Raw genomic sequence first — 141006 nt, 5'->3', positions numbered from 1 at the left:
ATATATACTTTATGGGGTCTACGACGAATATTTAGAGGTGTTACAAACGGAATGACAAAGTTAATATACCCTCCTACCCATGATGGAGGGTATAAAAATAATTTCTTATTATTTTTCTAAAGAAAGCGCGTTTCAAGGACCCTTTCTTAGAAATGCAAGCCCTTTTTAGGACATTTTCTTAGAAGAGAAGGTTTTCTAAGGTTCTCTTTTTTATAAAAGAAGTCCTTATAAGGATTTTTTTAAGAGGGAACCCTTCTAAAGAGCCCTTCTTAGATTAGAGGTAAGGATTACTAAGGGCCTTTTTTTAAAAGGAGTTAATTTTAGGATTCTTTCCTAAAAGACAAGTCCTTCTAAGGACCCTTTCTTAGAATAGAAGTCGTTTCAAAATCCCCTTCTTAAAACAAACGATTTTCGAAGGGTCCTTTTTTAAAAAAGAGGCCCCTATTAGGATACTTTTCTAAAAGAGAGGGATTTTTTAAGCTTTTTTTAAAGTCTAAATTTTAGGATCCTTTTCTAAAAAAGGAGTCCATCTAGGGTTTTTTCCTAAGAATATAAATGTTTTCAAGGGCTCTTTTCTAGAACGGAGAGATTTATAATTGTCCTTTTTTAAAATGCATATCCTTATTTGGATTCTTCCTAAGAAAACATTCATAGAATATAAATTCCCTTCTGAGAAAAAGTCCCTCTAAGGACCCTTTCTTAGCAAGAATGTACTTCAAATGACCATTTTATTGGAGAAGGAACCTTATGACCCTTCCCTTATGAAATCTAGGAAATTAGGGATTTAATTTTAGAAAAAAAAAATCCTCTTAAGAAACTTTCGTAGAATAAAAACTCCCTTTTGGGAAAAAGACTCTCTCAAGACCCTTTCTTAGTAAAAATGAGCTTTAACGGACCCTAGTGCAAAATAAACCATATTGTCGTTCCCCTACGAAATATAGGAAATTACGGATTCCATGTCAGAAAAAAAAGTCCTTCTAAGGAAACTTTCTTAAAAAAAAATTCGTTCTGAGAAAAAGTCCCTCTAAGGACCCTTTCATAGTAAAAATGAGCTTTAAAGGACCCTATTATTGGAGAAGGAACCTTTTGGTCCTTCCCTTATGAAATCTTGGAAATTAAGGGTTCCAGGTTAGAAAATAAGTCCTTCTAAGGAAACATTATTTTAAAAAAATAATTTCTTATTATTTTTCTAAAGAAGGACCCTTTCTCAGGAATGCAAGCTCTTTTAAGGACATTTTCTTAGAAGAGAAGGATTTCTAAGGATCTCTTTTTTATAAAAGAAGTCCTTATCAGGATTTTTCTAAGAGGGAAGCCCTTCTAAAGAGCCGTTCTTAGATTAGAGGTAAGGATTACTAAGGGCCTTTTTAAAAGGAGTTAATTTTAGAATTCTTTCCTAAAAGACAAGTCCTTCTAAGGACCTTTTCCTAGAGTAGAAGTCGTTTCAAAATCCCCTTCTTAAAACATAAGATTTTGGAAGGGTTCTTTTTTTAAAAAGAAGCCCATATTAGGATACTTTTCTAAAAGAGAGGGATTTTTCAAGTTTTTTTTTTAAGTCTAAATTTTAGGATCCTTTCCTAAAAAAGGAGTCCATCTAGGGTTCTTTCCTAAGAATATAAATGTTTTCAAAGGCTCCTTTCTAGAACGGAAGGATTTCTAATTGTCCTTTTTTAAAAAGCATATCCTTATTTGGATTCTTCCTAAGGAAACATTCATAGAATATAAATTCCCTTCTGAGAAAAAGTCCCTCTAAGGACCCTTTCTCAGTAAAAAACGTACTTCAGAGGACAATTTTATGGGAGAAGGAACCTTATGGTCCTTCCCTTATGAAATCAAGGAAATAAGGGAATTCATATTAGAAAGAAGATCCTCTTAAAGAAACTTTCGTAGAATAAAAACTCCTGGCTCTCTAAAGACCCTTTCTCAGTAAAAATGAGCTTTAAAGGACCATATTGGAAAATGGACCAAATTGTCCTTCCTTTACGAAATCTAGGAAATTACGGATTCCATGTTAGAAAAAATTCCTGCTAAGGACACTTTCTTAGAAAAAACTCCCTTCTGAGAAAATGTCCCTCTAAGGACCCTTTCATAGTAAAAATGAGCTTAAAAGGACCCTATTATTGGAGAAGGAACCTTATTATCCTTCCATTCCGGTATTTAGGAAATTAGAAAATTAAAACAAATGATTTTCGAAAATTTCCCCACCAGCCATTTGCAATGAAATTTATCAATCCAGGTTCAACAAGGATGCTGTGGAAAAAAAACTCACCTGATCAAATGTAATGGCCAGCCAGTCCCATTCAAATCATTGGATGTAAGTGGGGGTGCCATTGCAGATACCGTCACATAACAATGGTAATGTAGCCGCCATGAGTTAACGGAAGTCACGAACACCATGTAACGATTGTTACACCGTCGTTAAACCGTCCTGCCCTTTATGGCGGATGAATCGCCATTCGTCTGTTATCAGCGACACTTATGTCTGACTGACTCCAACGCCATATGGGAAGCCGTATTTTTTTTTTTTTTTTCATTTTTGAAAATCAACAGCTGTAACTGTTGTCCATCAACGTGGCCGTCCATTTAGGTGACCGTCCGCCTTTTTAATGTGTCCGTGACACCAAAAATGATTCGCATTTCAGCATCCTCTAGCGCCTCCCCCTCCTCCTCCTCCTCCCTCTTTGAATACGGGAACCAAAACAGAATCAGTATTTACGCCTGGTTTGACATTTTCCAGAATAATGTTGCGAGAATTTATGTCTGTCATCACCAGGTCGTGTTTTCAATACTGGATGCCGGTGACACCCTCCCATGTCTACTCATCTCACGGGTGTTGTCATCATCGTCGTCATCATCATAGATCAATAATGCATTGTCATTAGATTAGTGGCCAGGATTTACAACTCCTCCCTGGTGTCATCAGCAAACAAGGATGGAGGCTGCGGTGGGTAGCTAGGGTATGGAGGGTGAGTATAATTCGCTTATTGATGACAACCTAACCTCAAACGCATGATGAATGATAACCACAACCACTGGATTTGTTTTCAGTTTTTGTTCTTTTTTTTCGTTTTTGGAAGAGGTAGGGGATATCCAACTGAGCTTCCAACCACAAAAAGTTCGAATAAAAAATAATTCAATTTCTAGCGAAGTTCTTTTTAACAAAACTACCAGATTTGTTTAAGGTTGTGTTGGCTTCTTCGATGCCAGGAAGAAGGTAGTAATTGCATTAAGTTGTTGTTGTTGTTGTTGGGTTTCAAAACAACAAATTGTTGCTGGAAAATCTCTTGTCATTCACTTGGCATTTCCGCCCATTCACGTGTCGGCAGCCCTTGTTGAAATCCAGCTGGCAACAGTGAGAGAATTTTTTTCTAAAAGTAATTTTATTTTAAAGTCCTTTCTGACTCTGAGAGTCCTTTAAGGCCCTAAAAAAGTAATTTCAATGAGTTGTCCATAGAAAAAAGTCCTTCCAAGGACCCTATTTTTAGATAAGAGTCTCTTTTTTAAGAGAAGTTTTTTAAGATCTTTTATAAGGGAGAATTTTTTCCAAGGAATCTTTCTTCGTTTTTAAAAAGGATGTTCTTATTCGAAAGCCCTTCCCAGGCCACATTTTCTTAAAATGTAATTCCTTAGAAAAAGTCCTTCCAAGGACCTATTTTTATATAAAAAGTCGGTTTTAAAACAGATGTCCTTATTAGGAACTTTCAGATTCTAAATATGATGTTTTCGATAATCCATTTTTTCCAGTGTACTTTACACGAGCTCCATTCTGCTCCTGACACTCTATGCCTTCATCTTCACCTCAAAGTTGGAAAAGAAAACCAAAAGAAGTCTACAAATTTGACACTCTCACACTTGAAATTTGTGGAAACGACATCATCAGTCAGCAACTACATGCTCTCCTTAACCCTTTCCCGTCTTCATTTCACATAAAACTCCCAGCCACCTTGTTACCACCCTTTCGCAGAACTCTAAACCAAACACAAGTTCTGCAAGTCATTTGCTTGAATGTTGCAGTTGTAACGTTCAATACGAGCTTGTTGTAAAGGATTCCTGGTGTTTTCTGAAGGTGGCGTCCAAATGGGAAACCGGAATATCATCGCTTCATTTGTAACCTTTTTTCCGGCCCAAATAAAGATGTAACATTTAATTCTATTTTTGGTCAGCAAATATGAGCTTCGGAAGGCGATTACTGGGAAAGAAAAGGTCAAATATTAAATAGAGGAAGTTGTTACGGTCATGACATGGCATTTTAGGGCACCTTTGGGGCTGTTAAATTGAAAAAAGGAAACAAAAGGATACACAAACATTAAAAGGACTTTGAAATTTTCTTTCAAAGGCATTGCTGAGGTCCTTTGGGGTGGATTTTCAAACAGTTTTCAAACGCTATTTGGAGGTCCTTAGACGTGGATTTTTTAAACATTTTTCAAAGGCCATCCTGAGGTCCTTAGACGTGGATTTTAAAGCATTTTTGAAAGACTATTTGGAGGTCCTTAGCCGTGGATTTTTTAAACAGTTTTCAAAGGCTATTTGGAGGTCCTTAGCCGTGGATTTTTTAAACAGTTTTCAAAGGCTATTTGGAGGTCCTCAGGCGTGGATTTTTTAAACAGTTTTCAAAGGATATTTAGAGGTACTTAGGCGCGGATTTTTAAATATTTTTCAAAGGAGATTTTAAACATTTTTCAAAGGATATTTAGAGCTACTTAGGCATGGATTTTTTAAACATTTTTCAAAGGCTATTTGGAGGTCCTTAGGCGTGGATTTTTTAAACAGTTTTCAAAGGCTATTTGGAGGTCCTAAGGCGTGGATTTTTTAAACAGTTTTCAAAGGCTATTTGGAGGTCCTCAGGCGTGGATTTTTTAAACAGTTTTCAAAGGATATTTAGAGGTACTTAGGCGCGGATTTTTAAATATTTTTCAAAGGATATTTAGACCTACTTAGGCGTGGATTTTTGAAACATTTTTCAAAGGAGATTTTAAACATTTTTCAAAGGATATTTAGAGCTACTTAGGCATGGATTTTTTAAACATTTTTCAAAGGCTATTTGGAGGTCCTTAGGCGTGGATTTTTTAAATAGTTTTCAAAGGCTATTTGGAGGTCCTTAGGCGTGAATTTTTTAAACATTCTTTAAAGGCTATTTGGAGGTCCCTTGGCGTGGATTTTTTAAACAATTTTTGAAAGGCTATTTGGAGGTCCTTAGGCGTGGATTTTTTAAACATTTTTCAAAGGATATTTAGAGCTACTTAGGCGCGAATTTTTAAATACTTTTCAAAGGATATTTAGAGCTACTTAGGCGTGGATTTTTTAAACATTTTTCAAAGGCTATTTGGAGGTCCTTAGCCGTGAATTTTTTAAACATTTTTCCAAGGCCACCGTGAGGTCCTTTGGCGTGGATTTCTTAAACAGTTTTCAAAGGCTATTTGGAGGTCCTTAGGCGTGGGTCTCTTAAACATTTTTCAAAGGATATTTAGAGCTACTTAGGCGCGAATTTTTAAATACTTTTCAAAGGATATTTAGAGCTACTTAGGCGTGGATTTTTTAAACATTTTTCAAAGGCTATTTGGAGGTCCTTAGCCGTGAATTTTTTAAACATTTTTCCAAGGCCACCGTGAGGTCCTTTGGCGTGGATTTCTTAAACAGTTTTCAAAGGCTATTTGGAGGTCCTTAGGCGTGGGTCTCTTAAACAATTTTCAAAGGCTATTTGGAGGTCCTTAGCCGTGGATTTTTTAAACAATTTTCAAAGGCTATTTGGAGGTCCTTAGCCGTGGATTTTTTAAACATTTTTCCAAGGCCACCGTGAGGTCCTTTGGCGCGGATTTTTTAAACAGTTTTCAAAGGCTATTTGGAGGTCCTTAGGCGTGGATTTTTTAAACAGTTTTCAAAGGCTATTTGGAGAACTTTAGGAGTGGATTTCTTAAGCATTTTCAAAGGATATTTTGAGCTACTTAGGCGTGGATTTTTTAAACATTTTTCAATCGCCAGTCTGAGGTCCCTAGGCGTGGATTTTTTAAACATTTTTCAATCGCCAGTCTGAGGTCCCTAGGCGTGGATTTTTTTAAAAATTTTTCAATTGCCAGTCTGAGGTCCCTAGGCGTGGATTTTTTAAACATTTTTCAAAGATCAGCCTGAGGTCTATTGGCGTGATTTTTTTAAAAATTTTGAAAAGGCTACATGGAGGTCTTTAGACGTGGATTTTTAAACATTTTTCAAGGATTTGTTGAGGCCCTTAGGGGTGGATTTTTTAAACATTTTCCAAGGCTATTTTAAGGTCCTTAAGAGTTGATTTCTTAAACATTTTTCAAAGACCACCCTGACTACCTTCTTCGATTTGTCGTTTCTTTCGATTAGCCCTTATTTTTTCCTTTGTGAAATTTCATTTGTTTTAACGACACTTTTCCTCTGGAAATTATGTTCCTCATGGTGTTGACTCCCTATATTATCGCTGCTGATGCCTTAATAATTTACACACACACACACTTGCAAATACACTCTTGGGTGCCAAAGGAGTCGTCATTCCAACATTGACTTCCTTAATGTGATCATTGAAGTGGAAAGTCTTAATGGTCTTATGTTCTCGTATGTTGTGGCTTATCAGCAGCAGTTTTCTTGGCTTGGGAAAATACAATTGAATCCCACCCAACTCAACAGGGGAAAAATAACCTGGGTACTTTTTTTTGAGGAAAATATGTTAGGTTTTTCCTAACATTTGAAATTCTATAAAAAAAATCCACGCCTAAGTATCTCAGGATGGGCTTTGAAATATTTTTTAAAAATCCACGCCGGAGGATCTGAATTTAGGCTTTGAAAAATGTTTAAAAAATCCACGCCTAAGTATCTCAGGATGGGCTTTGAAATATTTTTTAAAAATCCACGCCGGAGGATCTGAATTTAGGCTTTGAAATATTTTTTTAAAAATCCACGCCTGAGAATCTCAATTTAGGCTTTGAAAAATGTTTAAAAAATCCACGCCTAAGGATCTCAGGATGGGCTTTGAAATATTTTTTTAAAAATCCACGCCTGAGGATCTCAATTTAGGCTTTGAAAAATGTTTAAAAATCCACGCCTGAGGATCTCAATTTAGGCTTTGAAAAATGTTTCAAAAATTCAGGCCCTAGGATCTTAATTTAGGCTTTGAAAAATGTTTCAAAAATTCAGGCCCTAGGATCTTAATTTAGGCTTTGAAAAATGTTTAAAAAACCCACGCCTAAGTATCTCAGAATGGACCTCAAGGTGGGCTTTGAAAAATGTTTAAAAAACCCACGCCTAAGTATCTCAGAATGGACCTCAAGGTGGGCTTTGAAAAATGTTTAAAAAACCCACGCCTAAGTATCTCAGAATGGACCTCAAGGTGGGCTTTGAAAAATGTTTAAAAAACCCACGCCTAAGTATCTCAGAATGGACCTCAAGGTGGGCTTTGAAAAATGTTTAAAAAACCCACGCCTAAGTATCTCAGAATGGACCTCAAGATGGGCTTTGAAAAATGTTTAAAAAACCCACGCCTAAGTATCTCAGAATGGACCTCAAGATGGGCTTTGAAAAATGTTTCAAAAAACCACGCCTAAGGACCTCAAGATATGCTTTGAAAAATGTTTAAAAAATCCACGCCTAAGTATCTCAGGATGGGCTTTGAAAAATGTTTGAAAAATCCACGCCTAAGTATCTCAGGATGGGCTTTGAAAAATGTTTAAAAAATCCACGCCTAAGTATCTCAGGATGGGCTTTGAAAAAGTACCTCTAAATATCTTTTGAAAAATGTTTAAAAAATCCACGCCTAAGTATCTCAGGATGGGCTTTGAAAAATGTTTGAAAAATCCACGCCTAAGTATCTCAGGATGGGCTTTGAAAAATGTTTAAAAAATCCACGCCTAAGTATCTCAGGATGGGCTTTGAAAAAGTACCTCTAAATATCTTTTGAAAAATGTTTAAAAAATCCACGCCTAAGTATCTCAGGATGGGCTTTGAAAAATGTTTGAAAAATCCACGCCTAAGTATCTCAGGATGGGCTTTGAAAAATGTTTAAAAAATCCACGCCTAAGTATCTCAGGATGGGCTTTGAAAAAGTACCTCTAAATATCTTTTGAAAAATGTTTAAAAAATCCACGCCTAAGTATCTCAGGATGGGCTTTGAAAAAGAACCTTTAAATATCCTTTGAAAAAGTACCTCTAAATATCCTTTGAAAAATGTTTAAAAAATCCACGCCTAAGTATCTCAGGATGGGCTTTGAAAAATGTTTAAAAAATCCACGCCTAAGTATCTCAGGATGGGCTTTGAAAAAGTACCTCTAAATATCTTTTGAAAAATGTTTAAAAAATCCACGCCTAAGTATCTCAGGATGGGCTTTGAAAAATATTTAAGAAATCCTCACCCAAGGACCTAAACAAGAATTTTGAAAATATTCGTTAAATGTATAAGGCATTTGAGATTCGTTCTCCATTGTCTTTGATATTCTTTTTCAATTTATTTTTCCCCCTCTCCGTCTGCCTATTATCCTGTTCCAGAGGTTATTTGTAACTGTTTTGCCTGTTTTGTTCTTGGCATTTTGGTGCCAACAACAAATAAGACAATCATTTGTTAACAATTTAACAAGAAACGGATGTAAGGAATTGAAAAGCAGATATATGCCCAGACGAAGAAGAAAGTGACAAAAGGAAAACAGCACAAAGATATTTGTTAAAGGTCAACAACAACAGGAAGGGTTTGGGGTAGAGGACGCATTGGAGGATTGAAAACCAGGATGTTTATTTTAAAGGAATAAAGGCTAAATTTTAATTTAAAAAAACAGCAAAGGGACATAAAGATTATTTGAATAAGAAAGAATTGTGGAAACCCCGCATTGGGCGCCAGTGAGAAATACAAATATTTTGTATGGGCCTAAATATCCTCTGAATAGTATCAATGACAATAAATGGAAATGGGTATCAGAAAAAAAATTTTTTTTTGATTTTTTTATCAATCATAAAACATGTCTGCCATTGTGCCTTACATTGGGCGCCATTTAGTTATTATTTAGAATATATAGTCGACTTAAATACTTGATTTTGTTTTAACATTGTGTTTTTATTAAAGAAAGAACTTAAGTTAATTTTATTGTAAATGAAAACTTAGTACTGGTAATCGTGTACCTCACATTGGGCGCCAGTCAGTTATTTCGCAAAATATAATTGAGTAAAATATTTGGATTTTATTTCAAAATACAATTTTTTTAATTGAAAAAGTAACTTAAATAATATTAATTGTGTTTGAGAACTTAGCTCTGGTAACCCACATTTATGTAATTGTGCCTCACGTTGGGCGCCATTTAATTATTATTCAGAGAATAATTTTCTTAAATATTTTGAATTAGTATCAAATGCATTTTTTTCATTACAGATATAAAATCATATCCCAATTAAGTTATTATTTAAATACCAGAACGAAATTCCGGTAACCCACATTGGGCGCCATTCAGTTATTTCTCAAGATAAAATTGACGAAAATATTTTGATTTTGTTTTTTATTGAAAAAAGGAACTCAACTAAGCTTAATTGTGTTTCAGAACTTAATTTTTGGTAATCCATATTTCTGTGCTCACGTGTGGCCACGTTGGGCGCCATTTAATTCTTACCCAGTGTAAATTTGACTTAAATTGAATTGAACTTAAATTTGAATTAGTATCAAATCATTTTTTTATAGACCTGAAATCAAATCCTATTTAAGTTATTAATTAAATATTAGTACTTAATTCATGTAACCCACATTGGGTGCCATTTAGTTATTTCTCAAGATAAAATGGACGAAAATATTTTGATTTTGTTACAAAATTCAATTTCTTGTTGAAAAAGTAACTTAACTAAGGTTAATTGTGTTTCAGAACTTCGTTTTGGTAACCCAAATTTCTGGCACGGTACCTCACGTTGGGCGCCATTTAATTATTACTTAGAGAACAGTTGAATTAAATATTTTGAATTAGTATTAAATGCAATTTTTATATCAGAACTTAGTTCTGGTATCCCTATCCCTATATCTGCAATTGTGCCTCACGTTGGGCGCCATTTTATTGTTATTCAGATAATAATTAAATATTTTGCATTTGCACTCATTTTTTTTATCAAAGATATAAAATCAAGTCCTTATTAAATTATGATTGAAATACTAGAACTGAATTCCGGTAACTCACATTGGGCGCCATTCACTTATTTCTCAAAATATAATTGACGAAAATATTTGGATTTTGTTTCAAATAAATAAATAAGATTTATTCTGCATCAGAACTTAGTTCTGGTAGCCTATATTTCTAACACTATGCCTCACGTTGGGCGCCATTTAATTATTACCCACTGTAAAATTGACTTAAATACTTTGAATTAGTGTCAAATCAATTTTTTTATAGACCTGAAATCAAGTCCTAGTTAAGTTATTAGTTAAATATCAGTACTTAATTCATGTAACCCACATTGGGCGCCATTCAGTTATTTCGCAAAATATAATTGTTTAAAATATTTGAATTTTTTTTAAATACATTTTTTTATTGATAAAAAATTATTTAGGATTAATTGTGTATCGGAACTTAGTTATGGCAAACCCACATTTCTGTAACTGTGCCTCACGTTGGGCGCCATTTAAATGTTATTCAGATTCAGATAATTTCCTTAAATATTTTGCATTTGCACACATTTTTTATCAAAGATATAAAATTAAGTCCATATTAAATAATTATTGAAATACTATAACTAAATTCCGGTAACCCACATTGGGCGCCATTCACTTATTTCTCAAAATATAAATGACGAAAATATTAGGATACTATTTCAAAATGCATTTTTTATTGAAATAGGAACGTAAGTATGATTAATTCTGCTCAGAACATAGTTTTGGTAACCCATATTTCTACCACTGTGCCTCACGTTGGGCGCCATTTAATTATTACCCACTGTAAAATTGACTTAAATATTTTGAATTAGTATTAAATCATTATTTTATAGACCTGAAATCAAGTCCTAGTTAATTTATTAATTAAATACCAGAACGAAATTCCTGTAACCCACATTGGGCGCCATTCAGTTATTTCTCAAAACATAATTGACGAATATATTTTGATTTTTTTTAAATAAATTTTTTTATTGATAAAAAAAATTAATTAGGTTTAATTGTGTATCCGAACTTAGTTGAGGTAACCCACATTTCTTAAACTGTGTCTCACGTTGGGGGCCACTTAAATATTGCTCACCGTAAATTTGACTTAAATATTTTTTATTTGGTATCGAATGCAATTTTTATATCAGAACTTAGTTCCGGTATCCCAATTGTCAGCAGTTGTGCCTCACGTTGGGCGCCATTTAATTATTTTTTAGAGAAAAACTGACTTATGTACTTCAAATTAGTATCGAATGATTTTTTTTTAATTAAAGATATGAAATTAAGTCCTATTTAAAACCACATTGGGCGCCACTCAGTTATTTTTCAAAATAAAATTGACTAAAATATTTTGATTTGGTTTCAAAATGCATTTTTTTTTTAAAAGGAACTTAGAACTAAGTTCGGGTACACCAAATTTCTGCAATTGTACCTCTCGTTGGGCGCCAATTAATTGTTACTCAAAGAGAAAAATATTGACTTAAATATTTTGATTTAGTATCAAAAGCTTTTTTTATTAATGATATAAAATCAAGTCCTAATTAAATCATTTTTAAGTATCAGAACTAAATTCGTGTAACACACATTGGGCGCCATTCCAAAGAAGTATAAAATATTTGAGAGTAATTTTGTTTCCTCTTCAAAATTCTCAAAAAAAAAAGAAATACATTCGTGTCGTGTCACCCACCTTAATTTTTAACACAGTTTCCATGTTTTTGGAAAGTGTTTTTCTGACAGTTGTTAATTAGTTCATTAAGTTTCTTGTCCTCGTCCGCTTCCAAAATATATATGTACATGTAATTGTACATGAAACTAAGACGGCAACAAAAAAAAGGAAATTTTCTTGAAATGTTTTCTCCACAATTACATTTGGTTTGGGAGGGAAAAACACTAAGTTGTGTTAATTGTACCAAATAAAGTTTTCCAAAAGCCAAGCAAGCGCTGCAACACACAATTGGCCAAAATCCAAAATTGTTGGAATTAAATATTTCATAGAAATGTAATGAAAAAAAATGAGGATTTTTTAAAGACAATATGAGTGGATTTTTCAAAGCCCATCCTGAGCTCCTTAGGCGTGGATTTTTTAAATATATTTCAAAGGATATTTAGAGCTACTTAGGCGTGGATTTTTTAAACATTTTTCAAAGGATATTTAGAGCTACTTAGGCGTGGATTTTTTAAATATTTTTCAAAGGATATTTAGAGCTACTTAGGCGTGGATTTTTTTAATATTTTTCAAAGGATATTTAGAGCTACTTAGGCGTGGATTTTTTAAATATTTTTCAAAGGATATTTAGAGCTACTTAGGCGTGGAATTTTTAAATATTTTTCAAAGGATATTTAGAGATCCTTAGGCGTGGATTTTTTAAACATTTTTCAAAGGATATTTAGAGCTACTTAGGCGTGGATTTTTTAAACATTTTTCAAAGGATATTTAGAGCTACTTAGGCGTGGATTTTTTAAACATTTTTCAAAGGATATTTAGAGCTACTTAGGCGTGGAGTTTTTAAACATTTTTCAAAGGATATTTAGAGCTACTTAGGCGTGGATTTTTTAAACATTTTTCAAAGGATATTTAGAGCTACTTAGGCGTGGATTTTTTAAACATTTTTCAAAGGATATTTAGAGCTACTTAGGCGTGGATTTTTTAAACATTTTTCAAAGGATATTTAGAGCTACTTAGGCGTGGATTTTTTAAACATTTTTCAAAGGATATTTAGAGCTACTTAGGCGTGGAGTTTTTAAACATTTTTCAAAGGATATTTAGAGCTACTCAGGCGTGGATTTTTTAAACATTTTTCAAAGGATATTTAGAGCTACTTAGGCGTGGATTTTTTAAACATTTTTCAAAGGATATTTAGAGCTACTTAGGCGTGGATTTTTTAAACATTTTTCAAAGGATATTTAGAGCTACTTAGGCGTGGATTTTTTAAACTTTTTTCAAAGGATATTTAGAGCTACTTAGGCGTGGATTTTTTAAACATTTTTCAAAGGATATTTAGAGCTACTTAGGCGTGGATTTTTTAAACATTTTTCAAAGGATATTTAGAGCTACTTAGGCGTGGATTTTTTAAACATTTTTCAAAGGATATTTAGAGCTACTTAGGCATGGATTTTTTAAACATTTTTCAAAGGATATTTAGAGCTACTTAGGCGTGGATTTTTTAAACATTTTTCAAAGGATATTTAGAGCTACTTAGGCGTGGATTTTTTAAACATTTTTCAAAGGATATTTAGAGCTACTTAGGCGTGGATTTTTTAAACATTTTTCAAAGGATATTTAGAGCTACTTAGGCGTGGATTTTTTAAACATTTTTCAAAGGATATTTAGAGCTACTTAGGCGTGCATATTTTAAACATTTTTCAAAGGATATTTAGAGCTACTTAGGCGTGGATTTTTTAAACATTTTTCAAAGGATATTTAGAGCTACTTAGGCGTGGATTTTTTAAACATTTTTCAAAGGATATTTAGAGCTACTTAGGCGTGGATTTTTTAAACATTTTTCAAAGGATATTTAGAGCTACTTAGGCGTAGATTTTTTAAACATTTTTCAAAGGATATTTAGAGCTACTTAGGCGTAGATTTTTTAAACATTTTTCAAAGGATATTTAGAGCTACTTAGGCGTGGATTTTTAAAACATTTTTCAAAGGATATTTAGAGCTACTTAGGCGTGGATTTTTTAAACATTTTTCAAAGGATATTTAGAGCTACTTAGGCGTAGATTTTTTAAACATTTTTCAAAGGATATTTAGAGCTACTTAGGCGTGGAGTTTTTAAATATTTTTCAAAGCCCATCTCGGGTCGGTTGACTTTATTTTTCTATAAAAAAATCCGATCCGAGGGTTGCTTGACTTTATTTTCCTATAAAAAAATTCCGACCCTTGGGTCGGTTGATTTTTTTCTATAGAAAAAAATTCCGACCCAAGGGTCGGTTGACTTTTTTCTATAGAAAAAAATTCCGACCCAAGGGTCGGTTGACTTTTTTCTATAGGAAAAAATTCCGACCCCCCGGGTCGGTTGACTTTTTTCTATAGAAAAAAATTCCAACCCCCCGGTCGGTTGACTTTTTTCTATAGAAAAAAATTCCGACCCCCCGGGTCGGTTGACTTTTTTCTATAGAAAAAAATTCCGACCCCCCGGGTCGGTTGACTTTTTTCTATAGAAAAAAATTCCGACCCCCCGGGTCGGTTGACTTTTTTCTATAGAAAAAAATTCCGACCCCCCGGGTCGGTTGACTTTTTTCTATAGAAAAAAATTCCGACCACCTGGGTCGGTTGACTTTTTTCTATAGAAAAAAATTCCGACCCCCAGGGTCGGTTGACTTTTTTCTATAGAAAAAAATTCCGACCCCCCGGGTCGGTTGACTTTTTTCTATAGGAAAAAATTCCGACCCCCCGGGTCGGTTGACTTTTTTCTATAGGAAAAAATTCCGACCCCCCGGGTCGGTTGACTTTTTTCTATAGGAAAAAATTCCGACCTCCCGGGTCGGTTGACTTTTTTCTATAGAAAAAAATTCCGACCCCACGGGTCGGTTGACTTTTTTTCTATAGAAAAAAATTTCGACCCGAGGGTTGGTTGACTTTTTATCTATAGAAAAAAATTCCGACCCTCGGGTCGCTTGACTTTTTTTCTATAGAAAAAAAATTCCGACCCTCGAGGGTCGGTTGACTTTTTTCCTATAGAAAAAAATTCCGACCCTCGAGGGTCGGTTGACTTTTTTCCTATAGAAAAAAATTCCGACCCTCGAGGGTCGGTTGACTTTTTTCCTATAGAAAAAAATTCCGACCCTCGAGGGTCGGTTGACTTTTTTCCTATAGAAAAAAATTCCGACCCTCGAGGGTCGGTTGACTTTTTTCCTATAGAAAAAAATTCCGACCCTCGAGGGTCGGTTGACTTTTTTCCTATAGAAAAAAATTCCGACCCTCGAGGGTCGGTTGACTTTTTTCCTATAGAAAAAAATTCCGACCCTCGAGGGTCGGTTGACTTTTTTTCTATAGGTAAAAAATTCCGACCCAAGGGTCGGTTGACTTTTTTTCTATAGGAAAAAAATTCCGACCCAAGGGTCGGTTGACTTTTTTCTATAGGAAAAAAATTCCGACCCAAGGGTCGGTTGACTTTTTTTCTATAGGAAAAAAATTCCGACCCAAGGGTCGGTTGACTTTTTTTCTATAGGAAAAAAATTCCGACCCAAGGGTCGGTTGACTTTTTTTCTATAGGAAAAAAATTCCGACCCAAGGGTCGGTTAACTTTTTTTCTATAGGAAAAAAATTCCGACCCAAGGGTCGGTTGACTTTTTTTCTATAGGAAAAAAATTCCGACCCAAGGGTCGGTTGACTTTTTTTCTATAGGAAAAAAATTCCGACCCAAGGGTCGGTTGACTTTTTTTCTATAGGAAAAAAATTCCGACCCAAGGGTCGGTTGACTTTTTTTCTATAGGAAAAAAATTCCGACCCAAGGGTCGGTTGACTTTTTTTCTATAGGAAAAAAATTCCGACCCAAGGGTCGGTTGACTTTTTTTCTATAGGAAAAAAATTCCGACCCAAGGTCGGTTGACTTTTTTTCTATAGGAAAAAAATTCCGACCCAAGGGTCGGTTGACTTTTTTTCTATTGGAAAAAATTTCGACCCGAGGGTCGGTTGACTTTTTTTCTATAGGAAAAAAATCCAAAAAAATTATGACCCACCCTTGATTTTTTCTTTTTGAAAAAAATGCGAATCGAGGGTCGGTTGTCTTTTCCTTTTGGAAAAAATCCGATTCGAGGGTCGGTTGATTTTTTTCCTATAGAAAAAAATTCCGAAGGTCGCTTAAATTTTTTTCCTTAAAAAAAACTTCTGACACGAGGGTCGTTTGATTTTTTCCTTTTAGAAAAAAATTGATTTTTGAAAGTTGATTTTTTTCTTATAGACCGCACGTTGGTCGCCATTATTATTTGTATTCTAAACATTCAAAACTTTGCAATTATTTCTGCAACTTTTTATTATTGTTATCATTTTTAATTAAAATAAAAACATGTTTTTTTCTAATTTCCTCATCAGTAATTCAGGCATGAAGGAGAACTTCAGCCCTCACACACATGCAGTAATAGAGCCGTATGTAGTTAGGAATGCTGTGAATTGCACGAAGCGTTTATCTAAGCACTTAACACTTGCTAGCGCAATTTTTCGCCCTTCTCTTTTTTTTCAATTTTTTGCAGATATAAATCACCAGCCTGGTTATTTGTTGCAGAATGTTCCGCTGCACTTGAAAAGGGAAACACAAATTAGAAAAACACACTCACACACACTCGGATAGATGAAAGTGATGATGTTTTTACTATCCCGTAGATGATAGGAGAGAGAAAAATGGGGAGGTGGTGTTAGTATCTAAACCTAAGTGAATGTGAAGTTATTTTTTTACACCAACCTGTCGGGGTTTATTTTTTTTAATCAGACAAATGAACAAAGGAATACCATGGCACAGGACATGGTATTACCGAAAAAAAAAAACAGAAATGTACATGGCCAAAAGAGAATGCATAAAGAGTGGCATTGTGGGGCAGGGGAGTAGCGATACAACAAAGCCACCAGCCATGTTTCCGGTGGCTAGCAAAGCTATTACAGTTGGTTTTTTTTGGTTGCAAATCGTAAAATGTAAAGAAATGTTTATTTTTTTTTTGGGAAGTCCAAGAAAATATTTAAAATGGCGCCCAACGTTAATTTTAGACAATCTCTTAAAGTATTATTAAAAACTGTTCAGGACTAAATAAAATTATTCCCTCCTTCCAAAATTGAAGCTGAGATGACCAAAGTAAAATACTATTTAATTTTAAAAATTTAATGTTGGGCGCCACAATCCCTTTGATCAATTTTAAGTTTTTTAAAGACAACCATGTCTGAGATTGTCTCCCAAGGAGAATTCCGTATGAATTTGTGAGGCTACTTAAAAATCTTTAAAAATTTTAAATTAGATTTTGGCGCCCAACGTTAAATTGATATTAATGGAAAATAGAATAACTAATTTCAGATTTTATAATGGAAAAAAATCGACTCTCGGGTCGGTTGATTTTATTTCTATGGAAAAAAATTCCGACCCTCGGGTCGATTGACTTTTTTTCTATGGAAAAAAATTCCGACCCTCGGGTCGATTGACTTTTTTTCTATAGAAAAAAAATTTCGAACCGAGGGTCGGTTGACTTTTTTTCTATAGAAAAAAAATTTCGACCCGAGGGTCGGTTGAATTTTTTCCTATAGAAAAAAAATTCCGACCCTCGGGTCGGTTGACTTTTTTTCTATGGAAAAAAAATTCCGACCCTCGGGTCGGTTGACTTTTTTCTATGGAAAAAAATTCCGACCCTCGGGTCGGTTGACTTTTTTTCTATAGAAAAAAAATTTCGACCCGAGGGTCGGTTGACTTTTTTCCTATAGAAAAAAAATTCCGACCCTCGGGTCGGTTGACTTTTTTTCTATGGAAAAAAAATTCCGACCCTCGGGTCGGTTGACTTTTTTCTATGGAAAAAAATTCCGAACCTCGGGTCGGTTGACTTTTTTTCTATAGAAAAAAATTCCGACCCTCGGGTCGGTTGACCTTTATTTCTATAGAAAAAAATTCCGACCCGAGGGTCGGTTGACTTTTTTTCTATGGAAAAAAATTCCGACGCTCGGGTCGGTTGACTTTTTTTCTATGGAAAAAAATTCCGACGCTCGGGTCGGTTGACTTTTTTTCTATGGAAAAAAATTCCGACCCTCGGGTCGGTTGACTTTTTTTCTATAGAAAAAAATTCCGACCCTCGGGTCGGTTGACTTTTTTTCTATAGAAAAAAATTCCGACCCTCGGGTCGGTTGACTTTTTTTCTATAGAAAAAAATTCCGACCCTCGGGTCGGTTGAATTTTTTTCTATACAAAAAAATTCCGACCCGGAATCGGGCGCCACAATAATTTCGAGTATTTTTCTAGTCTTAGATGGACCACTTTTTGAAAATGACAAAGAGCATTGTGGCGCCCAACTTAATAGTGATGAACCCACGTTGGGCGCCACCCATCTAAGGCTAGAAAAATAATGAAAATTATTGTGGCGCCGAACGTTATAAAGTCTGAAATTTTTTGTCCTATTCTATTCCATACTATCACCTTAACGTTGGGCGCCACAATATTTTTCATCAAATATAAGATTTTCTAAGGCTCGAAAAATTATGAAAATCATTCTGGCGCCCTACGTAACCTAAAAATGGATATTCCACTTGGCAATAATATTACATCAACATTGGGCGCCACAAGGTCCTTTATTCAATTTATATGATGAGATGAAAAAATTGCAACCAACTTCAGACTGCTGTCATTTCTAAGCCACTCGTCCGACAGCTATTAAAATTATTCCAGTGACAGCTCATTATATTGTTTACAAGCGTACCAAAAGAATTTTGGTGAGAATTTTCTAGAAAAAAAGTTATTCGCGGTGGAATTCATGCGTGATAGTGTGATTCCTTTATATTTGGCTGGACACAACCACAAGTGGCTATCGTTAGAGCACTTTAGCATTTAAATGTGAATAAATCTTTTGTGTCTCGTACCATCGCTTGTTACCGTGATACTGGCGTAGCGTAGCCCAACGTCAAGGAAGTGGACAGGAAGAAAACAGCAACATCAGCAGAAATGCTTCGAAAAGTAAAGCAGCGACTTGATCGAAACCCGCGTCGCCTCGCAGTGGCCCGCAAAAAATGGCTCGTGAGCTGAACACATGGCAATATTCCATTCGGCAAATATTGAAAAATGAGCTCGAGGTAAAGCCATTGAAATTCCAAATAGTGCAAGAACTTACACCGCAGCGGAAAGAAAATAGACTCAAAAGAGCTAAAGAGTTGCTTCGCTTGGCCGAAAGTGGTGAACTGCCGAATTTGGGTTTCTTCGATGAGAAAAACATTCGCCACTGTTGTCCAACAGTTTGTAAACAAACAAAATAATCGGGTTTACTTGCCAAAGAGGTCAGCTGAAAATGTGCACCTTCGGTTGGACGGCAGAACTCAAGCGCCAGGCATGGTGTTGGTGTGGGCCATAACGCCATAACAGCCGATGGTCGCTCTCCGCTTGTATTAATCGATCTTGGCATCAGAATAAATTCCGAAATATTATCGCGAAAATATTCTGGAGGGTGTATTAAAGCCTTGGCCACGCAAACATTTTGGCCGTAGACCTTGGGCATCAGAATTAATTCCGAATAATATCGCAAAAATATTCTGGAGGGTGTATTAAAGCCTTGGGCACGCAAACATTTTGGCCGTAGACCTTCGATATTCCAACAGAACTCAGCACCAGCGCACTCAGAACGTGCCACCCAAGAATGGTTACAAAATGAGGTTCCTCGCTTCATTTCTAGCACAGCACAATGGCCACCAAAATCTTGGGATATCAATTCGTTAGACTATTGTGTCTGGAGTATTTTGGAAAGCAAGGTTGGCACTAAAAAATACCAAATTGTCGATCACCTCAAGCAAACGCTTCGCCGGGAATGATCCAAAATACCGCAGAGCAACATTCGGACAGCATGTGACGTGGTTTTATTGGCCGTTTGAAGGCCATAATTCGTGCCAAAGGTAACCAATTCGAAAAAATCGAAACTTATTCTAAAATTTAAAGCTATTTCCGATATTTTTGCTTTCGTCGAATAAAATTAAAAAAAAAATTAGAAATTATGGCGTTTGACTTTTTTCCAGTTTTTTATCTCACCCTCTCAAGACCTCTTATTGAAATCCATGGAGGGTTGCATCTTCAATTGTTCTAATAATGGCGCCCAACGTGGATTTCAATGGCCATTTTTCTGAATTTTTTTTTTTTTGAAGTTCTGCTAATTATACCTTTCCTGTAGCAAATTATGGACCTATTAAACGCCTCAGCCATCCTAGAAACAGACCTTTATGGGACATGCATTTCTACACCCAAAATCTAAAATCTCCCAACCAAGATACCCCATCACCTCGTGGACACACTTGCATTTAATTTCATCCGACTGACAGGTGGAAATTTCAATATCTCGCAATTGATTATAGTACCATTACGCCCATCATAATCATTTTGGCGCCCAACGTAACCTGAAAATAATTATCCTATTGGACCATAATATGACTTTAACGTTGGGCGCCACCATATCCGCAATTTAAGATTTTCCAGGTGGGAAACCTGTGTGATTGTATCTTATGGAGGGTTGCATCTTCCCTTGATACAATAATGGCGCCCAACGTGGGTTTCAATGGTCATTTTTCAGATTTTTATTTTTTGTTAATTATACCCATAAAACTCCTTAGGCATCATAGAACCAGACCTTTATGGTCCTTCTATTTACATTTCTACTCCCAAATTCAACAATCTCCCATCCAAGATACACCCACACCTCATGGTCACACTTGCATTTAATTTTATCCGACTGACAGGTGGAAATTTCAATTTCTCGCAATTAAATATGGTACCTTTGCACCCATTGTAATCATTTTGGCGCCCAACATAACCTGAAAAAGGTTATCCTATTTGACCATAATATGACTTTAACGTTGGGCGCCACCATGTCCGCTATACAATTTAAGATTTTCAAAGTAGGAAACCTGTGTGATTGTGTCTTATGGAGGGTTTGCTTCTTCACCTGATACAATAATGGCGCCCAACGTGGGTTTCAATGGCCAAAATATGACTTTAACGTTGGGCGCCACCATGTCCGCTATTCAATTTAAGATTTTTCAAGTAGGAAACCTGTGTGATTGTGTCTTATGGAGGGTTTGCTTCTTCACTTGATGCAATAATGGCGCCCAACGTGGGTTTCAATGGACATTTTTTTCAGATTTTTTTGATTTTTTGCTAATTATACCATTCACATTCTATAAAACGCCTTAGGCATCCCAGGGCCAAACCTCTTTTGAGCCTTCTATTTACATTTCTACTCCCGAAAAATCGAAAATCTCCCCTCCAAGATACCCCCTCACCTCATGGTCACACTTGCAATTAATTTCATTCGGCTGACAGGTGGAAATTTCAATTTCTCACAATTGATTATGGGGACATTGTCGTCTTCACCTTGACAGCATAGCATTTGTCGTACACAACATTGGAATGTCTTCCTTCACCCCCTGAAAAACTCCTCCAACCTTTCAACTTCGTTTACAAAAGTCGAAAATCGAAGATAATTGTCTTAAAAACAGATAAATGGCAATGACATCCCATTCCATCTCCAGGATTACAAGCAGAGCGACAATGTAACAAAATGTAAGCATAGCAATACTCCTCTTCCTCCCCCTACATACCTAGAGAGACCTAGAGTTGGGGATATGTTTAGAAAATTTCAATTTGCTACCCACCACCTCCTTAACTTCATTTCAAGACCCTTGTTGAACCTCGACAAAACAATTTATGGTTGATTTAGTGCAATACAAATGTGTTAATGTGTGTGAGAGCCCTTCAAATTTGGAGAGAGTGTGTGTGTGAGAGCATGTGTGAGGGCATGTGTGCGGGTGTCTGTATCTAATGACTTCTTAGTGTTTTGTGTTAGACCACAAAAACGACCACAGAACATACAATCATCTTCCTTCTTCTCCTCCTCCATTTTATTGTTAGCCATTTCCAGCCGGGAGGATTGGTAATCTCTAGTATTGATTACTCACACACACACACACACACGTAGATGCACAGCATTACATGTAATGATGAGATCATGTATTGAAGTTAAAGATTTTCAATTATTTATAATAGATAAATACGCCCTTTTTATGTCAGCTGTGGCTAGGTGTAGTTGAGAGAATATCAGAAAAAAACATTGCATATTTATAGGCATAACTTAAAGTTCATAGTTTTTACCTAATTTATTGATAAGTTCGGAGATAGAAGGCCTTAAAAACCTCTGCCATGGATAGAATTTCCAAAACCTTCTCTAGAGCTATTACGAAATTAATCAAAATCCATTGCCTACTTTAAGGCACATCATATATAAGTCAGCTGGGGCGAAAGTGTTTCTTTAACTTTCCTTTTTTTCTGGAAGTTAATTTATTTTCCATATCTGTATGTAAAAGGGGAAAATTGTGGCCCCGGATGTTCCTCAATTTTCTTTTGGCAAAAATCGCTGAAAGTTGTTTTTTGGGTCCTTTTTTGCCGACCATCCAGAAAAGTGTCACAAAGGCGTTGAAATATTCGTGTTTTCGCCGTGATTCAATTTCGTTCGTTTTGCTTGACTTTGTCGCAAATAGTTTATGAAATATGTCTACATAGTTTAAATTCCGATTTTTTTCTCTCTGCAGGACGAAAACAAGGATGTGATTTTTGGTGACAAAATTTAAAAGGGTGGTGTGTAAATTAAAAAATTAAAAAGTAAATTATTAAATTAAAAAAGTAGCTCTAAATATCCTTTGAAAAATGTTTGAAAAATCCACGCCTAAGTAGCTCTAAATATCCTTCGAAAAATGTTTGAAAAATCCACGCCTAAGTAGCTCTAAATATCCTTTAAAAAATGTTTAAAAAATCCACGCCTAAGTAGCTCCTCTAAATATCCTTTGAAAAATGTTTAAAAAATCCACGCCTAAGTAGCTCTAAATATCCTTTGAAAAATGTTTAAAAAATCCACGCCTAAGTAGCTCCTCTAAATATCCTTTGAAAAATGTTTAAAAAAATCCACGCCTAAGTAGCTCTAAATATCCTTTGAAAAATGTTTAAAAAATCCACGCCTAAGTAGCTCTAAATATCCTTTGAAAAATGTTTAAAAAATCCACGCCTAAGTAGCTCTAAATATCCTTTGAAAAATGTTTAAAAAATCCACGCCTAAGTAGCTCTAAATATCCTTTGAAAAATGTTTAAAAAATCCACGCCTAAGTAGCTCTAAATATCCTTTGAAAAATGTTTAAAATATCCACGCCCAAGGTAGCTCTAAATATCCTTTGAAAAATGTTTAAAAAATCCACGCCCAGGACCTCTAAATATCCTTTGAAAAATGTTTAAAAAATCCACGCCTAAGTAGCTCTAAATATCCTTTGAAAAATGTTTAAAAAATCCACGCCTAAGTAGCTCTAAATATCCTTTGAAAAATGTTTAAAAAATCCACGCCTAAGTAGCTCTAAATATCCTTTGAAAAATGTTTAAAAAATATCCACTCCACACCAATATAACAATTAGTTAAAAAGGAACAGAATTTTAGCCGAATCCTCAACCAGTCCCCCCATAAACACTCCCACACGTATGCATGAACACAATACCATGTTCCCAAAGTTTATGGATAGCCATCGAGACATCGTTGGATTCAACAGACTACAACTATGCACACAAATAATGGATAATTTATGAGCCTAAAAGTATGCAGTGTTTTGTTACAGACTAAAAACTGCATTGTAGCGGGTTGTGCAAAAACACACGTACATACGTATACATATGTGTGTGGGAGAAAAGACGATAGTGTATAAAGTATGTGATAATGAAAATGCTTACCTCTTTGTCCGCCTACTCCTCCACACATTTAGAGACTATATTGTCATGTTTAGAAACTATACCAGCCACCACTCCACACCTCAGGCGACCATTTTCGATTATGCAGCTCATAATTTATTTTCACAGAGTACTTTTGGTGTGAAGCTAATAATATCTGCAAGAAATAAAGAAATATTTGCACAAAATTTATTGTCAACAAATTTGTTGATGTCTCATCTTTGTTCGGGGGATTATTTATGGCTTTTGAAACAGACCGGCAACACAGGTAAATTTACGAACTTAAGAGAGAGTCATCACATTCTAAAGATAAATTAAATAAATTGTTGCATATTGTGAGGGAGTTATTAACATTAATTTAAAGAAATATGTTGCATACTTTAAGTATGCGGATTTTAAAAAATTTCAAATTCCTCCCTGAGCTTAGTTGTGAATTTGTTACGGTTTTTTTGATGCCCTACCCTGAATTCTATCCCGAGCTCCTTAGTTTTGGATTTTTGTACTTTCCTAATCAACATCAAAACATTTTGTTTTAATATTCTTAATAAATATTAGCGACCTCTGTTATAGCTGAGCTTTTTTTATGGTTTTTAACTAAACTTAATTTCTTGTTGCCACACCTAACGAATTTCATCAAATGTCTTCGTTAACATGGTGTTGCCAACTGTGAAAACATCAACATTTGCTATCGAATTCACAGGGTTACACAGGTTTGACAGGTTCATATTTTCAATCCCTCAAAATGTCCATAGAATAACTTCTGTTTAGCCTGGCTGAATCATAGTATTCCATAGAATAATATTTATTCCTAGCATACAGACCACTTTTACATTTACTTTGATTCAATCGTTCATTTTTAAAAACTGAAGAAAATTAATGAACAAATAAAATGCAACTAGTTCTTATAGTTCAATTTGGTGAATAATTCGCTTTGAAGCAGCTCACTAGTGACAATTTAATGACTGCAGTTTAATAATACGCTTTATTAATGATTTGTAGCTTAATAATGATTTAAACGTATTGTGCATCCAATCTTGACCTTCATAGAGTAGTTATTTTAAACTTGTTCGTTATTTGTTTCTGATTGTGTTAATTAATGACAACCTGAGATGTTTGTTTTTCAACCTGTTGGTCCCTCGAAAGGGTATTTTTTCAATCTAGCGATCCCTATATGGCCCATTTCTCAAATCTAGTAATCCCTATGTGATTCGTTTTTCAAACTGGTGATCCCTACATTATTTTTGGTCTTGGACGCGTTTCATACGCGTAAAAACTTTGTTTTCCCCATAAAAAATCACAAATAAAACAATAATGTCGCATATAAAAGATTTATATTTATGTAAAAACATCGACGATTTGGAAAAACAGTCCGAAATACCAGATGTACGCGATAAAAAGATGAAAATGTAAGTAGATTTTCCATTTCGGCTTGTGGGTTGTGTGTGTCATCTTCTAATGTTTTTTTTTATTTGTCTCACCCCTTCCACCACCTCCTCCTGCTTGTGTTTCTTCTAATTAGGTTACTGGAGACAGCAAAAAGACTTATTGCTGAGGCCGAAAAATATTATCGTCTGGGCGATGAGGAAATGGCCTATGTATTTTATACGAAATATTTTAGCCTGCTAAATATTATTTACAAGAAAAGGGATTACATTGAAAGCAAGCCGCTGATAAGACAAATGTTGGGCGATAATCGTTCCAACAAGATGACCATGGATCGCTTGGAAATGTTGACGAGGTCACTGAATGAACGTTATGATCGTTTAAATGCCAAGAAATTGGAGAAACGTGACAGTGTGACACCTCTCAACAGAAGCAGTTTGAATTCATCCCTGAATCAGGAGAGATCACGTTCCAACTCACCCAAGGTAACAGAAAGCAATGGTTTTCCGCCATCCCTACGTTTGATGACATCTCAAGAGCTCTTTGAATGCATGAAAACACAAAAAGTTTTGATTATGGATTGTCGTCCAGCCGATGATTACAAGATGTCACATCTCACCTATCCGTTGGCTTTCAATGTGCCCCAGGAATTGATACAATATGGGTAAATATTATGCATGATATGTTAAGGTTTTTTTAAAATTTCCTTTTTTATTGTAGTATGTCGGCTGGCAAATTACAGGATAAGCTGGATCCTGAATCAAAAAAGCTGTGGTCAGCCAGAGCCATTAAAGATCATGTGGTTCTAATGGATTGGAGTTGTTCGGATCCAAATCCACCGGAAGGATCAGCTATTGCTATTTTACTGAATATTTTACAAAATGTGAGTAAAGAGTGAAGCTTATGGTCTTCTAGGGACATATACTACGTTACTAAATGAGATTTAGGTGCATATACTTCATTGTAGGTGGCCACTAGGGCCATATATGGGTACATCTACACTATAGAAGTGACCTCTGGGCACAGATGATACTACTCCAGATTAGGTGGCCTCTGAAGGCATCTGCTCTACAGAAATGTTTCTAGAGCGACTATTTTGCTATTTTCGGAATCTCAAACGACATATCGTTATAAATCACCATTTCGTCCTGTGAAAAATATACGAAAAACAAAAAATATAGATTTTATTGCATACTTTTAGGCGTTAACTTATTAATTGGTCGTAGTGTTTGTTTTTTATTGCGCCAACATTAAAATGCAGTTTAAATTGAATACTTTTAGAAATTTGAAATGCAAATTAAATATCTCATAGTAGTTGATCTCCAATTTTTAGTTAATGGGTCCTGGAAGGCATCTTCGATACAAAAATCAAATTTTAAGGCTTAGCGCAGATTAAATTTAAATTGTTTTTTAAATAAAATTGTTTTTATCTTTCAGTGGGATCCTGATGTCACCTATCGTTCACCGATACAAATTCTCGAAGGTGGCTATAATTACTTTAAATTGGTCTATCCTTTTAAGTGTACAAATCCAATGGTGCAGGCACCGTCAACACCACAAAATGATATGAATCTCATTGATGATATTGAGTATCCATCAGTATTTGATATTCAAATGAAAGATGAAGTTTTAAAGACCACCACCACCACGACAACGGCCACTTCACCCATACGACCAGTTATCGATCGAGCCAGTAAACAAGCGGCCATACAAACCTACAAAGAAAAAGAAAAGGCCATTGAAGAAATTTTCAAAGAACAGGAGGTGTTATTGGAAAAAGCCCAAGAAAACGATGAGGAATTACAGAAAGTGGCCAAACAATTGAATAGCATTTACGAGAAGAAACAATTGGATCTTGCGGATCAAGAGATACTCTATAAAATGATGCAATTAGAAAGTGTGGCCAAGGATTATGTAAGTTTTTCTAGCAAAATTTTGCACAAATATTTAACTATTTTCCTTTTAGAAACTTGACAACATGCGTCTTCGTGAAGAGCTGGAAGAATATAAACGCCGCGAACAGGAAAGTGTTACACGCCAACAAGCCCAAGAGGTTGAGGAAAAGACCAAGGAAATTGAGGCAAAAATTGAAGAACGTCTACGGCGAGATGAACAACTCGAGAGGGAAAAAGAACAACGGGCCATACAACTTGCCATTGCTAGAGAAAATAAGAAGTTCTTCCAAAATCGTCAACAGGAAAAGCAAACAGAACAAGAACAATTGGAGCGAGAACCGTCACCGCCACCACCCGCCCCTGTGGAAATGGTGCCACCAAAACCTACTGTACCCCAATTTGATCGTTCCGTCAAACCTCAATTAACAGCCCATCATCAGCAACAACAAACGCCTCAGTCGCCAAATATTTATGCCTTACAAGATAAACAACGTGACTTCTCACCCGTTCGAGGTGCTGTGGTAAGTTGACGACTTTTAAATTAAAATCTATGCTAATTTTTCGAATGGAATAGGGGCTTCTAAGAACGTTTCCGGGAAAAGGGCCCTATGAATTACACTTAGAAGTGTCGTTTGGAATGGAATAGGGGCTTCTAAGAACGTTTCCGGGAAAAGGGCCCTATGAATTACACTTAGAAGTGTCGTTTGGAATGGAATAGGGGCTTCTAAGAACGTTTCCGGGAAAAGGGCCCTATGAATTACACTTAGAAGTGTCGTTTGGAATGGAATAGGGGCTTCTAAGAACGTTTCCGGCAAAAGGGCCCTATGAATTACACTTAGAAGTGTCGTTTGGAAACGGTGTGAATACTTTTAAAATAGTCGTGATTTACCGAAATAGTCGTTTATTTTTTAAAGTATTCTTTTAGGGGACAATTTTTTAAATTAAATTGAATTATGTTTTTCCCAGGATTATTAAGTCGTTGAATTTTTTAAAAAAATATGGTTTTTCAAGGATAATTTTTTAAGGATTTTCAGGTCGTGGATTAACAGTAGTTCCTTCGAGGATATTAAGTCGTCGATTTTTAGAAATATTTTTCAAGAATTTTTTGGACGTCTATTTTTTACAATTTTCTTCAAGAACTATCCGATTTAAGGTTATTATCGAGCGTTATAGAGAATTTTTTAAAAGCATTTTTGGTCTTTAGATAGCATTCTATTAAATATGTACAGGGTGAGATGAAAAAACTGCAACCAAATTCAGACTGCTGTCATTTGTAAGCCACACGTCCGACAGCTGTTAAAATTATTCCAGTGGCAGCTCATTATATTGTTTACAAGCGTTCAAAAGCATTTTGTTTAGAATTTTCCAGAAAAAAAAGTTATTCGTGATGGAATTCAAGCGTGTTAGTGTGATTTCTTCATATTTGGCTGGAAACCCAAAAGTGGCTATCGTTAGAGAACTCCAGCATTTAAATGTGAATAAATCTTTTGTGTCTCGTACCATCCCTCGTTACCGTGATACTGATACTGATAGCGTAGCTCGACGTCAAGGAAGTGGACGGAAGAAAACTGCAGAAGAAAACTGCAACATCAGCAGAAATGGTTCGAAAAGTAAAGAAGGGACTTGATCGAAATCCGCGTCGCATGGCTCCTGAGTTGAACATATCGCAAAATTTCAGCATTCGGCAAATATTGAAAAATGAGCTGGGGGTAAAGCTATTGAAATTGCAAAAAGTGCCAGAACTTACAACAGAAAGAAAATAGACTCAAAAGAGCTAAAGAGTTGTTTCGCTTGGCCGAAAGTGGTGAACTGCCGAAAATGGTTTTCTGCTCTCCATTGAAAAAACATTCGTTGTCCAGCAGTTTGTAAAGAAACAAAATGATCTGCCTCTTGCCAAAGAGGTCAGCTGAAAATGTGCGCCTTTCGTTGGCCATCAAAACTCAAGCGCCGGCCATTGTTGTTGTTGTTGTAGCAGTAATATTTGCAAGTGTTTGCATTCTGCTAATCTGGTTCCAACTCCAGGTTTAGAAATTCGGCTACTTTAATGGACTGTAGCCAGAGATCTTCTGGAGTGAGTTGGGTAGGTTTGACTGTGTAATTAAAGAGGTGTAGCGTAATGTGCGGTCCTGTATCACACGCCGGCCATGGTGATGTTGTGGGTCGCCATAACAGCCGATGGTCGCTTTCCGCTTCGTGGCATTAAAATAAATGCCGAATATTATCGCGAAAATATTCTGGAGGGTGTATTAAAGCCTTGGGCACGCAAACATTTTGGCCGCAAACCTTGGACATTCCAACAGGACTCCTTAGCACCATCGCACTCAGCACGCGCCACCCAAGAATGGTTACAAAATGAGATTCCTCGCTTCATTTTCCAGCGCACAATGGCCACCAAAATCTCCGGATACTAATCCGATGGACTTTTGTGTCTGGAGTATTTTGGAAAGCAAGGTTGGCACTATAAAATACCAAAGTGTTGATCAGCTCAAGCTAGCGCTTCACCGGGAATAGGCCAAAATACCGCAGAGCAACATTCGGGCAGTGTGTGACGGTTTCATTGGCCGTTTGAAGGCCATAATCCGTGCCGAAGGTGACCAATTCGAACAAATCTAAATTTATTCTAAAATTTGATGTTCTATCCGACATTTTTTGCTTTCATTCAATAAAATTTAAAAAAATTCAAAATTAGACCTTCTATAAATCTGCTGGGTTCTAGACCATTGCAATATTCTAGGCAATGAGACAGTAGATTAATTGGAAAGACAGGGTTCTGGATCAATTGACATTAAAGCTGAGAGCTCGCTTAGACCAACCTTCTGGCACTTCTTTCGTGCGATACACAAACATTACTCCGAGAGATTCGAACAAAAATGGATAGATGAAAGGGAGTTAATGTTCCTAAGAAAAACTAGCCTATAATGGCCGAGAAGAGAACAAGATCGCTAATCTCCATGGCGAAACCTGGCATGAAACATGAGGAGGGCACAATCACAGGTCATTGTAGCGTGAAAGCCATGACTTCTAAATGGGGTAGCTATAATAGCGATTATTATGGTAGGCTCTTCCAAGATGACGAAGAAATTGAGACAGTCGAACATTTACTCTGCCACTACCCAACTGTTAGGCAATGTGAGGCACAAGCTTGTGAGAGAACATATCATACACGATCTGTCTTAATTCGCTAACGCAGAACATTTAAAAAAAATGTCAAAATTATGGCATTTGGCTCTGTTGCAGTTTTTTTTATCTCACTTCTCTTTTCCCATTGTATGACCAACTTTTGCCATCACCTTCAGAAACATCCACGTGAAATTATTTTTCATTTAAACCATTTAAACATTGTACCATACTTATTCCTCCATTTCGTGGCAAATTACCAATTCCATATTTCTATCCTACCAACCATCATTATTGGACTATATTTAAACGTGAGCCATGCACTCACATCACGAGTGCATTTCTCAAATCATTGCAATTCGAACCAGGAGCATACCTAGTTCATCTACAATTGACGTCGACAACTGTGCACGTTTCTTTTTTAATTTTCGGTGGGAAACTATTGACAACAAAATGCCCTTCCTCCCTTCTGCATTCACAAGCAACAGTTAACAATAGGTTTTCGGCCAGCCCCTCCATAAGAACTGTTTTGTTTTTTTTTTCTTTTCGTTTTTTAGTTTCGACGTCAACAACAAAACAAAAATCAATAAGTCAGCCTATATTTGCAAATAAATCTCTTCATTTGACGTCCCTTTGCCTCCCTTCTTTCCTTTCCTCGTGGCATTCCCAGTCAACCGAAAACAAAAGGTCACGTTTTGAAACTACGTAAATAAATAGAAATTGCCATCACCATTACCCGCCGCAATTGCTGTCAATGTGTAGCCACGGCACTAGTTTTCCTAGAGTTTATACTTATTTATCCCCAAGATGAATTAGAAAAATCTAAATCAAACATTGCCTCCATTGTTGCGGGCGATATACGCAGCAATGCCGCCCTGGCCAGACAGTTGGCCGGCACACGTACAGAAATGTGAATGAAAAAAACAATGCCTATTGGACATGTAGTGGTGGGCTTGAGCACATGTTAACCTGCCTAGTTCATCAATCGAATGTAACCAACACACAGACATGATTCTTTAAAAAAGCCCTTCTACGCATGTTTGTTTCGGAACGCGCCTTTCTATTTTTTTTTTTTTTTTGCTTTCTTTCTTTTTATACCCGGTATTGTTTTGCCCAAAAATAACGAAAAAAAAAAACCAATGAACCTACCCAATACCAATGCTGATTTAAGTTTCTCTATTTTAGTTGCAAACGGTTCTCTGAACAAAGAATGACGACTTGGTATTGTCGGGATCTCAAAGATATTTTTATTATTTATCGAATAAATTCGAATTTGGTTAAGTGTTCCGTTTTATCATGATTATTGCTGGTGTGAAAATACAATTGCCTGCAACAACGACATATCGTTATAAATCACCATTTCGTCCTGTGAAAAAGGTACGAAACACAAACAAGTATCGATTTCATTGCATACTTTTAGGCGTTAACTCAATAATTGGGTCTAGCGTCTGTTTTTTTTTTTTTGCGTCGACATTAAAGTGCAATTTAAATTGAATATTTTTTTGGAATTTGGAATGCATGAAATAAAATATTTTTCCAAAAGATTTTCAAAATATGAAAAATGATTCAAAATGTGAATCCTTGCAGAAATTTCAAATAAGGCGTAATTAGGTTTTTTTAATGTTTGGCTTGCGAGGTAAATTCTTGCAATCGTTTCGAACAAATTTTGAATATACAGGGTGAGATAAAAGAAACTGCAACAAAGTCAAACGCCGTAATATTTACACTTTTTTTTAATTTTATTGAATGAAACCAAAAAATGCCGGAAATCAAATTTAAGAATAAGTTTAGATTTGTTTTGAATTGGTCACCTTTGGCACGAATTATGGCCTTCAAACGGCCAATGAAACCGTCACACGCTGCCCGAATATTGCTCTGCGGTATTTTGGCTCATTCCTGGCGAAGCACTTGCTTGAGGTGATAGCAAAAAATGTCGGAAATAGCATCAAATTTTAGAATAAGTTTAGATTTGTTTGAATTGGTCACCTTTGGCACGAATTATTGCCTTCAAACGGTCAATGAAACCGTCACACGCTGCCCGAATGTTACTCTGCGGTATTTTGGGCCATTCCCGGCGAAACGCTTGCATGAAGTGAAAGCAAAAAATGTAGGAAATAGCATCAAATTTTAGAATAAGTTTAGATTTGTTCTAATTGGTCACCATTGGCACGAATTATGGCTTTCAAACGGCCAACGAAACCGTCACACGCTGCCCGAATGTTGCTCTGCGATATTTTGGCCCATTCCCGGTGAAGCGCTTGCTTGAGGTGATCAACACTTTGGTATTTTTTTGGTGTCAACCTTGCTTTCCTTGCAAAATACTCCAGACACAATAGTCCAACGGATTGGTATTCGGAGATTTTGGTGGCCATTGTGCGCTGGAAATGAAACGAGGAATCTCATTTTGTAACTATTCTTGGGTGGCGCGTGCTAAGTGCGATGGTGCTGCGTCCTGTTGGAATGTCCAAGGTCTGCGACCAAATGTTTTTGTTTCCAAGGCTTTAATACACCATCCAGAATATTTTTGCGATAATATTCGGCATTTATTCCGATGCCACGGTCGATTAATGCGAGCGGAGAGCGACCATCGGCTGTTGTGGCGTTATGGCCCACAACCATCACCATGGCCGGCGCTTGAGTCCTGGTGGCCAACCGAAGGTGCACATTTTCAGCTGACGCCTTTGGCAAGTAAACACGATCATTTTGTTTGTTTACAAACTGCTGTACAACGAATGTTTTCTCAGCGGAGAAAACCAAATTCGGCAGTTCACCACATTCGGCCAAGCGAAGTAACTCTTTAACTCTTTTGAGTCTATTTTCTTTCTGTTGCGGTGTAAGTTCTTGCACTTTTTGGAATTTCAATGGCTTTATCCCGAGCTCATATTTCATTATTTGCCGAATGCTGAAATATTGCGATATGATCAGCTCACGAGCCATTTTCGGCCACTGCAACGCGGGTTTCGATCAAGTCGCTTTTTTACTTTTCGATCCGTTTCTGCTGATGTTGCTGTTTTCTTCCGTCCACTTGCTTGACGTGGGGCTACGCTACCAGTATCACGGTATCGAGCGATGGTACGAGAGACAAAAGATTTATTCACATTTAAATGCTGGAGTGCCCTAACGATAGCCACATATGGTTTTCCAGAAAGACGGGAATCCGAATCAATTAACATTAAAGTTGAGAACTCGCTTAGACCAGGCTTAAGTCACTTTTTCGTGGTACTCCGGTAGATTCCAACAAAAATGGATAGAAAAAAAGGATGTAATGTCCCTAAGAAAATCTGATCTATAATATCCGAGAAACCTTACCTAATGCATGCGGAGCGCACCGGATCACTGTAGCGTGAGAGCCATGCCTTCTAAATGGAGTAGCCACGGTATCGATTACAGTAGGCCCTGCCAAGATGAGGAAGAAATTGAGACTGTCGAGCTTTAACTCTGCTACCACACAACTCTCATAAATGTGAAACACAAGCTTGTGTGAGAACATATAATACACAATCTGTATTAAGTCTCCAACACAGAACCAGCAGTAATTATTCATATCGTTTAAGCTTCTACATATATTTTATGTTTGGTAGATCTTTTATATGTCTTCCATGACTATAATTTTTGTAAACTATATTTTATAATTTGTACACGTCCCTGCTATTAAAAGAAAAACCGAACTTCTGACCTTTTCGTTGGCTTTTAACACACACTCGCCTTTCGGCGGAGCATACTTTTAGGCGCTTCATTATAAAACCACAAGACAACTTTAAAATAAATTTCTTTTTTCTATTTTCTCTGGAGGTTTTCTTTGGTTCTTTACCTTTCCCAGGCTATACCTTGAACTTACTTGGCATTTCTTTTATTTTCCTTTTTTTGCGTGTTCCCTATCTGGTCATAAATTTTAAACAGATTAGTATAACAAAAATAACAAAGGAAATGCCTGCCTGCCTGGCGTTGCGTGTATGAATGGATTTGTATGGACAGATAGAAAGCTACTATTTTTAGGTAGGTGGGGTCCTTCTCAAGGAACGAAAAAACATGTTTTCTTGAGAAATTCATTCAATCTTTGTCATCGACCCCAAGGGGAGTTTGCTATGGCATGCATGCATGCATAAAGACAAAACTAAATCGAAATGGCCATAACAAATTTAACACTGTCTACCATTAGTTTTCCAACAACTCCCACACCTCCTCTGTTTTGGTAATTAAGTTATTTTATTGTTAAATGTTTGCTTTAATAGATGGAAATTTGATTTGAGGACACTCCCGAAATTTATAGACACCTTGGTTTTCGGAATTAATTTCTGAGGGAGATAGAAGAAACCAGGTCAATGATATTGAAAAAAAAAAATAAACAAAGAAAATAATTATTTAAAATATTTGCCCTCAGGATGGGTCACAACGTTTCGAAGGGTGGGCCCTAAAATTCAATCACTTTTGAACTGTCCGGCAACAGTTTCAGAGTAGAAATTCGCACTTCGGTTAATTTGCGACAAAAACATAGGGAACACAAAGTACGAAAAAGACCAATTCGCGTTGCCTTCTTCACAAACTATTTGTCAGTTATTTATGATTGGAGTAATGATCACTTGAGAAAAATGGTTTCCGTGAGAATAGAATTCAAACTTTTCATACTTATATTTTGTTCCACAAACGTATTAACATCCGAAACATATATTCGAATACTAATATTTTTAATTTGTGTATTTAATTGGCTTTATTCTTTAACGAAACAAAATCACTTCAAATTACATTAATTTGCACCAAAGACATAGGGAACACAAAGTACGAAAAAGACCAAATCGCGTTGTCTTCTTCGCAAACTATTTATCAGTTATTCATAATTAGAGTAATGATTTATTGAGAAAAATGCTTTTCGTGAGAATAGAATTCAAAATTTTCATACTAATATATTGTTCCACAGACTTATTAACATCCGAAACATATATTCGAGTACTAATATTTTTTATTTGTGCATTTAATTGGCTCTATTCTTAAACGAAACAAAATCACTTCAAATTGTATTAATTTGCAGAAAAAACATTGGGAACACAAGGTACGAAAAAGACCAATTCGCGTTGCCTTCTTCACAAACTATTTATCAGTTATTCATTATTGGAGTAATGATCTTTTGGGAAAAATGGTTTCCACGAGAATATAATTCAAACCTTTCATACTTATATGTTGTTCCACAAACTTATTAACATCCGAAACATGTATTCGAGTACTAATTTGAGTATTTAATTGGCTCTATTTTTTAACGAAACAAAATCACTTCGAGTTGCATTAATTTGCACCAAAGACATAGGGAACACAAGGTAAGAAAAATACCAATTCGCGTTGCCTTCTTCACAAACTATTTATCAGTTATTTATGACTGGAGTAATGATCACTTGAGAAAAATGCTTTCCGTGGGAATAGAATACAGACTTTTTAAATTGCTTTGTTGCTCCACGGACATCTTAACATCCGAAACATATATCCGAATACTAATATTTTTAATTTGTGTTTTTAAATGGCTTTATTCTTGAACGAAACAAAATCACTTCAAATTGTATTAATTTACAACAAAGACCTAGGAAACGCAAGGTACGAAAAAAATGCTTTCCGCGGGAATAGAATTCAAACGTTTCAAACTTAAAAGTTGTTCCACAAACTGTCGCTTAATTCTTAAAAGAAACTAAAACTCTTCAAATTACTTTAATGAGCAGAACAGGCAGGCAACACAAAATGTGAAAAGACTCAGTCGCGTTGCCATCTTTGAGTAAAAATTGAATTGATTTTCAAACTTATATTTTGCTCCACAGACTAATCAATATTCAACACATATATTCGAATATTAATATTGTAGATTTCTTTATTAAGTTACTTAATTTTAGAAACAAACAAAAGCACTTCACATTTGTATAAATTTGTATAACAAATAGGATACATATTTAAAGAAGACTTTGAAAAATATCTTTACAAAAAAGACCTTCTCAGGAGGTATTTTTTGAAAAATCTACCATTTTCGTCCAGGAAATTTTGAAAAATATCTTGTCTAGGAAATTTTTGATCAAACTTTTTTTTAACAAAACTTCTGTTGGAATGTTTTATTTTTTGTTTTATTTATTTTATTATTCCCAAATTGAAGGTGAATTATCCCCGTATTGTGAATACATTATTTGGGTAAATAATTCTCAAATGAGGGGTCAATTATCTGTCAGTTTTGGTAAGAATTTATATGTTGTCATAGGTGTTACAAGACTTCCTTTCAATATGAAATAATTTCCCCCTTCCATGCCGTTTTGGCATGGTCTCTATGTCTGTGATTGCGCGAATCTTAAATAATATCCACAAGTCGTTGTCATGGCATGGAGGGGGGGTTGATAAATAAAAAACATTGTTTATCCCTTGTTCAAATGCTTGTTTCCAACAAATGGTTGCTAATCTTCCGTTGTTTACAAGCTGTTCCCACCAAAAAGATTGCCAGCAAAAGACATGGTCTATTATGATGTACGAACAAACAGAACTCGTGGCGAAATACACAATATTATTGCTCAATTACATTGGTCTATTAATATATATATATATTTTTTATTATTTCTTTCTTTATTTCACTGTGTAATTTAGGGTCGTGGCTTGACCGGCTTAAAGAATCTAGGCAATACCTGCTATATGAACAGCATTTTGCAGTGCCTCAGCAATACCCCCCAGCTGGCGGAATATTGTATTACAGACAAATACAAAAACTATATAAGTCGCAACAATAAAACAAAGGGACAAATTGTGGAGGAGGTGGCGGCACTCATAAAGGTCCTGTGGAATGGAAACTATAAATGTGTGGCCAGCAAGGATTTGCGTGTAAGTTGGTCATTTGGGTAGAGGTGTTTTTGGCAACACATACACACACGCATAACAGTTTTAAAATGTGTTATGCTAATTTGTGGTTTATAACCCAAACATGTCATCTTCCCCTTCCCCTCTCTCTCTGCTTTTAATTAATTAAATTAAATTATTCTTCTGCAGTATGTCATTGGCCAATATCAGAAAATGTTTCGTGGCATTGAACAACAGGACTCCCATGAATTTCTTACCATACTCATGGATTGGTTACACTCCGATCTACAAACCCTGACAGTGCCTGAATATCCCCGCGAACCAATGACCGCCTCCGACAAGGCTTGGCTGGACTTTACCAAGGCCAAGGAAAGTCTAATATTGCATTTATTTTATGGTCAAATCAAAAGTATCGTCAAATGCACCACGTGCGACAAGGAGTCGGCCACATATGAGTGTTTTTCGAATTTAAGCCTTGAACTGCCTGAGAACAACAACATTTGCCAGCTGTCACAATGTTTGGATATGTATTTCAGCGGTGAACGCATAAGCGGCTGGAATTGTCCGGCCTGCAAACAGAAACGGGATGCCATCAAGAAATTGAATATTTCAAAACTGCCACCGGTCTTGGTGATACATTTGAAGAGGTATGCTTTGTGCCGAATATTTTCTCAAATCATTTTTAATTTTATGTCCTACCTTTTCAGATTCTATGCCGATACCGATTCCCTTAGTCCCAGCTATAAGAAAAAACAAAATTATTTACGTTTTCCTCTGGAAAATCTAAATATGTTCCCGTACATAACAATATCAGAGTCGCGTCGCAACACAACGAAATCCTACGAATTGTACGCTGTCTCAAATCATTACGGCTCGATGGAGAGTGGCCACTATACAGCCTTCTGTAAGAGCGGCACCTATGGCAAGTGGTTTAAGTTTGACGATCAAATGGTAACGCCACAGGATGCCTCAACGGTGGTCTCAAGTGCTGCTTACATATTGTTTTATACACGTCTGGCGCCGTCACAATATATAACGGAAAGTAATTCCTCTAGGCTATAGAAAGACTATATCATTTTAGTTGATCTTTTTTCGATTTTCTAATTTTAATTGGTTATGGATTCAATTCCTTTATAAACTAACAAAAAACAAAGACACATACATACATATACACACACACTTAACTCTCGCCCTATATATGTCTAGTCCACGATTAGAATGAATGAAACTTTGCCTTATATATCCAAAAAAAAAAAGTATATCGAAATTACTATAGGCTATCGAAACAAACAAAAAAAAATCAAAACTTTTTTAGGTTATATTTTTTGTTAACTTGTTATTGTTTTTTTTTTCTTATTATTATTTTTATTTAAACAAAACTAAAAAAAAATATTCCATATATACTATACATAAATTTACTATTTATCTTATAATTTCCCAAAAAATATATATTTTAGAGTTTACAAAACTCCCTCTCACTTTTGTTAAATTTATAAACACTTCTATTTACAAATTTTCTCAATAGGTATTTGTTCTTATTTTTTTAAAAAAAAAAGTAACCTCCCAGAAATTCCAAAAATATTACCCATTAAGACTTACCAATTTATTTATTCAAAATCAAATCCAAAAGAGAAGAATGTCATTATTTGAGAAAAGTCTACAAATGAAAGCTGATATAAATGTGAATAATATAAATTAAGATTTATGTTTCGCTAAAAACAAACGCATAGTTACCATTAAATATATATTTTTTTCAAGAAGAACATTTTACATTTTTACTTGTAAAAACAAAACACATTCATAAGTCATACAGAATAAACAAAATACTATTTTTAATATATGATTTATATTGAACTATAAATATAAAGAGGAAAACAAAAAAAGAAAAATAAAACTAATTAGTTTTAATTGAGGGAGAGGGTATTGCCACGGAAATCTCTTCTTTAGCTGGATTATTAAAAAAAGAAGGACAGATCGCAATTGGAGATCACTAAAAGGAGACTTATCCAAAAAAGGTCATTTTAGGTCTTCGTTACACAAATCAGCCCACTCACAAATATCCACGGAAAGCATTTTTGTGGAGAGATACATTTTTCCTATAATGAACAATTAAGAATAAATCATTCGTGAAGATGGCAACGCGAATTTGTCTTTTTCGTACCATGTGTACCCTATTCGTTGGGGGGCAAACATAGATATTTAAAAATTAAATCCATAAAGACCAATATCACCAATGTATCTTAGTCGCTTTTTAAATCAATTATTGAAATAAAATGCAAAAATCATTTAAAAAACAATTTACATAACCAATTGAAGATATGGTATAAATAATGGTACAATAAGGAGGTAGAACAGCTTTGTAAAACTACAGAAATACAGCCTTGAGTCTATGCCCGCTTCCTGTCAAATTTACATGCAACAAGTTATTTTCATTTATTCAATATTTTTCTTCATTTTTAAAATCAGTTAAACAGCGGGAAAAAATGAATGAAATGCCTGTATTTTCTGTCAAAAAAATTATCTAACAAGTTCTATCTTTCGATTTCATGGTAAAACTGCCGAATAGAATAGCGCATCTCGCAATTTACGCGTCTTCCAATCATTAATTTTGAAAATATTCTTTTTTTATTTATCAAAACAACAAATACATACACAAAATTGTCAGAAGTCGGGCAGACCTTTTTATTGTACCATAGTATAAATTATTGTTTTTCAAACTTTATGATGTGATACTTATTTTCAAAAAATAACATGATATTTTCCAGTTCAAATTGTGTGTTTGGCAATAAAAAACAATTCATATTTTTAGGTATTTTATTTGAATATTGGTATTTATCAGAAATTTACGTTTTTCAGTACTTCTCGAGGCAATAGTTTTAATTTTTTAATAGCTTCCCTAAATAATTTTTTACTTTCCAAAATTTTGGCATACTTCAACGGTTTCTTGTTGAATTTAGAGTTGGCAACTCTATTCAATGTGCACATGAGTTTTACCATTTTTTATTATGTGTCTTCATCATAAATTCCCTAATAGCGTTTCTTACCATTTCACAAGGGAGTAGTTTTTGCCTAAATTGTTATTTATTTTCTGAATTTTGGCGCCAATTCATTAAAAATATTGAAATAGGGGTTGGCAACTCTTTCCAACTTCCACATGATTTTCAGCTTTTTTTTATTATTTTGTTTTGATTATTGGTGTTCATCAGTAGTTGTCATTTTGTGCTTTTCATTTCTTTCACAACGGCGTAGTTTTTTTAAAGGTGCTTTGTATAAAAACTTGTGAAATTGAATAAAAATCTGAACTAGTTCACAAAGTCCCTCTCAGTGAATAAATGTTGGTTTAATTCGTTACCGGAACGGCACCAACCTCTTAAGAAACACAAACTTTCAAATCAAAGGGAACGAGAGAAACACAACCACAATGCGTTACGCTCAGGTGGTTATTGGTCCAGCAGGAAGTGGGAAAGTAGGTATTAACTTATCCCAGCCAGCAATAGCATTTTTATTTCATTATTTTTGTACTCTATCAGTCCACCTACTGTTCATTCATGCAACGGCATGCTCAAGACTCCAAACGTGTTATTGAAGTTGTCAATCTCGATCCCGCCGCTGAACATTTCGATTACCAGCCCCTGGTCGATATAAGAGATCTAATACAGCTAGATGATGCCATGGACGATGAGGAGCTACACTATGGACCCAATGGTGGTCTGGTGTTTTGTTTGGAATTCCTTATCGAAAATCAAGATTGGCTCAAAAATCAATTGTGTGGTGGAGGTGGCGGTGATGATGGTGATGAAGTGGCCGAAGAGTTGGGTGGTGAACCCGACGATGATTACATCCTCTTCGATATGCCAGGACAAATTGAATTATTTACCCATCTGAATATGGGAAAACAATTGGTACAGCTACTGGAATCGTGGAATTTTCGTATATGTACGGTATTTCTGGTGGATTCTCAGTTCATGATCGATGGTGCGAAATTCCTGTCGGGCACAATGGCCGCCCTAAGTGTAATGGCAAATTTGGAGATGCCCCATGTAAATGTTTTGACAAAAATGGATTTGCTGAGTAAGGGTGCCAAAAAACAGTTGGATAAATATTTAGATCCCGATGCCCGGGCCCTGTTGGGAGATGTTACCGAGGAGTCGGCATGGGGTCGTCAACATCGAAAGCTGTCGGCGGCAATTGGCAGCTTGATAGAGGATTTCAGGTGAGTTCGTTGAGGCCATGTTATTTAAGGACGAAGGATCTGTAAAAAGTTATAGGAGAGTTCGAGAGTGCGAGTTGTATAGAAGACCTTCGAGATGTCCTCTTTGCATAGAAGACCTCCGAGTAGTTCTCTTTGTATAGAATACCTCCGAGAGGTCTTCTTTGTATAGAAGATATCCAAGAGGTCCACTATGAATAGAAGGCCTCCGAGAGGTCCTCTAAGTATAGAAGGCCACCGAGAGTCCTCTATGTATAGGAGGCCACCGAAAGCTCCTCTATGTTTAGAAGACTTCCAAGAGGTCCTTTAAGCATAGAAGACCTCCAAGAGATCCTCTATGTTTAGAACACCTCCAAGAGGTTCTCTATGAATAGAAGGCCTCCGAGAGGTCCTCTAAGTATAGAAGGCCACCGAGAGTCCTCTATGTATAGGAGGCCACCGAGAGCTCCTCTATGTTTAGAAGACTTCAAAGAGGTCCTTTATGCATAGAAGACCTCCAAGAGATCCTCTTTGTTTAGAACACCTCCAAGAGGTTCTCTATGTATAGAAGACCTCCAAGAGGTCCTCTAAGTATAGAAGACCTCCAAGAGGTCCTATGTGAATAGAAGACCTCCAAGAGGTCCTCTATGTATAGAAGACTACCAAGAGGTCCTCTATGTATAGAAGACCTCCGAGAGTTTCTCTATGTATAGGAAATCTACGAGAAGTCCTCTATGTATAGAAGACCTCCGAGAAGTCCTCTATGTATAGGAGACCTCTAAATGGTCCTCTGTGTACAGAAGACATCCAAGAGGTCCTCTATGTATGTAAAACCTCTCTCAGATGTCTTCTATGTATAGAATGTCTCAGATATTTCTACTTGAGAGAGGTTTCCTATCTTTCTCCACGCTCTAACCTCAATGTTGAAAATCAAACCACATCTATTTTTAAATAATACAATAATAAAAATTATATTTTTATATAATATAATGAGAAAACATTTTCAATGCTTCTTGCATTTCAACTTTAAGCTCTTAATTTCTATGCCTTCGACTTTCTTGTTGGATGGAATGGATGATTCATATGCGACAAATCTGGTGGATTGTGCTCAAATTCCGCAATCTCTTGCATGCCACCATTGGCAATTTCCCAGAGTTGAGGATATTCTTGTTTAAATGTCTGATACCATTTGCTAACCAATTGATATTTGGAGAAATCATAAGCGATGCCCTCCAAACATAAAGTAGCCGAAACTAAGGCCAAATCAGCAATGGTCAACTGATTACCGGCAGCATATTTGGTGCCCAATTTCTTCAAATAGGTTTCAAAAACCTGCAAAGCATTTTCAACTTTCTTCTTGCCCATTTCGGTACGTTGATAGTCAAAGAATATGGGAGCCATGCTATATGCCCCAATGCTCGAATAATAAAAGGCCATATTGAAGCATAGTCTATGATTGACCAATGCCCTTTCTTTGGCCTCCTTGGGATAGAGCGGTGAATCTGCAGCATATTTATCACAAAGATACTGCATGATGGCCACACTTTCGGACAGGTGAAAACCATTGTCATCCAGAACGGGAATTTCTCGCTGGGGATTTAACTGCAATGGAAGGGAAAATGTTAGGGTTTTTTAAATAAATTTTCAAATTTTTTGTTTAACTCATACCTTGGCATATTCCTCCGACAAATGTTCCGAGGCAATGTAATCTACATTGTGCAATTCATAGGGCAATTCCAAGGCCTTCAAACACATGCGAACAGCCAAAGATGGTGGGCCATCGGATACAGCATACAGTTTCATGTTGATTCTGGAAAAAATAATAATTTTTTCGGTATAATAATCATGATCACCAATGGCAACCTGTGCTAAATGATTTATATGTTTAACCGGTTTTCGTTACAAATTAATTTGAATAACTAACTTTACTTTGAAGGTCAATTAGGAGACAGAATTTTCTAATCTGTATTTTTTTTTTTGCGAAGAATGTTTTTAAAAATATTATTTCTGTGTAATTCTCCCTCGGAATTTCTTTTTTAATATTTTTTGGCCAGCACTGCACAATTGCTTATGTCAAGTTTTTTAGCCCACTTATAGCACCAATACCCACACATACACCAACAACTACATCATCTAAATTTGTTTGTTACCTTTCGCTTTCTTTTTTTGAACGTCTTAGCTAGCTGCTGATGGAATGTTTAATGATTTGTGTATTTGAGAAACAAGTTGTGTTGGCCAGCTAGCCATCATCATCATTATTAAAACTAGCTTTTTTTTGTTGAGAAAAGCTAAAGCTTTTTCTACTTGGATAAAACTTTCCGATGCCGATTTTTCGAGTAGCATAGTTGATAAATAAATGAAATAGATATTGGGTTTGAATTGACCGAAGTGTTTGTACTCTATCTAAGGTAGGAGGGCTAAAAATAAAAGGAATACCCAAAGTAGAAGATTTGTAGAAATTCTATATAGATACAGGGTGAGATGAAAAAACTGCAACCAAGTTCAGACTGCTGTCATTTCTAAGCCACTCGTCCGACAGCTATTAAAATTATTCCAGTGCAGTTCATTATATTGTTTACAAGCGTACAAAAGCATTTTGGTGATAGTTTTCCAGAAAAAAGTTATTTGTAAAGGAATTCAATCGTGATAGTGTGAATTATTTATATTTGGCTGTAAAACTAAAAGTGGCTATCGTTAGAGCACTCCAGCATTTAAATGGGAATAAATCTTTTGTGTCCCGTACCATAGCTCGTTACCGTGATACTGGTAGCGTAGCCCGAACTCAAGGAACTGGACGGAAGAAAACAACAACATCAGCAGAAATGGTTCGAAGAGTAAAGAAGCGACTTGATCGAAACCCGCGTCGCAGTGGCCGAAAAATGGCTGGTGAGCTGAACATATCACAATATTCCATTCCATCAAGTGAGTGCCTCACCAGGAATGGGCGAAAATACCGAAGAGCAACATTCGGGCAACGTGTGACGGTTTCGTTGGCCGTTTGAAGGCCAATTTGAACAAATCTAAACTTAATCTAAAATTTAAGGCTATTTCCGAAATTTTTTGTAATGTAAAAATTATGGCGTTTGACTTTGATGTAGTTTTTTATCTCAACCTGTAGGAGCTGTAAAGTGTTTCTCTTTTTAGAAGATAATCGATAAGTTTCTTTGTATGAAAAGGTGGGCGATTTTTAAGAAACAATTTTTTTTTTTTTTTTTTGATGTAAAGGATATATCCTTGATGACGGCTTTAAAGAGAACTCCCATTTATAAACGGGTGTAAATAACTTATTCTATGTAGATGCGGTCTTCTGACACACACAGAAGACCAACTTTAAATCCTATTAGACTACAGAAAATGGAAGGACAGATGATCAGTGGTAGGCCCTTCTGACTATTTAGGAGCCTTTAGAGACTCTTCTGATTTCACAAGTCTGGTACAAGGTCACCCATCTTCTGATATTCCATATAAAATTATTCCTAGGTTACAAACAAATTTTGTGAACATGGGTAGGAATCAGGACGTCCTCATATAAACACGACACGTAAATATGACATATTTTAAATAAAAAAATTTCAACGATTAGCCAAGACTCTTAAAGCTCCTTTAGAGGAAGGTATTTAGTTGCTAATCATCAACATGGGTTAGGACCAGTTCAGGCCGTACCATAGAACAATATTAGTGGCTCTAAACTCTTCAAAGTCGTTTATCAATCAATCACGCTTCTTTATTTGAGGACGTCAAGGGAACTAACCTTTGGATAAATTTGAACAAAACAGGGTGTTCCCCAAAATGAGCTAAAATCTCTGGATCTTTATAACGCCTACATTTTTGGAACTCCGCGAATTCGAGACGGTATAGAGATCGTAAACTATACACGATCATGACGTCCAGTCCTTTCGTTGATGACATATGGAAGGAATGTGAAAATAGCCGGCACTAAATCTGTTGCCATTCTTTTTATCACATGGACTGCTGAGATGAGAATTCAGCTGAATGAGTAAATCGAGAGGCACACATTTACGACCAAAGTCTACCCCATGATCCTAGTGGTCACCATCGACAGCATATTCAAGGGGTCCACAACTATCTACGATAAATTGAAAAATAGAAACAAGGTCCTCAAAATGCTAGCCGGCGATGATGGTATGAAGACCTTATTGACCCCTTATAAAGCGACAGACCGGTCAGTGGTTAGCTATGACTCCTCGGCTGCCATGAAAACAATAGGCTATCTACATACGACGATTTTTCTTTGATACGTCATCGTATTATATGTTTTCGTTGCGGTACCTGCTGGGGTGTTGTCATGGAAGTCATTAAAAATATGGTGGATAGAACTCCCCCAACCAGGAGCATTAAAAAGGACTTGCAACATTTGGTGAGGGAGGCTTACTATATAAGAGAGAGTGGGCCACTAGATCGAGAAGCCTATCAAGCAGTTTTTATTGGTACTCATACCGATGCAGTTACCGATGTTATCAAATATTACTGTATGAATGCTGTCCCCGGAGTCCTCCCCCACCCACTCCATATTGGCACAAATAATAACCTTGGCGCCCCTGTAGATTTCTGTTCAGCCAAACGGTACTTTGCTCTTCACGAACAACATCGTAAAGATAGATGCACAGAATCTTCCTGTCGATAAGAAGCCAGGGATTATAAACGAATTTGGGTAAGCCTGATTAATGATTGCTACTGGATGATACAGCTTCGGGTTTGGGTCCCTACGTTTACCGACCTGTTCAACTTTTGCCTTCCCATCAGAGGGTTTCCCACCATAACGATGGGATGGTGGCAGTTGCCCTGAGGCATGCAAAACAGTTTGTTGAAACGTGTACTTCGTTACCTTTTTTGTGGCGCCAGGTTTTATTTCCTCAGTAAATGGCATTTTCTTTACCGCCACTGCCATTGGGGCGGTTTAGTCGTCTTCGTGAATGCTGTTGCCAACTCAACCAACAAGACCTTAGTGTACCCACTTATCATAGCTTCCTTTGTAGTTACTTCCATCTGTTGTTTCATCACCTCCACCATCGTTGCAAGGGAGATTTCGGTTTAAGCTTTCACTACATTTTTTTTTTTGATCTTTGTTTCGGTAGACCTAACATAAGGGACCTTGATTTGAAGAGTTTTACCTCTGTTTTTGTTTCTGTCCTTAGTAGCCTTTTTATAACGCTGCTTTGGCCCCTTTGGAACCTCACTACTGTTCCTCTGGTTCTTTCTTGCCACACTTCCAAACCTTCCCTACTCAATCCAGAAAACTGAGTAACTGAATTTTTAAATCTGAATATTGAAACAGAACCCCACTAGCAGATCTTTGAACACCGAATTTATATAACCACTACAACAAAAAATCGATTTAATGTTATGCAGTCACAAAAAACTTACATCTTTTTCCTCGTCCTAATTGGTGTACTCGTACTTAGTCCTTTGCCCCTCAGCAATTGTCCAAATTCTGGTTTTAATTCATCCAATGACAGATCTTTTGATCTCATCAATTTTCTTGTATCCGATAGTTTGGAGAACTCATTGTACAGTCGTTTCTTAATGTCATCCTCGCAGACTTCGTGAGTGTGGGAGTTGGTGACACGTATAACTTGAATTTTGCGATCCTTTGTTTGGACGGTCGTTACCCTTGCCGGGCATTTCAAAGAATTCGCTTTCGACTTGACGCAAGCCCAATAGCTACGTTTGGTGGCGGCAGAAAAACTTTTCATATTATAAACATAACCATCGACACACAGGACAACCCCACCCTTGGCCGAACGCAATTTAAAGGTTTTACTTATGTCCATGTTATCGGGATTAGCTGCAGTTGTTTGCAACACTTTGCGTGACATTGCTTTAGAGACAACATAATCTTCATCTTGGTCATCATCGAAATCGCCTTCGTCTTCTTCATCATCATCCTCGGAATAACGTTGGCTTTTAATTGTTCGTTTCTTCTCAGCCGTCTCCTTGGGTAGTGGTATATAATTTTGATCTTCATCCTCTGAATGTTCGGCCAAAAATTGATTATTTTCTATGGTCTGTATTTCCACATGTTCGGTGGTACCAAACAACGGATCCATTTCCTCTTTTAGAGATAGCGACACCTTATTCCAGTCTTTTGGTGGCTCTTCAGTTTTTTCTTCTTTTTTGATATAATTCAAACATAGGAATTCAGAGACATTTGCCTTTTTAGTTTCATACGAATCCTGATCATCATCCTCGTCACCTCCTCCGTAAAAGTGATCATCACCACCAAAATCATCTGCTTCCTCATCATCATTATTATCATCAACACCCTCCTCTTTAATATTTACATTCATTTTCAACTTCCTCTCAATTTGCCGCAGATGATCAAAGGTGTGGGTGTGCTCTCCCGTCACCTTAATAATTTGTATTTTATCGCCCACATTTTGGGTTATCAAACGGGCATTACAGTTGATATGCTTATCCTTGCGATTTAGGCATGTCCAGTACACGGATTCATTGCGTCCTCCCTTGGAATGCAAATAGTAGATCATTTTCTCCAAAATCAATACCTTTCTACCCTGCTGGGAGGGTAAATAGGTAAATAGCTTTATCTCAGCCTCGGGCGGATTATTTAAAACTTCCCGGGGATTTCTTACAAAGCGATAACGGGCTGCAGTGGCCTCAGCTTGGGCTTTGCGAGAGCCCCTCAGTTGGCGTGGCTTAATGGTTGAGGGTTTCTTTTCCTCCTCCTGCATTTGATTGGCTTTTCGGGGGGAGGGTGTGAATTTCTTCTCCATCCCAGCCGATTCATTGATGCTTGGGCTATCTTCCTCATCCTCTATTATTCTATTTATCAAGGCATTGATATCATCCTTTGAAGAATCATGTTTATCTCCAAAATAATCATCATCATCGGCATTTCCTCCAAAACCATCATCATCAATGTCTCTTCCAAAGGTAGGCCTTCCAATCTCCCCCGTTAGGGAGACATTCATTTTTAATTTCTTCTCAATCTTATCGCGATGATCCAATGCGTGGTTATGATCACCCGACACCCTCACAATTCGTATATTATCTCCTGAATTTTCCGTTGTCAAACGACAATTACAATTGACCATTTTATCCTTGCGATCCAGACAAGTCCAATAGATACAATCATTGCGATTGGCCTTAGAATGGACATAGAAGATCATATTGTCCATGATTAAAACTAACTTTCCCTGTTGCGAAGGTAAATAGGAGAATAATTTCACCTCTCCCTCCCGGGGAGTCTTCAACGCCTTCATGGGGTCCTTGACATAACGGTACATGGCCGAAGTGGCATCGGCCCTTTCTTTGCGGCTACCAAGCCTGGGTTTCTTTGTGGTCGGAGGTTTTGAAAATGGATCTTGTTCTGCCTCATCATCGTAATCGGTATCGTCATCTGGCCCTAAAGGCCGCTTGGCAACCAACGGCAACTTATCCTTGGCCCCAATTTTTGATTTTAGCTCCTTGGCGGCGGGCACAACTGGTATGACATTTATATCCTCTTTGCCTCGAATAATCTTTATGGTATTCCTTTTAATCAACACCGCCAGTTGGGTTTTATTGTAGGGAGCATGGTTGTGTTTGTTTTCCTCTTCCCTAAAGGCCTTATAACGATGCAGGCCACTTGTCAAACATTCCGTGTAGACACGGCCTGTACATTGCAGATCCTTAAAGCGAAAACATTTCCAGCGATAGGTACTGCTCACCAGAGATTTGCCATCCAAGCGATAGACACAACCCTGGACGGCTATCATGTGACAACCTTTTGCTGTCTTCAACATCAGGACCTTTTTTTCGCCTGCGCTGCCAGCACCTTCCACAGGCTTGGGAGAAGTATTCTTCTGCTCTGCGCTTTCATTCTTTTTATGTTCTTCGTCCAAAGCATAATCACTGTCACTATCGTTTCCCCAACCATCTGCTGCATCATCATCTTGGTCCTTTTGCATTTCTTCCTTTTGTTTCTCCGCTTCCAGAGTGCATGGCAGACCCTTCTCATCTGCCTCCCTTTTCTTTTCCCTTGCTCGATTGATTTCCCTTGGCTCGGCCGGGCCATGATTGTGTTCACCCAAGGTCCTTTCCAATTTGTGTCGGGTCAAATCCCTTGGATCAATTAAATTCGTGTGGATACGGACATGACAGTGACTGCGATTGCGGTGAGTGCAAACCCAACGATAGGAGTGTTTGGTCATCTCATCATAGTGGTAAAGGAAGCCTGCTACCAACAACATATCCCTACCCCTGACGGAGCGTAACATTTCCAATTGTGGACTTTCCATTTCTCACAAATTTGGGTATTTTTTCGGATATTTTCAATATCCAATGGGCAAAATTATGTTTATGTTTTTGGTAGAGAATTGGGGCCAATTGAAACTAATTTTTGGCCAATATTTTCAATATTTGGTATTTGGTGTCGAAGTAAAGTCGTGCTGTGTTCTGTTTGTTATCAATGATGGTATTTTCTTGTAGTTTCCTTTTTAATTCTTGTTAGCACTTTTCTCACAAATTGTATACAGTTTTTGTAAATAAAATATATCAAATTCAATTAAATGACCCAAAAAACTTCTTAAAATTTTCACTTTTATCCACACATTGGTCGTATTTTGTTTCTGTTCAATAATGGCTGTTCTGCTTTTTGGTATTCTTTTTTTTTTCATTTGTTGACATTCTCGGCAGCAATACTCCTCACTTCGCATTTCATTAGGTGTGTTAGAAAGAGAAGGCTATACAGCTATGTTCTATTATTCTCTCATTGATATTCTTTCCATGTTTGTGGGTTTGTATGTGCGGTATTATTTTTTCCCCTTTACACTGCCACCGCCGCCGACCAAATGTGTGTTTGGTGAACATGGATATTGGGTATGGCAACTCTTTTTAATTATTGCGTTGCCATCTTAAAGGCAAATTTGGTAATATTTTGTGGCGGAGTGTGTTGGTATGATTCCCCTCTTACGCTATGGCTGGCCAAATGATGATGTGTGAACAAAATATGCGGGTATGGCAACCCTTAATAATGTCCATTAATTTTACGCCAAATGCATGAAGTTAAAGTAGGTGTGGGTAACCCTTTTTTGGTTCTTTTGATACCTTTGGCGGTTAATTCATAATAACTTAAAAATTAATTGAAATTGGAATTATTTATTGTTTATTCAAGACAGTATCTAACAATGGTAATGATTAGCGTTTATATATTTTAAAACTAAGCTAATAAACTTAAATTATTTAAGTCTTATATTTTAAGGTAGAAAGTGCATGATTTGTTGTTGCAGTTCTTGCCTTCATAATAACAATACAAATGTTGTTTTGTATTGTAAAATACCTGTGTTAATGTCGTAATTTACCGGTTGATATGTTTGTGGGTAGACAATCAACATGGTAGGGAATTATTGTGGTCTTAATGACATAAATTTAAGTGCATTGGCAACAGTTTCTTTTGCATTGTGGAAATTGCCTTTTCGTTTCTGTTGATGTATTTCACTTAAAGAGTTAGGAGAAATGAATATCCCTCAAAGAGAAAACAATTGGGAACCAGAAATTTAAATATGGCAACCCTCAACATTGGCATCGAATTGCCGCCAAACAAGAGACGTTTTGTGATAAATTGAAATGAAATAGAATCCCAAAATCATTAATACAAAATAATATTTTAAAAGATATAAAAGATATTTAAAGACATAAACGGACTACAAACAAGCAAAAAGTTACCTTCTTCATGCAAAGTGAACAAAACTATCTGAAAAGGGGGACCAGCCTCCCTCCAAAGTAAATGACCTAACAGGGCGAGTTGGTGAGATAAAGAAACTGCAACAAAGTCAAACGCCATAATTTTTACATTTTTTTTTAAATTTTATTGAATGAAAGCAAAAAATGTCGGAGGCATCAAATTTTATATTTGTTCGAATTGGTCACCTTTGGCACGAATTACGGCCAATAAAACTGTCACACGCTGCCCGAATGTTGCTCTGCGATATTTTGGCCCATTATCGGCGAAGCGATTGCTTGAGGTGATCGACATTTTGGTATTTTTTAGTCCCAACCTTGCTTTCCAAAATACTCCAGACGCAATAGTCCAACGGATTGGTATCCGGAGATTTTCGTGGCCATTGTGCGCTGGAAATGAAGCGAGGAACCTCATTTTGTAACCATTCTTGTGTGGCGCGTGCCGAGTCCTGTTGGAATGTCCAAGGTCTGCGGCCAAAATGTTTGCGTCCTCAAGGCTTTAATACACCCTCCAAAATATAATATTCGGCATTTATTCTGATGTCACGGTCGATTAAGTTCTGGTGGCCAACCAAAGGTGTATATTTTCAACTGACCTCTTTGGCAAGAAAACACGATCATTTTGTTTGTATACAAACTGCTGGACAACTGTGGCGAATGTTTTCTCATCGAAGAAAACCAAATTCTCTAGCTCTTTTTAGTCTATTCTCTTTCTGTTGCGGTGTAAATTCTTGCACTTTTTGGAATTTCATTGGCTTTATCCCCAGCTCATTTTTCAATATTTGCCGAATGGAATATTGCGATATGTTCAGCTAACGAGCCATTTTTCGACCACTGCGACGCGACGCGGGTTTCGATCAAGTCGCTTTTTTACTTCTCGAACCATGATGATGTTGCTGTTTTCTTCTGTCCACTTCCTTGACGTCGGGCTACGCTACCAGTATCACGGAAACGAGCGATGGTACGAGACACAAAAGATTTATTCACATTTAAAAGCCACTTGGGTGTTTCCAGCCAAATATAGAGTTCGCACTATCACGCGGGAAATGGAATCATTTTTACAGCTGTCGGACAAGTAGCTTGGAAATGACAGCAGTCTGAAGTTGTTTGCAGTTTTTTTTATCTCACCCTGTATTTTTCGAATAGAAGACAAATACTTTTTGGAACATGTCCGCACTTATATTTCTGTCCTTTATGTCCTTGAAAAGGCTCCCAGAGTCCTTAAAACATATTTATAGAAAATGCTCAGATATGACTGATAGGATTTCATAAAAAATTGTTTAAACCCACAATTGTGTGCGCTGTGGAAATGGAAATAAATTAATGCCAGAATTCCTTATTTGAAATAATTAAAAAATTTATTTTTTTTACAATGCAATCTATAAACATTTAAAATGTTATCGTAATCTACAACTGTACACTCTTAACTACTACGTACCCCTTAATAATAATATAAACATAGAAACATCCATGCGACGTTCCAGGATTTATGATTTTCAATTTTTTTATAGTTTTTCCTCTGAATTATGTTTCGAATCCGCAATACCCTCCTGGGCAATGTCCCACAGCAGAGGATATTCCCGTTTAAATGTCTGATACCACTTGCTAATCAATTGATGTTTTGATAAATCATATTCCAGAACCTGCAGCACAGACGTCGACGAAACTAGAGACAAATCGGCAAGTGTCAAGCTATCACCAGTAGCATATTTTTTACCCAGTGTCTTTAAATGGTTTTCCAGTACTAGCAGAATATTTTCCAGCCTATCTTTTGCCATTTCAGAACGTTCGCGGTTGTAGGCATAAATTTTCGGGTAATATGAAGACATATTAAAACATAAACGATGCATAACCAAAGCTCTCTCCTTGGGATCTTTGGGATACAGATTCGTATCGGAGGCATATTTTTCACATAAATATTGCATGATGGCAATACTTTCGGATAGATAAAATCCATCATCATCCAAAACAGGGGCTTCTTTTTGGGGATTCTTCTGGAAAGAGTGGAGGAATTTAGATTTTTGTTGGGCTCTTTCTACGTTGATATTTTTTCATACCTTGACATATTCCTCTGGCAAATGTTCCGAAGAAACGTGGTCTACAATGTGCAATTCATGGGGTATATCCAAGGCCTGCAAGCACATGCGAACAGCCAAAGATTGTGGGCCATTTGATTCAGCATAAAGTTTTATATTTAACCTGGAAGAAATGCAAAACAAATTACAGGATAGAAGGGCATTAATAAAGAAAATATTTTTCGATTTTTTTTACTTACATGGTTTTCTCACACTCCCCAGTAGTGTCATTGTTGCTTAAGCTTTCTCTGGACTTCCCCTTTAACATTTGAGCAAATTGTGGATTTAACTCACTCAATGGCTTATCCATAATGTCCTTTGCCCTAAACGATTTCTTTGAAGATTTTGCAAATTCATTGAATAGTCGCTTCTTAATATCATCCTCCGATATTGGATGTGAATGAGAATTACTTAGATAATCCACAGTTAATTTATTACCCTCCAAGGTGACGGTGGTAACTCGAGCCGGACACTTGAGCCGACGATCCTTAGACTTGATGCAAGACCAATAGGTACGTGTCGTGTTGGAAGTACTTTTCAAATGATAAATATAACCGTCGACACACAACAATTCACCACCCTTGGCTGAACGTAATTTGGAGACTTTGGTTATGTCAATATTATCGGGATTATGGCTTTGATGGGGATAGCGGGAACGTCGGGTAGGGGTAATATAATTACTGGCCATTTTTTGTTTGGCTGCTGTTGATGGTGAATATTCTTCGTCATCTCCAAAGGCATTATCTTCCTCATTCGTATCATCCCCCTCTCCACCCGTCTCGTAATCCATGGAACGTTTGGTTTTGTGCTTGATTCTTCTGGCCTTGGGCAGCGGTATATGATTCTGATCTTCCGACTCTTCTGAGGATAAATCACTTTGTTGATATTGTGAGCTATTATTAACTCTTTCCACTTCCACATATTCAATGGTATCGTAAAATGGATCTGTTTCATTTTTATACTCTGCCAAGACAACACCCTCTGAGATTTCCATAATCTCTTCTTCTGATTTACCTTTGGTGGTTACCGGAATTTCCATTAGAATTTCTTCTTGTTTTTCTTTTTTCAATTTATTTAAACGTAATAGCTCAGAAATATCTGCCGTTGTCGAATCGGGTTTATGTTTCTTAAAATCAACCTTCTCCCGATCCTCCTTATCTCCCTCCCCATCATCATTGTCTTCATCCGATTGAAACAAAGGATTGGCATCGTCGCCAACGTCATCATCATTGCCAAAAGGATTATTTTCTTCCAGCTTTCCCGTTTGATTTCGAAAAGATAAAATCTTTTTAATTCTCTTGTCGATGTGTTGACGATGATCCTGGGAGTGGCTATGTTCACCAGATACCCTAACTATTTGTATTTTATCACCGACATTTTCGGTGGTCACACGACAATTGCAGCGCAGAACTTTATCAAAACACGTCCAATAGATACGTCCATTACGTCCACCCCTGGTATCAAAGTGATAGATCATATTTTCCAAAATTAGAACCCGATTTCCTTTGAAAGATGGCAAAAAGGAGAACAGCTTGACCTCGCCATGCTGTGGGTTTTTAAAAACTTCCATTGGATTTTTGACATAACGATATTGGGCTGCCGTGGCCGCCGCTTTGTCTTTGCGGCTGCCGGTGCTGCCATGCTTTGTTTCTGGAAGTTCTATATTTGTGGATATGGAGAGAACACCTTCACCACCACTATATGCCGCCGACAAAGGAAGGCTATGGGCATTCTTTTTATATGGTGTGGCTTTGAGTTCATCGCCGTCTTTCCTGTTATCCTCTTTGCCACGGATAATCTGTATGTTATTTCTTCGGATGAGGGCCTCAATTTTCGCCTCGGTATAAGGCTGATGATTGTGTTCATTTTCATCCACCCGAAATGGTTTATAACGATGCATGCCACTTGCCAGACACTCAGTGTAGATGCGTCCTGTACACTGTAGATCTTTTGAACGAAAACATTTCCAACGATAGGTGCAACTTATCATAGATTTACCATCTAGGCGATATACACAGCCGTCTACAGCTATCATGTGATAGCCTTTGGCCGTTTTTAACATTAGCACAGATTTATTGCCCACAGCAGGTTTGGAATTCGGCATTAACTCAAAACTGCTGTCCATTTCAATGATACCATCAATACTGGAAACATTATCCTCATCATCCGTTACGGGTTTTGTCTTTTTAGCCACAGTTCCGCCCCCTCCTCCTCCTCCCTTTTGCATTTGATATTTCCTTTTCAAAGACTTGTTGCTCAACGTACAGGGCAGGTTCTCAGCATCTGCCTGACGTTTCTTTTCTCGTGCTCTGATTATGGCCGCTTCATCAGCTGGGCCATGAGGATGTTCTCCAATAATCGATTCCAATTTGTGGCGTGTCAAGTCCCATTCATCAATTAGAGAGGTATGCATTCTTACGCGGCATGGTGGGTTATCCTTGCGCCGTGAACAAACCCAGCGATATGATTTAGTTGTACGATCATCATAGTGATACAGATAGCCATCAAACAAAAGCATATCCTTTCCCTTGACAGATCTTAGCATTTCCAATTTAGGGGATTCCATTTTACACAATTGGGGAATTTCTATTTATATTTTGTTCCTGAAATAAGAAGAATTCCGATAAAAAGTTTTGCCTTGATTGGGAAGTTGCAGGGGAAGTTGACAGGCGTGGTTTTTTCCCAATTTGTGGGTTATTTACTTACGACGTTCCACTTACTTTTCTCTTTGCAAAAGCTTATTTTGTTAAATTTATATATGTAACTGGTTTATTAATTTTTTAATTTCAATTGGCAAAAATTCCCAAAAAATCTTTCGTGTAATCTCTTCTACATTTGCAGTGTTTTGCCTTTTTTCCAACAATTTACATTCTGTTTTTAGGTATTTCGTTTCTTCATTCTCTGGTATTGTCTATAGGCCATATTGCGTTGCATTTAAATTCTGTGTGTCAGAAAGAGATGGCAATAATTGTATTTATGCTCTGTTATAAAAATCCCCTTAGTGCTTGTAGTGGTAGTCTGTCATTAAATGGGCAGAGTTTGTTATGCATGTGGGTATTTTTTGGGCAATTGTTGGTAAGAGACGAGAGAATAGGGAAAACAATCCATGTGTTGGGAAAGTGTTGCTGCAGACTGAACATTTTTTAAGTGCGTTGGCAACAATTTTTTTGTTTTGCACTGTAGGCATAATTTCAATGACTTGTAAAGATGATAAAAAGTTGGTATTTTGTGGCAAGAAGACTTATTATTTAAAGACTTGTATTATGTATGGAAAGTAAATTATTGTTAGCTATAAGATTATTTAATATTAATACTTTAGCAAGACTTGTTGGTTAATTGTGTATCATAGAAAATTCCACTAGCAGCGGTAGTAATAAACATACCGAGAAAAACGGGAAAAAGAAAACAGTAAAATTATTCGTGAGAAGAGACTCGATTTTACTACGATGGCAACACTGCTTTCGTCTGTTGTCAGTTACTTCATATTTCCCGCCTTTTTTGGAAATAAATTAAAAATACACATTTGAAGCGCTATGGACTCTCAAATTGTTTAAAAATTAAAGCAAATTACATGAAACTTAAACCGGGCAGTGGTCTACAATGACTTTTGGGCCGAATGGGAGGAGAATACAAGTAAAAATGATAATATTAAATAAATCCTCAATAATTCCCTTTTTAATAATAGCATACTTAACAGAGCCCTTTACTATTAAAAAGGACCAGAAAAAACTTAATTCTTCCGAGAGAAAAAGTTCTAAAAGGACGCTCCTAAGCTAGGACAAAATTTTGTAAAATAAATATTAAAAATACATCCACTCTGAAAAAGAAAGCTTATGAACTCATATTCCTCCTCTTTTTTTACAGCTTAGTACGTTTCGTGCCCATGAATGTGGACGATGAGGAGAGTATACAGGATCTATTACTGCAAATAGACAATGTCATACAATATGGAGAAGATGCCGATGTTAAGGTGCACGATTTCGATCCACCCGAAGAGGAGGAAGGCGATGAAGGAACCTGCAGAAATATTTTCGATATGTAAAACAAACTAGAAACTAAACTGAAGTTAAAACTGTGTTTTAAATCTTATGAAATTGTATTTTTATAAAATAATAAATTAAGTTTTATTTTTTTTTTTAAATTAGAAAACAGTCTACTTTGTTTATACACACAATTCTTGCTTTCAGATGGTCATGTGTTAAATATGTCTAACAAAAAAAACACTAAATTAAATAAAAGGTTATTTTCCCTCCTCTGTGTCCATTACCAAATTCCCCTCTTTATCTTTGAGACGAACCCGGCCATTGGAATACCGTGTCTCTGTACTACCATCCGGATAGACAATCTTCACCGTACCATCTGGATATTCACGACGTTTCTGTAGTTTTGTATGTATCTCCTTTTGGCCATTTGGCAGGGATAGGATTTTATCACCATTACGCATTTGCACCAGATGCGTACCGTCCGGGAAACGCCATTCCTCTGATTTCTTTTCATCGCGTGGATCCATAATTTTTATCGAGTTATTGGGATAGTGGACCTCAACTAAACCGTTTTTATGACGATGTTCGATTTGGCCATTGGGAAATTCTAAAATTTCCAAACCATCCAGATATGTGGTGTGCCAGGTATTTGTTTCATGGTAGTAATATTTGACAGTACCCTCATTGATATTCGTCTCCTTTATGTCCTTGTTATAGTAAAGCATCCTTATCAGCATGCCATCGGCTGAGATTTTTTTCAAATTCCCATTGGGGTACCAAATGTCTTTGCTACCATCAGCATTGAGTATTTCTCGTTTCATATTGTCATCATCACCGGGAGATTTATTTTCGTTCGATTTGGTCGTTTTTGTTGCATCGACGTTTGGAGTTGGGCGGAGGGGTTTAGTTGTCTGCAACTCCTTTAGAATATCATCATCATCATCCTCTTCGCCAACGTCATATTGGATTTTACCTTGAGGACTTTTTGTTGCCCGTTTTTGGAATTTTGTTTCAGAATCGGAAACATTTTCATCCGACGAAGGAGTTTCGGGAAAACTGTGACTTTGTTTTGGCGTACGATTGCTGACATTGGCCTTTATTGGTCTCTTGTGTTTCTTCGAGGGAGACGTCTTGGAATTTTTATTTGGTATAATTTTTGAAGTGGGCAGAACAGGGGGTTGATCGTCGTTTGGAAATGAGATGGAGGCATGCTGAGTCTGTGAGAAGAAAAAAAGAAAAAGTGTAAAGTAAAATATAATAAAAGAAGGGAATAAAGGGAGACAATTAAATGCGTCTCAAGAATGGAAGTTTATTCTTCCTTGCAAAGGGTTCTAATATTAACCCTGTTCTAGGAAAAATCTCCTGAAATTCATATCCCCGTGGAAGAACACTTAACATCCAGAGATATGACGTTCAAAAGCTTTGATAGGTACAGCTACTTTGGAACGGCATACCTCATAAATGAAAACTTTCTCTTGACAAGAGCTTCCGAAAGCAGCCGTTTCCATGGAATTGTCTATTCCACCACTTTTCCCTCGAAAATGCTCCTTTCGAGTCCTTAGAAGAATCCCAAAAGGTCATCAGAGCCACCCTTTCCTATAAATAAACTGCCTTGGAAACAACATTCTTTGGGAAAATCGCCTGCGAAGAGCTTTCCCCTTGGCAAAAATTCTTAAAAGTAGAATTTCCCTCAAAAAAAGCTCTTTGATATAACCTTTTCCTGGTAAATGATCCTTAGATGCAACCAGTTTTTCGAAAATGTTTCTAAGAAGCAAGCATACTATTGGAAAGGCGCCGTCGGGAAAGCACCTCGCCTCTAGAAACGTTTCTTAACAGCTCATTTTCACTCACCTGTTTAGGTGCCAGTTTGGCAATGTTCCTATTGATCTCCTGCAGTAATTTATTGTTATTCTCTCGGCTAGCCTTCACTGCCTCATTTTCCAGGCGTTTATTCTCCTTGGTGAGGATTTCGATTTGTTCGTGTAAACGTTTCTCTTCCCTTTCCATCGTGCGCAACTGGGTACGCCAACGAGCCTGGGCAGCGGCATGATTCGAATCTTTCGTTTTCAACTGAGCTTCTAATTGGGCAACCTGCTCTCGTAGCTTTTCCATTTCTTTGCGTTCCTTTGATGCCGCGGCCTGAGTTTTCATTTTGCATTGCTGTTCAAATTTACGCTTGTCCTCTTCCAATTTCATACGTTCATCGTGCAAATACAACTCCATTTGTATTCGTTCATCTTTGAGGCGTTCGCTTGCCTCCAATTGTTCCTGGGCATGTTGAGAGATGAGCAGTTCATGTTCCTGCTTCGCTTTCATTAGCTGCAAATTGTTCTCCTTGAAAATTGCAATTTCTTTTTCCAGTTCTTCGAGGCGGATTTTAATTAGATTTGTTTTTTCCTGTAGTTCCAAGGAAACTTGAGGTGGGAGTGTGTTTGGTTCAACAAAGGAGGACTCCTTGGATGTGAGAGTGGTTTCATCCCCCGTCACAGAGTTCAAGTTTTCATGTTGATCTGCCTTGTCTTGCAGGGCCGCAAAGAGAGCCTTTTTAAATTGCTCGAAAAACATATTGTTGGAAAGATCGCCACTCTGTTCCCCATGGTTATTGGTATTGTTGGAAAAATCACTAACAGATTCTTCTTCATAATATTCTCTGGTATCGTGGGACTCAGAGAAGCGTACACGCTGCTCAGTGTTATGTTTTGAGGCGGGAGTCACAAATGGAGAATTAGTCGATTCCAGCGACTTTTGTCTGGACTCTGCTTCCTCTTCGGCTTCGGTGCTGTTGGGAACAATTGTTGAATCCTCGGCACCTGCTGTCGTTTCCTCCTCCTCCAGTGTAGTTGAGGATTCATTGTGCTCAGCTTGCCCCACAACAACAGGTTGTAGACGTCTCGCCCTCAATTGATCGTTGACGGGAATGACATCGGTGTCATCAAATTTCTCAACTGTCCGACGCTGCATAAATTGACGCATACATGTCGAGTCCATGTCAAAACTACCATTCTTGGCCTTTTGTTCCAAAAGCTCGAAAATATCCTCCTCACTTTGGGGTAAATTTTGGCTGGCACTTGAACGTAAAATTGGCAAAGGCTTTATTTGCTGGGAATCTAAAATTTTAGACCAAGCCAAGGCGGTGGGGACTTGCCTTGCCGCTTCATTGTTGGGATATTTCTGGACATTAACGGTTCCTCTATTTTCCATTAAAGGGGTTGTTTCAACAAATCGTACCTTGGGCAAAGTGCTCGTGCTATTTGCCGACGAACTACTGGAAATATTTTTGCTTGACATCAATGATGACTTTGTGTCCGGTGTTGAATTGCACACATTCTTCGAGGATATCAGTAGCTGTTGGAATCTCTTCTCATTTGCATCCAAGGCACCCGAAGGAATGGGAGATGGAGGCTTTGTAGTTTTAAAATTCTTTCCTGGGGGCGGCTTCTTGGGCTTTGTCTTTAGCTTGGGATGAGCATTGGCATATTTGTAACGTGGCAAATTTGTTATTCTCAACTCTTCGGGATCGATTTTAAACCTTTGTTTTAGGCCTTCTCCCCTTTTCAAGAATGGCCTTTTGGGTTTTTGCACGGCTGCTGGTATTTCCATATACTCCTCTGTGCCATAGCCGGATGTCAGGGTTTTGTACAAAGATGGTTCTACACTCAGCTGTGTGTTTTGGTCCCTTCCTGCATAGCTATGATCTTGACTTTCTTCCTCCTCTTCCTCTGGGTGCTCTGCCCCATTCTCCTCCTGCCTACTCTCATCGATTTCACTCATTTCTCCATCACATTGCAGGCCCAGCATTTGATACATTGTCTTTTGTTCCATGCCCAGCATTTGTCTTTGCATATTTTGCCGTAGAGTTAATATTTTTTTCTGTTCCTCTTGCCATTTGTTTAGCTGTTCCAGACGTTTAACAATATCGTCCTTTTGTATGCCGGATAGCATCGGAATGTTTATGTTCGATGAGGCACTGTCATTTAAGTCGTTTTGTAACATTTTTATATGAGGTTTCTTTACATTCTTTCTATTGAATTGATGCAATTAGTCAAATTTAATAAAATAACAAAATTGAATTTGTCGAATAAAGCGCTAAAATTAAAATTCCTCTCTCCGAAAACAACAGTGTTTTGTAAGTAAACAAAGGGTTGTCAATTACCTGGTTACCAAATGCTCAGGGGTAGGGTTGCCAATTAATTTACGGGAAACAACTGTAAAGACCTGTCTGGCAACACAATAAAGGTGAGAATGCATAAACGCTTTTTTGACTGGCTTAGATGAACAAAGGAGTTTCGTAGATGAACAAAGGAGTTTTAGGTTGACTTATTTCGATTTTGGCCCAGGCTCCTTTTTTCATTTCCGAAGAAGCCAGCCGATGACTTGAGCCAGCAAGATAAGCGCTTTATGTATTTCCACAAGTGGCTATCGTTATAGCACTCCAGTATTTAAGTGTGAAAAACTCTTTTGTCTCGTACCATTGTTCTTTACCCTGATACTGGTAGCAAAGCCCGACATCAGGGAAGTGGACGGAAGAAAACAGCAACATCAGCAGAAATGGTTCGAAAAGTAAAGAAGCGACTTGATCGAAACCTACGTCGCATTGGGCGAAAAAATGGCTTGTGACCTGAAAATATCGCAATATTCCATTCGGCAAATATTGAAAAATGAGCTCGGGGCCATTGAAATTCCAAAAAATGCAAGAACTTACACCGCAGTTGAAAGAAAATAAACTGAAAAGAGCTAAAGAGTTGCTTCGCTTGGCTGAAAGTGGTGAACTGCCTAATTTGGTTTTTTCCGATAAGAAAACATTCGTTGTCCAGCAGTTTATAAATATACAAAATGATCTTGTTCACTTGCCAAAGAGGTCAGCTGAAAATGTGCACCTTCGGTTGGCCACCAGAACTCAAGCGCCGGCCATGGTGATGGTGTGGGCCGCCATAATATCCGATGGTCGCTCTACACTCGTATTAATCGACCATGGCGTCAGAATAAATACCGAATATTACCGCGAAAATATTCTGGAGGGTGTATTAAAGCCTTGGGCACGCAAACATCTTGACCGCAGACCTTGAACACTCCAACAGGACTCAGCACGCGCCACCCAAGAATTTTTACAAAAGGAAGTTCCTCGGTTCATTTCCAGCGCACAATGGGCACCAAAATCTCCGGATACCAATCCGTTGGACTATTGTGTCTGGAGTATTTTGGAAAGCAAGTTTGGCACTAAAAAATACCAAAGTGTCGATCACCTCAAGCAAGCGCTTCGCTGGGAATAGGCCAAAATACGGCAGAGCAACATTCGGGCAGTGTGTGCCGGTCTCATTGGCCGTTTGAAAGCTTTAATTCGTACCAAAGGTGACCAATTCGAACAAATCTAAACTTATTCTAAAATTTGATGCTATTTCCGACATTTTTTGCTTTCATTCACTAAAATTAAAAAAAAAAAATTAAAAATTATGGCGTATTTAATAGGAAATAATTGTTATAACAAGTTTTGGCATGAAAATTAATACTTCTTTGATCATATATCAATGTATTTAATTCATATTAATGCCATGTTTAAATTGATTTTAAAAATTAAGAAAAAAATCCAATAAATAAGAAGCTCTTTTGCATGTCATTTCAAATAATTCAGACAGAAAGCGGACATGTCATCGCAGATTTATTTTAATAGTATTTATGAAATTGTTTATCTCTTTATTGTAGCATGGATAATGTGTTTTCAGATATTTCTTTCATTTTTTTAATTCTCTTTTGGGTCGGACCAATGCATGAGAGACAGTTTTATGTGTGACTACACCACTTAACTTTTGCCACTCCGTTTCACATGAAAATCGATGAGAATGGCAACCTCTCTGCAACATGACACATTTTCTGTCAAATAGCGGCCAATTGTTTTGACACCGAGTAGGAGTCAACCTATATTTTCATTGTAAATGAAAAAACATAAATATTAACAAAAGTTATTGCATTTTTAAAGGAATTAAACCATAAACACAATGCCGGTATGTAAAGTAATGTTAAGGAAATATGTGAATGCTGTTTTAAAAGCGATCTACCTAATATACCCAAACAAGAAGGGGTGGGGTTAAAGGAAGAATGTTGAAAAATTGTTTTCCTTCTTCTCTTGGAGTTTTCTAATATTTCCAATGTTTTTTTTTTTTTCAGGCATATCATTCCACAATAAAGGAATTCCCCTCAACGGTGGGCAACATGGCCATATTGCCTTTGAGGACCCAATTCAGGGGACCAGCTCCACAACAAATGAATAATGATAACGATATCATTGATGAGTCACTTTATTATTTCAAAGCGAATGTTTTCTTTAGAACCTATGAAATAAAGGTAAGAATTATGCTTGGAATTATATGATTATAGTGGTTAATTTGTTTGGTTTCTTGTAGTCTGAAGTCGATCGCACCTTGATTTATATTACCCTCTATATTACGGAATGTTTGAAAAAGTTACAGCGATGTGCCAATAAGAATCAAGGCCAACAGGAAATGTACAGCCTGGCCATATCGAAATTTGATATACCCGGCGAGGCTGGATTCCCTTTGAATGCTGTCTATGCCAAGCCCCAAACTGCTCAGGAAACTGGTAGTTAGCAAAATGTGGTATGGTTTTTGGGGAGTTACTGATGTTTTTTTTTCTGTTTTGCTGCTTTCAGATTTAATGCGCCAATATATTTTGCAATTGAGACATGAAACTGGTAACCGGGTATTGGAAAAAGTTTTCGGCGAAGATGGCAAACCCAACAAATGGTGGATCTGTTTTGCCAAAAAGAAGTTCATGGAAAAATCATTGTCCGGTCCAGGACAATAGGCGTATCAAGCAAAAAAAAAAGTATTTTTAGTTCTATAAAACTTGACAGACAGACTTCCATTTAGCAACAAAAGAGAAAGAAAAGGAGGGCATTATATTAAACTAAGCTAACCTATTTGTATTAATTTTCAATGTTTTTTCTAAAGTGTTATTAAAAAAAAAAACAACAAACCAAAACTCAAAACTTTTTGATGTTGACTTAAGTAAACAGCGTTTAAGTTTTTTTCTTCTTTAAACTAAATATTAAACTTTAATCCATTTAACACAACATTTATACAAGGGGGAAAGTTTATTTTGCTAAATCCTTTAAGGAATAACAGAGTTTACTGTTGTTCAGTTCATTTGTTCGTATTCTTTAACGATACAAATGATCGGCCTGCAAGTTGGAGGCAATTTCCGATTCCCATTTATCACCATTGCTTAGCAATTTTTCCTTATTGTATAGTAATTCTTCATGGGTTTCAGTGGAGAATTCGAAATTGGGTCCCTCAACAATGGCATCGACGGGACAGGCTTCCTGTAAATTCGAAAAATATAATTCTAATTTTTTCCAAAAGGTATTAATCTTCAAAACACCCACCTGACAGAAACCGCAATAGATACACTTGGTCATATCAATATCGTAACGTGTTGTTCTTCTGCTGCCATCGGCACGTTCCTCAGCCTCAATGGTAATGGCTTGAGCCGGGCAAATGGCTTCACACAATTTACAGGCAATACAACGTTCCTCACCGCTGGGGTAACGGCGGAGAGCATGTTCTCCACGGAAACGAGGACTCAATGGTCCCTTTTCGAAGGGATAATTGATGGTGGCTGGCTCCTTGAAAATGTGGGCCAATGTAACACCAAAGCCACGCATTAATTCGGCCAAGAAAATGGTACTGGCTGCTCTGTCGGTAACATCATTCAAATCCATGCTTTCTTCTTTGTTGTTGACATAGACATAACCCTTGGGCACATCGACAATATCTTTGGCCTCCTTGGTGCTCATGAAACGGGAGGTGACACCAAGCATGCGATTGCCTAAAACAATAACAACATAATTAGCTTAATTGCCAAAAGTTTTGTAAACAAATGTCACTTTGTAATGCCCTTTGTGTTATGGTAGCCCTGTATATGGGCGTTTAACATATTCCATTTTCACACTATCCATTTGGCCACTTTCAATTTTCCTTAATATCCTTCCAATTACCACTGGATTAACTTTTGTTTTCATTTTGATGACATAAGTGGCCCTAACCTCAAATATTTTTTGCTGGCCAAAACAATCGATACCACTGTTTGTTTTATTTTCATTTTTTGCTTTAATTTTTGGGGAAATTCTATGTTTTTATCTTCAATTACCATTTCTTGTAATGGAAAACAATTTCATTGTCAGAGACATGGCTGCCCGGTTTCTATCGGATCGAACTCCAAACGAAATGTACTCTTAAATTACTAACAAATAACTTTCAGCAGAAGACGAAAAAAATTAAACGTCAAGTATGTGAACAAAAGTATGGCAACGCCAAAATGTTTTATTTTTTATGATTTTGTTTTGCTACGATAATTCGCAAGAAATGTAGTAGATTAATGGTAAATTATCCATTTAGAATTTCAATGGCATTCACAGGGTATTGATAGCTTCTTGCTTTGTTTTAACATTATTTTTGTTTGTATGCATGTTTAGTTTTATTCATTTATTAAAGATCTTCATTTTATTTTAAATATATAGTAATTTACATAAAAATAAGTGTGTTGTGCCAACAGTCATCTGCCATGATTTTAGTGTTACCACTTCCGTTTGGATGAACAATGTTAACACTCTTATTTTCATTTAATTTAATTACAATGTTGGCTTTTTATTTTGTATGCATGTTTAGTTTTTTTTTTATTTATTAATGATCTTCATTTTATTTTAAATATATAATAATTTAAATTAACATAATGGGTTTTGCCTTGAGTTTGTGTTATGTCAACAGTCATTTGCCATGAATTCAGTGTTACCACTTCCGTTTGGATTAACAATGTTAATACTCTTATTTGCATTGTTGCCATAGTTGACGTAAATAGCCAGTATTGTAATTAATTTAATTTCTATCTCCATAATATTGGTTTTAATAATCTTAATTGTACATCTATATAGTCAAAAAGCAGATTTTCAATATATAGTACATGTTTCTATCCACCACATTGAGGCTCCTCAAAAAATACCACAATTAGAGATGTGATAATCTGAGCCTATAGTCTATATTGATATGATGTTACATTTGACAAGGCAAATTACCGAAAAGTGCAGTGCTGGATATTCATTTTTATAATCAGGTTACCTTGAGTGTACCATTGGAAGAATATTTCTTGGCACTAAAAAAATATTTTTTATTTAAATGCGCGAGATATAGGGATAAAAATGTTGTTTATACCAATTGTTGCAAAATTTTTCAAGCCAATCGCATGCTAACATAATATACACTTTTTTTCATAACACTTCATTGACAATATCCAACTTTAAAAATTTAAAATGAAAATTGTCCCCTTCGAAATGTACTTTTAACTTTTATTTTGTAGAAAAAAATCAAAAAAAAAAAAAAAAACAATATGCTTCTTAGAATGGAGAAAATTATCAAAAAGTGACATAAAACGGGTTTTAATGTGTTTATTTCAATAAACACATGCACATGTAAAAACGAACAATTGTTTCTTTCAATCACGCGCAAACCCCAGACATTTTCATTTTTAACTTTATCAAAAATATTCTTAGAAAATATAAAGAAAAATTTCGATTACAGCCCTGAAATTTATAAAATGCTAAAACAAAATGATTGTGGCTCTACTTTGATAACAGCTAAATGGCTGGGGACATTTGTTATGAATGCAGTGTTACCATTCAGTTTATATGCCCTTGTTACCCTAAATCATTAAATGTCCTGTTAAAATTCATTAAAATTTATGTTTAATATAGTAATATTAGTTTTTGTAATTATAAAAAAGATTTTTAATTATTCCCTTCTTTTCATTTTTCCTCTGCATTGTTGTTTCGATTTGAATTGGCAACCCTAAGCACATTGACGTTTTAGGTGAGGTTTGATTAAACGTCGTCGTTGTCGTCGCGAGAGAGGGAGAGAGAGAACAGAGTAGAGTTGATTTAATATTAAATTGGAATTGCTTAGAGAACAAGTGACTTGAAACTTATAACATTATTTAAGAAATATTTTAATTAAGGACAATAAATAAAGTTGAACAACAAAAGAATAGCAACAGAAAAATGCCACCAAAAGAACGCAACATTGCCATGATGGGCTATAGATCAGTGGGTGAGTAGTGTGTCGAGTTGTTCTTTTGTGGTCGGTCTGTGTCCACATCCATTGTATGTATGTGTCTGCTCTAATGGGTCGACTTTTTTTGTGTGCTGCTGCTGCTGGCTGTGGCCTGCTACCAACAACTATATTTTTTGTTGTTTTTCTTTTTGCGTTTTATTTATTTATATTGATTAATTATTATTTTTATAGAAAATCGTTATTATCCTTTTGTATGTTCTCTACCCCCCCACTTTTAGGAAAATCTTCCCTGAGTATCCAGTTTGTTGAGGGGCAATTTGTGGACTCCTATGATCCAACCATAGAAAATAGTAAGTACAAAACCCATGGTTATATATATGGTGTGCGTATGTCAAACGAGTCTGAAAGTCGCAATTGATGGATTCTTTAGGAAATATTCCGAAGAATTCCCTTAAAAAATATTTTATAGAAAACATGATTCATTCTTGAAACTTTATTGCGATGTTGTAGGTATTTGCCTCTGGTACACTGTAACCTACTTTACAAATTAAAGTGTATACTGCTGTGTTGTTGTTGCTGGTGTTGTGGAGTTGGGTTTGCTTCTTATTTATGTCAAGGCTAAGGTACATAATAACCCTGTATAATGTCAAAATACTATGATGTGCGTTCCAAAAGAGCATTCCACTACACTTTAGTTTATGTGTGGGAAAGTCCACACAATTTCGTACATGTCATGCAATTGTAAATTAAATGTGTAGTAGGTTTTCGGTTTGTGCAAAATCAAAATGGTTTGCGGATTTGATTTGATGTTAATTTTTTTAAAAGAAACACCTAATTTTTTTAGTTTAAGATACGCTAGGGATATTTTTAGCTTGATAATGGGGAGGGGATTGCATTATCTTGAAAAAGAGTAAAATATATATTTCATAGACCTTGTAAACTAAACAGGGAATGGAAAATCAGCAGAATAATTTTCCGTAGCAACCTTTGTCTTCTGTTCTTGGAGATGATTCTTAATTATCGCCATTTTCCCGCCAAACATATTTGACCTTTCCAATATAGCTTATTTTGAGCTTCCGGAAGAAATAAGAAAGCTCTTTCTTTAACTTTAAGAGCCTTATTTTGCAAGGTTGCATGTCCAAATAGTATTAATGACTTAACGCTACAATAAACAATATTGATGGAATTTATGCCAGTATCTATCACACATTCCGAATCGATGGAAAGGGAAGTCACTCTGGGCAGCCTGAAAGATTTCTAGATATTGTGATTAGTACCTTTCCGGCCAAACATAAATGACCTTTCCACTTGCTAAAGGAATAAGAAAGCTCTTACTTTCAAGAATTATCCGAAAGCATAACTGTAGCCTAAGAGCCTCATCTGGGTTGTTCATTCATAGATCAGCCTAAAAATCCATCGATTATAAATTTTCCTTCCAGGTCCAAATAGTATTAACGTCTTAACGCTACAATAAGCAATATTGATCGAATTTATGTCAGTATATCTTACACATTCTGAATCTATGGAAATGGAAGTCACTCTGTACAGCCTGAAGGATATCTAGGACGTGTGATTAGGACCTTCCCACACTCGACCAAGTGTCTCAATCACGATAAAAAAAAGATATCAAAATACACTACATTCACGCGATATTTGTACGCCAGTCAAGCCTATGGTGCCTCAATCCGTGGCACGTTAGACAAAAAACCCTTCAACTTCAAATTGGAGAGACTCCAAATACCTGCATCAACTTGAACGATAGGTGGTTTCATAGAGGAAAAAGACCTTGGTCTTAAGTAATTAAGTTACTGGTCCGGGTCAATAGGATGCCATGCTGCTGCGATCTTAATGTGGAATGTAGATTCTGTAAGAAGCAAGAGTTATCCATTTTTTCTTATATCACTTTTCGTCAATTTTGAGCAAATGGATAATTGTAATTTATACCGATAGATGTAAGATGGAGAATAGCACGAGCTCAGGCATCTTTGGTACTGGATTAGATTTAAGATATACAGGGTGAGATAAAAAAAAACTGCAACAAAGTCAAACACCATAATTTTTAGATTTTTTTTTTAAATTTTATTGAATGAAAGCAAAATATGTCGGATATAGCATCAAATTTTAAAATAAGTTTAGATTTCCAATTCGAATTAGTCACCTTTGGCACGAATTATGGCCTTCAAACGGCCAAAGCGGCCGTCACACGCTGCCCGAATGTTGCTCTGCGGTATTTTAGCCCATTCCCGGTGAAGAGCTTGCTTGAGGTGATCGACACTTTGGTATTTCTTAGTGCCAACCTTGCTTTCCAAAATAGTCCAGACACAATAGTCCAACGGATTGGTATCCGGTGATTTTGGTGGCCATTGTGCGCTGGAAATGAAGCGAGGAACCTCATTTTGTAACCATGCTTGGGTGGCGGGTGCTGAGAGCGATGGTGCTGAGTCCTGTTGGAATATCGAAAGTCTGTGGCCAAAATATTTGGGTGCCCAAGGCTTTAATACATCTTCCACAATATTTTTGCGATAGTATTCGGCATTTATTCTGATGACACGGTCGATTAATACAAGCGGAGAGCGACCATCGGCTGTTATGGCCTAATGGCCCACACTATCACCATGGCCGGCGCTTGAGTTCTGGTGGCCAACCGAAGGTGTACATTTTCAGCTGACCTCTTGGGCAAGTAAACACGATCATTTTATTTGTTTACGAACTACTGGACAACGAATGTTTTCTCATCGGAGAAAACCAAATTCGGTAGTTCACCACTTTCGGCCAAGCGAAGCAAGTCTTTAGCTCTTTTGAGTCTATTTTCTTTCTGTTGCGGTGTAAGTTCTAGCACTTTTGGAATTTCAATGGCTTTACCCCGAGCTCATTTTTCAATATTTGCCGAATGGAATATTATGATAGCTCACGCTTTTTTCGGCCACGGCGACGCGGGTATCGATCTAGTCGCTTTTTTATTTCTGCCCATTTCTGCTGATGTTGCTTGACGTCGGACTACGCTACCAGTATCACGGTAACGAGCAATGGTACGAGACACAAAAGATTTTTTCACATTTAAATGCTGGAGTACTCTAACGATAGCCACTTGTGGTTTTCTACCCAACTATAAAGAAATCCCACCATCACGCTTGGATTTCATCACGAATAAATTTTTTTCTGGAAAATTCTCACCAAAATGCTTTTGGTACGCTTGTAGACAATATAATGAGCTGTTACTGGAATAATTTTAACAGCTGTCGGACGAGGGGCTTAAAATGACAGCAATCTGAATTTGGTTGCAGTTTTTTTTCATCTCACCCTGCAGAAATGTGATTCGAAGCAATAGCTTTTGTAATTTAAACTGCCACAGAACAATTTGTTGGTGTGTCGTCTTTCAGGCCCTTAAAGGACTCAAATCATCTGCCACCAATTCGATGCATGCATGCATTTTTCAAGACATCCATAATTCTTTCATAAATTGCATTGGAGTTGAGTAGCTGCCAAACAGTATAATAAGGTATTCTGGCTGCCATAACAATAGGGCTTACTTGGCCAAAAACTGTCACCAACACAGCAATTTTGCTGCAAAAACGTGGCTTTATTTTAAACTAAATACACACATTTTTTAAAAATCAAATTTATAAAATACTTAAAAAATTTCCTTCCTTTCCAGCATTTACGAAAGTGACGCGTGTTAATTCACAAGACTATGGCGTTAAACTTGTGGACACCGCCGGCCAAGACGAATATAGCATATTTCCAGTACAATATAGCATGGATTTTCATGGTTATGTCTTGGTCTATTCGATAACCAGTCAGAAGTCGTTTGAAGTTATTAAAATTATTTATGAAAAATTATTAGATGTTATGGGAAAGAAATAGTGAGTTATAGCATAAAATTATTGCTCTGTTCCAGAACTGCAAGAATGTAAAAATTCCGATTTTTCCTTTCTGATATCGAAAGAAATTGAAAAACTAGTAGATTCTTGCAGATACTGGAACAAAGCAAATTCGAAACAGAATTATATTAAATTATTATTTTACCACTCGCCTTCTAGTGTACCTGTTGTTTTGGTAGGCAATAAAACCGATTTACATCAAGAACGCACCGTTTCCACGGAGGAGGGTAGGAAATTGGCCGAATCTTGGCGTGCTGCATTTTTAGAAACTTCTGCTAAACAAAATGAGGTGATGAAGCCAGCATCAAAAATATTCACTTTTAATAAATTCATAAATTTTGAATTGTCCTTTCTATCCTCTCTTTCAGTCTGTTGCTGATATTTTCCATCAGCTTTTATTATTAATTGAAAATGAAAATGGCAATCCCCAGGAAAAAAGCAGCTGTATAATTTCGTGAGTTGTCACCTGCGCGTGGATCTAATGCGAATGGCGGCTACGCGAAAGAAGTCACAATTCACGTCGTATCATTTCAAAAAAAATACAAAACAAAAACAATGATGAACAATGGCTGTTTGCCTCAAATGCAATGGAAAACTGGAAGAAAGAATGGTCTAGAAAAACAAAACAGATAAAATGGAATGAAAGAAAATAAATTGGTAAATCATTAAAAAAGGATTTGTTTTCTCAGATGTAGTGTTTATAGCATAATAATACAATAATTAATAATTCTCGACTCTTTATTTTATTTTAATTTTATTGTTTTTTTAAACCAATTTTCTTTATGATTAGCTTTTAGTAGCAAAAACCAACAAAAAAAAAAACAATAACTAACAAATCCCCCAATTATATACAATTTACAAAAACAACAAGCAATTAAATATAAGTTACCTCATTTTCCAATGTCCAAGTAAAGGGTTAATAATATATTTTTTTTGTTTCATTTTCACATGTCCTTCCTTTTTTGTTTTAAACAATTGTTTTTATTTTTTTGCTTTTTAGTTTAGTTTCAATTTAAAAAGTATAAAAAGTTTTCATTTTAAATTTTTTTTGAATATTTAAATAAGTTTTTTTTTTTTCTTAAAAACAAAAATTTGTATCTGTTGTATTTACACACACAAAAAATAAACAAAACAAAAAACACACACACAAAGACAAAGAGGGCGTTTATATAGATTTTAATTTACAATAAAACAAGAAAAATATCAATAAAAGTTAATAATAGTCATTATCATTTAATGGAGTTTTAAGAGTATTACTACAAATTTTTGAAATGTCACAAGTTTTTAAAAACAGCGGTTATAGGCTTTAAAAGCCAATACTAAATGTCTACTTTAGTTTATAGGGCACCCATTTACCCCATCCGATAACTACTCCACTCGGAGATCTTCTGTTGCATGAATTATGGCCTTCAAACGGCCAATGAAACCGCCACACGCTGCCCGAATGTTGCTCTGCGGTATTTTGGCTCATTCCCGGTGAAGCGCTTGCTTGAGGTGATCAACACTTTGGTATTTTTTAGTGCCAACCTTGCTTTCCAAAATACTCCAAACACAATAGTCCAACGGATTGGTATCCGGAGATTTTGGGGGCCATTGTACGCTTGAAATGAAGCGGGGAACCTCATTATGTAACCATTATTGGGTGGCGCGTGCTGAGTGCGAAAATGCTGAGTCCTGTTCGAATGTCAAAGGTCTGCGGCCAAAATTTTTGCGTGCCCAAGGCTTTACTACACCTTCCAGAATATTTTCGCGATAGTATTCGGCATTTATTCTGAAGCCATCGGCTGTTATGGTGTTATGACCCACACCTTCACCATGGCCGGCGCTTAAGTTCTGGTGGCCAACCGAAGGTGCACATTTTCAGCTGACCTCTTTGAACACGATCATTTTGTTTGTTTACAAACTGCTGGACAACGAATGTTTTCTCATCGGAGCGGAGAAAACCAAATTCGGCAGTTCACCACTTTCGGCCAAGCGAAGCAACTCTTTAGCTCTTTTTAGTCTATTTTCTATATGTTGCGGTGTAAATTCTTGCACTTTTTGGAATTTCAATGGCTTTACCCCGAGCTAATTTTTTGATATTTGCCGAATGGAGTATTGCGATATGGTCATCTCACGAGCCATTTTTCGGTCACTTTACTTTTCGAACCATTTCTGCTGATGTGGCTGTTTTCTTCCATCCACTTCCTTGAAGTTGGGCTACGCTACTAGTATTACCGTAACGAGCGATGGTACGAGACACAAAAGATTTATTCACATTTAAATGCTGGAGTGCTCTAACGATAGCCATTTGTGGTTTACCAGCCAAATATAATATGTTCTGTTAAACATATGTTCTCTTTCAAAACTTGCAAGAACGTAGTTTTGCAATTTTTTTTCGATATTATTAAAGGAAATTCGTTTATAGTAGTAAAAACTTTCACATTCTTACAGTTCAGATCAATATTAAAAAAAATTGAAAGTATAAACGAAATTAGTTGAATTTATAATAAAATATCTTTTTGAGTTATTATTTATTTCGTTCATATCATACTTCTCATGTATTTTCGTTAAAATTTCCCTAAAATCCAAGAAACAACTAATGTCAAATATAAGTGGGAACATGGTATTACTAAAGTACTGAATTGGCAACACTACTCTGCTCTTCTATTTAGTGCAAATGCCATAAGTCTGTCGAGTTATCTTTTTATAAAAATACATTATTTAATTGACAACTAATGTTTCGTTTGGCTTTTGCGCTATTGGCGTTTTTCTTTGCTTTAAATTTATTTATTTTAAATTTACCAATCGCGGAAATTTGTCATTAATATCGATAGGAAAAAATATCCATTGATATTAAGTAAAAAATAAAATATCGATGGTACCGATAGAGCAATCGATATTTTGCCAGCGCCAATGTATTTTTTATTCGTCGTTGTCAGTCAAAATTATTCGTTTCCAAAGAACATACAAAATTTAGTACGTACATTTAGTGCGCGGTAGTAAAGCAAATAAACGTACCCTTTCTTATTTAATTCTGTGAAACGATTTGATTTGCACAAAACAATAGCAACAACCAACGACAACAACAGCAAAAAATACATATCATCAATCACTCTCTGACGGAATAAACAACGAGAAGAATCAATGCCAGAAAAATCGGTTTAATTCTATTGCAAGCAGCGTAATTAAAAGAGAGAGAGATGGTGATGTTTTAGCGTGCATTAATAACAAAACGAAAAAATACATAGAAAACAAAATATAAAAGTTAAACAAGTTAACGAAATAAAGAAGCTATTTTTCACTGGATTGTGTTTTTGTGTGTGGCGAAACATACGAATAATTCGACGAGTGTACGAATAAACGACCAAAGAAAAAGGTTAGGAAACATAACGTATTTTTAGTGAATTTTTTTTTTGTGTCAGTGCTTAACTGTGTGCGAGTTTGTGTTTGCTGGAAATTGAGACAAATATATTAAGACGAAAAAAAAAGAAGAGAGATACCCAAGCAAAAGAAAAGTGGTTAAACAGGTTACCTAATTAAATAATTTGTTATTAGTAAATCATTGAAATCATCGCACAAACGGGCTAAAATGAATATGATGAAAATTCAATCATTAAAACGACCAGACAGTCGGTTGAGACAACAAACAAAAACAAGAGCACAAATAAAGCTTGTTGTTGTTGTTGTTGTATGGTGGACAAAGACGAAGAAGTAGTAGATGAATGTTGCAAAAGGAAGTTATTGTCAATTTCCTTTATCTTGTAAATAAGGAAAGGCAGCTGCTGCTCTCGAAATGGAGGGGTTTCTTTTAGTAGTAGTAATGACAAGCAACAGGGTTGCCAGGCTATGTATGTGTTACAAAATTACGTGAGGAATGGTGGAATGTGTAAATTACTTTGTAAGACAAGAAAGAAGGCTAATAATTGAAAGTAAATGTAATATGGAAATATATTTAAGCAGATATCCTTGCCAATAAATCATATGGGAGAATTATAGAATAATGCAAAAAAAAAAAAAAAAAAAAAAACTATTGACTAAAATAAAAAATAAACTGAATGCGTAATTTAGAAACCAAATGCAAAACAACTTTCAGTCCACTTTTTAAGAAGGCGTAACTGCAGTCAGTTCGTCGTTGTTGAGAAAAGCCGATAAAAAAATAAGGTAGACGTCTATAAAAAAATTCAAATCATTTCCTTCACTACCAATTAAAGGCAATGCCGACTAGAAAAAAATTTACATAACAATTAAAATAAAGTCCCCCGAAGAAGTCGAAAGTAAATCAACGAAACGTTGGGAAAACAAGGAATTAAATTAATTTTTAATCATTTCCAAAATAATCGATTATACAAAGCCCACTACAACATTGACCAAAAACTTAGCAATCCGATAAAAATCTTTGGCTCAACTCTAGTCATTAAAAACTTTCGGATGATTTTGAAAGGTTTTCCAGAGGAAATTTTGCCTTGATTACGGGAAATTATTATTTTCTTGTGTGAAGGATCCGCGAACCCAGATAAACCGATATAGACAATACCAGTATCAAACGGTTTGGAAGTTAAATTGAAATTTAAGTTTTTGGACTAGGGATTTCCAAAAACCCCCAAAAAAGAGTCTTCTAACCCGAACAAACCGATAATGTTCGGTTCATTAAAGTGGTGTTTTTAGTAAAAACAATACCCTCCATAAAACATTTGTAAATAGAGGTATCTGGATTCAAACACGTTCCACTTTAAACTGCAAATACCAGCGAGATCGGTTGGTGAATGAAGTTACAATTTCCAAAGAACCAAAATTGAGCTGTATAGACAATTTTCTGCTATTTATTGGGAGTCTTAAATTTTTTGAACCGATTCCATGAAAAAAATATGGTTAGCATCATCAAAATACCGAATATCAGGCGGTACTGCTATACGGAAACCGTGAAATAATATGGACAATGCTCTGTCTCCAGTGGTAAAAACTATAATGAACTACAAATACCCAATTTAAAAAAAATCCGATAGAAAATGGGGTCTTAATCGTAAAAATATAAGCATGGACCTGTGTTGACAATATTGTGCCACGGGAATGTTAAGTTTGTTATAAAATCTAAATATCAGATTTGAAATAATATCGAGAAAAAATTTGGCTGAAATCATCAAAATACCCAACATCGGGAAGTACCGTTATATGGGTTCTATGTTGTGGCTATACATAAACAGTGGACCCAAATACCTTATTTTCTATACCAACCATTCTAGACACAATTTCAACAATTGTCACAAATTTCAAGGTTATATGTCATATGTATTTTGATGTCAAACGACAGACGGACATTGCCAAATCAAGTTAGGATTTTATGCCGATCATCAATATATATCACTTATAGGGTCTTTGACGAATATTTCGAAGTGTTGCAAATGGAATGGCAAATTTAGTATAACCACCTTTGCACATTATTTCCCTGTTTCCCCTTTCATTCAATAAACACATATATTTCCTTTGTTTTTCTTGGAAACTATTTAAATAAGTTTATTCCGCTCCATTTAAGTTCTTCCACTCGATGTTTAGTTATAACTTTGACAAATAATAATTTAATAATTTCTTCGAATATTTCTGGCAAATTGGCAAATTTAATATACCCTCCCTTCCATGGCTTACAAATTATTTCCTTGTTTCCCCCTTTCATTCTATAAACAAATGCATTTCCTTTGTTTTTCTTGCAAACCATTGAAATAAGTTTATTCCACTCCATCTAAGTTCACCCACTTGATGCTTGGTTTTTACTTTGTCGCCAGTGGTTGGCAACCCTGTTGTTTGTCATATTAACATTTACATTTTCGTACCCCTCTCATACTCATTCTACCGCCAGCCATTCCAAATCAAACATCCATTCATAGTGTGTGTTATTTACAGAAACTACTGCAACAACAACAAAAACACGTAAGAATGCGCGTATAGGGAAGAGGGAGAACAACACAACACGCAAAGCAATTGTGCAAAAGAGGAGGTCATTATATATGTTGTGTGTTGTTGTATTTTATCTGGCAGACTGTTGTTGTTTTGACGAACAGAAAAACCTTTTGTCAAGTAACGAACGAACCAAGCTGGGCAAACGTCAAGCGACCAGCCGACGACTTGTCATTTATGCTAGGAACACAATTGGAGCGAACGACGAATTTTTTCGCGGCGTATGTTCGTCGTCAAAAATAAAACACATATGTGTATATGGAAGTGCACACAATCACGGCACCGGCGAAAATTTCGTCGGTCGCCGCGAACTCAATTAGCTTTATTTCTATTTCATACGCCGGCGACCGGCGAACAAAACAGTACAAGGTGGCCATACTTGTACGAATTTTATGTGTTTTAGTAAATAAAGTTACTTTTTACTTTAAAATTTGTTATGGTCACTCTACTATCTGTTACTCGTATAAAAAAAACATAATTAATTTGTTTATTTATTTGTGTACTTGCGCCTGAGTGAAGATGGATATCAGTGAATTTATAATAGAGAAGATGGACATAAGTGAAATTATAATAGAGAACGTAAAGAATTATGTGTTCTTGTATAATTCAACTAGAATATAATAAAAAAGAAGAAGAGACTCTTCTCTCATTATTGTTATTAAATGATGTTAGGAGAAATGAAACAGAGTTGAGATAACTAAAAACCCATTGTGTTTTTAAGCTATTTATTAATTTTTGTTTGATCTTTGTTTTATTAACAATAGATGGGTAATAAGAAAAAAATAGAAAATATTTTGTGGTCACACTGGATAATATCTTCGTTGATCAAGAAAATACATACAAACAGATGACACAAAAATAAACTCATTTTTTTCCTAAGACAAAATGACACCCCCCGCATCGTTGCATTTAGTGTGTCGTACCTATTATTTTTGTGGATCACAATCTCTTCCACTTCAAATATCACTTCAAAATCAAGGTTCGTTATACCTTTTTACTGGCCTTTCTTATCTTAAAAGCAAAAACTCTTCAAAGATAACAAAATTTCCAATGTTTTCATTATGGAATATAAATTATATTTTTAAGATTCTTCTAGACATGTGTGCCGCGTCAGGTGAATACCGTTTGTTTTGGTTTTCTTTTTGCCAACATTATATGACTAATGTTATACGTTTTTTGTCGATACATAAGGCCTGTCTGGTTACTCGAAAATTTTTGCAAATTGCGACTACGACTGCAACAAAGTCAAACGCCATAATTTTTACATTTTTTTTTAAATTTTATTAAATGAAAACAAAAAATGTCTGAAATAGCATCAAATTTTAGAAAACGTTTAGATTTGTTTGAATTGGTCACATTTGGCACGAATTATGGTCTTTGAACGGCCAATGAAACCGTCCCATACTGCCCGAATGTTGCTCTGCGGTATTTTGGCCCATTCCCGGCGAAAAGCTTGCTTGAGGTGATCGACACTTTGGTATTTTTTAGTGCCAACCTTGCTTTCTAAAATACTCCAGACTCAATAGTTCAACGGATTGGTATCCGGAGATGATTTTGGTGGCAATTGTGCGCGAGGTACCTCATTTTGTAACTATTCTTGGGTGGCGCGTGCTGAATGCGATGGAGCTGAGTCCTGTTGGAATATTCAAGGTCTGCGGCTAAAATGTTTGCGTGCCCAAGGCTGCGGAGAACGACCATCGGCTGTTATGACGGCCCACACCATCACCATTGCCGGCGCTTGAGTTTTGGTGGCCAACCGAAGGTGCACATTTTAAGCTGATCTCTTTGGCAAGTAAACGCGGTCATTTTTACAAACTGTTGGACAACTGTGGCGAATGTTTTCTCATCGGAGTAAACCAAATTCGGCAGTTCACCACTTTCAGCCAAGCGAAGCAACTTTTTAGCTCTTTTGAGTCAATTTTCTTTCAGTTGCGTTGTAAGTTCTTGCACTTTTTGAAATTTAATGGCTTTACCCCAAGCTCATTTTTTCAATATTTGCCGAATGGAATATTGCGATAAGTTCAGCGCACGAGCCATTTTTCGGCCACTGCGACGCAACACGGGTTTCGATCAAGTCGTTTCTTTACTTTTTGAACCATTTCTGCTGATGTTGCTGTTTTCCTCCGTACACTTCCTTGACGTCGGGCTACTCTACCAGCCAATATCACGGTAACGAGTGACGGTCTCATCAATGCTCTGTTCCAGCACTGCAAGAATGTAAAAGCTTTTACTACGATAACCGATTTTCCCCTTATGATATCGAAAAAAAAAATGCAAAACTAGTAGATTTTTGCAGAATTTAATGTATGGTCATGTAGTTTTAGGCGTCGGTGCTAATTTATAAAAAAAAACAAAACAAAATAAAAAAAAAAAAATACGAATAGCAACTGAAATAAGTGTAACAGTTCTTCAGTGTCGTCAATGTTGCGATTTTTAGAAGTCGAGAACAAAGTCCTTGAAATCTGTCATTTGCATCATATTTCGATAAAGTCCCTCAAAACTTGTTATGTGAGAAGAGAACTTTACTGTTTATGGTTGCTAGATATTCAGTGTTGCCAAAATTTCTCATATAAAGTGAAGGACGTAATCGATATAGTCCAAACCAGCATTCGTGTTACCTACTTTTTTCTTTGAAACTATTTTCCAAGAGAAATTTTTGTAACTAGGCTCCAATTCTAGCATTTAGTGTTGCCAACGTTACGGCTTTTGATTGATCTCTAAATATTTACATTTCATTCAAAATGAGACATGTGGCTAGGTAGCTTTATTAGAAGTTGACATAACGGCCACTATAACTTTAACAGTTTCTCAATGTTGTCAATGTGTCGTCTTTTTTAAATATCGCCTGTTAGACATTATGGCTATATATTTTCAAAAAAAATCCATTTTAATAAATTAGTAATAAAAAATGATTTTATTTTCTAATTAATAATTGATTTTGATCTAAACCATATTAATCATTCATGCACCACTACATTTACTATGGTTTTTTACATAATCAACACCCCTATTTGGCATGTACTTTTTTTTTGTGGGGTAAAACAAAATATACAATTAATTTTAGTAGAACGTCATCACGACAAAATACCCAATCTAACCAACGTCACGTTCAATTGCAATATTAACAAATTATTTGATGGGTTTTTCGTGGTATTTGTTGTGCTCTTCTTGTTTTTCGTTGGCTATTAAAAAAAAAACACAAAAAACCCCGATTAATACGTATTTAAGTTTTTTTTGTTATTTTTTTTTTTTGCATTTGAAAAAAGCGCCGCCGATTTTGTTTTGTTCTTCTTATCAATGAAAATTCCTGATGTTTATGTTTTGCCAATGTGAGTGTGGCGAGGGTGAAAGATGGGGGGGGTGAACGGAAACAAGCGAACGGACTGCTGCCCCCACACTTTTAGTGATAATCACAGTGACGTTCGGCGGCGGCACCATCACCACCACAAACACTACAATGACCAACCAACCAAGCACAGCAGCAGCCTCACTACCCCGACTATATGCCAGAGGGAATCGTTTTTTTATTTTGCTTTGTTTTGTTGTTTTTTTTTGCGTTCCATACCACGCCGTACGTGGTACAATTGCAATTCCGGCGTCTTTGTTATAACCATAGGGCAGGCTAATGTCATTTTTTTTATTTAATAATAATTACATATGGTAATCGCTTAATCGGGGAAAAATGCTAAAAAATTACGTTGTACATTGGGTCATATTTTATTGTTTCGTTTTTTTTATTACGACGAACTGGAAAATAAGAGGTGGATCTGAGGAAGAGGCGTATAATTTTTCAACGGAATTTTCTGTGCGAATCCTTAGAGACTCTTCGCATTCAATTATGATTCAACGATTTTACTCATCAAGTCATTACCACATGAAAATGCCCAAATATCGCATATATGGCGCCCAAACAATGGATTAAAAATAATAAATATTTAAGCGTTTTAATTTATTTTAATTAAATTCAGGTTTGGTGTTGTCTTATTTTTTTTTTAATCTACCATTTTTATTTTAATATATGAATATTGGACGTTAGAACAATGCGGACTTTTTATTTTAATAATAGAAAGAATAATCGGTCGTCGGTGCCAATAAATTTGAATTCAATATAAGAGGTCAAATGTTTGTATCTGTGTCACTGACCAAGATTTTCTTTTTTAACCTTTTGAAAAAAATCTTTATTAGCTACGAAATTATTAAAAAAAATTCGTGAACACATTGCCGTCCACAAAAAAGAAAACAACGAACTGTTTTATAAAAAAGGTGTAGAAACGTATTGCGGTCTTCTTTTTATTCGCATAATGACTCAAAAAGAATATTTCGTAAGGCGAAATGACCGTTACACTAATTAACTTACCCAAACTTGATGTGTGGCCTTGTAGCTTTAAACATTGGGCAATGACAACATTTATAAAATGTCATCTTTTGAGTAGGTGAGCTAGGTGATGAGAGATATGAACAATGAGAATGGAAGTTATCTCATAACGGTGACATATGTATAGGGTTGCCAAGTTCTATGGATTTAAAAAAGGCATTCTTAAAAATAAGTTTAATCAACTCCTAGGCTTCAATACTGTCAAGATCTGTCCAACTTATCTATAAAAACGAACAATAAGTTAACACAAAAATGATGAACATCAACATTATTTTTCTGGTCAAATTAATAGAGTCAAAGTTTTTAAAAATTATCATCATTTTTGCTCTTGAAAGGACAGTTTTATAAAAAGTTATTGAAGTGTATTGTTGCCTGCTTTTTATTCGCATAATGACTCGAAAACAATTTTCTTAAGGCTAAATGACAGTTACATTTATTAACTCGCTCAAACTTGATGTGTGGCCATGTAACTTTAGACATTGGGCAAAGACAACATTTCTAAAATGTCATATTATTGAGTAGGGGTGATGAGAGATGTGAACAATGAGAATGGAAGTTATCTCATAACTGTCACATTATACCAGGGTTGCCATCTAATATGGATTTAGAAAGGCATTCTGGAAAATAAGGTTATTTAGTTTCTGCGTTTAAGGAAAGATAGAAAATAATGAAACGCAAAAAACTGGTGATGATAATTAACAATTTTTTTGACATAAAGGTTATTAAAAATCATGATCTTTTTTGCTCTTCTTTTAAATCGTACCATAAACTTAAATAAAAAATAAAGAACTACTTTTTTAGTAAACAAATTGAAAGAATTCCAAACATGAAAACTTTTACAATGTTGTCCTTACAAAAAATTGTGACTTTTAATCACCATTTGTTCAAGTATTATTTTTTTCATATTATATACACAAAATACGAGCAGACAAGTTTTTTTGAAATTCAAATCAAATAATGATATTCATTTAATTTGCAATTGCGCATCATTGTGTCATCGCCATGCTCCACCATCAATCAGTTCATTGGCACAGAATTCTATTGGTATTCGATCAGAAGGCAATAGAGTTCACTTGAGTTCAATAATATACTCACTCACAACTCTTCAAAAAATAATAATAATAATAACAACAGAAATTGTTTGTGTCGATATTAGCATATTTGTTTATTATTCAATTATCTTGCCTAGTTATCAGGGACAAGCAAACGGCTGAAATAGAACAAAAACCGGTTGTATTTAAGGGGCATTAATTGGGGGCCAATACCGCACATATGGGAAAAGAATGTAATACAAAATCATTACAAATGTGGTTAGAAGAGGTTCGTGTAAGTTGAAATATCATATTTTAATTCTGCTACTGGCATTCTATGGATACCATTTTTCGAAAGTTTCAAAGTACTTAATTTTGACCTTTTTTTACCATGGTACCGCCATGAATACCGCCTTGTACCTTTCTCCTTTTTCTGGATTTAAAGTTGTCATCACCAATTTGGCTTTTCATCGATTTTTTTACATTTTGGCGTTTTTAGTTATTTGTAAAATTAGAAACTTAACCAATTCGACCAAAATAGCCCACAGACATTTTTAAATTTTCCGAATTTATAGTTGACATCATCACTAAAATGCAATTAAACGATTTTTTATTTGGCGTTTTTAGTTATTTGTAAAATTGTCATCACTAATATGCAAGAAAAACGCAACCAACTTGAATGAAATAGCCCACAGACATTTTTAAATTTTCCGAATTTAGAGTTGACATCACTAAGATGCAATTAAACGATTTTTTTATTTCGGCGTTTTTGGTGATTTTTAAATTGGCATCACTAATATGGAGGAAGAAACTTAAACAAATTGTTTTAGAACGCCCTCAGAGACATTTTCATTTTGGCATTTTTTGAAAGACTTGTTTTTAGGATTAAAATTAACATCACTGGTGTGTACGAAAAGTCATCCAAATTTTTTAATGATTTTATGTAATATAAATGGTTTGGTTGATATCGAAACTAATTTCAAAGAAATTGCGATTTTTCTTTACTGTGGCATTACTGATGTTCAATAAGACGTTATGCTTTGATATTGACAGTAGCGATTTTTTAAAGATTGTAAGCTACGTTTTTTTTTCTTTTGGCACTTTAGTGTTAGGTTTACATCACAGTTATGACATCACATTACTTCTTTCCTATATTGACGTAAATATTCTTATATTTACAGTTAATAACACCGTTATACAATAAGAAAACTCATTCCGATTTGAAGATTACCTTTTTCATTTTTGCGTTTTAAGGTAATATTTCTGTATTTTAGGTTGCTCTGGAATATTACTACTATAAGATGAGAAAAGAAATGGCGATTTTGCCCCTTTTGCCATTTTTCCAAAATTACAGTTGGCATCACTAATATACAATGAGCCGTTACGCTTTGATATTAACATCCCCAAACTAGTTTTTTCATTTTGGCGATATTACTTTGAATGTTATATTGGCATCACTGATATACACAATGACAATTCGTTACCACTTTTTCTTCTTTTTATTTGTTTTTAGTTCAAGCAAAACCTATCATAAATTGGCATCACTTATCTAGAACGAGAAAAGTCATTGCACTTTGACATCTTTTGATGAATAGGCGGGAGAGAGAGCTAAGTTCACCCAATTATCTACTTAAACAATTAAGGTGATGATTGCCATTTTTCAATTTCTCCTGATAATTGGATGAAATAACATTTAATTAAAATAACATTATCGGCCTCTTTCCGAAACAATTTGTTATTCTCTATCATCTCTATAATCGATTATTCTTATTAGTTGAAGTTAAGCTTCTCTCTCTCTCTTTCCTCTAACATGTCATAGTGAACAAACAACACTTGGTTTTGATTGGTTTTCGGTAGTTTACGGTTTTATATATTTGTTATTTTTATAACCCCTTACTTTGTTAAGTAATAATTTTCACCCATATAAATACAAAATCAAATTTAATATTTGAATAATATTTTCTTAATACCTATTACTTTTCTTAAAATAGCTTTAAGTTTTTCCCTCAACAACTCAGCCCTTCAGGTTCTCCTACCCACATCAAAATTAAATAACATTGTGTGAGGTAAGGGAATGTATTAAGTATAAATATATATGTAACTATACAGATGATAGAAACAATTGAGCTAAACACACACACAAATCTGGGTCAAAGTTGATAATATACTCACGCTAAGTCTGACTCACTCGCCAAGTCTGTTGTGTACATTCCATATGGCGGCGGCCTCTCTTCCACACTGCGATCATTCAATAGAATTGATGATGTGGAAATAACATAAAAAAGTTAGTTGGTGTATGAGTAGAAAATAATTAGCTATATTAGATATTGTATTGGGTAATTTCAAGTAATATTCTCTAGTACAAGTTACAAAGGAAGACAGAATATAGAAACAAAAATATTAATCATATCTGTGGTGGTTTTTGCTTATTATTATCACAAAAAATCACAATGATGACATGCAATGATTCAAGTGTTTATTTAATTGTTATTAAAAAACGGGTGGCATTTTATTTATTTTTATTTTAAGAAAAATTGTTGTACATATGTAATTGTGTTTAATTTTAGTAACAGTTGGAGCAATTCGGTTATGGAATGGAGGTAACATGATTGATTTTAATGAGAAATATCGATAACACATTAGTGAGTAAAGAGAGTAAGAATTACCCGTTTTACGAAAAAATGTTGGATGTATCTAATTCTCTAGCTTAGAAGCATTAAAAAAACAGTTGGTTTAACATTTATGTCTCTCCCGCATTATTGCAATCAGATGTCAAATCATCATGATGTCTCTATTGTAAATCGGTGATTACAAGTTAACGTTTTCTTAGCACCGCCAAAATAAATAAAATACCTATTGTGCAATTAAGTAATGAGTTAAGCCTTTCTTCTGTCGGCGGTGTTACTTAAAAAGAGAGAGAGAATAAAATTTACTTTCTCTTTCTCCCACTAATATATAGTTGTAAGATCTCTTCATTTTCCTTTTGTATATCAGTGATACCAACCTGTTGCATATCAGTGGCCAAACTTCCCAAAGTTAGCCAAAAACGACAAAAAGAAAAAAAATCGCTCTGGGCTACTACTTTAAAGTGAATTGACAGTGAAAAAGAGACAGAGAGTTAAATCATTGATACCTACTTAAAATAAAGCGGTTCACTTTCCTAATTAATATCAGTGATGCCAAGTGAAATTTACCAAAAGTCAACTAAAAACGCCAAAATGAAAAAAGTCACTGTGGGCTCGTAAAAATAGTGGAAAAGAGAAAAAAAGCGTTGGCATCGCTGACAGCCAACTTGGAATGAACCAAAACCACCTAAAATTGCGAGGATGGAAAAAGAAAATGTTAATGCTGTGTGATGACAGAAATTGTAAAATCGTTGTTTAAAATCTATAAATTAAAAACTTATACCTGCCAAATTTTGTTAAAGTTGTCAAATAATAAGTACAATGTGGGGGAATCGTTGGGAATTTTCCTATTGAAAATACCCAATTAGAATTTGCAAAAAAAAAACGTCAAAATGGAAAAATATGTTTTTACCAAATACCAGTCAAGTCGAATCTATTCATTTAAATTTTTATTAGTATCGTCGAAATGAAAAATACCGTATGAGTATGACTTTCCTTTTCGTAAAGAAGTATTGCCAACTTGAATTTATTAATAATGCTAAAAACGTCAAAACAAAAAAGAATGCAGTTATGTGTATCACTGGGTATCAAAACAATGAATGTCTCTTCATATATGAGTAGTGTCATCTTAAAATTATTAAAAGCGCCAAAAAGTCTACATATCTCTAAAATATGAAAAAAACGTTAAATTGAAAAAAATTTTCTTTTGTAATTGGTAATAACTACCGTCCGCAAGTATTACAAATTGCATTGTAAAAATTCTTTCTTTTATAATTTTTTTTCTATATCTTAAACCCAAAATCCTTCCTTTGTTCTTGTTTTGTGTGTCAACAATTTTTGCTGAAGAAGCAGAAGCAGGTGGATAAACTTTGAAAAGCCATTCAAGTAGAGGATGTTTATTGTTTGCGCACACATGCGAACACACTTTTATGCCTTTGCACAAAAATTTGTAACATCTGTAATGACAGCCGGTACATATAACTACTATGTGTCCTTATTGTGTTTCAAAACTTGAGTTGCAATGAAACAATGGTTTAGTTTTTATTTGTTGTTATACTACAACAAATACATATCAACGTGTGCTAAAACAAAGCAACAAACGCAAATACACATTTTTTTTGTCTTAAGACAGTCAACAATATCTGAAACAGAGTAAGAACAGAGCAGGTGTTTTGTTAGTTGTTTTCAATTTTGTTTTCTTTTTTTATTATTGTGGTACGTGCTGTGAAATAAACACAAACAACCGGTGGTACAAAATATTTGCATTAATAAGGGGCCAGCTCAAAATTATATCAATCTTCTAGATAAAAACTGAAAGATAATGAAAATAAATGTCACGATTAAAACATTTTATTATGCTCAGATTTTGTTAAGAAAATATTTGTAGATAAAAGAGAGAAAAAAATGGTGCAAAAAAACAATTTTTGTAGATAAAATAGAGAAAAATGCTGCAAAAACAATTTTTGTATAGAAAATGCATTTTCCTATTAACAAAAAAAGTTGACCATTAAAATGTCACCTCTATATTTCCAAAATGAACATAGATTTAGATGCTTCCGTATTTATTTATTATGCCTACAACCCGCATATGGTTCGTCTATTTCTTTAGGCAAATTTAAATACATATTTACCAAATTTGTATTCATATCCTAAAACGTGCTCTAAAGCAAAAAATTTACTAAACATTTGCTTTAATATTTGTATATATGGAAATCTTTAAGCATTACCCAATATTAAAATGAGTTGGCGTGAAATTTATATCTGTGTGTGTGGGGCCACACATTGTTGTCACCCGTCTAGTTTTAAGATTTAGTTTGTAAGTAGAGCAATGTAAACGTTTCTTAATAAAAAAAAAATTCTTAATTAATTAAAATCCAACTTGTTCACATCACAATGGTTTGTGTGTTTCTTTTTATTTAATTTTTGCAAAAAATCAAGTTTTTTGTATTATTTATCACAACAAAAAATTTACTTTAATATTTTTCTAAGAATTCTGTGTGTCGGCGTCCATAATTCTTAAACGTCAACTTCCGTTTTTATTGGGAGAAGAAAAAAAAAACAACAAAACAATGTTGCCAACCGTCGTTTTCTCCGTTATCGGCGTCGTTGTAAACGCTTTAACCTTCTGTGTTGTTTAAAAAATGACCCCCTTCAAGAGAACAAAGAGCACATTTGACATAACAAATGAGTAGTGATGATGATGCTCTCGGTTATAATTGCCCGTTATGAAAAGTAAAAACAATGTAGCATGGAAAGTAAATTAATAAGCACTGCCTTTACACGGTGACATTTTTTAACCATGCCATTTTTTTTTGTTGGTAAAAGGTGTAGAGAGACAAGGATAGAAGAAAAAATGGCACGATAAGCCACCGCACAGGGTTATGCTAGGAACACAATTGGAGCGAACGACGAATTTTTTCGCGGCGTATGTTCGTCGTCAAAAATAAAACACATATGTGTATATGGAAGTGCACACAATCACGGCACCGGCGAAAATTTCGTCGGTCGCCGCGAACTCAATTAGCTTTATTTCTATTTCATACGCCGGCGACCGGCGAACAAAACAGTACAAGGTGGCCATACTTGTACGAATTTTATGTGTTTTAGTAAATAAAGTTACTTTTTACTTTAAAATTTGTTATGGTCACTCTACTATATGTTACTCGTATAAAAAAAAAATAATTAATTTGTTTATTTATTTGTGTACTTGCGCCTGAGTGAAGATGGATATCAGTGAATTTATAATAGAGAAGATGGACATAAGTGAAATTATAATAGAGAACGTAAAGAATTATGTGTTCTTGTATAATTCATTGTAGTCAACAAATGAGCAAAATGTTTACTTTTTTCATCAGCTGTTTTATAATTTCGTCGGTATTGTGTTCCATACGACGAATTTTCGCGGCTCATTTTGTCGCCGCGTAGGGCGAAATTCGTCGTTCGCTCCAATTGTGTTCCTAGCATTACATGCAATTTTCTTTGCATTTCTCTTTTTGCTTCTTCCGAATTTTTTATGATTTTGACATTTCCAGCCAGTTCCACGATATCGAAAGAACACGTTCGCACAACTTTTACACGACAAACAGCTGATTTCCGTTCCACTAAAATCTATCAGAACGAAAATTTGCACGAAAATCAAAGCGAACGAAAACGTAAGCATTTCAGTGTAATTTTGCGTTCCACTATCTTTTTTCTTTCGTACGCATACGAACACAAATGTCAAAATCAGTCACTTGTGTCTTTGCTATCGTATAATAACAATTAAGGAAAATTGTTTTAACATAAACATTGCTTGATTGAAAATGGAAACAAAAATGTAAGTAAAAATAATAAATGCAATTTAATATGTGAACAACAAATATATATATTTTTTATTTTCTCAATTCCAGCACGAAAAAATCATCAACTACACAGCTGCGGGCACTAGTTGAGTAAATGGAGGAGAATCCTGTGTTCGCCAGAGGAATGCCAATTTTTGGAAGCAGCAGAAGAAGTTTTAAATCGGGGCGGATTTGGGTAGTTCTGCAACCGGGCACCCACTTCTCTTCCATCATATCCAAAAGAGCCCGAAAACTTCCTTCGACACACGAAAGTTGGCCACAAACCTAGAAAAAATCATTTTTTATTATTTCAAAAATGTAAAAATACAATCATACTTACTGGTTGTTAGGTACTTCAAATAAATTCGAAGCATCTCTTAAATTCCTCCGTGGCACATTTCGAACCTCCTCCATAAAAAATAGGGCTACGGAAATATTCTTTTTTTTTATTTTCTAAGAGCACAAATAGTTTGAACACAATCACTAGAAATTTTATTTTGTTTGTTTATTTACAATTTGTTTGTTTACAACTGAAATGTCAGTTGAGACAGAGCCACTGCTGCTTTTTCGCGTTTAAATTAGACATTTGACGCTTTTTTTGCTTTATTTCGCGATTAATTTTTCCAAAAAAATATTTAGCAACACTGAATCACGTAAGGCTATGCGAAAGAAAGAACGAAAGTTAGTGGAACGCATTCTTATACGAAAGTGAGTGAGTAGCCTTCGTTCGCACAAATTTTCTTTCGAGATCGTGGAACAGGCTGTTCATATCGTTTCTTTATTGTAATTTTTGATGCGTTTCTTTTATTGTGATGTGTTTAGTGATCGTTTTAAGTAAATTGTTTTAAAAAGTAAAAAAAAAGAAAGTTAAAATAAAAGTTAATAATTTTAATAAATATGTGACAATATGTGAAACAATTAGCACAACAATACAGCTCTATACGAAATACCTAATAAAATAAAATGTCAGAAAAAATGCCAAGTAAAATGCCACCGTGTAAAGGCGCGACGATTTACGCAGAAATTTTAAAAGAGAATTGATAAAAATGCCAGCTAAAAATTGCACCGTGTAAAGGCAGTGAAGGTCTTCGTAAATGGATTTTGCGTTCGTGAACTTCATGTCTGTGGGGTAATCTTCGGGTTGGACACTTTTAATTGAAATGATAATTGATGTACAACTTATCGTGCAACTTTTTTAAACGATTATTTAATGTAAAATACACACGGTTTTTGTCAAACAAAAAAGTGCGAAAATATATTTGTTGTTATAAAATATATTTATTTGATAGAAAAAGAGTAATCTAATTTAAAGTATTTATTTAATAAAATTAGTATTGGGAAATACATTTTTTATACCCTCCTCCATACTATGGTGGAGGGTACGAAAAATGTAAAAATTATGGCGTTTGACTTTGTTGCAGTTTTTTTTTTTATCTCACCCTGTATATGGAAATATTTAACCATTACTCAATATTAAAATGAGTGAGCGTGAAATTTGCGAATATATATATATATATATATATATATATATATATATATATATATATATATATATATATATATATATATATATATATATATATATGTGTTTGTGAGGCTACACATTGTTGTCACCCGTCTGGTACCAGTAAAAAATATACGGAGTAATCCTCAACCGAGCAATAGGGGAGCAATGATTAGTTCATCCATTTGGATTAATAAACGATCAACGTAAGAAAAATTCCTCGAAGCTGGAAAAACCGATGCCTCCCTAAAAGCTCCAAATGCATCAATAAGGGATGCATCAATGCATTTTATTCTTGGCATGTATTTTTTCTTTGTTTGATAAAACTGTTGTTTAACTATTGCTTTCGTCATGTTCGATTATTTCTCTATGGTTGTACGACCATTTGCTCAGTTTTCTTGTGTCCGTCTGAAGTGAAACACGTGTTAATGTACGTTATTATTTTAAGTGTAATAATAAAGTGTAATTAAAAAAAATATTTATATATATTTTTAAATTGGTAAAATAATGTGTGAACATTTTGTTCCGAAAAGTCATCTTAGACAGTTTGTACAAGAAGAAATTGAAAATTTCTCAAATTGTACTCTGAAATTGGAAAGAAAAATTGACCTCCTTCAAAATGAAGTCGAAGCTTTAGAGAAAGTTATGTGTAAACAGACAATTTTGTTAGAACAGATCGTGAAACACATACACCCAACTAGCAAGAGTCTCAACATTTTTCCAATACAATCCCTAGAAGAATTAAATTCGGCAGAGCAATTAGTTAATAAAAAGCCTGAATCAGAAGTGGTAAGCCAGCGTTTTTAATGCATTAAATTAATTTGGTACCAAATGTTAATTAGTTTTTATCTTTAATCATTTTCAGATATCATATATGAAAAAAAAAGTTTGGCAAAATCAGAATAGAAAAGGCGTTACCGGCAATGATTGGTGAAAATATTTTGCTTCGGGTAAATTGGGATGGAGATAGAAATAAGACAGCCATAAACAAATATCGGTTGTTTAACTTTTTTTATTTCGGTAATAGCTTGATTCTATAACGTGTCTTAAATAATATGTGTATAATTTGCAGAATCACTTAGAGACACCTACAAAACTTATCCTGAATTTGAAAAATCGTTCAAGTTGGCCCTTCACAAATGTAAGGCAAACCTACAGCCTAAATCTAAATAATAAAGTAATTAATAAGTTTTTTTTTTAATTATAAGAAATTATAGTAAACTCATCGTACAATAATAACTTCAAATATTTTAGTTAAAAATGAATTGTTATTTGCTTTTTTCTGCTAAAAATAAATTATAAAATACATATAAGAAAAGGAGATAAAAAGCATTTTTCTTTATTTTACTCTTTCAGGAGATAACAAAGATTACTCCCTTGGTCCTTCTTTCCGAGATCAAAACAAGTACTCCCTCTATGCTCTTTCTGGAGATAACAAAGTTAACTCCCTTTGTCCTCCTTTTCGAGATCAAAACGAGTACTCCCTCTATGCTCTTTCTGGAGATAACAAAGTTAACTCCCTTTGTCCTTCTTTTCGAGATCAAAACGAGTAATCCTTTTGTCATTCAATAGGAGCTCAAAAGGAGTGGTCGCCTCCTAGGACATGCAATGTTATAAAAGAATATAAAATGCAAGAGGGTCGGAGATTTAAAGAGCTTCCTACGATTAATCGTTGGATGATCCAATTTTTTACTTAAAACTTTGCAGAGTAGAGCAATGTAAACGTTTCTTAATGTTAATTAAAATCCAACGTGTTCACTCACAATGGTTTGTGTGTTACTTTTTATTTAATTTTTGCAAAAAATCAAGTTTTTTGTATTATTTATCACAACAAAAAACTTATTTTAATATTTTTCTATGAATTTTGTGTCGGCGTCCATAATTCTCAAACGTCAACTTCCGTTTTTATTGGGAGAAGAAAAAAAAAAACAACAAAACAATGTTGCCAACCGTCGTTTCTCCGTTATCGGCGTCGTTGTAAACACTTTAACCTTCTGTGTTGTTTAAAAAATGACCCCCTTCAAGAGAACAAAGAGCACATTTGACATAACAAATGAGTAGTGGTGATGATGCTCTCGGTTATAATTGCCCGTTATGAAAAGTAAAAACAATGTAGCATGGAAAGTAAATTAATAAGGTCTTCGTAAATAGAATTTGCGTTCGTGAACTTCATGTCTGGGGGGTAATCTTCGGGGTTGACACTTTTAATTGCAATGGTGATTGATGTACAACTTATCGTGCAACTTTTTAAACGATTCTTTGATGAAAAAATTGTGTGAAAAAATATATTTGTTGTTATAAAATATATTTATTTGGCAGAAAAAGAGTACACCTAAGTCTGTTTTTACACGGTAGATTGGTTCCAGAAGAAGCCGTGTAAAAAAAAAACCGTGTAAAAAAGACATTGGTCTTATACAAAAATGGGTGATTTGTTCCTAATCTCTAAAACCTATTAAAATTAGTGAAAAACAAGAATTTTTAAGAACAAGAATTCATGAAATCACCGATTGCTTAATTGCAATTTCATTTTTCTTTATAGTTCTTATTGTGGCTTCATTTCAAGCGAACGTTTTACCAAGAGCAGTTGAGCCTTCTCCATTTCGAAGGCGATCTAAAATTTTAATCTTGGTTTCCAAAGAAATTGCCTTCTCTTTTAGTTTTTTATCTGACATTTCCTTTTAGGGATACATAAAATATTTAACAAAATTAAAAAACATAAATAACTGAATAAATACAAAATATTTTTTGGCTTACCTTTTATCTTAATGCGTTAAAATTAAATTTAAATTTAAGTACATAACATTTCAAATCGTGCTAAATGGAATAAAATCGTGTAAAAAAATTAAAAATATTCAATTTTCAAACCGTGTTATATCAAACCCGTGTACAAAAAGACCGTGTAAAAACAGACTTAGGTGTACTCAATTTTAAAATATTTATTTAAAAAAACTAGTATTGGTAAATAGATTTTCTCTAAAAAACTGATAAGTAATTTTTCCATTGAAAAGCGTGACTCGTGTCCCGTAAGAATAATACGTTGGATAAAACATTTACCTCTAAAACATTTTACAGATAACAATTTATGTATAGAAAATGGTGCTGATAAAATAATTAATTGAGAAAATGTTTCCGCTAAAGCATTTTCGTAAGGAAAATATAGGAAAAAATTATCGGAAATATCATTTTCCAGCTTAAGCCTAATTTACTACAAATTCTCGTATTTTTGAGTTCGAACTAGGGTTTTAAACCCCTACATTCGTATCAAATGTCCGTGTAGCCGAGTACGCCTCCCAAAAAAAGAAATACAGGGTGAGATAAAAAAAATGCAACAAAGTCAAACGCCATAACTTTTACATTTTTTTTAATTTTATTGAATGAAAGAAAAAATATTCGGAAATAGCATCAAATTTCAAAATAGGTTTAGATTTGTTCGAATTGGTCACCTTTGGCACGAATAATGGCCCTCAAATAGCCAATGAGACCGTCACACGCTGTCCGAATGTTGCTCTGCGGTATTTTGGTCCATCCCCGGCGATGCGCTTGCTTGAGGTGATCGACACTTTGGTATTTTTTAGGGCCAACCTTGCTTTCCAAAATACTCCAGACACAATAGTCCAATGGATTGGTATCCGGAGATGATTTTGGTGGCCGTTGTGCGCTGGAAATGAAGCGAGGAACCTCATTTTGTAACCTTTCTTGGTTGGCGCGTGCTGAGAGATATTTGCCGAATGGAATATTGCGATATGTTCAGCTAATGAGCCATTTTCGGCCACTGCAACGCTGATTTCGATAAAGTCGCTTCTTTACTTTTCGAACTATACACATGTTAACACAACAATTACCTTCCCCTTTAGAAAAATATAATCCGTATAACACATTTTTACATTGCCAGTATTTCTGGTCTCCCATCCAACGGCACGTGCATTCCCAATCAACCAGACAATTAATACATTTCGGGTAGAATGCAAAACTCAATGGTAAAAATTTAATTACGGCAATGACATTTACGTAGAAAACAAAACAGAAAGCAGAACAGTTTTTTTTCTACGTATACAATGAGGAGGGGGAGGGAGGGGTACCGTCTTTTTTTGCATGTGATTAGCAAGCAATGTGCATGATGGTATATCCCCACAGACAGGGAAGAAACTTCTTGTTGGTGGTCATTGCCATAACAAAATATTTCAAAACCAAAAAAAAATCTACTATTTGTTGTTTTTGTTTGCTTTTGTCAAAATGATTTGAGGTCAATGGTATATAGAAAAAAATACCAGACGTTCTTTTTTTATCAAAATCGACAAAAAAAATAATAAATAAATTTGTTAATGGAATCTCAGCAAACGTCATTGTTAAAGATTATTTTTAAAATATTTCACATGATTATATTGACTTTGGCTCCAGATTGAAATGCAAAACGCTTTGAACTGAACAAATTCCATGATAAGAAGCGCTGTAAGGCTTTTGACTTTCAGTTGAGAATTAGAGTCGTAATGAAACATGGAATGACATCATCCATCCATTTATCCATTCATGGATATCACTTTTGCAAATAAATACAAGGAGGAGGCATCATGTTGTTGAAATAATTGTTTTCTTCACATAGAAATGGAATTTTGTGATAACTTTAGGTTACAAAATGCTTTGGATTACAAATGACTATAAAATAAGAAAGGAAGGGTTATTAGTAAAATTATGGCTTTGAAAAAATAATTTTTCATTAAAATACCTGAATATTCCACTTCTTTCCAGAATTTCTTCTCTACGTCTCATTCAACTCAAAAATTGCATGCCAATTTTTCTCAATTTAAGAATAAACAAATCTATTTCAATTCCAATATTTCAATTTTAACGATTTTCATTTTCTTTTCGAAAGCTTTGCAAATTATTAAACAATGTTTTTTTTTTTCATTTTGCAAAAATATTGAATTGGGCACGGAACTTGTGTGTGATTGTTTGTTTATTCCTCTATTATTTGAGTAATTGGCTGTTGGTTGGTCGTGGTTTTTAAAAACTTCAAGGTCATCATTCATTCATTTATTATTTGGTTTATTTTTTCCTTCGCTTGTTCATTTTATTTTACAACAACAGCGACAATAACAAAAAATAACCACACTCAAAGTGTTATGAATTAATAGGTACCTACAAAAGAAATTGTAAACAGACAAATTATTATGGCGACTTACACACAGTAACATTTTTTATTACCTTTTTTGTAGTTGAAACCCCCGTTAAATTGAAAAATTCCCCCTCCCCCACTCTCTCTTCAATAGATATCTCCATTTTGTCTGGTGGTGGCCAAACGTTCAAGTGCACCACCACACACCCTTTAGATAATTATGACAAATTCAATGATAATCCAAGTAGAAATAGCTTTGTTTGCCGGCTGACCAAAAGAAAACTAACAGAAGTATTAAAGAAATAACAATAAAAACGGGTTATAAGAATGGACTTACAAACAATTTCTATCCTTATGGAAGTGGCGTGCAACAGATTTGCCATAAAACGTCTTCATTGAAATGACACTTTATTCACCTCTGCAACAGCGGCAAAACGTAATTTTCTCTTGGGAGGGTTTAATAATTTCTATTCGCCAAAATATTACCCGAGTTTTACCATTTATTTGCAGCAAAGACACTGATTTGTAAAATATTTGCGCCATTTTCTCCCTTGCATAACCAAGTCACAGATGTTTTCAGTGATTTCCTTCTCCCTCTGAGAATTGTCAAACTTGCATTGTTCCCTTTCCCACTCTTTTATTGATGTAATCAATAGAACGAGTTCAGTATAATTGTAGGAAACGCATAACAGATCACAGTCATCTTTATGAGGTTTTCTTTTAATAGATTCTATGCAAAAACCCCACCCACCAACCAACAAGAATGAAATAATAGATCTTTGTGGTTACATTACGTCGATAATAAAAATTTCAGCAATTAAAAAACAGACAACCAATGGAATTTTGTCTTTATCAATTTCTAACTATTCATTTACAACAGGGGAAATAGAAAGAGAAAGAGAGAGACTGAGAGAGTTGCCTTGCTGAGCATGTTTGCAACGGTGAACTTCTATGCTTGACAATGACAAAGTTTTCTCTTCCCCTTTACCTTCCAATTCGGCTCTATGAATGTCGTTTAATGCACTCAATAAAAGTAAATAAAAAGTTATTGCAATGCCTCTCAATTTCCTCTTTCCGTACTAGTAGTGCCAACTTTTTATAATCAAAAAATCGACTAAAATGATTTTTTACAGTTGCATGACAGTATCGTTTATGGCCTAGCGGTTAACTCTCCTGCCTAACAATGAAAGTTTCATTTAAAAGACAATTGGGTTCTTTAATGTGAATTCGGTTAGGAAAATACTTATAATCCTTTAAAAATCTTAATGTTTTTTCACTGCAACTTTAGTCAATTTCTCTATTCCGTGGAAGTGATGCTAACCAGATATAATAAAGAAACGCCATTTCCAAAAAAACAATGTATGTCTTTTTTGTAGACAATTGTGACTTTTAAGAGTAGTATGATTTTGTAAATGTTAAAATAACATATAGTCTACCAATTTAATAACCCTTTTCATGGGCTTCGAACCAGCAAAGATAACAAGAAAAACAACAACCACAATAAAGAAAAACCTTCATTACTTCAAAAAAAAAAAAAAAACATAACAATCACAGAAAACACCACCACCACAACTTAAAGAAATGAGTCATTGCTACTTGCAAAATTTTGAAAAAAATAAATCCAAACAATAAGCTTCCAAAAACATCTGAATTTATTATGCGTGCAGGTGGTTGTGGCTAGTTGGCTATGTTTGAATTACACTCTAGCTTTGTTTCTTTTTCATCAAACAAACCAATGACAAAATATTCCTACCACAAGTGGCGGTCATTATTATTCAATTGTATTGAATCATAAACCACGTTAATCTACACAGCGCGTAACAAGAAGTTGTAGGTTTCAAAGTACTTTTATAGAAAGTGTAATTTAAAAACATAAATCATCAGGCTACATTCATTTAATTTGTAAAGAGAGATTTCACTTTCATGTTGGTGGAGAAAACAACAACAAATATTAAATGATTACATTCACAAATGTTATTAAAAATTCTTGAAGGCATACCAAGTTTGGTTAGAGTGATGGTCATTTAACTTATTCCGATGTGAAAGAAATGAAAGATGTGTGGGATTTTTTTGGTTGGCCTTGGAAAGGTCTTAATCTGCTAAAGACATGGAGATTTTTTTGTTTTACAACATTTTTGGAATTCTTCCATTGTCTATTGGAGAAGAAATTTTGATCGAGATTTCATTTTGCATGGACATTTTAGATTGATTTGATTGAAGGAAATGATGATTGAAACGTCGAGAGTCTTAACATTGGACATTAAGTTGGTTCTACCGAAATTTCTAATTTAATCAAGCTAAAATGTACATTTATAAATTCGAATACGAGAATTTGGACCCAGTTTTTGTTCTCTATTAAATTCGAAGTAAGTGTTAGAGGCTTTTTCTGCATACCCATTTAAAGCTATCTTTTTATGATTTGATTTTGAATAAAAAATCTTGACATCATTGAAACAAAATTACAATTAAGATTTTTTAAGACATTCAATGATTAGTTGAAAAAATTGGATTTTTGTAAAGATAAGAGTATTAAGTAGTTAAAAATTATTTATAAGCGGAAATTTATAGTTATGGATAGTTGAATTGATGACATTTGTCACAGTATGAACAAATCCAACAACCTTAATGTCAGTGCTTTTGGCGATTTTTCTATAATGACTTTTTTCAGATAGCAAGTTGATATTACTATTAAGGAACCAGGAAATTTAACATAGATGCAATAAAGTGTCCACCCATTCTGACACTAAATAACGTTTATTGGAGTTAACTTTCGTTAATTTACAATTATTTATAGTTGAATTGATGACTTTGGTCTAATAATTAAAAAACGCATTTGTTCTCTGTCAACGTTTTTGCCGTTATTTTTATAATGTCGTTTTTTTCGATAACAAGTTGGCATCACTAGGACAAAACTAGGAAATAAAAACAGATGCAGCAACATTGTCACCCCCATTCTGGCATTAATATTTTATTGAATTGATTTTCATTGAAAAGAAAAAAATGATGTGAGGAGTTTTGTACGAGTGAAGAATTATTATTTTTATGTCTCTTAATAACAAATCAGTTCTTTCAAATGAAGCGCAGGGTTTGGCATAAGTGTTCACGGTTAACATACGTGCTTAGCAAGGGAGACATATGAAGTAAGAGAGAGAGAGAGAGAGAGAGAGAGAGAGAGAGCAATTTCATATTTGGTCAAAAGTCATTGCTACGCCAAAAATGAGTGTGTTCCCGCGCAATCTGTTCACAAAAATATTTAGCTAACATATTTCTTTTGTTTGCTGAAGATCTAATGAACTCCTTTGGAAACAAATGACATGATATCGGAAACTATCCATTGACTACGCTTTGAAGGACCCTTGGGTCTATAAACATCTAAATTAATTAAAAAAAACCAGTAAAATATTTTTCCCCACCTCATCATATTTTGTAAGCCTTGTTTAAGTTCAAGAGTAAAATAATTAACACCTCCATGTTAACTGTTACCATTTAGGTTTGTAAATCTATTTAACCTCAATGGAAATCAGACACCTTTTTTACATTGTCGCCACATTTAAAACTAATTCGCTTTTTTCTCTTGTTTCCTTTCAGCTTGGCATTTTTGTAAACAATAAACTTTGAGCGTGCATCGAAAGCTTCACACTGTCGTCATTCAATATTTATAAATTATGACCCTACCAACACGTCCAGCGCCGGCCCCGCCAGGATCAAGAGCACAAGTTGCCGCCGCCACCGCCAATGCAAGCCTTGAACAGTTACGTTTACAACTACAACAACAGCAACAATTACAAAGACAAAATTCAATTGGATCCAAACTAATCAAGTTACCACCACCACCCAAAGTTCCTCAACCAGTCGTTAATGGCGGCGTAAATGGTCCTAATGCTGTCAATGGTTCCATTACAAGGAAATTTCCCCAGGCACGTTATGCCCCAGCCACCAATTGGGATGATTCACCATTTGATCTGTTAGGTGGGACAACAACTACAACAACAAATGGCAAGAAACCACCACCACCTCGGCCGCCACCACCAAAAATACCAGCAAAAAAACATCCTGCACCCACACCACCACCGGTTCAACAATCATCCAGCGGTTCCAATATATTGAGCAATATTTTCCATCGCAAGAAATCCTCAAGGGCTCCCACGCCAAATTCCTCAGCAAGAATTTATGGTACTGCCACATATGGCACGGCTGCTGCAACAACAATAACCACAGGCACAACTTCCAACAGCAATAGCACAAATTCCTGGAACAATGCCTGGAATACACAACAGACAACCACAACAACAACAACAGCAACCAATGGTGAACCCCAACTAATTAGCTTTGATTCACCACCCAGCTCTCCCACATTTACCCAAAAATCCAACAGCGATTGCCTGAGTGTGGATAGCTTTAGTTCCGATTCCAATTTCAGTTCACCCAACAACGGTAGTGTTTCCCAGCCCGAAAGTGGCTTTGAAGATGATTTCTCTGCTGCCGCCGGACGTTCAAGGCCGGCAACAACAAGTCCCCTGGATCCCTGGGAAACGATAGATGCCTTCGGTCCACCCGATCCGGCGTCAGTACATCAAGCACCTCGCTATGGCACCATTGGCACGGCGCCGGTACGTAATCTCAATGTGGTCAATTCACGGGTACAAAACAGCACCGACAATCCCCTGTGTAATGGCAAAAGTCTTGTGCCGCCTGCACCAACGCTTAATATGCCCACAATAATCAAACCGAAAATCTCACAAAAGCCTAAGGCACCCAAACCACCAACATTGGCAAAACCAACGAATGGCTTGAGTTTATATTCTGATTTGCCAACACCACCATCACCACCATCACCACCAATGCCTCAGTGTGCACCTCCACCACCTCCTCCCCAGGTCGTGGCTGGAGGACTAGGAGGATCATCGTACCCCTCTAAACCGGCAGTTTCATTGCTGGATGTCATATCGGGTAAAGTTGATGCTATACACTTGGATGCGGGCAGTCAAATGAATGAGTATGGTGCCGGTGCAACAGATGAACGGCCATATGGCATAGCTTTATATGATTTCCAAAGTACAGAGGAGGGTGATTTATGTTTTAGGGTAAGTTATTTCCCAAGTGGATACTTTTGAACACATGGGAAGGTCTTGGAATTTCTTGGGTGCAAAAGACAAAACCTCTATGGTTTAAAGAATACCTATAGAGGTCTCTCTGGTCTATAGTAGACGTAGAAGTCTTCTATGGTCTGTAGAAGACTCAGATGTTTACGGTCTATGTTGTCAAAGAAGACATAGAAGTCTTTCATTGTCTTAAGAAGACCTCAAGGTCTTCTATTGTCTATAGAAGACCTTGATGTGTTCTATTGTCCAGACCTTTAGGTCTTCTATTGTTTATAAGATACCTTGAGGTCTTCAGTTGTCTATAGAAGACCTTGAGGTCTTTTAATGTCTGAAGAAAACATTGAGGTCTTTTAATGTCTATAGAAGACCTTGAGGTCTTCTATTGTCTATAGAAGGCCTTGAGGTCTTCTATTGTCTATAGAAGACCTAGAGGTCTTCTATTGTCTATAGAAGACCTTGAGGTCTACTATTATCCATAGAAGATCTTGAGATCTTCTATTGACTATGGAAGACGTTGTGGTCTTCTATTGTCTGTAGCAGACCTAGATGTCTTATTGTCTATAGCAGACATTGAGGTCTTCTATTGTCTATGACAGACCTAAAGGCATTCTATTGTCTATGGAAGACCCAGAGGTCTTCTATTATCCATAGAAGACCTAGAAGTTTTCTATTATCCATAGAAAACCTTAAGATGTTCTCTTGTCCTGGAGGTTTTGATTGCATAGTAGAATTCTTGTTAATTATTTATCCGGTAGCTTATATTTTTCATTTTTTTTCTTTCTGTTGCAGGAAAATGAAAAAATCTATTTGCTTGAGCAAGTTAGTGAATCGTGGTATAGGGGACGTACACGTTCTGGCTGTGAGGGTATATTTCCCATTAATTATGTTGAAATTAAAGTGCCACTAACTGCAAAAGCGCCAACACCGCAACCAACAGCAGCATCAGCAGCGGCGCTATCCTCAAATTATTCATCCACATCAGCAACAACAACAACATATGATACAACATATCCTCCAACAACAAATAGTACAAGTGATGACTTGAAAATAAGATGTTTATACAATTTCCCAGCCGAGGTAGAGGGTGATTTGGCAATAAAAGTAAGTCCAGCAACGTCTCTTTACAGAACATAACCTCAAATTAATGTATTTTCTATTTATGGTCTCTTTGCAGGAAAATGAAATCGTCACCATATTATATAGAATCAACGAAGACTGGTTATATGGTGAAGTTAATGGCTGTCAGGGACAATTTCCGGCGAACTTCCTTGAATATGTGCCATCCAACATACCAATGCCTTAAATTTACACATTGTTTTTCGTTTTTTTAAATGCTAATTTATAAACACTTTTAGAATTCCTCCTATTTTTTAATTCTACAAAAAGGAAAGAAAAGAAAATAGTTTAGTGAATATCAAACGAGATCAATCAAATGAAACATAGTACGTATACATTACCCTAGGACCCTAAAATTTATTATCCCATATGGAAATTTTGTCTATGCTTTGTTTTCCTACTACTACTACTACTAATTTATATTTGGAAAATTTATGCGAAAAATCCATGGAAAAAATAAAAGTCTTTCAAAAAGTATTTTTATAATATTACACCCCCAGCCCTTAAAACTTTAAATTTTGTATAAGTAAACATAAAACAAGAAACAAACCATAACCAAAACGAGTCACAATTCACAATTGCTTAGAATTTAAAATTTAAAAAAACAAAACAAAAATGAAAATGTATTAAATGTTATTTGCTGCAAACTTTATACTTTGATTTAAAACTTGTTTGTATATAGATTTATTGCTATTATTATTAATTATTATTATTATGATTTGATTATTGCCGATTTGATATAAATTTAGCCATGCTGCTCATAAAGTACTACTACCCACAGGATGCTTGCTTGCAACACAAATTACATACGTTTATGTCCTAGCAAAGAAAGAGAAACACAATTACAAAAACAAATCAATTGTTCAATTCTATTACGATTTATAATTTCGTTTATTAACTTTGTTCTCTTTTTTTATTTTTCAATTATTTGTCATCATCCAAAAAGCAACAATAACTTCTTTCTATCGTCGTCATTGTTTACAAATTGTGATTTACATATTTACTCTATTATGCTTCGTTTATATATTCTTTTTTTTTTTCTCTCATATTTATATATCAAAAAGAATTTGCTTAAAACGAAAATAAAGAAGAAAAAAACTTAAGCTTAAAATTAAATGCTTATTTTTTTCACATATTAAAATCCATTAAAAAACTACTGCTGCCAATTTGTCTAATTTGTTGTTTATCAAATGTTTTGTTTTCTCTCTACAATTCTTCATGTTTTGAGGGGAATTTCTTCAGTATGGCATGATATAGATTATAAAAAGCATACACCGAAACGGAAACAATCACCAGCAGGGCACCACCAAAGGCCATGCTCAAAAAGTTACCATCAATAATGCCCGTCGATGTGTGACGTCGTGTGGACCAAATTTCTTCTGTGCTAGCCGGATTATCCTGCTGTTGGGCAGTGCGTTCGGCCATCAAACGTTTCATGGTATTCAAACGTTCGCGTAACACCTCCACAGATTCGGTATTTAAGTCATCTATTTTGTTCAATTTTAATCAGAAAAAAGACACTATTTACTATTTTCTATTACTATTTTCATTTAATTTTAAAAAATTACATACCACCAGCTCCAGGCACATTTTGATAGTCAGCCATGTTGTTATTCTTTATTTTTGTTTTATTATAAAACAATTTTATTTTAAATATCTAAAACTTTTCAATTTCTTCACTTTTGATCGATGATGAAAAAAATAGAAGGGATGCTGTATGTTGACTTTAATATGCATGCAACTCCTGAAAGTATGCTACAGCTAGGGCGCATGCTTGAAAATAGCTAGGTATTGCCAACCATTTATTTGAGGGTGAAAGCCACTTTAGACTTAATGATTCGTTAACGATAATGGCAAATTCAAATGTGAAGAATTCTCTCTTCTGCATGCAAATTTAAGAAATTATGCAATCATTGCTCTGTTCGATAACCGCTTTTTCCTTTGTGATATCGAAATAATAGTAGACATTAAGGCCCATTTATTAGGTCGTGTAAAGGGCGAAACGAACGGCCGTATGACAAAGCTTTATATGATTTCCAAAGTACCGAGGAGGGTGATTTATGTTTTAGAGTGGAAATTTTTGCAATTATTGTTCTGTTCCAGATCTGCAAGAATGTAAAATTTTTAACTACGAAATGTTGTTAAATAAATAATTTTGGAAAAATATGATAAACATATGATTGCATGACTTTACCTTCCTAATTCTACCATGGCCGTAATAAGCAAATTCATACTTAAATGACCAATAAAAACGTTTATTTGTTACAGGTGGCTCCACTAAATATTTATAGTGGTGTGGGGGATCATAAATTCGATTCCGCCCGACTTTTGTCTTTTCTTACTTCTTTGGTATTGTTAAAAGGCAAAATGTAACAAGGCATTTGCCTTTGTAAAAACCCAGTGATGCTTTCCGTTAGTATGTATATTCCGCACCGGATATAAAGTAAATTTCATGGTAGAAAAATACAGGTAGACGCATCAACGCTTGGCCACATTGATATGTCAAAAAATGTAAATGTTTTTTGAAATATAAGTAGATTTGTATATGTTTTCTTATACGACGTGACTTGGAGGTTATTATAATTCGCGTTTTTCAACAAAATTTTACAAATTTTAATAATTTTTCATTCAATATTTTCAATTCCAAAAATGGATTGAAAGTTCATTGTCCCAGCAGCTGTGTCGATGCGTCTACCTATATTCTTTTACCATGGTAAATTCGGTCGTGAGAATATCAATTTTTCTATAGTAAATTCGGTTGAATAAATTAAGCAATAAATTCTATTTAAGGGGAGTAATTCGTAATCCCCAACCATTATGTTCTAGATTTTCAACATCCATTGGTGAAAGGTCTTTTGTTGTAAGAGCTGTGATATTGTGGAATCAGTTTTCTTTGGCTTTAAGAAATTTTAACTATACTAGTTTTCTATTTATGCTTAAAGTGGTTGAATATCTGCTCCTAAATGCATAATCTACATATTTGTAGTTGTTGCGTCTGTTTATTATAGGATTTCCAGTTTTTCTTTTTTGGTCTGGAGAACCTCTTTATTATCTTCTTAATTCAAGTTCCTATTATTATTAGTTATTTTCTGTTTTAGACTTGTTTAGTTGAAGACGGTTAATCGAAGTATATCGTTTTATTGAATTCTTAACATAAATTAATAGTTTCAAGTCTGTTACCATTAAAATCTATTAATTATAATAAAAAAATATAAAATCTCTGAATGCATTTTTTTCAAATTAGGAATTGTTCCAGGGATTAATTTTCCTTATTTATTCGATGTTGAGCTTGCTTTTAATGTAACAAAATCGATTAGTCAATAGTCGACTGATATATCCCTTGCACTGATTAAAATATCGGTTGAGAGATTCCCATTTCAAAACAACAACAAATAACACGTGCAACAAGAGACAATCAGCAAAGGAACGAAAACGCGTATTTTTTGTTTTATTAAAAAATAACATAAATTATGGGTTTAACTAAACAATATTTGGCCTATAGGGCCATTGATAGCTTTAATATTGTGGCCAGTGGTCGTTCAAATGTTAACTTTGTGATTTACAATAAAATCGAGGGCCGTTATGTGGTCTCGGCGGCAGCCGAAAATGTGATTCTCTGGGATTTGAGGTAAGTTTGGAAACAATTCCAAAGAAATAATCGTATTAATTTGAAATTTAATTTAGATTGGGAGAACGTGTCCTAACCTTGCGTCGTGATAAACAAGAAGTCACTGCATTGCGGGTTTCTCCGGATCGTCTACATGTTGCTGTGGGCTATAATGATGGTGTTGTGGAAATATTCGACTTAACAAATCCCCAAAATTCCGTTTGCTCTTTGGCTTTGCATAAAAGTGCAATTTCTATTCTGCGTTATGATGAGCAGGGCATTCGCTTGGTGTGCGGCAGTTTAGATTGTGAAATGACCGTGGTAGATGTGGTGGAACAGGCGGGTCGTCAACGTTTAATTGGACACAATGCTCCCGTGACAGATGCCCATTTCATGGAACGTTTCAACGAGCAAAGCATCGTGGTGAGCAGTTCCAAGGATACACAAATTAAATTCTGGAACTTGGAAACCCAATTTTGTTTCAAAACTGTTGTTGATAATCGTACTGAGGTGTGGGCTTTGGCATTTATCAAGGATTTAATGGTGGCTGGTAGCGGTGAATCGACATTAAATGTTTATCGCCTCAAGTCGAGGGATACTACCCAGGTGGACCAAACAATAGAGTCAGCAGTTGAGGGTTTGTCCATTGATGATGAAGACACAATAAGTCCAATATCCATTAGCAATTGTGGTGTCATACAAAGAGCTGGCAAGGGAAGGTGTGTTAATCTGGTGGCTGATGCCTCGGAAAGGGTGATTTCCTGCCATGGCACGAATGATTTAATTGAAAACTTTTACATTTGCACCGATGATGAAGCCAAGAAACGCTTGGCCAAACGTTTGAAAAAAGCCAAGAAATCGGAGGAGAATGAAACACCCGATTCCGGGGATATTAGCCTGTCGGATGAAATAAAACGTCTGGAAAGCATTAAAGTTAAACAAAAAATAAAATCCATTGATATTTTGCTGGGCGCCAGAGATGAGCTGAGAGTTTTGGTCAGTTTGGCCAATAACACGCTGCACCTGTATAGCCAAGAAGCCAGTTTTAAGAGACAGGCTTCTGCGAAAGAGGAGACTGTGAAACTTCTCAGGTCAATCAATCGCCAAGGCCACCACTCTGAGGTTAGAAGTGTTTGTTTCAGTTCCGATTCCTTGGCCATTGGTTCGGGATCGGCTGAATCCTTTAAATTTTGGAATCGTGATTCAATGCAATGTTTGCGCTCGGTGCCAGCAGATTATGTGTTGTGTTCCACATTTGTGCCCGGCGATAGATATATATTGTTGGGCCTGAAATCGGGAAAACTTTTGATTGTGGATGTTGGTTCGGCCGATGTGGTGGAAGAAATTCCCGCCCATGACAATGAATTGTGGTCGATTGCCTTATTGCCGGATCAAAAAGGTTGTGTTACGGGTAGCAGTGATGCCACCGTGAAAATTTGGACGTTTGAATTGATTGATAATCCCGAGGATAAAATGGATGTGGACAATGAGGATGAAGCGGATAATTTACAAAGAGTAAAATATGGCAAGGTGTTGTCATTGTTGCACAAAAACACCCTGAAATTGGAGGAGACTGTTTTGTGTGTCAAAGTTAGTCCTGATATGAAATATTTGGCTGTGGGCCTCTTGGATTCCACGGTGAAGATATTCTTCTTGGACACGTTTAAGTTTTATTTGTCTTTGTATGGCCATAAGTTGCCGGTTCTCTGTATGGATATATCCTATGATTCCTCGTTAATTGCCACTGGATCCTCCGATAGGAATGTCAAGATATGGGGTCTGGATTTTGGTGATTGCCATCGTTCGTTGTTTGCCCATGATGACTCGGTTATGGGTCTACAATTTATACCCAATACCCATATGTTCTTCACCTGCGGTAAAGATGGTAAAATCAAACAATGGGATGCTGATACCTTTGATAAAATCATAACATTGCCGGGCCACATTGGAGAGGCCTATAGTTTGGCGGTAAGTCCCAATGGACGTTTTTTGGTTTCCTGTGGTTCCGATAGGTGTTTGCGTTTGTTTGAACGTACCAATGAACCTATAGTTTTGCAAGACATCCAAGAAGAGGAACGCGAGGAAATGGAAAATCAACAATTGGCCACGGGAGAAGATCATGCAGTGCCCCTATTGCCGGGCCTAAAATTGGCTTCCCGCAAAACTGTGGGCTCTGAAAAGGCGGCAGAATCTATACTGGAATGTTTGGAAATTTGCCAAAAATATGAAGCCGATGAAGATGATAAGCCTGAATTGCATCCCTTGATGCGGGCCTTAAATGTTACAAATCCACAAGATTTCCTATTAGTTACATTGGCCCGGATAAGAGCCTCCGATTTGGAGGAGGCTCTATTGCTACTGCCATTCTCAAATGTTTGTGAGCTGTTAGAAAAACTCCCCGCCGTATTGGAAAAACGTTCCGACGAAATAGAGCTGTTAACCAAAGTTGTCTTGTTCCTCTTCAAGGTCCACATGAAACCCATAACCGGTGCGAAACATATGAAACCTTTATTGGAGGATCTAATCAGAGCTTTGAAACGAGATGTGAGTTCGTTGAGAGATGTCATTGGTTTAAATCTTCACAGTTTGGCGTTGATCCAGCATGACATTGAGGAACGTGAAGGTGTTGAACTCTTCCGTGAAGCAACACAAGAGCGCAAGAAACGTGATAAGAAACGACGGGAAGGTATCAAACGACAACTCATACACATGGCCTAGAATTTAGTTACGAGTTATTTTTTTGTTAGTTTTAATTATATAAAGAAAACAAAACATATAATGTAATATTTTTAATACATTTATTAAACAAAAAAAAAATGGAGATCGTTTCATGGTTAGAGGGGGTCCAGAAAATTGGGAATGGAATGGGTTGTTACGGAAATCAAATTTGCATAATTGTTTGTTGTACTTTTACGTGGAAAGGGTTTTGATCATTAATTACAAATACCTGCCTTGGGGTAAGCCGTTGTCTGGTTTCCATTTTGATGAGCACAGCCTAGAAAGGGAAGAGAAGGCAAAGCAAAACGATAAAATTTATTAAAATAAACACGCAGATAAGTTAGGCTAGGACGAACTTTTAATACCCTCCATCATTTTAAAGAAAATCGAAAAATTTCCCAAAAAATAAAAGATCCGCAGAAAAATACCTCCCAAATGAAACCCCTTATATGGAGGCTAGACTTCCACAAACATTTTTCTGTCATAGGCTATAGTACCCATTACGAACTTCAAATACCAAATTTGAAACAATTATGGTGAATAATGTCGATAAAATAATCAAAATATCGAATATGGGGTGCTATTCGAAGACGTGGACCTGCATAGGCAATTTTCTGTCATAGGCTCTAGTATCCATTACGAACTTCAAATACGAACTTTTAAACGATTTCCGTAAAAAGTGTCGCTAAAACCATCAAAATACCGAATATCGGGAGGTATCGTTATATGGGGGCTATACAAAGACGTGGACCTGCAGAGACAATTTTCTGTCATAGGTTCTAGTATCCATTACGAACTTCAAATACGAACTTTTAAACAATTTCGGTAAACAAGTGTCGCCAAAACTATCAAAATACCGAATATTGGGAGGTATCGTTATATGGGTGCTATACGAAGACGTGGACCTGCAGAGGCAATTTTCTGTCATAGGCTGTAGTGCCTATTACGAACTTTTAATACCAAATTTTAAAGAATTCCGGTAACAAAGTGTCGCTAAAACCATCAAAATACCGAATATAGGGAGGTATCGTTATATGGGGGCTATGCGAAGACGTGGACCTGCATAGGCAATTTTCTGTAATAGGCTCTAGTATCCATTACGAAACTCAAATACGAAATTTCAATCTATTCCGGTAAATAATGTCGTTGCAATCATCAAAATACCGAATATTGGGAGGTATTGTTTTATGGAGGCTACACGAAGTCGTGGACACGCAGAGGCAATTTTCTGTCATAGGCTCTAATATCCATTGCGAACTTCAAATACGAAATTTTAAACAATTCCGGTAAAAAGGTGTCGCTAAAATCATCAAAATACCGAATATAGGGAGGTATCGTTATATGGGAGATATATTAAAACGTTGACCGACGTGGCCCATTTATTAGCTGAACCTGCCTACTGGCAAAATACCACTGTGAGAAAAATTTTAACATTCTATATCAATACGTTCGGAAGATAGCCTGATTACAACAGACAAATAGACGGACATCACTAAGTCGAACTTTACGATGATCAAGAATATTTATACTTTGCTAGGTCTTACATGAGTTTTTCGAGGAGTTACACACGTAATGACAAACTTAATATACCCTCCGTATAATGGTGCAGGGTAGAAAACTGGGTTCTTTAAATAACTCACCACCACATCGCGAGAAAATTCCCGGTGGCCGATAGCTCAACTTTTGAATGGTACATTTTTCTATGGGCGCCGTTGGCTTAATATAATTCGAAGCATTGGCCCATGGCAAGGGCTGCTTAGGGGGCAAACAATTTGGTATGTAGCTCAGTTTATAGGTGGTACATTTCTCCATCGGTCCCTCGGCATGGCCCACACCCGGCCTTGGCAAAATGGGTGCAGGACGACGATGTTCACAAACATTCAATGGCATATAGGATAATTTATTAATGGTACACTTCTCCACAGAGCCAATGGCACGTCCTATGGCGGCCATGGGTTTAATGGGTGAACGACGAGTCGAGGGTTTTGAGACAAAATCATGTTTTTGGGTGGTCATAAAATACATTGGCCCCGAGGGTTTAATACAATTCTCTTTGGGTCTAATGGGTGCGGTACGTTCACCACAGCAATTGGGTTGATAGGATAATTTCTGCACCGTACAACGTTCCATGGGACCTTTGGGCATTTCCAAGCCATTGATGGGTAATATCGGTGCTGGGCGACAACAACGACCATCGGGACCAATGTAACTTAATTTGTACACCGTGCCATTATCATTTGTCTCGGTGCCTAACGCTTTCAGGCCACTGATGGGCAGTATGGGTGCCATGCGGGTGATTTGACAATTTGGTATATAACTCAAATTATAGGTGGTACAGAGATTTTCATATTTTGGCGGTACACAGCGTACCTTTTCCGCCCATGGCATGGGCTCTTTGGGGGGAATACACAATGGCAAATAACTCAGTTTTTGCACCGTACATTGTTCGCCTGGACCAGTAGGCCGTACATAGTTATACGTTTGCACAATGGGTTTGGGTGGTGGATGTTGGCACACATCCACCGGCATATAGGATAATTTGTTTACCGTACATTTTTCCAAGGGATCACAGGGTTTCCATATTCCGGGACGGGGTCTTATGGGTTGACGTCTACAGAAGCCTTTGGGAACAAAATCGTGTTTTTGTGAGGACACAGCATAAATAGGCCCCTGAAATTTTAAACCATTCTCCTTGGGTCGTATTGCCTGACAGCGGGCCACATTACAGTGCGGCATATAGGAGAGTTTTTGTACAGTACATTTTTCCAAGGGTTCCTTGACTGATCGTATATTATTACAGGGTCTTATGGGCTTGGCGCGATAACACTCAGCTCCGCAATTTTGAATGTATGACCTCTTGTAAATTGTATCTGTTTCCATGGGTTCATTGGAACGCAAAAGACTTGGATTTGGTCGTATGGGTTGGGTCCGTGGTGGCTGTTGATAACAACAGCTGGAATAATCGCCACAATCACAAGGGCAGTTATTGCAGCCGCTCTGAGGGCATTGTGTAAATTCTGGTGGCACATGACACGGGTCACAGTAATCACCACACGCCGACTGATCCATGGGCACTTCACACATGACTTGTCTATTGCGGGAAGAGGAGGGAGTGTTATTACAATGTTGTTTATTTGGGTGTATTCTTACCCTTCCATTCTTCCCAAAGCGAAATTTGTTTCAAAATTCAGTTAGAGGTTTGCTATTTTCAAAATCCTGTTTTCAATGACGGGGACTTACAAAAATGAAATATAGAACAAAATTTTGATTTTTTCCAAAGACAACACAAAACAATTAGAAAACTGTTATAAAAAATACGAAGTGAAATAAAATAGTTTTTGGGATCAACATTTCAAGGCCCCCTATGATGGATTATATTTTGGGTGTAACTAATAGTGTTCCTTGTAGACTTTTCATAAAAGTTATTCTGCCTTGGAGAATGTACCAAAAAATAAACATAACTTGGACTTGACCGGGACGAACTTTTTATATCCTCGCCCATGTAAAAAATTCATTCATGACCATGAATGAAAGCAAAAAATGTCGGAAATAGCATCAAATTTTAGAATAATTTTAGATTTATTCGAATTGGTCAACTTTGGCACGAATTATGGCCTTCAAACGGCCAATGAAACCGTCACACTCTGCCCGAATGTTGCTCTGCGGTATTTTGGCCCATTCCCGGCGAAACGCTTGCTTGAGGTGATCGACACTTTGGACTTTTTAGGGCCAACCTTGCTTTCCAAAATACTCCAGACACAATAGTATATAATATAATAGGATTGGTATCCGGAGATTTTGGTGGCCATTGTGCGCTGGAAATGAAGAGAGGAATCTCATTTTTTAACCATTCACGTGCTGAGTGCGATGGTGCTGAGTCCTGTTGGAATGTTTAAGGTCTGCGGCCAAAATATTTCCGTGTTTTCACGATAGTATTCGGCATTTATTCTGATGCCACGGTCGATTATAACGAGCGGAGAGCGAACATCAGCTGTTATGGCGTTATGGCCAAAACCATCACCATGGCTGCTTAGGCGCTTGAGTTCTTGTGACCAGCCGAAGGTGTACATTTTCAGCTGAGCTCTTTGGCAAGTTTACAAACTGCTGGACAACGAATGTTTTCTCATCAGTTCACCACTTATGGTTTACACAAAGTGATGTTTCCAAAACTACGGTCGTTTACACAAAAGTGATGTTTTGGAAAGTATGGTCGTTAACAAAAAGTGATGTTTTCAAAAGTATGGTCGTTTTAAAAAGTAGGGTCATTTACACAAAGTGATGCTTTTAAAAGTACGGTTGTTTATACAAAGTGATGTTTTGGAAAGTATGGTCGTTAACAAAAAGTGATGTTTTCAAAAGTATGGTCGTTTTAAAAAGTAGGGTCATTTACACAAAGTGATGCTTTTAAAAGTACGGTTGTTTATACAAAGTGATGTTTTGGAAATTGAGGTTTTCAAAAGTACGGTCGTTTACACAAAGTGACTTTTTAGAAAGTATGGTCGTTTACACAAAGTGAAGTATGGTCGTTTTCACAAAGTGACTTTTTGGAAAGTATGGTCGTTAACAAAAAGTGATGTTTTGGAAAGTATGGTCGTTTCCACAAAGTGACTTTTTGGAAAGTATGGTTGTTAACAAAAAGTGATGTTTTGGAAAGTATGGTCGTTTACACAAAGTGACGTGTGGAATTTTACAGATTTTCCAACATGTATTTGGAATCACCAAAATAACGAAAATACCAAAACGAGAACCTACATGGCTCATTTTCAATACCTAAAGTCCTGCAGACAGATTTGAGTAAAATCTATCAACCTACTCCATTTCTTTCAGAAGTTAGAGTGATTTCCACAGACGGACGGACAACTCTAGATCGACGTATAATTTTATGCTTATCAAGAATACATATACTTTGTGGCGTCTAAAATGTATGTTTCGAGGTGTTACAAATGACAAATTTAATTTAATACTATTGTGGAAGGTATACAAATTGATACTTTGTTAAATTCACCTCATTGTAATATTTTCCGAAACCATCTCCATATGTTCGGTCTACATATGAACCAGCAAAACTCAGACAAAATTTCAGATTTCAATTTTAGCCAATCGTATCAGTTTAGAAGTTTAGTATCGTTTTAGAACTTTTCGTAACCTTAAATTTCGACTTTCCAAACACATCTTTCCTTATCCTGATCAATGATTCTCATCCCAATTTGCAGAATTCTAACTCATTGCTTGTGTCCAATACAAAGTAGATGAAGATGTCGCCAAAAAGTGACGACACGTCGGGAAGCAAGGCAATAAAATCGTGTGTTTTATTTGCCATATTACCGAAGCTCAACAAGCTAAAAAGGAAATAATTAAAACTATTATCCAATTTTTAGTTGTGCCTTTTTAATACGAATTGAAGATAACCTTTTAAAACTCCTTCCCTATTGTACCTTCTAAAACATATTTAAGTTAAATGAAAATTACAATAAAATTTACCGGCGTTCGCTTTCAGTTTTTATTTCAATTTGTTTGTTTTTGTCTTGTTTTTTTTTTACAAAAAAGTAGTACTAGGATTTATGTTTCTCTTGTTAAATATTGGTACCTACAACACTACACTACTCAAGAAAAATTAAAATAAACAAAAAATATGTAAATTATTAGAAAAAAACGAAGTCTATAAAAATTGAAAGGAACACATTTACAATGTTGGGGAATTATAAAAAGAAATTAAAAAATTAAATTAAAACCAATACACATATTGGAATAAAAATTGCTGGTTTTGTAAAGAAAAACAATCTACAAGAAAAAAAAACTTATTAACTAAATAAATAATTTTGTTTTGTAGCAAAACATAGAGAGGAATAGAGAGAAATAATAAAGAAAAAAAGAGCTTGCATATTATTTGTAAAGTTTGTTTTATTGAGTTTTTTGCCTTTCAGGAGGATAAATTTCATTTTTTAAATATATATACTTGTTTAAATTTTATTATTAATAAATTGTTTTTGTTTTGACTTTTTAATAATAATATATCTGAGAGAAATTATTCTGTTTCTGTTAGTTCTTGTTGTTTTGTATTTTTCTATATATTTTTTCTCAATAATTAAGGTGTGGTGTTAGGTTGTATGGGGCTGTTGTTGTTTGAAGAATAATATATATGTATTTTGTTTTATTTCTAAAAAGTTTACACTGTATTTTAATTTTTTATACTGTTGTTATTGCTGCTGAAATGTTTTGTTTATTTAATTTTGTATATTTAATTTAAATTTATTTTATTATTAGTTTTATTTTTTTAGAGAGTACGTTTAACGTCTGCTGTCTTCTTTGAAATCTTTTTTTAAATGGTATTTGATTTTATTTTTCTTTTGTTCTCTTCAACGATTTATTTGGTGCCTTTCTTTTTTTGGAAATTAATAAAGGCTGCCTCCTTTTCATCGAATTATAAATAAATCGTGCTCTTATTCCTTTGACTGCTCTCCCGCTTGATGTTTTGTTTGGTAAATTTCTCTGTGGACAATTTGTATATATATATTCCGTAATTCATGCACCCTTCTCTTCCTTTTGCTCTCCTGAATTAATGATGGTTTTTCAATTTTCAATTTCTCTTAATATGTCTTCCTCTGCGTTTGCCTGTTTTATTCTTGTTTTCTCTATTATTTCGCTTCTTCTTCTATATTTTCTCTCTTCGATTTAGCTGTTAATCAGATATTGTCCACAGAGTCAGCGTCGTCATCTGAACTGATTTCATCACCGAATTCAATGTCCTCATCGAAACCATCCTCAACGAAGGTGACTGTATCGTTGATACGCACCGATTCGGGGAATTCACCGTATGTTTTCAAATTTCTAGCTTCATCCGAGGTGTATTTGAGAATAACATCAGCCTTGGAGTCTTGATAGTCACGCAAACCAACCAGAATGATGTCGCCTTGATTGATCCAGACCTAAAAAAACAGAAATAAAATGAAGACAAAGAATAAGAATACCGTTTATAATAAACAGAGTAACTTTGAGAGGTGGGAGAGAGAAATGTTCACTTTCATTTTCTCTCGTCTTTGTTTTGGTTTAGATGATTTAGGGGAAATAATTGCTTTAGGTGCCTTTTGTTTCATCAGCCTGCTGAAGAGATTTTTGTGCTGACCGCATTTAATACAAATCTGAATGTCCATCTATTGGAATAAAAGGATGATGACCTTCTGAAGTTATTTTACAAATATATAGGCCATAAACAGGTCGATTTCCATATAGACGATATTTTGGTAGGCCTTCAAAGAACAGCAGACTCTCTTGATGTTTCCATGGATTATATATCCTTCTCGAGTTCTTCAATGGATAAAATATTTATGGATGTTTTTACATGGAGCACATTTTGAGGATCTTCTTCTGACCAGTCTTCTCTTCTAGTCCTCTTCTTAGAGTGTTTGTTAAATGAAATTTGTCACTCCATTTGCAAGTCTCGATATTTTCGTCAAAAACCCATAAAGTTTTTAATGAGTCGCGTAAAAGTAATACTCCTATCAGAAAATGCTATAAATTTTACGATTGGCCATTAATGTCTTAATTACAATCAAAAAACATCGGAAGTTTACTTTTGCGCCACCTTGTGCGTGCATATGTACTTCACAGACATTCCGAGGTTTTTTGGCTGTAATTTAGACATTAGGCGCCAATCGTAAAATTTAAAGCATTTTCTGATAAGAGGATTACTTTTGCGCCACCTTGTCTATTTCTAACTCTAAGCCATTTTCTTCTGATCCTAGGATGCTTGATATTGCTAAAATGACATTCCTGCCTCGGTTTACAACCAAAGCAGTTGTGATTTGACAATTTGGATTTACAATGCGTAGATTACTTCTTGCAAAATGGTCAACTTTTTGAAATATCCTCTATGTAAGGGAACCCGCCCCTGATCTCTGGTATTTTGGAGGTTTCTGACAAAATGGTCAACCAAATCAGGTGTTATTTCAAATTTTACGTACATTAAGTCCTTGAACAAATTATTACTATTTATTGTAGGTCTACTTTTTGTTATAGTCACTCCTGATTTCGGTATTTGAACTCCCGCTTTTCGGGATTTCGAAGTCTTTGCCCCCAATCTCCTAACAAATCGGGTGTAGTTTTACAGTTTGGGATCCCTATATGTGAATTTACTCCTCTCAAAAAATATTCAATGCAGGTCCACTTTTTGTATGGTGTCCTCCATACTTTTTGTAACATGCCTCTTGATTTTCGGCATTTTGACGGTTTTTGCCCCAATTTCCAACCAAACTTAAGGATTTTAAGAATTTTGGGGTTTCTGCTCCAAATTTCAATCCAAATCAGCCATCTTTTGACGTTTTTGATTCTCTTTGGATACATGTGTAATCCTTGCAAAAATTTCGCTAGTTTGGAAGTTTCTTCCCCAATTTAATTAAATTAAATTTCAGGTAGATTTACTCCTTGCTTGTAGTTAAACTTTTTGGTAAAGCCCCTATATTACGGTACCCGGGTTTTCGGGTATTTTTGGTATTTTGATGGTTTCTTCCCCAATTTCCAGGCAAATCAGATTTTGATATTTCAGTTTCTTTTTGGATTTGGCATCGATTGGGCCATAACTTTTCACATGGTGGAGGTATTAAAAGTTGGACCACATCGAAAATAACGAAATTTTTTGTTGTTTTTGGATACGAGGCCTTCTAAGGTTTTGTCACTGCATACAACTTTTGGGAAGTTCTAATTTAAAAAAAAAAATCTTACAGTATATAGTACAAACAGAACACATTTCGTGTAACTTCTGTAAACAAAAGACTTCCTATAAGGTCTCCGTAAAATTACACTCTCTATTGGTTTTCCACAGATGGAAGTTTTTTCTACAATAAAAGATGCTTGTGCCCCAAATTGCATATATCCGACGAGTTGGATATGTAAAAGTCTTTTCGACGCCATCGAATAGAGGGGGCTAACACAGACGGCCATCGGAATAATCTCTCCCATCTCATGGTTGGGTATTGTTAACCGGAAACCCTTACTATTGCAAAAAGTGAGAAAAATCATAAAGGACTACAAAATTTGGTAGACTTTTTCAAGAAGTATTTTAGACTAGGGTCCGTCCAAGTTTAATGGAGAGAATATCAGGTTACTCTATACAGAGTAAGGGCGTTATCGTCCAATTTTTTTCTTCCGGCATTCTTCAAAAAATACAACGCAATTAGGCAATTTGGTGTGCATATCTTCATTGCATATATTTTCCCATTTCATATTATGGTCGCTGAGGGTATTTATTTCATTTCCCGCCTTTGACAAATTTTCCTATCTTCAATTATATTTGGACATAATTAGTTCAAATAATTATATACATATGTATGTACATGACATAATTGATTGCCACAAACTGTAATTGATTTGATGTAGGAATACAAATAAATGAAAGGAAAAATACACACCGGCGGATATATTTGTAAAATAATATAAAAAAATAAATAAGATAAGCAAGATAGGAGCAAAGAAAAAATCTGTTTTTGGAAATTCCAATATTAAATGCGTGACGAATTTTTGTGTCAAATGACGAACAATTTGGAAATGCCAGACAGAGCAAACTTTTTATAATGTCCAAAGTTCATGGATAATTCATTTTTTGGGGGAAATTCATCGGAAGTAATTTGTTGCTAAGAAAGCTCCATTAAATATCAGGTGTATAGAAATGCATGCATATTTATATGCTAAGGTCCAAACCGATAAATTTGTAAAGAAATCCCAGCCATGTGACACCCCCTGACTACATCGGAAAGTTTGTTACTTGTTAAGGCAAATGTCAGTTATTTCAAAATTTAGCGTTAAAATCCCATTTTTTCTGATTTCTGGCCAGTATATCTATTCCAGAAAATATCTGATTTCGGGCCTGTTTATGGAATACATATAAGATGTTGTAACAAAAATATATCAGATCTTATAAATAAAACTGACTTTCAGACCCTCGAGTTAAGGTATATTGAAAATTTAACCCGCATGTTCGCTATTTTGTTCTTTGAAAGCAGAATCTTTGACAAAAATTGATTTGTTGAAAATGAATGGCCCTTAGAAAAATTACTTACTACTGACCTACAGGTGGCTTTCAAATTTCTATTCTATTATTTAAAGCAGTTTCAGACTTGCTCCAATATAGATGACACTAATATTGAGATGTAAAAATTCGTGGGTTTACTTCCCTTATAAGAGAATTATTATTATTCCAATTTTGGACTTTGGTGTCCTCCAAGTGTCTTAAAACTTATTTCGCCAAAGAGATTTGCGGTTTAAAGCCGTAATTTCAAAGAGGCACATGTTGACGGTAGTAAATGATCTATACCCTCTGTACCAAAACGCTAAAAGTATAAAAATTAAAAAAAAATAATTAAAGGTATAACAAAATCTCGTCACTTGGGTAACATTTTTTTGTCATAGAAATTATTTTTAAAATAACTTCTGGGGAGAATATCCCAGACATAAACAAGGGGATGAGGATTGCTGGCTCTTCCCGAATCCTAGGTATTCCCTGCCCTGCCCCAGGGTAAACATTAACATCGTTCTCCACTAATAAACAAACGTTGTTTTTATAAAAAAACAACAATAAAGGGATTAAGCCTGACCATTTTGCAACAAGAATATTTTCCTAAAAGTTCCCATTACAAATCAAAAAGTGCTAAAAAACAGACTGGATCAAGAAAGCTGTTGGAAATACAGATACCCAGAAGAATCTGTTTCTTCTCTTGACGGTCTTGTCATATACACAGAAGTGGATGAAGGCAACGGTGCGGACGTATTCTGCCCCAATATCTGATACATAAAAGTTTATATACATTTTATGACAATTGTAGACTTCTTGAGGATGAAGAAGAGCTTGAGATGTTGAACAAGTACAAAAGCAGTAGGTTTGGCCGGGGCGAATTTTGAATACCCTCTATCATTTAGAACGAATTTGGAAATTTTCAAAATAAACAAAATCCTTTAAAAATATTAAAAAACACCAAACATAGCCGTTATATTTGGGCTATACGAAAACGTGGACCTACATAGGCAATTTTTGTCATAAGCCGTAACAATATCCAAATCGGTGAATAATGCAGCTAAATTTATCAAAATACTGAATATAGGGAGGAACTGTTATATGGAGGCTATACGAAGACATGGGCCTGCATGCACAATTGTTTGGCATAGGCTGTAGTACCAATTGCGAATTCTAAATTACGAAATTGCAAACAACTCCGGTGAATAATGTCCCTAAAATCGTCAAAATATCTATTATAGGGAGTTACAGTTGTATGGGGGTATACGATATCGTGGACCTATATAGATAATACTCTTACAGGGGGTAAAGTACTCAGAAGAAACTCCTTTTGTGTATTTTAAGACAATTTTATTAAAAAATTGGCTACAATCATCAAAATACCGAATACCACGGGTGCAGTTATAATGGGGCTATACAATATGGTGGACCAATATAGCCAAATCTTCAAACTTGATCTGCCTGCAGACCAAAGTCTGATCTGTGCAATTTTTTAGCTTCCTATCTTTATTCGTTTTGACTCTAGCGTGATTACAACAGACGGACAGGGACTAAATCGTCTTAGAATTTTACGCTGTTCAAGAATATATATACTTTGTTTGGTAGGTGGGAGATTGAAACTCTAATGGTCTTCCCCACAAGTACATACAACCCATGAAGACGATGTTAAAAACATTGGTAACTGTTGGTCCCCGATCTGTGATAAAATCTAAAATATTGGTAAAATCAAAAGATAAATTGAAGATGTCCAAAAATTATAAAAATTCAAACTCCTAGGTTAGTTAAAACCCTTTAAAAACAACAGGACATTGCATCACAGTTTTAAAGGAAACTGCATAGCACCAGTAAAGGATTTGTATTGGCAAAGGAGTTCCGAAACAAAATTATAAAAACAAACTTCGACCATCGGTCTGAAGATGCACTTTAAAATCTGGATGAAAATGTTTTGAAGATGGTCTAAAAAATATTTTAAAAATTCCTCAATTATTAGTGAAAAGATGATCTGGAGCTGATGTTAAACGAAAACAATTTCAGGACCATTCTGAAGATAATTTTGATGATATGTACTTCCCCACAGGGAGTGGCCTGAGGTTATAAAAATTCATTGAAACCTCTTTTATTTAATGAACAATGATTTTCCCCAAAAAAACGTATTACGTTTCTTTTGTTTTGTCTCACATCTAAATTACTCTGCCAACATAGTCAAGACGCAAGGAAATTCTTTCAAAGATAAAAGCACAGATTTATCTCCCTAAATAGCGTCAGAGTCATTTCCAAGAAACATGGTAAAGAACTGTAGATAAAAAGAAGCAGCAAAAAATAAAAAGACCCCCGACCTATCATAACAAAAATCCCACAATTTGAGTTGAAGATTCCTATAACTGATTGATCCCATTGAAAAACGAAAAGGGGAAATGGATTTTAAACGAAGATTGTTTTACTTCCGTTTTTGAATTTTACTACTAACCCCCAAAACGGAATGAGTAAGAGGCTATCACAATTTCATTCATAAAAATTGTTATGAGTAGTAGCACAATGCGTATTTTTGTTGTTGTTGTCTTTGAATAAATAAGTGAGTACAAAATCCCTAAAAATACCAATGATATGATATAATGTTGAAACTTTTTGTCGCACGCTGATTCCAAAAAAAAAAAAAAACGAAATGAATATGATTTACCGTGCCTGTCGCGGTATTAGTCGCTATAAATTCTTAGTAAAATAAATTGAGGTATGACGTGTGCCCAGTACTGTGCTGGCTGGCTGGGTAGTTAGCAGGCGCCTAGCAGGAGGTATTTTGAAGTTTATCGTTTTTATTGTGACAATTTAGAAGTTGAATTGATTTGGGACTTTAAAACTAGATCATATATCTGAACGTGTGCTAGATAACCCCTCTCTCTCTCTTGAAATGTTAACTAATTGATAGATGATACAAACAATTAAAATTTTCTAAGTTTAGATAAGAATGCCATAAATAATAATCAGAAAAAAAAAACTTGCCGATCTGATGATAACAATGCCTATTTCAAGTGAAAAAATTCCTTAGAGTGCAGGTACTTCCCAAAATCATAACATAAAATATAAATTAGTAATTTTTTTAAATATAAATGTATGGGGGGTATGGGTAAGGAAGGCAGGGAGCGAGGAGTGGTGCGTGCTAGGGTTCAAAATACTGCTCCCTTGACTCATGTAAATGGTATTTCAAATTAATCAAAGTGCCTGACAAGTACAAATTGAATACCCCACACCATAAAAGGCAGCTGGGTACTGTAAACCATTTGGGGGAGTAATAATAAATGCCAAATAAAAAAATAGAGCAATAGATAAAACAATCGTGAATTTCACATGGAGGGTATGGCTGAGTGGCTGGCTGACAGGCTGTTTGCTTGCTTACCTAGCTGGCTAGCGGCAACGACTTTGATAAGAAAGAAATTTTGCCATTGGCCAAAAATGATCGGCTTTCTTCGTGTTTTGGCGAAAAAATAAAGAGACTAAAGCAATTCCAAGGAGAGAGAGAGATTTCGCCAATTTCTTATAAATAAGCCCTCCACCTGGCTACCTTAAGTTAATTTAACATTGAAACCCCATAGAAATAACATATCGCGCCAGCAAACAAAAACGGTTACGCCGTGCTTTATACAAAATAAAATTTTATGCGATTTAAAAGCTATTTTCACAACGGATTTATCAACGTGTTCGACGTGTTTAAACGTCATCGTAGAAGAAGAGATTATGTGCTGTGCCTTGAATTATGTATATGTACTGTTACTTACAACCCTATTACCCACAATGGTGGTCCTGGCAAATAATAACAATTTACCAATGTTGGGCAGCAGCAGCATCAGCAAAACATTGTCCGTCGGCGGAGGCGCAGGCGGTGGTATTACCCTAGCAAGGAGTCTATCAAGACAAACATCAATAGCAGCAACACGTGTCAGCATAACCAGAAGTTTATCCCGACAAACATCAACACGTGCCAGCCTAAGAAGAAGTCTATCGCGACAAACATCAAGAAATGCAGACAGTTTACCTTATGGATATTTGGAGAATGCTGTTAGCACCTTGGAGGCCCAGTCGGCCCAGTGGAGCCAAAAATTCCTGGCCAAACGGGAAGCAGAACCCCATTCCGCACCCTATGTGGTGTCAATACAACTACTCACACCCGATGAGGGTTTGGTACATTATTGTGCCGGAACCATTATCAATGAACATTGGATATTAACGGCAGCCCATTGCCTTAGCAATCCCCAGCTGGTGGCCAATTCTGTGGTGGTGGCCGGTTGTCATGACATTCATGCCCGAAATGAAAGTCCTCATGTACAACTACGTCACATTGACTACTATGTCCGGCATGAACTCTACTTGGGTGGTGCCAATCCCTATGACATAGCCCTGATCTACACCAAAGAGCCATTGATCTTCGACAAATTTGTACAACCGGTAAATTTGCCCGAACAAGATTCTGAACCTGAGGGTTACGGTACTCTCTATGGCTGGGGTAATGTCTCAATGACAATTGTTCCCAAATACCCGCATAAATTGCAAAAGGCAAATATGCCCATATTGGATTTGGAATTGTGTGAGCAAGTATTGGCCTCGTCCGGCATGCAGTTACATGATACAAATTTGTGTACCGGCCCACTGACAGGTGGTGTTAGTATTTGTACAGCAGACTCGGGAGGTCCTTTGATACAAGATGATATGATCGATATAAATGGCAATGTGAAGCCCACAATTATTGGCATTGTGTCATGGGGTAAAATGCCCTGTGGCCAAAAGAATGCACCCTCGGTATTTGTAAGGGTTTCGGCCTTTACCGATTGGATTGAACAAATCATTACAACAGAAACACAATTTGAGTAGTAGAAAAAAAAAAAAGAAAACATGGATAATACAAAAGAAGAAAATAAGGATACAAAAAAGAAATGAAAAAAAAAAATAAAAACAAAAAAATTTAAAAAAAAATTGGAACACAAAAAGATAAAAAAAATAATAATAAAAAAAAAAACAAAAAAATATAAAAAAGGAATACAAAAAAAAAAAAAATAAAATAAAAATGCTGCAAAAAATATAAAAATATTTTTGTAGTCTTTTTTATTTTTTTTTTTCGTACTCCTTTTTCAATGAAAAAAAAAAAAACTACAAGTCCCTAAAAAACAAAAGCCAAAAGTTCCTAAAACTCAAAAAACTCCAAAGACTCTCAGAAAACTTTCCAACTCGAATTGTGTTTAAATTTAAGCTCTATTTTATTAAAAAAAAAAATAAATATTAAATTATTATTAGTATTACTATTTTATAAAATCTCATAGCTCTTAAGATAAAATATTGTAATTAGATATTAAGAAGCATCTCAAAATATAATTTAAAAAACAATTTTGTAAAATGAACAACAAAAATAAAAAAAATTAAGAATTTTTTTCTTGAAAAAATAATAATCATAAATTTTTCTCTGTGTGTTTTGCTTATCTTTGAATTAATTTAAACAAGAGAATGGTGAAATTCTTAACACGAATTACTCATACACCAGTTTTCCAAAAGGCCAACAAAAAAAATCCCACAAATCGTTTAAGACATTAGAGGGGCAGAGGGGTCCTCTAACGCCGTACAAAGTCTGGTGACAGCAAAACATGATTTGATATTTTTTTGCTTATCAGACAAAGTAACCAGCCACCGGCATAATTTTAACCGAACATAATTTTGTAGATATATTTAAAGACATAATGGGAACAGATTTTGAAGTTATCGACCCATCACATACACTGTTACCAAGAAAGCCCCACCAATACCACTTATGTTACCATGAAGGCATATTAGACTTATGTTGATTATTTGCATGATAAGGGGTAGGGGGGTATTGGTGGGCCGCCGCCATATTTATGGGTTAATTTCTAACTTGTTTTGTTTTTTATTTTTTTTTGCAAACATCTTTATTGCTGGCCCCCCAAAAACAAATACAACTGCATCACGTGTTAGCAAGTCAAAAGTTCGATTTTCAATTGCTGGAGCAAAAGATTGCAGTGCAGGCCATAAAACACTCGAAATTCCTCCCTCCAATCAACAAGGCCATTTTAGTTAAATAACTATTCTTATCAATTATGAAATTATGGTCACGAAACTTTTTAATCCAGATGTAGAAAACTGATTTGAAAAACATGTCAGAACTTGAGCATCTTCAGGTGGGTGTGCGAAAAGCGTGTCAAGATATTAACACATTTAGGCATGAGTTTTAATTTTCCATTTAATTCCTAATACGACGATTTCTTGGCAAAGATTAGATAAGTTGTGTACTAAATGTAGGAGGCAGACATGACATGTATTCTATTAGATTTGCAAAAAAAAACTCAACAATTTAAAAAATAATTTAGATTTACAACTCTTGGTGTGAGAATGGTAATTCAGGCTGATTGAAGAGAGGTTGGAGTAGAGTAGTCCATTTTTTAAAATTCAGTTATCCAATATCTGACGAAAATTGTCGAATGGGTATTTTCTGATTACATATATCTCTGAATTCCAATGCGACGATATCCTAATATTACTTTGAGAGTTATGGACAAAACAGTAAGGGATTTGAAAGCTATGATTTTTTACCTTTGCAGCAGTTCACCTGTCATTGCATTATGGATTGAGGTGGCTGCCCATGCCTTATTAGAACTATGGTCGTTTGGGATCTTTGTTATTGTAACAGGAATAATTGCTGCATTGTAAAATTGTTATCATCTAATTCCTTTTGATTCTAACTCAAAGTTTGACAATTTAAAAAATATAAGTAGTTAATGCATCCTATGTCAGTTTATTAAAATATATTCTGACTTGCGTCAAATTATTCAATATGTTGACCCTTCATGGGGGTGATACCGAAGGAGTGGATCAATGTTGTCCACTTTGTATCTAATCTAATTCTGATATACATTTTAAGATGTGCCAGGTTTTTACTATATCGATTACTTCCTTCGCTTTATCTGAGATGTTTATAAAGGCTCCTTCAGCTTTCAGCTGTCTATAAAGACTCCTTCGGCCTTCAGCCTACAGCTCGTCTATAAAGACTCCTTCGGCTTTCAGCCTACAGCTCGTCTATAAAGACTCCTTCGGCCTTCAGCCTACAGCTCGTCTATAAAGACTCCTTCGGCCTTCAGCCTACAGCTCGTCTATAAAGACTTCTTCGGCCTTCAGCCTACAGCTCGACTATAAAGACTTCTTCGGCCTTGAGCTTACAGCTCGTCTATAAAGACTCCTTCGGCCTTCAGCTCGTCTATAAAGACTCCCCCTGGCCTTCAGCTCGTCTATAAAGACTCCCCCTGGCCTCCAGCTCGTCTATAAAGACTCCCTGGCCTCCAGCTCGTCTAAAAAGACTCCTTCGGCCTTCGGCGTTCAGCTCGTCTATAAAGACTCCTTCGGCCTTCAGCTCGTCTATAAAGACTCCTTCGGCCTTCAGGTCGTCTATAAAGACTCCTTCGGCCTTCAGGTCGTCTATAAAGACTCCTTCGGCCTTCAGCTCGTCTATAAAGACTCCCTGGCCTCCAGCTCGTCTATAAAGACTCCCTGGCCTCCAGCTCGTCTAAAAAGACTCCCTGGCCTCCAGCTCGTCTATAAAGACTCCCTGGCCTCCAGCTCGTCTATAAAGATTCCCTGGCCTCCAGCTCGTCTATAAGGACTCCCTGGTCTCCAGCTCGTCTATAAAGACTCCCTGGCCTCCAGCTCATCTATAAAGACTCCCTGGCCTCCAGCTCGTCTATAAAGACTCCCTGGCCTACAGCGCGTTTATAAACAATCTCTGGCCTCCTTTTCCATAGTTGAATTGTTTTGCAATGTTGACCCCTTTGAAGGAGGTATCAAAAGCAGTGGCACTATAAATTCCATATCCACACTAGACCTTGTGTGGGTAGAAAATCAAAAGGAGAGAGTACAAACCCATATCCACACCAGATCAAAAGGAGTTGGCCTATAAATCCCATATCCACACCAGATCTTTTGTTGATAGAAAATATTGGGATGTGCTAAGTTTGAAAAGAATCCGATTCTCATTTTGCATTTTATAAAGGTTATGGGTATTCAAAGTTTTTAACCTTTGTGGGAGTTTGAAAAGAATCTAACTCCTATTTTGCATTTGTGAAGGCTATGATTGATCCTTAGTGAGGGAGATACTAGAAGGAGTGGTCCATTCTATCCTATCTTCATGTAGGACCTGCTTACTTTGAAGACAATCGGACTCTCCTTTAACATTTTATAAACGTTGTGATCATTCAAAAAGTTGAGGAAAATGTGAGCCGACATTGTCTGTTGGCTGCGGGTATAAAAATTCGGCTAACTTAATAGTCTAATCTGTAGACATTGGCGTAGTTTGGCAGGTCAAATAAAAATAGCAGCGTAGTGTGCGGATACACGTTTTGCGCATTTTCATATATTCGCGTTACGATATGAATTAAGACGACCGTACTATTCTGAAACTAGTAGAGCCTAAACTAATTAATACAATGCTCTTAATTTGTAGGTCAAATGTCTCTCTGATCTTCCACGTGTGCAACCAAGGACCTTGATTAGTTTTATATAAGTCTTATGTAGCCTAGATCTTTTTTTGGTCTTTAAACTCATCAATTGTTTGCTCAAGCATCACCTTTTCTGTCTACCACTGTTTTTCCTCCTATGGATATATCGAAATGAAAACATTGAACCGCTTACCTCTCAATAAATTCAATGTCTGATGTGAAGAGCTATTTATATTCAATACCAAATCTAACTTATTAAGGTCCTATGCCAGCCCTCTAAATTTGCGCAAAGCAAAATCTGCTTTATTGAGCAACACAAAAAAATGCAATGACTTTACACGTCATTGGTTAAGAATTGTATATCCTAAAACTCAACACGTGTGACGATAAGAGTCTTCATGTTTCATTTGCCGTTGTTATAAATTGATACAATTAATTTCGAAAATACAACAAACGGTCTTAGGATTTAATATTAATTAAATAGATTCTGTACTACTTTATGATAAATAACACAAAAATGCAAGAAATAAAATATATTTTACACTGACATTCTTGGAATCGCCATGTGAGGTCTAACAACAAATTAGAAAACAAATGTGCACATTTTGGGTAAAGCAAGGCTAAAACAGATGATTGATTACAATGCGTGATTTTAGTCGCATTTATTGTCCGATGGAGATAACATTTTTTTTACCCAACGACAACAAGCTCTAATAAAATTCATGAGATATGATTCAGATTTAGTTGTGTCAATTATAGTTTCTTTCGATTTCATACATATCAAGTATGTTACCTGTGTACATACAGGGTGATATGAAAAAAACTGCAGCAAACTTCAGACTACTGTCATTTCTAAGCCATTCGCCCGATAGCTGTTAAAATTATTCAAGTGACAGCTCATTATATTGTCTACAAACGTACAAAAGCATTTTGGTCAGAATTTTCCAGAAGTTTTTCGTGATGGAATTTAAGCGTGATAGTGTGATTTCTTTATATTTGGCTGGAAAACCACAAGTGGCTATCGTTAGAGCACTCCAGTATTTAAATGTGAATAAATCTTTGTGTCTCGTACCATCGCTCGTTACCGTGATACTGGTAGGTGGTCCAGTGGCCGGAAAATGGCTCGTGAGCTGAACATATCGCAATATTCCATTCGGCAAATATTGAAAAATTAGCTCGGGGTAAAGCCATTGGAATTTCAAAAAGTGCAAGAACTTACACCGCAACTCAAAGAAAATAGACTCAAAAGAGCTAAAGAGTTGCTTCGCTTGGCCGAAAGTGGTGAACTGCCGAATTTGGTTTTGGTTTTCTCCGATGAGAAAACATTTGTTGTCCAGCAGTTTGTAAACAACAAAATGATCGTGATTACTTGCCAAAGAGATCAGCTGAAAATGTGCACCTTCGGTTGGCCAACTTAACTCAAGTGCCGGCCATGGTGATGGTTTTGGCTGCCATAATAGCCGATGGTCGTTCTCCGCTCGTATTAATCGAACGTGGCATCAGAATAAATGCCGAATATTATCGCAAAAAAATTCTGGAGGGTGTATTAAAGTCTTGGGCATGCAAACATTTTAGCCGCAGACCTTGAATATTCCAACAGGACTCAGCTCCATCGCATTCAGCACGCGCCACCCAAGAATAGTTACAAAATGAGGTTCCTCGCGCACAATTGCCACCAAAATCATCTCCGGATACCAATCCGTTGAACTATTGTGTCTGGAGTATTTTCGAAAGCAAGGTTGGCACTAAAAAATACCAAAGTGTCGATTACCTCAAGCAAGCGCTTTGCCGGGAATGGGCCAAAATACCGAAGATCAACATTCGGGCAGCGTGTGACGGTTTTATTAGACGTTTGAAGGCCATAATTCGTGCCAAAGATGACCAATTCGAACAAATCTAAACCTAATCAAATCAATTCATCCAATAAAATTAAAAAAAAAAATGTAAAAATTATGGCGTTTGACTTTGTTGCAGTTTTTTTTTATCTCACCCTGTATATGGGGACTTTACAGAAACGTGGGCCTTCAGAAAATAACTTGAATAAATGATAAGAATTTTATGTAAATGATATCGTTGTGATTCCAGTTAATTTGAATACATGTATTTGTATACGTCACATTTTTTATCATAAATCAAACATTGAATATACCATTCACATTTCAAATTTAATTAAAATGAAACTCCAATTATCTTTAGCAGAAAATTTACAAAACTTCGATGACGACGTATTTCGAAATGTTGTGAAAATACTAAATAACGCAATTCTGCAGCGAAACCTTCACATGATGTTTTCATCTTGTATTAGTTGAATTTAATCAAGGATGGAACAAGAAGACGCATTTGTCATTTAGAAACAATAAAAAATATGACACCATTTCTTATAATAGAATTCAGGTAAGGAAAGGTTTTGAGATATTCTTAAGAAATCAATTAGGTGCTATTAGATAAATCTATTTTTTCGTGAAGATATCTAGCAACAATGGGGGTAATGATGGTTATTATTATATTCCATTTTTTGTTTAAAAAAGGGATTATTTGGAAAAACATTTCTTTATTTTTCTATATTTTTTTACGAAATATCAAATATATGATCGATCTTCATACCTATCCGATTTGACATGATTACTAGCTTGTAAGAAATGTACTAAAATAAAAAAAAACTTTACATTCATTTCTTGCCATTGGTGATCTTACCTAAAATCAACTGAACAACGTTTTTGAAAAATATTTGTACCAGGGACGTTCAGAGTGTGGTGACCGATTGTTATTTCTCCTACATATCTTCATTTTTTTGGTAGTGGGACACCTCAATAATGTTTTCAGAACGCATTTCCGTGCACGTCCCCGTCTTGGATATCAAAAAATCTGCACTTCTAGTCCAACGAAAACATTATTAAAGGGATAGACAAAGTGCTCTACAAAAGTATTCCTCATTTAATTTTACTGAAGACTAATAAATTAAAAAAAAAACCCCTGAGATATAAAGTGAGTCATAATGCCCCAAGAGAACGTTGTTAGTTAGTGACATTTCCAGATTCTTAAGATTTGACTCATTAAACATAATGTTAATTACAGGGTCTCCCAACACGAAGTGTTATCATGTTGTAATACAGGATACAGAAAATATTTGACTAATTCGAGCTGTTAATAAAGGCATGTTTCTTGGGTGTTAATAAAAGCATGTTGTTGCAGAAACTCCTGGTTTGTTTATTCCTTGTTCGGATTTGGGTATTGCACAGACGACAGTACGTCGACGAATAAAGACAAGTCTCTCAATCCGCCCGGTCGTTAACCACTTCGTGTTTTTGCTGATTGGGTCTTAACTGATTGAAAGATCCAGAATTCAATAGAAAAATCATCTCAACATATGAGGCTGATTTCCACCTTTGTGGCTATGCCTTTGTACGTCGCATCTGGGACACAAGAGTTATTTTTGGGAAACCCTCCATCCTCAACCAGCCTCTCCATACCGACAGACTCAATGGACCATATCTTTTCGAAAATAAGGTTGAATCAACAGTGAATAGATTGTATTGTCCAAAGATAATGATTTTTTATGGTCGCTTTCGGATGATATTCATCTAGATTACGTGCTACACAAGAAAATCTGTGAGAAAAATTTTGAATGATCACAATTGTCAATTGAGATCTTGTCATTTGACTTCCCTTTGAGGTCCAGTGAAAGTCTATGCTAAAAGCCCAGCTTCGGTTAAGACCACAATTTTTTGGGGCTATAGGAAAACGTGGACCTCTATAGTCAATTATTAGCCAAAGAAGGTGGTGTCTATTACGAATTCCAAAAACATAGCTAAAATCATCAAAATACCGAACATTGGGAGTGGGGGCACTATTATATGGCTGCTATATGAAGACGTGGATCTTTACAGGAATTGTTCTACCAATTTCTAAATTTGAAATAATTCTGGCGAAAAGTGGGGCTAAAATTATCAAAATACCGAACATTTGGTGATACAGTTATATGGGCACTATACCAAAAACATGGACCCATATGAAAAGTTCTATGCAGGCATGTTTACTACACACTGAGAATAAAAATTGTACATTTTTAGCAAATTCTGGTTAACATTTTGACTAAAACAATCCTAAATCCGTTGGTACAGTTAAATGAGACTATACCAAAATGTGGACCCATATTGCCCATTTTCATTAAAAAAAAGATCTATGGAGCTAAGATAAATCGGATCAAAATTATCAACCTACTAAACTTTATTTGGGGGCTAGAGTGATTTCCACAAGCGGACGGACATGGGACTCTTTCCTTGGCACAGATTCAGAATCATAAAAAGTCATAGAATGCGAGACCTCGACTGGGGCTAAAGAATTTCACCCATGGACAGATTCAAAATCGTCTCATCATGGGACAGCTGGAAGGAAATTCCGTCATATATCAACCTTCACCTGATTTAATATTGGAATATAAATATAAACCCGTTTTCCGCTAAATACAATGCATCTGTTCAGTATTTATTAAAGATCCGGGAAAAGCTTTAGTTTAGAATTTTTTTCCAGAGGTAGTTATTTTTGACACTTATTCCGGGAAACTATTTTTTCTTGTGGGACGTACCCGGGACCCCAGATTTTTGACTCGAAAGTCCAGGTTAAAGACCGGGACTGGACCCGTATCCGATATAGACAATATAGGTAAGCTTATGAAAATACCTATCCAACAAGTGGTCACATGATTTTTAAGCGGTTCGAATTATTGATTTTTTGAACCCGGATTTTATTATAAAAACCCAAAATAGTCGAAAAAGTGCCCATTATGGGGGTGAACCAAGTTGACGCCAAAACGCGAAATAAACATTTCTTTATTGAAAACATAATTTTAATGAACTAGTCAGATACGAGTGGAAAGACCCATATCTCTGAGCTCATAAAAGGTATCAGCACAAATTGTAGCATTTTTGAACGGTAAGAGTGTCAGCAATAATTTGGCATAAATTTGGGCCCCTTTTCGACTTTTTGGTGGGTTTATAAAAAATCCGGAACCAAAAAATCGATAATTTGACTAAAAATCCGAAAGGATTGTTGAATTGGTATTTTCATAAGCTTTCAAACGATACCTATATTTTCTATAAAGGGTAAGTGGATCCGGGTCTAGTCGGGGTCTTGAACCCGGACTTTCGGGTCAAAAAACTGGGGTCCCGGGTCCGTCCCCCAAGAAAAAATAGTTTCCCGGATAAGAGTAAAAACAACTAGCACAGGAAAAAAAATTAAAAAAAATTAAGTTTTTACCAAAATCCGTAATCCTTGTATATTGGAAAATTCTTCGATATTATATCGCCTATTTATCAAACGTGCTTAACAAATATGGTTAAATGTTCGAAGTCTATCTGTCTACCATGTTAGCAAATATGACGCACTTTGAATTGGACATAAAAGTAAATTAAATGCATGTTCCAGTCTGCGTCTATTTACATTTTACACATGGGGTGTCTACAAATTGAATCTATTCATTGATTACAAGTACCCATCAGAGTATCAAAATTGTGAAATTATAATCGTAATTTTTAACATGAAAAATCATGATGGAATAGTGCATGTAAACGGGCGGAGGCAGGTAATCATTGAAGGTATCCTTGATTATTAATGAATCACACAATACATAAGAGGTTACTGATAATTGAAAATCGCAATACCTACATACATACTTTGGCAGCATCTTTGTTTTGATGCACACAAAACCCAGTGGGTTTTTTTTCTTAAGAAGAAACCTTGCACATTCCCTTATGGCCTTGTCATTTTAACAACAAACAATTTAACAACATCCATCCCGATGATAAAAGGTTAAATGAACTTGAGGTAAAAAATTGTATATGCGCGGCTATTATAATTCGCTATTGTCGCTGTCATCAGTATAAACACACACACTATTGGCCACTTTCATTTTACACACACACACATTGTGTATATGGGGAACACACTTGCACCAGCCAACACATACACACAAAGTCCGTCGAAACACACGTTCATGAAAAACATTTGCAAAAATAACATTTCAATTTCTATTATTCACTTTCAAGCGAAAAGAAAAATCTTCCTTTTCTTTGATGAGTTGGATTGGATGGAACAAACAATTACCTTCTTTCTGAGTTTCCCCCGAATGTGGCACAAACGTTTCACACCATCAAAGCACATTGCCTCCAAACGGCCATTTCCCAACATTTTTGTCACTTGGGCATATTCCTGCTGATCTTCTTTGAAAATCAATTCACGTTTCTCGAATTCATTTTCGTTCTTTCCACGGCGACGATTTTTACCACCTTTACCCTTGTTTTTCGGCATGTTGTTGGAGGTTTTCTGTTCTTACTTCGTGACCGATTGAATCTAAATGAAGAATTTTATAGATTTTTAGCAAATTTTTTACGTTTGATTTAATATTTTTAATAAATTTTTAGCAAATTCCACTTACGAAAATACTCGATGAACTTTTTTTGTTCAGTTCAGAAAGAAAAGAGAATAGGGGTAGCTAGGTCGACTATCGGCTAGTCAATAAATCGACTTTTGGGGCACTATATATATAAAACGATGAACTCGAAATGAGGGGAACAAATATGTTATAAAAGAAAAAAAATGATGTTGCATTAAAGAATGAATTAAATTAATATCCCCCCTCTCATAATATTTATTTTTTTCTGTAAATTGTTATATACTATGTGAACACCAAAGTGAAATTATCAATAACAAGTATTACGCCGGAATTACAGGGTAGTGCATAAAAGCGGAATTAGCTTGCGAAAATTGTGTTCTGGATAAAACAAATAGTTAAAGCCAATTTTTTCAGTGTTGAACATAAAACTGGAAGAACTAAAACTTTATCAATATCAACCACATCAATTCTTTCTATGTCGGAATTTCTGCAGAAATCATTTGTGTTCCGAAACCTGCAATATTATATATATATGCTACTTTTACAATAGTGTTTACTTGAAATCCGTTTCCATGTGAATATAACATTTCTTTCTTTAACTAGTTTCAAAAAGTACGGAAACACAACAATTGTACTGAAAATAAATTTTAATAATCTTTTGACTTTTACAACAGCTTTTACAATGACAATCTGCTGAATGCTGCTGGCATATGACACACACCAAAACTAGCATTAACTATACAAAATATATATATATATTTTCTGCAATAAATTTAAACATACATGGTGGCACAGAATTTTTTTTTTTTTTTGACTGGATATTATAAAAATTCCATTTTATTCTTATTTTCAATCTTCTTTCTAAAGACAAATTCCGTTTTTTCGATATTTCAAGAAGAAACCCAATTAGACAAAAGTCGACTTACATATCCCTAAAAAGTGTGTTGCCATATTGAGAAGAGTTGATTTTTTTGACGTTTCAACAGCAACATAACCTCTATCAAATTGTAAACATTGATCTTGGTAGGAAATTGTATGGCGGAACTTTTTGGCCAAGTGGACAAAATAATTTATAAAATAAATATATCATAATGCCTCCAAAGAAAGACGGCAAAGGTGGCAGTAAAGGAAAGGATGCTGGCGGCAAGAAAGGTGGCGCTGGAGCAGCTGAAGAAAAAGGTGATTACATTGATTTGAAATATGGGAAACATACGGTCGTCAATTATTGCATTTACATATAGTCGGAATATCGGATAAGAAGTTAGGTGCACCATTTAACATCCCTAAGAATTTTAGAGGATAATAATGTAGCCCAGGTGGCTTAACATTGCTATTAAATTAACTGTGGAGTTAACTCAGAAGGGAAAAATGAATGATTTCGAAAGGCATGTCAGTGGGAAGTCTGCTAAAGTTGGATAAGAATATCCTTAAGACGTTCAGATCGTCTATTGTCTATAGAAGACTTTGAAACTTTTTGAACTCAGGTTGTCTAGGAATTTTTACAGAATAATCAATTCAACTGTTCTCTCTCTCTTTTGCAGGCAAAGAAAAGAAGGGCGGTAATGCTGTAAAGGTGCGACACATTCTGTGCGAAAAACAAGGAAAGATTCTCGAGGCCATGGAAAAACTGAAGGCTGGTCAAAAATTCCCCGAAGTAGCGGCAGCATACAGTGAAGATAAGGCACGTCAAGGCGGTGATTTGGGTTGGCAAATACGTGGTGCTATGGTGGGACCCTTCCAAGATGCTGCATTCGCTCTGCCAGTTTCCACCGTTAATAATCCAATTTATACCGATCCACCAGTTAAGACGAAATTTGGTTACCACATTATTATGGTAGAAGGAAAGAAATAAACGAATTTTGTTATTATGTTTTTATACTGAAATGAATTTCCAAGACTTTGATAATCCCAAAAAATAGGATCATAAAATTACCCTAACGGCCAACTAACGAAAATTAAATCCATCAATAGTTTTTAACTTTACACTGAAAAGTGATTCTCAGGGAAAAAGAAGTAAATAAATGGGATTCAATAACTCAAACATAGAAAGGTACATGGAGGTAGAAGTTTTTATGAAGATGAAGTAATTTTGACACGCTCATAATTCGTCTTTTGTATCATAAATGAAAAACAGAAAAAGACTCTAAATAGTTTTTATGTTTTTAGCAAAACTACAGATTAATATTTTTGGAAAAAATGTTTTTTTTTTATTTTTGAAAAATATGTTTAAAGTTTATAAAACTTTTCACGCCAATTTTAGATTTAAATTTACAATTCTCTTTCGCTATTCTTGTTTTTTTTTTTTACAAAATCAAAGATTTTTGAAACCATTGAATTCTTTTACTTTTTGCCAGCATCTTCTTTAAGGCCGACAGTACGATTGAACACAATTTTGTCTTTACTGGTGTCAGGATCAACGGAGAAGAAACCAATGCGTTCAAATTGGAACTTATCGTAGACCTTACAATTGGCTAGTGAACGATCGGCATAGGATTGCATAACGGCCATAGAATTGGGGTTGATGTCCGACAAGAAACCACCAGGCACTTCATTGGGATCTTCAGGATTTTTGTGTTTGAACAGCAGCTCATAAAGGCGTACCTCGATTTCAATGGGCTGGGATACCCATTGAATAAATGCTTTAGGTTTCTCGGCACTTTCCGTGGGCTGGCACTCACACACAAGTTCGGTTATGTGACCGGCTGCATCTTTTTTAACCTCCTTCAAGGATATCACCAAATTGGCATGGCGCAGACCCACACTTTGGCCAGGAGCCAAACGTCTGTAGCCTTTTTCTGGTTCCGATTTGAAATCACTTTGTTCAATGTAAATAACACGATCCAGTGTCATTTTATGTGAGCCCTTCTCGGGATTTTGCGGGAAATCGGGAACATCAATTTCAATTGGTTTTGCATGGGGGAAGTTCTCCAGTGTAACTTTGAGAGGTTCAATTACCACCAATCTTCGGGGAGCTGTTACATTCAGGACATCACGTACCGATGCCTCCAACATGGAGGGATCAACGGAAATTTGAGCCCCTGTCACACCCATTTGGGCACAGAAATTATTGATTGCCTCTGCGGGGAAGCCTCTTCTACGCAATGCTGTCAAGGTGAATAGACGTGGATCATCCCAATCGTTGACAATCTTTTCCGTTATCAATTTGCCAATTTTACGTTTCGATACCAAAGCATAGTTCATATTCAAACGACCATATTCCCATTGTACGGGACAGTATATATCCAAGGCATTGCACAGCCAGTAATAGGAGGATCTTCTCGATTGGAATTCCTTGGTACACAGCGAATGGGTAATGTTTTCCAAGGAATCACAAAGGCAGTGAGTGTAGTCATATGTGGGATAAATACACCATTTGTTGCCGGTACGATGATGGGCAATGAATTTAATACGATATGCCACGGGATCAACCTTGCCCTCTTCCAGAGTCACCTTGAGACGCAATGTGGCAGCTCCCTCATCAATTTTACCGTTTTTCATGTCTTCAAAAAGCTGCAGTGACTCTTCTATGGGACGATCTCTCCACTGACTTGGTTTGGGATTGAAACCCTTCATTTCATCGGCCGTCTGGTGGCAAACATAGGCCAAACCTTTACGTATCAACACCACAGCCCATTCATATAACTGCTGGAAATTGTCCGAGGAATGGGTAATTTTATATGGTTTGTAGCCCAACCATTCCACCATATCCTTAATGCCAACAAAGAATTTCTCTTCCTCCTTTTCGGGATTGGTGTCATCATAACGTAAATAGCAAACGCCGTTATGGGCAGCAGCATAGCCGAAATTAATATTAATTGCCTTGGCATGGCCAATGTGTAGAATACCATTGGGCTCAGGTGGGAAACGGGTCTGGACCCTACCACCAGTGGCCTTGAGATGTTCTTTCAACAGCCTTTCTGTATTGTCTGTCACCACATAACCATCGGTTTTGTAATTCTCACCAGGTGCATGGAAATGTACCTTGTTTTTCATCAACTCGGCAATGGTGTTGGCTCCATCTGACGATGTTTCCACTTCCTTACTAGCTGCCGTTGCTGAGGTTTTGTTCTGTGCCGCTTTGTTATCTGCTGCCTTGGGCTTTTCTTTTTTCTTGTCACCCTTGGCCAAAGGTTTCATATCCTCCTCTGTTTTGGGTCCCAACAAATCGAAGATTTCCACATCAATGGCTGCCTTTACACTCTTGGCATCAGCCCATTTAAGCTGCTCTCTTACCTCCTGCATAATTTTAAAACTATTGAAATGATAACGCTGTTCCAACAAAGCTTCCTTGTGCTTGGCCACTTGCTTTTGGACCACACTTTCAATTTCTTCAGGTGTCACCACCACTCCCACACCACATTCTTTATTCAATTCGGCGCAATCAATACTCTGGCCCTTTTTCTGGACGGCACATTTAAGCAGATATTCCAAGGCGGCATCCACTCTCATTGTGGAGTCCAGTTTCTTCTCCACAATATAAAGAACGAGTAGTGGCAAATTTTCCGCACACTGTGGTTTAATTTTTGTGGCCATGTGATACAGCAACATACCCACACCATCGGCCAAGGATGCACCATTGCATTGTTCCAGTACCAGCTGTAAATTTTTGCTCACGTTTGCATTTTTTGCCGTCTCTTTGGCCTTCTGTTCACTCATTCCAAGTGATTGGAATTTCGCAATCAGGTCATCAGCCATTTTCTGTGAAAATACTGTAAAAACGATGTTATCTATGGAATCTATTCTAAGGGAGTGATGCTATCAGTTGAAGTATTACCTTATAAGTCAACAAAAAGATTTAAATAAACAATAAATAACAATTATTATCTCCAGCCGGAAGATATGACGAAATGAAGGCAACAAATGAAATGTGGCTGGGGGCAGACAACGAAGTGGGATGATTTTTTCAGCGGCGGTATATCATATGATAGGTCAACAAAGGCGACGACGTTAAATTGTGGGCTATCAGTTTCCGGTGACTAGTTGCAAATGCCCCAGTGTTGCTGGTTAAAGCCGTCATATGATTTGTTGGAGACCAATCATAATAAAAAACGTTCCATGAACATAGGAATATTCGGAGAACAGGAATAATAAAATTAATAATTAACAATGAAAATAAAACATATATCCGCCGAAATATCCCCCCATAAATAAATAATAATAAACTCATCTATCCAACAAGGAAATGAGTGATAGAGCACCTACCAAATTTAAAAACGAACCTTATCAGCAAGACTGAATTGGGGACTTTCTACATAAAACTTAATTCCTCTATAAATTGGCCATTCCTTTAAACTCGTTAGTCAAAATTTGACCACAATTTGTACACTCAACCGATAATTTTAATAAATGAATTAAATGGCAATGAAATATCCATAAATGTGGTTTTAAAATTTTGTTTCACTGATCTTTTCAAAAACTTGCATATTGCCTTGGCGGCATGATAGAAGAATACAGTTAGTCGCATCTCTTTTGGAATTTTCCATGGTAGAAGAATATAGGTAGATGCATCAACGCTTGCGAACATTGATATGTCAAAATTTTAAAATTGTTTTGTCAAAAATAAGTAGATTTTTATATATTTTCTTATACGAAGCAAATCGGAGGTTGTTACATATGCATTTCTCAACAATTTTTACAAAATTTAATAATTTTTCACTCAACATTTTCAATTCCAGAATCGGTTTGACAGTTCATTGTCCCAGCAGCTGTGTCGAAGCGACTACCTGTATTCTTCTACCATGGAATTATCTATTCAGTCAGGTGGGAATACATTTTATTGCAAAATTATTTGATATTTCATATATTTCATAAACATTTTATTTATATGTATCTAAACACTTTTATGTAGCTATGTATATATTGTGGTCACTTATAAAAGTGTGTCGGTGTTTGTATTTGGTCATTGTCATAAATCAACATAGAAATTAAAAAACAAAATTATAAATATTTTATATTTTTTTGTTTCACAGAATTACAAAATAATGACGTAAACACACCACAGTCACATGCACACCCATGTTCTGTTACATACACATAAACATAAGTGTTTTTTTATAAATATCTTGAAATTCCTAATATAGTGTAATCAAATTAAAATACTTTGTAGTGTTGTTGTTGCTAGACAGTTGTTGTTTATCAAGATATTTTTCGGAACTTTTATTTGATAATTCTTAACCACTTGCCTTTTGCCTTTTTTTGGCACGAAAACTTGTTTTCTTGGCGACGACTGGGGGAGGCTGTGTTGGATGGTGTGTGTGTGTAGGCCCATTTGACAGATGTAGAATTATAGAAAGTGGCAAGGTCATTATTAGATAAACAAAGGAAAGAATCTAAACAGATATTTTTCTGGCATTTTGGGTAGTTTTAATTTTCGAAAGTTAGTTTTCGTAGTTTTTGTTTTCCCAATTAAAATTGGGAATGGGGATTTCTGTGGAAAATATTAAATAAAGTTTCTTATAAGAAATCTTCAATCCAGCCAGCTGAATTAAGGTAAGGGTACATAGCAGATTTTGATAGTGGCTAGGCATACATGGTAGAAGAATATAGGTAGACGCATCGTTACAGCTGCTGGGACAATGAACTGTCAAACCAATTTTGGAATTGAAAATGTTGAATGACAAATTTTTCAAATTTGTAAAAATTTTTCAAAAAAGCGTATTATAATAACCTTCGAACGACGTCGTATAAGAAACCATATAAAAATCTACTTATATTTGAAATGACATCTAAAATTTTTTGACATATCAATGTTCCCAAGCTTTGAGGCATCTACCTGTATTCTTCTACCATGCTAGGCATATAAATGTCAAATTATAATTGGAAACAATGGCAGGATTCGAGTGCACCTCTGGCATTCCTTTAAGATACAGGGTGAGATAAAAAACTGCAACAAAGTCAAACGCCATAATTTTTACATTTTTTTTTAATTTTATTGAATAAAAGCAAAAAATTTCGGAAATAACATCAAATTTTAGAATAAGTTTAGATTTGTTCGAATTGGTCACCTTTGGCACGAATTATGGCCTTCAAACGGCCAATGAAACCGTCACACGCTGCCCGAATGTTGCTCTGCAGTATTTTGACCCATTCCCGGCGAAGCGCTTGCTTGAGGACACTTTCGTATTTTTTAGTGACAACCTTGCTTTCCAAAATACTCCAGACACAATAGTCCAACGGATTGGTATCCGGAGATTTTGGTAGCCGTTGTGCGCTGGAAATGATGCGAGGAACCTCAATTTGTAACCATTCTTGGGTGGCGCGTGCTGAGTCCTGTTGGAATGTCCAAGGCCTGTGGTCAAAATGTTTGCATACCCCAGGCTTTATACACCCTCCAGAATATTTTCGCGATAATATTCGGCATTTATTCTGATGATCGATTAATACGAGCGGAGAGCGACCATCGGCTGTAAAGGTGGGAATACATAAAGCGCTTATCTGTCTGTCTTAAGTCATCGGCTGGCTTCTTCGAAATGAACAAAGAAGCCTAGAGCCAAAATCGAACTAAGTCAACCTAAAACTCCTTTGTTCATCTACAAAGAAGCCAGCCGATCACTTAAGCCAGCCAAATATCCGCTTTATGCATTTCCACCCTTATGGCGGCCCACACCATTACCGTGACCGGCGCTTAAGTTCTGGTGACCAACCGAAGGTGCACATTTTCAGCTGACCTCTTTGGCAAGTAAACACGATAATTTTATTTGTTTACAAACTGCTGGACAACTGTGGCGAATGTTCTCTCATCGGAGAAAATCAAATTCGGCAATCCATCACTTTCGGCCAAGCGAAGCAACTTTTTAGCCCTTTTGAGTCTATTTTATTTCCGTTGCGGTGTAAGTTCTTGCACTTTTTGGAATTTCAATGACTTGACCCCGACCTCATTTTTTAAATTTTTGCCGAATGGATTATTACGATAGGTTCAGCTCACGAGCCATTTTTTGGCCACTGCGACGCGACGCGAATTTCGATCAAGTCGCTTCTTTACTTTCCAAACCATTGCTGCTGATGTTGCTGTTTTCTTCCGTCCACTTCCTTGACGTCGGGCTACGCTACGAGCCAGTATCACGGTAACGAGCGATGGTACGAGACACAAAAGATTTATTCACATTTAAATGCAGGAGTGCTCTAAGGCTGGAAATACATAAAGCGCATATTTGGCTGGCTCAAGTCATCGGCTGGCTTCTTCGTAGATGAACAAAGGAGTTTTAGGTTGACCTAGTTCGATTTTGGCCCTAGCCTCCTTTGTTCATTTCCGAAGAAGCCAGCCGATGACTTAAGCCAGCCAAATAAGCGCTTTATATATTCCCAGCTTAACATAAGCCACTTGTGGTTTTCCAGCCAAATATCACAGAAATCACACTATCACGCTTAAATTCCATCACGAATTTTTTTTTTTCTAGAAAATTCTCACCAAAATGCTTTCGTACGCTTGTAAACAATATAATGAGCTGTCACTGGAATAATTTTAAGAACTGTCGGACGAGTGGCATAAAAATGACAGCGGTCTGAAGTTGGTTGCAGTTTTTTCATCTTACCCTCTATATATCACAAAAT

The 141006-nt window shown here is 35.8% G+C and overlaps 16 protein-coding genes and 2 long non-coding RNA genes across 20 annotated transcripts; 8 read left to right on the top strand and 10 right to left on the bottom strand.

The window, feature by feature from the left end:
• Positions 1-24749: 24749 nt before the first annotated feature.
• Positions 24750-38631, top strand: LOC101895779 (ubiquitin carboxyl-terminal hydrolase 8). 2 transcript variants are annotated; one of them, XM_005183586.4, is made up of 8 exons: positions 24750-24938; positions 25052-25579; positions 25636-25798; positions 26353-26829; positions 26882-27331; positions 36531-36761; positions 36927-37384; positions 37445-38631. In XM_005183586.4, exons 1-8 carry the CDS (start codon positions 24844-24846, stop codon positions 37797-37799), a joined length of 2757 nt encoding a protein of 918 aa, XP_005183643.1. In that variant the 5' UTR covers positions 24750-24843; the 3' UTR covers positions 37800-38631. The 2 variants fall into 2 exon arrangements, with proteins under 2 accessions (XP_005183643.1, XP_011292573.1); XM_011294271.3 differs by lacking the exons at positions 24750-24938; positions 25052-25579; positions 25636-25798; positions 26353-26829; positions 26882-27331 and adding an exon at positions 31108-31304.
• A 1407-nt stretch (positions 38632-40038) lies between these two features.
• On the top strand, positions 40039-56841 carry LOC101896348 (GPN-loop GTPase 3). 2 transcript variants are annotated; one of them, XM_005183590.4, is made up of 3 exons: positions 40039-40203; positions 40268-40950; positions 56565-56841. In XM_005183590.4, the coding sequence occupies exons 1-3, from the start codon at positions 40159-40161 to the stop codon at positions 56740-56742; spliced, it is 906 nt and encodes a 301-aa protein (XP_005183647.1). In that variant the 5' UTR covers positions 40039-40158; the 3' UTR covers positions 56743-56841. The 2 variants fall into 2 exon arrangements, with proteins under 2 accessions (XP_005183647.1, XP_011292575.1); XM_011294273.3 differs by having other exon boundaries at positions 40054-40207.
• LOC101895956 (glutathione S-transferase 1-1) lies at positions 41871-43189 on the bottom strand. The gene is made up of 3 exons (XM_005183588.4): positions 43077-43189; positions 42595-42736; positions 41871-42528 (listed from the first exon to the last, which is right to left on the bottom strand). Exons 2-3 carry the CDS (start codon positions 42727-42729, stop codon positions 41968-41970), a joined length of 696 nt encoding a protein of 231 aa, XP_005183645.1. The 5' UTR covers positions 42730-42736; positions 43077-43189; the 3' UTR covers positions 41871-41967.
• Positions 51958-55303, bottom strand: LOC101898260 (uncharacterized). Its single transcript, XM_005183601.4, has 3 exons — positions 52901-55303; positions 52683-52824; positions 51958-52619 (listed from the first exon to the last, which is right to left on the bottom strand). Exons 1-3 carry the CDS (start codon positions 55264-55266, stop codon positions 52131-52133), a joined length of 2997 nt encoding a protein of 998 aa, XP_005183658.2. The 5' UTR covers positions 55267-55303; the 3' UTR covers positions 51958-52130.
• On the bottom strand, positions 56774-60805 carry LOC101898433 (centromere protein J). The gene is made up of 2 exons (XM_011294274.3): positions 58535-60805; positions 56774-57900 (listed from the first exon to the last, which is right to left on the bottom strand). The coding sequence occupies exons 1-2, from the start codon at positions 60674-60676 to the stop codon at positions 56941-56943; spliced, it is 3102 nt and encodes a 1033-aa protein (XP_011292576.1). The 5' UTR covers positions 60677-60805; the 3' UTR covers positions 56774-56940.
• A 1717-nt stretch (positions 60806-62522) lies between these two features.
• On the top strand, positions 62523-63679 carry LOC101896526 (actin-related protein 2/3 complex subunit 3). The gene is made up of 4 exons (XM_005183591.4): positions 62523-62682; positions 62846-63022; positions 63082-63277; positions 63348-63679. The coding sequence occupies exons 1-4, from the start codon at positions 62677-62679 to the stop codon at positions 63500-63502; spliced, it is 534 nt and encodes a 177-aa protein (XP_005183648.1). The 5' UTR covers positions 62523-62676; the 3' UTR covers positions 63503-63679.
• A 42-nt stretch (positions 63680-63721) lies between these two features.
• LOC101896706 (NADH dehydrogenase (ubiquinone) 23 kDa subunit) lies at positions 63722-65004 on the bottom strand. The gene is made up of 3 exons (XM_005183592.3): positions 64847-65004; positions 64083-64525; positions 63722-64019 (listed from the first exon to the last, which is right to left on the bottom strand). The coding sequence occupies exons 1-3, from the start codon at positions 64884-64886 to the stop codon at positions 63858-63860; spliced, it is 645 nt and encodes a 214-aa protein (XP_005183649.1). The 5' UTR covers positions 64887-65004; the 3' UTR covers positions 63722-63857.
• Positions 65005-66577: 1573 nt separating this feature from the next.
• Positions 66578-71870, top strand: LOC101896882 (GTP-binding protein Rheb homolog). Its single transcript, XM_005183593.4, has 5 exons — positions 66578-66795; positions 67038-67109; positions 70415-70622; positions 70800-70929; positions 71009-71870. Exons 1-5 carry the CDS (start codon positions 66747-66749, stop codon positions 71096-71098), a joined length of 549 nt encoding a protein of 182 aa, XP_005183650.1. The 5' UTR covers positions 66578-66746; the 3' UTR covers positions 71099-71870.
• A 1675-nt stretch (positions 71871-73545) lies between these two features.
• LOC101897227 (SH3 domain-containing protein 19) lies at positions 73546-102084 on the top strand. Its single transcript, XM_005183595.4, has 4 exons — positions 73546-73998; positions 98628-100123; positions 100931-101242; positions 101316-102084. Exons 2-4 carry the CDS (start codon positions 98705-98707, stop codon positions 101442-101444), a joined length of 1860 nt encoding a protein of 619 aa, XP_005183652.1. The 5' UTR covers positions 73546-73998; positions 98628-98704; the 3' UTR covers positions 101445-102084.
• LOC131802749 (uncharacterized) lies at positions 88442-89793 on the bottom strand. The gene is made up of 2 exons (XR_009342364.1): positions 88763-89793; positions 88442-88707 (listed from the first exon to the last, which is right to left on the bottom strand). It is a non-coding gene; the product is annotated as an uncharacterized LOC131802749 (long non-coding RNA).
• Positions 93926-95986, bottom strand: LOC109612606 (uncharacterized). The gene is made up of 3 exons (XR_002194599.2): positions 95377-95986; positions 94650-95321; positions 93926-94579 (listed from the first exon to the last, which is right to left on the bottom strand). It is a non-coding gene; the product is annotated as an uncharacterized LOC109612606 (long non-coding RNA).
• A 360-nt stretch (positions 102085-102444) lies between the features above and the next one.
• On the bottom strand, positions 102445-103083 carry LOC101897408 (uncharacterized). Its single transcript, XM_005183596.4, has 2 exons — positions 102830-103083; positions 102445-102744 (listed from the first exon to the last, which is right to left on the bottom strand). Exons 1-2 carry the CDS (start codon positions 102861-102863, stop codon positions 102464-102466), a joined length of 315 nt encoding a protein of 104 aa, XP_005183653.1. The 5' UTR covers positions 102864-103083; the 3' UTR covers positions 102445-102463.
• A 1537-nt stretch (positions 103084-104620) lies between these two features.
• On the top strand, positions 104621-107676 carry LOC101898607 (WD repeat-containing protein 3). The gene is made up of 2 exons (XM_005183603.4): positions 104621-104885; positions 104942-107676. Exons 1-2 carry the CDS (start codon positions 104728-104730, stop codon positions 107580-107582), a joined length of 2799 nt encoding a protein of 932 aa, XP_005183660.1. The 5' UTR covers positions 104621-104727; the 3' UTR covers positions 107583-107676.
• LOC101898783 (stabilizer of axonemal microtubules 1) lies at positions 107646-110901 on the bottom strand. Its single transcript, XM_005183604.4, has 3 exons — positions 110733-110901; positions 109223-110673; positions 107646-107859 (listed from the first exon to the last, which is right to left on the bottom strand). The coding sequence occupies exons 1-3, from the start codon at positions 110738-110740 to the stop codon at positions 107798-107800; spliced, it is 1521 nt and encodes a 506-aa protein (XP_005183661.1). The 5' UTR covers positions 110741-110901; the 3' UTR covers positions 107646-107797.
• Positions 110902-113463: 2562 nt separating this feature from the next.
• LOC101897748 (eukaryotic translation initiation factor 1A, X-chromosomal) lies at positions 113464-132624 on the bottom strand. Its single transcript, XM_005183598.4, has 3 exons — positions 132499-132624; positions 132168-132413; positions 113464-114508 (listed from the first exon to the last, which is right to left on the bottom strand). The coding sequence occupies exons 2-3, from the start codon at positions 132369-132371 to the stop codon at positions 114266-114268; spliced, it is 447 nt and encodes a 148-aa protein (XP_005183655.1). The 5' UTR covers positions 132372-132413; positions 132499-132624; the 3' UTR covers positions 113464-114265.
• On the top strand, positions 120947-122487 carry LOC101897575 (venom peptide isomerase heavy chain). Its single transcript, XM_005183597.4, has one exon. It carries the CDS (start codon positions 121315-121317, stop codon positions 122443-122445), a length of 1131 nt encoding a protein of 376 aa, XP_005183654.1. The 5' UTR covers positions 120947-121314; the 3' UTR covers positions 122446-122487.
• Positions 132625-133443: 819 nt separating the features above from the next.
• On the top strand, positions 133444-134344 carry LOC101897912 (peptidyl-prolyl cis-trans isomerase NIMA-interacting 4). Its single transcript, XM_005183599.4, has 2 exons — positions 133444-133635; positions 133998-134344. The coding sequence occupies exons 1-2, from the start codon at positions 133548-133550 to the stop codon at positions 134306-134308; spliced, it is 399 nt and encodes a 132-aa protein (XP_005183656.1). The 5' UTR covers positions 133444-133547; the 3' UTR covers positions 134309-134344.
• Positions 134345-134743: 399 nt separating this feature from the next.
• Positions 134744-137388, bottom strand: LOC101898082 (probable glutamine--tRNA ligase). Its single transcript, XM_005183600.4, has 2 exons — positions 137231-137388; positions 134744-137165 (listed from the first exon to the last, which is right to left on the bottom strand). Exon 2 carries the CDS (start codon positions 137149-137151, stop codon positions 134797-134799), a length of 2355 nt encoding a protein of 784 aa, XP_005183657.1. The 5' UTR covers positions 137152-137165; positions 137231-137388; the 3' UTR covers positions 134744-134796.
• Between the last annotated feature and the right edge of the window lie 3618 nt (positions 137389-141006).

Source organism: Musca domestica, unplaced genomic scaffold (genome assembly GCF_030504385.1).
Source record: "Musca domestica strain aabys unplaced genomic scaffold, Musca_domestica.polishedcontigs.V.1.1 24, whole genome shotgun sequence".
Taxonomy (NCBI): Eukaryota; Metazoa; Arthropoda; class Insecta; order Diptera; family Muscidae; genus Musca; species Musca domestica.
This window is presented reverse-complemented; position numbering and strand designations above follow the sequence as displayed.

What these genes read in the sequence shown, in the direction of transcription:
- LOC101895956 (XM_005183588.4), bottom strand. Translation starts at nt 42,729, where the DNA reads ATGAAACTGTATGCTGTATCCGATGGCCCACCATCTTTGGCTGTTCGC. An exon ending in TGTCGGAGGAATATGCCAAG is followed by an intron (nt 42,529 to 42,594) that starts GTATGAGTTAAA and finishes CTTCCATTGCAG; the next exon opens with TTAAATCCCCAGCGAGAAAT.
- LOC101897408 (XM_005183596.4), bottom strand. Translation starts at nt 102,863, where the DNA reads ATGGCTGACTATCAAAATGTGCCTGGAGCTGGTG. An exon ending in AAATGTGCCTGGAGCTGGTG is followed by an intron (nt 102,745 to 102,829) that starts GTATGTAATTTT and finishes TGAACAAAATAG; the next exon opens with ATGACTTAAATACCGAATCT.
- LOC101896882 (XM_005183593.4), top strand. Translation starts at nt 66,747, where the DNA reads ATGCCACCAAAAGAACGCAACATTGCCATGATGGGCTATAGATCAGTG. An exon ending in GATGGGCTATAGATCAGTGG is followed by an intron (nt 66,796 to 67,037) that starts GTGAGTAGTGTG and finishes CCCCACTTTTAG; the next exon opens with GAAAATCTTCCCTGAGTATC. An exon ending in GATGTTATGGGAAAGAAATA is followed by an intron (nt 70,623 to 70,799) that starts GTGAGTTATAGC and finishes CTCGCCTTCTAG; the next exon opens with TGTACCTGTTGTTTTGGTAG.
- LOC101897748 (XM_005183598.4), bottom strand. Translation starts at nt 132,371, where the DNA reads ATGCCGAAAAACAAGGGTAAAGGTGGTAAAAATCGTCGCCGTGGAAAG. An exon ending in GGGGGAAACTCAGAAAGAAG is followed by an intron (nt 114,509 to 132,167) that starts GTAATTGTTTGT and finishes CTGTTTTTTTAG; the next exon opens with GTCTGGATCAATCAAGGCGA.
- LOC101898607 (XM_005183603.4), top strand. Translation starts at nt 104,728, where the DNA reads ATGGGTTTAACTAAACAATATTTGGCCTATAGGGCCATTGATAGCTTT. An exon ending in GTGATTCTCTGGGATTTGAG is followed by an intron (nt 104,886 to 104,941) that starts GTAAGTTTGGAA and finishes AATTTAATTTAG; the next exon opens with ATTGGGAGAACGTGTCCTAA.
- LOC101897912 (XM_005183599.4), top strand. Translation starts at nt 133,548, where the DNA reads ATGCCTCCAAAGAAAGACGGCAAAGGTGGCAGTAAAGGAAAGGATGCT. An exon ending in TGGAGCAGCTGAAGAAAAAG is followed by an intron (nt 133,636 to 133,997) that starts GTGATTACATTG and finishes TCTCTTTTGCAG; the next exon opens with GCAAAGAAAAGAAGGGCGGT.
- LOC101898433 (XM_011294274.3), bottom strand. Translation starts at nt 60,676, where the DNA reads ATGTTACAAAACGACTTAAATGACAGTGCCTCATCGAACATAAACATT. An exon ending in CCAAACTGGCACCTAAACAG is followed by an intron (nt 57,901 to 58,534) that starts GTGAGTGAAAAT and finishes TTCTTCTCACAG; the next exon opens with ACTCAGCATGCCTCCATCTC.
- LOC101898260 (XM_005183601.4), bottom strand. Translation starts at nt 55,266, where the DNA reads ATGGAATCCCCTAAATTGGAAATGCTAAGATCTGTCAAGGGAAAGGAT. An exon ending in GGGGAGTGTGAGAAAACCAT is followed by an intron (nt 52,825 to 52,900) that starts GTAAGTAAAAAA and finishes CATTTCTTCCAG; the next exon opens with GTTAAATATAAAACTTTATG. An exon ending in TGCCAGAGGAATATGTCAAG is followed by an intron (nt 52,620 to 52,682) that starts GTATGAAAAAAT and finishes CACTCTTTCCAG; the next exon opens with AAGAATCCCCAAAAAGAAGC.
- LOC101896526 (XM_005183591.4), top strand. An exon ending in TTAGAACCTATGAAATAAAG is followed by an intron (nt 63,023 to 63,081) that starts GTAAGAATTATG and finishes GGTTTCTTGTAG; the next exon opens with TCTGAAGTCGATCGCACCTT. An exon ending in CCAAACTGCTCAGGAAACTG is followed by an intron (nt 63,278 to 63,347) that starts GTAGTTAGCAAA and finishes TGCTGCTTTCAG; the next exon opens with ATTTAATGCGCCAATATATT.
- LOC101895779 (XM_005183586.4), top strand. Translation starts at nt 24,844, where the DNA reads ATGTCGCATATAAAAGATTTATATTTATGTAAAAACATCGACGATTTG. An exon ending in CGCGATAAAAAGATGAAAAT is followed by an intron (nt 24,939 to 25,051) that starts GTAAGTAGATTT and finishes TCTTCTAATTAG; the next exon opens with GTTACTGGAGACAGCAAAAA. An exon ending in TGGCCAGCAAGGATTTGCGT is followed by an intron (nt 36,762 to 36,926) that starts GTAAGTTGGTCA and finishes ATTCTTCTGCAG; the next exon opens with TATGTCATTGGCCAATATCA.
- LOC101898783 (XM_005183604.4), bottom strand. An exon ending in AATTTTCTCGCGATGTGGTG is followed by an intron (nt 107,860 to 109,222) that starts GTGAGTTATTTA and finishes TTCCCTTTCTAG; the next exon opens with GCTGTGCTCATCAAAATGGA.
- LOC101897575 (XM_005183597.4), top strand. Translation starts at nt 121,315, where the DNA reads ATGTGCTGTGCCTTGAATTATGTATATGTACTGTTACTTACAACCCTA.
- LOC101896348 (XM_005183590.4), top strand. Translation starts at nt 40,159, where the DNA reads ATGCGTTACGCTCAGGTGGTTATTGGTCCAGCAGGAAGTGGGAAA. An exon ending in GTCCAGCAGGAAGTGGGAAA is followed by an intron (nt 40,204 to 40,267) that starts GTAGGTATTAAC and finishes GTACTCTATCAG; the next exon opens with TCCACCTACTGTTCATTCAT. An exon ending in AGCTTGATAGAGGATTTCAG is followed by an intron (nt 40,951 to 56,564) that starts GTGAGTTCGTTG and finishes CTTTTTTTACAG; the next exon opens with CTTAGTACGTTTCGTGCCCA.
- LOC101896706 (XM_005183592.3), bottom strand. Translation starts at nt 64,886, where the DNA reads ATGTCTCTGACAATGAAATTGTTTTCCATTACAAGAAATG. An exon ending in GTTTTCCATTACAAGAAATG is followed by an intron (nt 64,526 to 64,846) that starts GTAATTGAAGAT and finishes TTATTGTTTTAG; the next exon opens with GCAATCGCATGCTTGGTGTC. An exon ending in TCTATTGCGGTTTCTGTCAG is followed by an intron (nt 64,020 to 64,082) that starts GTGGGTGTTTTG and finishes TCGAATTTACAG; the next exon opens with GAAGCCTGTCCCGTCGATGC.
- LOC101898082 (XM_005183600.4), bottom strand. Translation starts at nt 137,151, where the DNA reads ATGGCTGATGACCTGATTGCGAAATTCCAATCACTTGGAATGAGTGAA.
- LOC101897227 (XM_005183595.4), top strand. Translation starts at nt 98,705, where the DNA reads ATGACCCTACCAACACGTCCAGCGCCGGCCCCGCCAGGATCAAGAGCA. An exon ending in AGGGTGATTTATGTTTTAGG is followed by an intron (nt 100,124 to 100,930) that starts GTAAGTTATTTC and finishes TTTCTGTTGCAG; the next exon opens with GAAAATGAAAAAATCTATTT. An exon ending in AGGGTGATTTGGCAATAAAA is followed by an intron (nt 101,243 to 101,315) that starts GTAAGTCCAGCA and finishes GTCTCTTTGCAG; the next exon opens with GAAAATGAAATCGTCACCAT.